Below are 144179 nucleotides of genomic sequence, written 5' to 3' on the forward strand. Positions count from 1 at the left end.
GAGTGTACTGGAGACAGCAGGCCAGGGGTCTTTTTTCCTGTGTCTCATGAGGGACTTAAGGCATAGTTCCACATCACAAAAGAAGTAAGCTGGCTGGAAGCGTCTAAACCTGGAAGCATATTATGAAATTTTGCCAGAGACCACACTTCCATCAGCTCTGAACTACTGACGTTAGCTGAACTACTCACGTTTTATTTCCTGGGATCATTTCAGTCACAGTGGACAAGTCAATGTCCAGTTACTCAAACTAATCCAGCTTAATTTGAGGACTGCTCAGGACTTCAGTACCTGAGCCTAACAGATTGCAAGCCTGAGAAGGGCCTTGGGTAGGGCCCTTGCCAGCTCCTTCAAGAAATACTACAATTTCTTTTCCTCCTTTAGAATTTCCAAGAAATCCTTCAGTACTATGGAGCAAATAATGTTGCTGCTTTAGATAGTTTGGGTTGCTATTCTGGATAATATTCTAATCACCAGTGCCACAGGTATTTTTGTTATAATGTTAATAATGAGTTTGAAACATGAAATGGGTAACTGGGCCATTCTTTATTTATATACATACAGTACACTCACAAATACGTGCACATTTTTACCTATCCAGAAGTAATTTAAAGATTAATGCTAAATGTAAATGACCGTATTTTTTGGTATAATCCTTAAAAAATTAGACCTCTTTTCTGTTCCTCAGTGTTTTGGAAGAACGATTGCCTAAAAGACATTTGTGGAAAAGGCATTATTGCTCTTGAAAAACAGGGTTTTTTAATCCCTTTTGTGAATGCAGTTTCACATGACTCAATCAGTTGAAGAATATTTTATACTAAATAGCATAGCCTTGTCTCCCATGGTCCTGACTTAGAGCACCTAGAATTGACTCTCCCTTCCCTGATTTTATTGATAAAACAGAAATAGCGAGCTTAGTGACCTGAATTAGATTTCTGAAGGGCAGCCACAGAGCTGGTATGAGGGAGAGGGCAGGGCTGTGTACCTGGGTATCAGGGAGGAGGCTGGAAGGGATGACATCACCTCTTTCACTGTCAGTAAGTTGCTGGACGGCCTTAATTTTTATCATACCTTCTTGAAGACTATGCTGCACTCAATACAGTGAGTGAGTTAGTCCCAATTTCAGTAATTCCATCAACACTATGGTTGAACTAACAATAGTAAAAATAGGCCCCACTTGGCTTTCTTCTGACTAATTGTAAGTCCATGATAGAGCAGGAATTGAACAATCCTCCAAAGCTGGTGCCCAAATGAGTCACTCTTAAATTATACACTGTTTTTTCAGGGTATACTAAGGTACACTCGATCCTAAATAGTTCCTGGAAAAATATGTTTGTTCTTGCTTTGTCGTTGTGTTTATCTAAAATAAAAATATTGTATAACAACTTAATGTCAATAAAAACACTGACTCAGGGCTATACACCCAAAGTACATAGTTTGCTTTTCAGTGGCAAAAGGTTATGACATTTAATTTCTAGCCAACTTTTCCCATATCTCTATTTACTCTTCACATGCATACAGTCAGATCAAATACTGCCATGGGTAAAAACATACTGCCATGGATAAAAACACACTGCCATGAGTAAAATGCATTGTACAATAACATGTAGTTTCTACACAATGCAAATTTTATCTGCATACACATGTATGTGTATGTATGTGCACAAGTACATATTCACACAGTAATGGAAACAGTGATCTAGAAGGAAATAAGTCACTGAGAGAAATCCCATTCTGTTGTAGGAAAACACATTATGTTCCTTCAAAGTTCTCTATTTGAAGGCTTTTACTTCTACTGATTCCATTAGAAGTGTATTCCAAATACTGAAAGCTCTACAGGTTAGGACTCATTCTTCTGTAAGAAGAAAGTTTAAAATACTAATGACCTGTTTTTTTCCCACTGACATCCTTTCTTATCTTAAAAGAGTTCTTTTATTTTTGTTCGTGGTGTTTATCTCTCATCAGAATTGCAAGGATATGTTCACTTTCTGCAAATCAGTCATATCTGTTTGCTGTTTGTATTACTAGATTAAGAAAATTAAGCTTATGTGAAAGACAAATTTCATATTTTTTGTAATCTAAATAGTCCTCTTCTGGATCTGCCTTAGCTGTTAGAACATAATCGTTCAGAACAGTTCCAGGATTGTTGAAAGGGATATTTTTGTAACAAAAGTGTATTTGATTATGATTCCTATGATTCCTTTTGCCTTTTTCTCTCCTGCAATGCATGACAGTTTAGTGCTATTCTGTAGTCATCTCTAAAACCCTTTTTCTTGTTTATTGAATAATTTAAAGACTTTCTCTTTTATACTATTGAATGGAAGTTGTCTCCTCCTTTCTTCTCTAGCATACAAGGTCATCGAGTAGTTTATGGAAACTGTTTTGCACATTTCCAAACAGCTGTGTTTGGAAGTGGTGAAACTGAATTTCAAGTCACACGTTGTTGGAGAGCTACAGAAGTTGCTGTGATGGATCACATGCGCTGCTCATGTTGATCTGGCATTGTACCATGTGCTTCTAAATAGTCACAGGATTGACTGAGCTGCAGCTATTAAATGTAACTTAATCTATTGCATCTAGTTCTTGGAAGGAGTTTTTGTGACCAGGAAAAATATATGCCTATGACTTCATAATGGCCCTAGTGTGGCAGGAGTGCAGAACCACCCAGAGAATTTCCATGTTCAGTGCAATGTGTTTTATTGAAGCTTCATACTTACATGGAAACTTTATCCAGTTATCCCTTTTTCTCTTTTCATCATATCCTTTCATTTATGGCTAAAAAAAAAAAAAAAAAAAAAAAATGAAGGGAGTCACTGTAAAGTTACAATTAGTTTTCAGATAGCTATTTTGTTTCCTTAACTGTGGTCAAAATCAGCCCTTCTTCTCTATCAGCCTGTATTTTTTGTAGAAATTTGCCCCATTGCAAGCATGGAAAAGAGCAAAGTCAAGGTGTCAAGGTGAAAGAACCTCTTGGATGAGCTGTAAGTAAAAACAACAATGCCAGGATCCTAGGGAAAACAAGCAAACTAATAAACAAATCAAGCAGAAAAAAGGGGTGGGAATTCTTCCTTCCATGCTACATAATGAATTCTGACTTCATTCCTGTTTCAATAGAACCCATTTCTCTGCATCACAGATATAGCATCACTGAAATAGCATTCTGTCACTTATTTGAATATATTTAGCAAACCATGACAGCCATTAAGTATGAACAAGAAGATAAGAACCTTATTAGAAAAATAAATTAGGGTGAAGAAAAAAAAAAGACTCTTTTTGAAATATTGAAATTCTCAGTGTCATATTACACCTTGCTACTTACTCTGTTTCCCAGGGAGCACATAACCTCATGTTCCCTTTCTCACAAAGAAATCAGAGATGCGACTGATATGGAAGAGGGAAGCAAAAGGACAGTTCACCATCCCCAATTCATGGTTATTGTCTTTTCTTTAGAATGTCCTTAAGAGGGCAAATATTCCACAGTGGATCTGAGACACCTGATATAAAATCACTTCACAGTTTACATCAAAAAGCTTACTTTGATAGAGGAAATCTTCCCTCTCAATTTTAAAATTAGTGTCTTCTTCTGTACATGTTTTGCACAGATAATAACTATATGGGACAAAATGTACTAAGAATTAGGTCTCTTTTCTTATTTCTTTAATAACTCAGGACAAATCCTTAGCATTGGGTTACTAATGTTTTTTCAGATGTTTGAAATTACATCAAGGGAAGCATTTGGACTTGCTGACATTTCTGGATTTTGGAAGGGTATCTAGGTCTTTTTTCCCCCATGTTCTCTCTGAAATAACTGGCAGTCCCATTTCATAATTCTTGACATGCAGAACAGTTTGGCAGGTTCAGAGAAAAATTAAAAATAAGTATTGATTCTGAACACATTGCCCTTAGCAACGGGAAGGAGGGAATATAGGTGTGGGTGTATTCTTGGAAATATTGGAAACCCAAACGTAAGAATATTAAATTGTTTTGCTGCATTTTATTGCACTTTAGATCATTACAATTATATAAAACCTCAAAATATTGAATTACATACCCTCTAGGTGGGAAAGACAACTTCAAAAACAGTTTTCCATGGAGGTACTACAGATTTCTGAATTCACCTTCTTCAAAGGCTTTTCTTCTCACTACATCCAGATGTCTTTCTGTAAATGACACTGTGACGACCCAAATGTGTCAGTGCTTTAATCAGCAACCTCAGATTTTTCTTTTCTCTCTCTAAAAAAGTATTATCATGCAGTCAACACACTTTGAGGAATTACACCTAAGATGTTGTTCTAACATTTATCACAAAAATTTTCCATTCAATAACAGAAACTCCCCCTCTTTAGGTGCCAGCTGTAAGCTGAGAACATTCTAATAGCTCTCTAACACTGACAGAATCCTCCATAAAAAATTGGTTTGTGCCTGTGAGCATATATGTATGAAAAGGGAAGGATGGAAAATCTGGTTTTTATTTTCTGAAAGCAAGAAATGGCATGAGATGAATATTTGTTCAAAATTTCATGCTTTCTTCCTTAAAAACTCTTATTACAGCATGTGAATAATATGTATCTTGGCTATGATAGGGAAACTTTGTTATAGTTGAGTGGTGAGGACAGCTCTACCAACAAAGTCTTAAAACTTTTGAAGAGTTTTGAAGCTGGGGAAGGAATTTTAAAAGGAAGGTTCACAAGAAGTGAGAAAAATATTTTGCTTAAATAAGTGATGAAGGAGGCTTACTAGTATTTCTGGACAAAAGAAAATCTATGGATTAGTATGGCTCAGCATGAATTAGCAGAGGCATGCAGCTATGAAAAGGAAAACATATAAACAGAACTGTATAACTAAAACATGCAAAGTAATCCCTCTCCCTGCACCTCACTAGCAAAGATTTCATTAGAATAATTTGTTCTGTTCTTTTTTTCCTCTCCAAAACACACTGAGGGTTGGCTGAAATGCACGTAGAAGAGAGAAGCAACAATGATTTCAACTCTGGAAACCATGATCTACGAGGAAAGAATAAGTGATTTTGATTTATTTTTTTTCTTCAGGAGCAAAAGAGAAAAAGAAAGGAGTGTGGTGTGGAGAAGGAACGTAATAAATAAGCCATTAGCAAAGAGGAAGGGAGTAATGCTTTCCCTGTTTGTCGTAGATAAAATGGGAAATAATAACCTAAGTTGCAAAAGAAGGAGTTATATAAGATATTTAGAAAAAAACTTCTAAGAGTAAGAATAATCAGCTGCTGAGAAGCTGGGAAGTTCTTTTAAAACAGGTTTAACAAGTGTCTGTCCACACATACATATCTGATTCTACGCTAACTCAGAAATCTCTTTTCCTTCCATGATTTTATGTTCACTTATAATGCACATTTTAAGTACACCAATTATATAAACTTGCATCACATAATTGGTACTAGACCTTTTTCCTTAACCAAAACATGTTGTTATGGAATATTTCAAGTGCATCCCTCAGCCTGGGGGATGGATTCATGTTGGAGAAGTTGACGGAGAACTGTCTCCCATGGGAGGGACCCCACACGGGAGAAGATGAAGAGTTTGAGGAATCTTCCTCCTGAGGAGGAAGGAGTGGCAGAAACAATGTGAGATGAGCTGATTGCAACCCCCCATTCCCCTCTTGTTTCACTGAGAGGGAGGAGGCAGAGAAAATCAGAGTGAAGTTGAGCTAGGGAAGAAGGGAGAAGTACTGGGGAGATGTTTTCAAGATCTGGGTTTGTTTCTCACTATCCTACTTTGGTTTCACTATCCTACTTTAGTTTGATTGGTAATAAGTTCAGTTTATTTCTCCAAGTTAACTCTGAGATTTGCCTGTTATGGTAACAGTTGGGTGATCTCTCTGTCCTTATACTGAACCATGAACCTTTCCTTATATTTTCTCTCCCCAGTCCAGCTGAGGAAAAGAGTGCCAGAGTGGCATTGGCGGGTATCTGACATTCACAATGGGTCATCCCACTACAAAATATCTCAAAATAATAATGTTATAATTTTGAATTTTATTCAATGTATTTTATTTATCACCTAGTTATGTTTCCAATAAAATTGTTGATTTCACATAGAAATAAATTTTACTTTGATTAAAAACAAACAAACATTGGGCTGATTTTTTTTTTCAAATTTTTATTTGTGCATTTATAGGAAAATTAATTATTTAGACAGATCTATTTCATAAGTAATTTTTACTCTCCACAATATCCAGGGATGATTCCTCTGCAGGTAAAATAATAGTAAAATCTGTTTCATTGCCTGTGCATCACCCTGTTTCTGATGACCAAAGGGAAGTTCTTATCAGCACAGAAACTCCAAGGAGGCAGCTTATATGTTGGGACTTCAAGCAGTGTCAGAAATATCTCTGTTCAATGGTATCTCTGTTTGGGGGGTACATGCAGAGTCTGAAGTCCACTTCCTCCCACTAAGGATTTGCTCTGTTTTAATAAGATTACTGTCTGGGGAAAGACAAGAGTTGTTATAGTTTAATGGATTTAAAATGTTGATATAGAAAATTTCATTTTGGGTTTTCAAGTGGGAAAGGAACAAAAGCATGACCCATTTGGGATAGCTATGAATATTCTCTAAAATTTAAAATAAAAAGAATAAAGCAATCTTTTTCTAAATCTGAAGTCAAATATGTTGTTTAGAGATAGGTGATTTAAGTGTTTCTTTCCTTGTTCTGACCTCTGCTGACTATTTACTGTCTAGACATAAACAGCACAAACAAAAATATTTACTTTGTTTCCATAGGTTTTTATTCCTAGAATTAAAAAAAATAAGCAACAAATGAAACAAACAACAACCAAAAAAATAGATTGGTGGATAAAAGAAGTGTCAAAAAGTGCTATGATGAAAATAATTTTTTTTGGTAGTGTTTCTGGATGTTGCATGATTATTATGTTACCATCTCTGACAATATTTTCCATGTTTATTTTACTAGTTAAAATATTATAGCATAATTGAAACCAGCTACACTTGAGGTCTGTAGAAATATTTTCGCTTAAGGCAGAGCTAGATTTGATGGCAGTAGAATTAAGAGAGGTATGATGGCAAGCATATTTTACAGATGTTCAAGTTTGGTTCAGGTGCTCGAGTTTCTATTTAGATTCTGTGGCACTTTATTTTTATGGAGAGAATAAATAGCTCATTAACTTGCAGCACACAACGATTAAGCTCTGGAAAGGACTCACAGTTTGCCTAACTCCCTGAGTTCAGAACATCTGTTAGGGTCAGAAGCAAGCTGAGGTTTTCTTAAAACTCTTTTTTTTAAACTCTTTTTTCAGAAAGAGTATGTCAAGGATGGTGATTCAATTTCCTTTGAAAAAAACAATTATTAAAATTCCATCTACAATGAGATATATAACCACTGCCTTTTGTAAGCAGGTAGACAATCCTGATCCAATTTCTCAGACATTTTTTCATTTACTTCAGACCCACTAAACAGAGCTATTGGTAACTTCCCAAACAGCCTTGACAACAAATTCTAGTTCAAAATAGATTCACAGAAATTCCAGCCACTAAAATTCTGTCAAGGATATTAAGCTCAGAAAATTGCAACCACAGAATTAACTGACTCACCCGCTGATTTAAAGTATTAACTATGCAATTTGAATTACCTTTTCAATGGAGATTTGTATCTGGCAATATGGATGAGCATGCATAATTTGTAACATTGCCATGTGGTATTGTTTCTTCCCAGGTAGCTCAGAGGGGTCTGGTAGCCTGGTTAGTTACTATGTAAAAAATTTGTTTTGGGTGGTTTTGCACATGCCCCAAGAGGCATGCAGGTTATGTCGCTTTGGTGGTTACAAGTAAAATATTATGCTTTAATTTAAAAAAGGTTAAGTAACCTTACAAAAGTCACAGATCAGCTAATGCTGGCTGTACCCTGAAATGACCCTGTAGATATCTCCTAAGTATTAGAGAGTGGGATATGGTTGGATGAGAGCTAGTACAGCCTCAGGAGAGATTATGAGGGTAGACAGGAAAAGACAGTGTATAGGATTTTCTGTGTATTTACAGTAATTATCCTGCAGCCCCTTTGGGCCTCCCAAAAGATTTGTAAAGATTTGTGCCCCGGAGGTGAAAACAGGGAAGGAAAAAAAAATATAAGTTAAGACACGATTTAGACCTAGGTTTGATACTTTGAAAATGAGTAGTGAAAAAGATACTTATAGAAGACTTAAGACAACTTGGACTTGCTAATACTGAAAAACTTTTCCTGGATTAGGTAGTAAATGAAGAAAAGAGGTGAGGAAGGGATCTAAGTACCTAAATTTTCTAGTAACACTTATGCCAAGAGAATGCTTGGGGTTTTCATGTTAATCTGAGTCCATACTTTCCCTTGCAGGGGGTGCCAGAGTAGGAACATAAGTGTGAGTACTGCCAAGTAAGAATACAGTATTGGCGGTTTAATAATCTGAAAGACAATGTAACTGTTCTACAAGTGGAGTAGCTGTGAGCAGTGTTGGTGCCAGTCACAGGGCAGAAGGAATTAGAAGGTGAGCAGGGATAACAAACTAGTTTAATACACTTGCCCTGTGTCACAGGGTGGTGTTGGAATGTACTGCCTTTTAAATGACAGCAGCATTCTGGAGGTGTCATTAAGAAATGAAGGAATTAACTCAGGGGTGAAATCAGAATGTAAGAACCTCTCAGAAAGGGGCCTTCATATATCAAGACTTTGCCTGAACACAGAATTGTTGCCACAACCTCCCTGTTGCACCTCCTCCCTGTTCCCTCATCTAGCAGCTGCTTGATACTGCTTCAGAACTCTTCAGAAATTTACTTGGTCTCATATATTTGCAATAACAAAATACAAGGGTTTTTTTGTACTTATAAGCCTTAATTAAACCTGAGGCTATTGGAACGGGGACAGATTATTTTTGAAAGTGCTTTTACATTTATTTTCTCAAAACAGTGTGTAGTATAAAATTGTTTCTGTATTATGTCTGACCACAGTCATATACAATTCAAAAGTTTCCTACTGAGGTGTGATTCCCTTCTTGACTTATTTTTACTGACCTTCTTTTATTATCAATGAAGTCAAATACAAAGTGTAAAGTATTTCATTGAATGATCATTGGGAAGAGCCTGCAAAGCCTATGGGGAAAAGAAACAACTTCAATACTCATTGATTTTAAGTAATAAATCTTAAACACACAATTCACCAATTATTGAGTAGTACTAAATTAAAAATTAGTAATCTTCATAATGGTCCTATTTAATTAACATCTAAATAATGAAAGAAACTGTATGTTGTACTCCCTTGAGAAGGAAAAACAACAAAAATATGTTAGTGGTAAAATGTAGTATCTATTCTAGTCTGCAACTATTCTGTAGTATCTATCTATAAGAACATTCTCAGTATCATTTCAGATCAAAGTTCAGGGTTCTTACTGCTGTTTCCATATTTGTTCAGTGAATGTGTGAAGGGGTGAAGTCTGCTAGGAAAGCAAGAGTGTGGTGATACAACAAGCTATTACAAGACAAACTGAGTTACAGATTTGCATCATTAATGTTGCTGAAGTGTATGGGCTCACCTCATCTTAGTTATGAGATAATATGAAATTATCTATTCCTCAATGAAACATGTATGTCATATAATCATAGAATAGCTTAGATTGGAAGGGACTTTAATGATCATCTTGTTCCAACCCCTCTGCCATGGGCAGGGACAATTTCCAGTAGGCCAGATTGCCCAGAGCTCCATCCAACTGCTCTTGGACACTTCCATGGGTGGGGCATCCACAGCTTCTTTGTGAAACCTGTTCCAGTGCCTCATCACCCTCACAGGGAAGAATTTCTTCCTAATATCTCCTCTAGACCTAATGCCTTTTAGTTTCTAGTTTCTATCCACTTCCCCTTGACCTATGTAAAAAGTTTTCACGCCCTCGCAAAAAGTCTCTATCTTTCTGGAATGTTCCCTCCAGCTACTGGAAAGCCTCAATTAAGTCACCCTGAAACTTTCTTGTACTTCCTTCTTTGTGTTATGATAGTGTGACAACACATGTGTTGGAATAAGTGGAGTGGCTGTTTTGCATATCTAATAAGTGATGCATTTGTACTTGTAGCTGCACCTGTACTCTGAAGGCATCCTTACCAAGAGGAATCTACTCCAAAGACCTTCAACGTTTAATTTTGTTTCTGAGACATCATCACCCCAAAATGTTTCCATCACTTTCAAAGTGAATTATGATTTGTAGCATGAATAGCAATTATATTTTATAAATTTCTTTCTTAATAATGACTGTCAGTGGGTGAAATATCTTCAGGAAGAATGCATTTTGCTAAGTATTTTCCCTTGAAAACGTGTGTTCTCAAAACGTGCCGCAATCCGTATGAGGGGGCGCCATCTTGTGGTGTTATCTATACTGTCCTGAGAAACCACGGTGCCTTTGCCACAGTAAAACAAGAAATGGATGGGGAGGGACACCTGGCTCGTGTACAACTAATGAAGTGTTTTTGAGCTTGGTAAAAATGTCCAGTAACCTCCTTTTTTAAATATGTTAAACCTAGCTCGAGAAACTTATGGACTTATTCTGATCCCTACATGAGGTTTACTCCTCATACAGAATCACAGAATGGGTCAGGTTGGAAGGGACTACAGTGGCTCATCTGGTCTAATCCCTCTGTTCAAACAGGGCCATTCTAAAGCAAATAGCACAGGATTGTGTCCAGACAGCTCTTGAATATCTCTGGGAGGGAGATTCCATAATCTCTCTGGAAAATCTGTTACCCTGCACACTCACCCACACAGTAAAGTTCTTCCTCATATTCAGGTGGAAAATCAGCTCTATCATGCACTTTTAAAAACAACTGTTTAATGTCTTCTGAACCTGCCTAATGAGAATAACCAAATACATCTAAAGTAACACTGAGAAATTTTCAAGGCAGGTCAGTGTGTTATTTGGCTTGTTTCAAGAGGAAATAAAACATAAGTGGGTTTGAGGCTGAACTCAATACCTCAGTGGAGATTTTAAATGCAGATTACTTAAATGGAAACTAATACAACAAGTATTTTCAGCCTTGTGAGGGAAAGTGCAAAGCCCTGCCCCAGGACAGTGCCAACCCCCAGGCCCCAGTGTATGCTGAGGGATGAGCAGCTGGACAGGGTGTGCTCAGAGCAGGACCATGAGCCAGAAACGTGCCCTTGTGACAAGGACCCCTAATGCCAGCCTTGGATGCCCTAACAGTGCTGCCAGCAGCTTGAGGAAGGTGATTGCTCCCTTCTGCTCAGCACTGGTAGAGGCACACCTGCACTACAGTGTCCAGTCTTGGGGGATTTCATCAACTCATGTAAAAATTTGTGTGCAGTATGGAAAGATGATGGAGTCAGGCTCTTTTAAACAGTGCTCGGTGGCAAGATTGGAGGCAATGAGCACAAACCAAAACACAGCATGCTCCCTTTGAATATCAGGAAACTTTTTACTCTGAGGGGGACTGAGCACTGGCACAGGCTGCCTGCAGAGGCTGTGGAGTCCTCATTGTTGGAGATATTCGAAAGCTCTCCAAACACGGCCCTGGGCAGCTGGCTGTAAGTGGCCCTTCTTGAGCAGGGGTTTGTGCAAGAGGACTTCCAGAGGCCCCTCACAACCTCAGCCAGTCTGTGACTTTGTAATTCTGTGAAATAAATGTTTAAATATTTCATTTTTGGAAATATTAATAAATTTTTGAGAAGGTGTGATTCATTTCCAAAAGGAAAATCGCTCTGTACTTCTACGTCTGTGACTTTTGAGGATTGTTGTCCTGGGTTTTAAATTCACGAGCTTGTGTCTTATTCAGAAAAAAAAAAAAAAGTATGTTCTCAGATCTGATCATGTATAGAAAATACAGAATAAAATCCACTGTATGGATCATGTGAAATTGAATATTTTAAAAATATTTTAAAATATCTAGGTATTTCTAAAATTAATAGGTCACTATATATGCAATAGTAAAAAGAGGATATTTGATATGTTTTTCCACATCATTGTCTTGAAAGGGCCATATAGTTTATGCCATAAATCACATATTGATCTCTTTAAGATCTGTTACTTCTTTTTCCTATGATTCTCAGGTCACATTGCCTGGCTGTTACTTTCCTTTTTAATTGCTTGTTGCACACCTGGTATGGTACATTTGCAGTTTTCATGCTCTGGGAACTGCATACCTCATCATGGAAACATTTGCTACTGCAGTAGTTTCATGACATTGTTGCTTGTGAATATATCTGAACAAGGGCAGAGGTACCAGCTGTGCTTTGCTTTAGGGAAGACAAGAGGGTACAGATCTGCTGGAGCAACAGCTGTCACAAATAGCAAAGATCTGAGAGTTCTGCAGGTTCTGTGAAGGCTCACTCAAGATTTCTGTGAAGGCTCACTCAAGATTTCTGCTAAGGCTTCTCTGGTGCTCTTGTTTCATTTGACTGTTCCTTTGAGTAATTTCCATTCTACAAAGCTCCAAGCTACAGGCTTGCTGTACTGAATTACTTGCAACTGATAATGGAAACACTTCATTTGTGAGTATGTCAAAGTTGTTGTTTGGCTTCCCGTGTACACGATAAGCAAATTGAGAGGCGTGAACTGACATCGCCTTTTGTGGGCAGGGAGTGACAAACAACAAACATCTGAGTCGTCTCCTAAAGACAGGGCTGTTACTGACTGTGCTCTTTATAAGAGCATTAACACTGCTGTAATCAGATTAGAAGAACTCAGAGTGTTCTCAAATGACTTCTTATCTGCTAACTTCAAGTTTTCTATCAAGGAGTACATAGGAGCTGCTCAGAGACCTATAAAATTTTCATGAGGCTATTTTGCAGCAAGTGAAACTCTTTGCCTTTTTGATAATAAGTTCAGCAGAACTATTTTGGAGTGGTTGTACTTATTTCAATAGGCATTTATCAAGATAACATTCCCCAAGTTTCAGAACAAGGGGTTTTTTTCAGAGCTAGAGCCCATATAACAATCAAAGGCACTCTACTCAAAGGCACTCTACTCCTTTTCTCTCTTGCTTTCACTCCTGAAATACTTAATGGTAGTGCATGGTAACTACTGCTTCGGGTTTAATCCTTTTTTCCAGTGGTGTTGTCTGTTCCTCTTTTGACTTTAAATAACTTAAATTCAAAAATATAATAAAAATTACTTCACAGTTTCTGAAAAAAGATAAGTTTATTTTCTTTTTTGAACAAAATATCTACAATGACATGGGTGACACCATAAATTTCACATTTTAAACACTTCTGACTGCAGAGAATGTCAGTTTAAGTGCAATATGATACTGTAATACAATAAAAAGGAATCTAATAAAATCCATGCACAACACATTTATAGATTTTTACAAAAAAGGAAGTACTTTGAGATGAAATTGCTGTCAGAGAGAACTCACAGGAGAATATTTTGAAAACTCACAGACAAGTTATTAATACACTATCATATAAATTTTTATTTTTTTCTTGCTGTAGCCTTTAAAAAGCCAGGATCACTAACACACAAAATACCATATATTATGTTAAACCTTTATGTCAAAAGCTTATGGCACAATTTCTTTTTATACAGCTCACAATTCCACATTCATGGAACATCAGTAGCTACTTGAGTCCATTTCATCTGTTAATATCACTCTGATGTACATTAAAATACAAACATAAGAAATGTTTCTTGCATATTTCACAAAGATGAAAGTGAAGAAGTGCAGTAATATTCAAGAATGTAAAGAAGACAGGATGAGCCAACTCTTTTTCTGGCATTAATCTACTGCTTCTAGCCATCTAACCTGCTTCCACAAGCCTTCCAAACTGATAGTACTTCAGTAATTACTGTAGATTATTGTTGCCTGAAGACACCTTTTCTGTAACCACTCCAAAACAGAACACCCATTTTATTACTAACAAGTAGTCTGGTTTGAGACTTATATTTTTCTTCTTAGTTGTTTCAAAAGGAAAAAAGCTGTGAAATCTGATATTGTACTCATCTAAATAACCACATGATTGTGCAGTAAGATGTGGATAAATTTATTTTACTACCTCACAGGGGTACTGTATGTATTACTAGCTCATTCAGCAGTTTCACATTTTAAGGCCAAATTCTATTCTGTTGGATTAGATTAATTTCTATGATAGTTCAAATGAGAGTAGAAGCTGGACGAAAAGTGTATCTTTTGCAACCAATCATGTCAGCTTGGGCTGGGAATGGTATAAATAAATTCATTTCCTTCTACTATAAAATTATTGCTGAAAATAATACTTTTTCTAAGGTCTTAACCTTAGACTTTTTATCTTTCCCTACTGTTAAAAAATATAAGGTTTTGTACAGTTTATTATATTCTCTCTTTATCTACATGATCAGTCTACAGTTCTGTAAGGGGTTATACACAAAGTGGAAGCAATATCTCACTCCTTAAATATAAAGTGCACATTAAATCACCTAAATATTTCTGTCTAGTGAGTAAACATAATCATCTCTCACGCATCACAAATGATTCTTTACAAAGCAGATTTTGGAATGAACGATAAGAAAAGGAATCCAAAGAAACCTAATGTATGAAAAATAATTAAATCTTAAGTAAATGCTCTATTCCTCCTGAATTGCACTAACCTGTTTAAACAATACTGCTTGCTGTCAAAAGTCCTTGAAAGTAAAATGTACTTTATTTTGGTGTTAAAATAGCTGAGTTCTAAGTAGTACAATATTAGTATTCCTAATTCCCTTACATCTTCACATAGTTTATCAGCATTATAGAGAAAAAAACATCCCTCTAACCATGCAAGCCTACTGTGTTGATATTTGAATCTAGTTTTAAAAATAAAATGCATTTTGCTGTTTGCAATTTAAGTAGGAGTTTGGCACAGTGATAGTGGAATATTTCTACTGCACCTCTAAGGGGCTTTTCTTCTCCTCTCTCAAGGTGCTGAAGTTCTTTGCCTTCTGAGGGGTGACACGGATTGGGCACATCTCTCTTTAGTGCAGAATGAAAAGACAGTCATGTGAGAGATTCCAGGCTCTGCTTTGGGCTTTCTCACTCCCTGTGGCTCCTGTTCTGCTATGCACAGCCCAGACTTTTCATCCTGTACCTTCCTGTTTTGCTTCTCTTTCTATCAAGAAAGAGGATGGTGTGGAAGTCAATCTGCGCAAGGAGAAATCACTGTCACAAAACAACATAAACTTTGCAGCAGATGAAATAAATTGTTTCCCCCTGCAGTTACTGCTTCTACCTGAGCAAATGTTCCTATGGAGACATGGCAGGTCTGGGAAAAATACTAAGGGTGCTTGACCCCTTTTTTCCCCTCATGGTAACTGTGTCAGCTCCTCAGTAGCTCTGTAACTGGGCTATTCCTCCAGATCCTACAGTGTCTCTGCTCTCATTGTCTTACAATGTCCTTCTAGTGCCAGTATTTAATTTTCAAAGCATAGGGCTGGTCCACAAAAACATGACCTGAGAAGTACAGGGTCTGCACCTATGTTGAATGATGACTTGGGACGAAGCTGCATTATCCTGTCACACAGGGATTGTGCTTATGAGAAGCTGTCTGTGGCTTGCCAAGGACTTGTTCTCAGCAGAGCCCAGGTCCAGTGATAGTTAAGTGTGGTAGCTATCACTTCTGCCTAATGAATGGGGTGTTTTTTATATGTAGGAGGAAGACTGCTAAGTGCCATTTACCTCAAGCATTATCTCTGTGATGAGTGTTTTTCTGCATTTCCCATCTCTTTGATGGGAGGGCAACAAAAATGCTGCAGTCTGGTAAGTACTGCAGAGTACCTTTCAATTCTTGCACCTTAACATCATTTCCTGATGCTTCACGATACAGTTGCAAAAATGTCATCTCACAGTAATCTTAGCTGATGTCAGTAGCTGTTGATTCCAGCTTTGCACAGAGGGCTGGCATGCCTGCTGGCAGTTTTGGACTATTCCTGTAGTAAGTGGTGAATAGCAGGCATTTGTGCCTTGAAGTTTCTTATCATCTCAGATGACATTTCTCTCTTTCTCTACCACGTGACTTTATACTAAGTAATTTAGGAATAATCTAAATGAAGCTTAAATTTAAAGTTATTATTTCTTTTGAAAAACACATTAGTGGACTACAGAGGCTTATGTTACCTTGGTAAATGTTATGATTCCATTAAAAAAGTCTACAAAACCATCAGCTCTAGAGAGAACAGATTTTGGTTCCATTATATTAAAATAGAATCACATGCCAAATATTATGTGCATTTGAAAACAGCCCTTAAACAAAATACAGTTGATTTTGCTGATAGCAGAAACATGTTAACAACCCTTTCCATAAAATATAACTAACCCTAACTTTGAGAGAGGTGAATATCAATCATAAATTTGTGATACCCCCTCACACCTTCATAAACGAATGAGATTTTTGGAACATGCACATAAAGAAACCAATAAAAAAACAGACACAGTATCAGAAAAAAAGAAAGCAAAAAGTGAATTGAAATAATTTTAGATTATTAAATGAAGCAAAATATAAAACCATAATAGTTTTAAAATAAAGGTGGAGTATATATATATATATATATATATATATATATATATGTATATGTTCTTTCTGACACAATTTAACAAAATATGAGAGCTACTATTATAGAATCTCTCTAAGTAATCCTGGGAGAAAAACAATAACAAACCAAACCAAACCCAAGGTTGCTATGTTACAAGCCCCAGAACAGAGTTACATTGCTTCTGTTACTTCATACGCACCATGCCTTTGGCAGTGCACCAGATGTTCGCCTCCAGCCCATTCTGCTTTTGTATACACATTCTGATCATCAAAGAAGCACAAATTTTAAACATGCCCAAAATAAAAATATTTTGCAATGAGAAGCAGCCTCACTGACTGGACTTAGAGTATCTAATAACTAAATGTTATATTTTCACATCATAGCATGGTTTTGTTTTGCCAATAGATTGACAAAAGTAAATACTCTTGCCTGGACACTATGCCATAAATGTGTTCTATGGTGTTACAATTCAAAGAAGCAACTAACATGGCTTATTTAAACCCAAACAGGGAAGATCTAAGAGTTTTAATAGTTGTTCTCCTATTTCTTAATGTGAAATCCAGTAAAGTAAAAGACCATCCAGGTCTTCTTCTTTTTTGTTTTAGAAGAGCTGTGTGTTTTTCCAAAGCTGTGAAGTGCTTCTTAACCAGTATCTAAGTCACATTAGCAAGCTTCAAGGAATGAGTCAGAAAATTTGACACATTCATAAATTAAACTCCCTGGAATTATGTAATATATAGGAGATGAATGTGCATAAACATAACTGTATTCATCCTCCAAATGCTTCAGTGAAATGGTTGACTCTTTGCTTTCAGTTTTGGTCCAAGATCTCTTTGCATTGAATCAAAATGAAGCACTGCAAAATTTTGATGTAATTTGTCTATTTCACAAGCTGTATCAGTTTTATGAATTGAGGAAAAAAACTCCTTAAAATATAAAAAAAAGATTAAAGAATATGCTTCAATTATCAAAGAATAGGAAATTAAAATAAAAAACATCCTTTGCAGGAATCAATACTTTAGAAATTTTAGTATATTTCTCATATGAAATGTAGACTGTTAGGCTGTATACCTTGAGCTGAGATTATTTCAAGGTACACCTTCCAGGGGAACAGTAATATGAAGTACATTGAATAAATTAAATGACTTAAAACGGTTAAATATGTTCACTGTAAAACCACCAGTACTGTCCTTAAGACTACGTCAAGTCCTTTAAGCTGTTTTCTCCAATCCGTAATTTGTCATAATATTGTAAAATTAAAAGAAAACTTACAAACAAACACTAGTCTATTCTGTAATACTGTGGGATTTACCTAGGGTATTCTGGAAACATTTTTAAAATTAAAAATACACCAGAATTTAAAAAATTTAAGGACCATCAAAGAGTACTGTACAATTATACCACTATGTAACAATATGTATAAATACTTGGCAGTAAAGCTTCAGTAGAGAGTGATTTTCAATGAAAAAGTTGTTAATATTTAGTTTGACAAGGAAAGTTTGCAATAGCAGATGTGTCTTCTCTGGGTTTCCTTCTTCCATCCCACTCTAGCTGGTCATTGCAGGCCATGCAGGATCCTTTTTCTTCCCCTCCTTGTTTTTAACTCTTCCAATCACTCATCTGATGTGCATATCTAACAAAAAGCCTCCTGCTGAGTGTGACAGCCAGATCTTTATGTACTGCAAGCCTCAATCTTGTTACTGGTGGATGTCCTCATGCCTGATGATTTTGTAGATTACCCAATAAAAAATGTTGAAAATCAGAAAGGCTAATGGGAAACAAGCTCTGGATATTGTGTCTATCTTCTTGGCCCGGTCAATGAATACCTTTCTCATCTCATCAGGGCTTTTTGGTACAGGTTGAACAGGATTATTTGGCCCCTTTTGTGTTATTCCGTCTTTTGCTGGCACACACGGGCCCACTCCGTATGCTGTAATGCTAAACTGACTGTCACGTGTATCATCATCCTGTTGGAAAAAAGAAGAAGAGAAGAGAGAAAAAGAGCAAGAAGTGGTTTTTTTTTTTTAATTATTGTTTACAGAAATCTCACCTGCTGCTAAATACCAGTTGCACCATTACCTCATTGACTTCTTGAATCCACACCTTATCTTAACTTGTTGAAATTTCATCCCTATCAGTCTGCCAAAAATATTGCTGGATTGTTAACAAGCACAGAATTTTTCTGTTTGTTTAGATTCTGTAATCTATTTAGAGAAATGAGAAAGCCTAGTAAACTAGTGGCAATTGGGCACACAACTTCTGATTTGGTTTAAGTTTCCCCATTTACAGTAACTATGTCCAGTCTTCAAAAGGACAAATTTCACATTGCTGTTTTAGAAAACATCTATTAAGTCTGTACATTGCCTCACGACCCAGGATCCTGGCCTCTAGGGATGCTCATCATAAAATCACTAATGATATGCACATTCATTATATTAGTGAGAATTCTGCCTATTTGGCCACTGTATATTTAATTAATCTTATCTGTATGCCTAATTTCTGCTGTTCCCTGTGAATGCATCAAATAAAAAGAATAGTAGGCAAAGTGTCTTAATTTAAAATAAAGGAAATGGAAGCTGAAGGCCAGATTTTTCTTCTGACTCATTCTTTTGTCAATTGAGGGGAAAACTGGCAAAGACATTCAGGATTAGGGAACTGTAAAAGAAAGCGATTCTTAATCACATGGCACAGAAATGAAAGATGTTTTGAAGATACACATATTTTCATAGCATACAATTTAAAAATGTATCTTGTGCCTGGAGACATCTTTTTTACTTCTCTTTACCTAGGTGTCCTCGAGTAATAAAAAAGGCACATATGCAGACAAATAAATGATACATAATCTGTGAAGTCAGGGCTGGATTTGGTTCTGAAATATATTCCAGTGTACTCCTTCTTTATGTAAACTATTCAAGAATAATTATGTGATTTTGATGGCATTCACCATTTTTCAATAGTAATTTTAAATTCAAGAATCTCTATTTTTCATGTCTAATTTTAGCCTCTTTGCTTTAGGATTTTACACTTTTATGAAATATAGAAATTATTACACTAATTCTTAAATAAGTATTTTGAAAAATGGTTTTTATAACTATTATAAAAACAGTTGAGCAGCTATCAATTTTTCTTTTGTAGGAGAATTTTTGTTTTTTTAAAACTTTTCCTAGCTGAAATTAAAATAAGTCCAAAAAATATTTACTTACCCAAGCAAGTCAAATAATTACTATCTCAATTCAATAGTTAGAAGCATTTTTTTGTTTTTCTTTAATCTCTTACTTTATAAAAATGCAATTTCTCAATGAGCACAAATTAAATCCAAAATTGCAAATTTTTCATTTTGAAAATGTCTGACATTTTGAAAATCTGAAAAAACTTTTTAATGAAGAGTTAATTTTAAAAATTTAAGTTTCATGAAATAATTGCTAATTGCTTTGTTTAAAAAAATCAGACTTTTATTATCAATATTAATTGAATATGTTAGCTACAAAAGAATGCAGATAAATTACCACATTTGAAGTGAACTACTTCGCCATCAGCATGACCATCCAGAAGAACTGTAGATATCAGCCTACTGAAATACTTCATATATGTAAATTGAATAAATATTGAGAGTGATAAAGTTCACTGAAACTGCTATTTCTAAAATCTATATTAGAATTTGCCTTAAAAAAAAAAAAAAAGAAAAATTAACATGAAAGAAAAGGAGGAGGAAAAATCACTGACTGACTTTACTATGAAAATGAAAAACAGAAACACAAAATGATAGGATCATTATTTGATGACGTGATAAACCGAGATTTAATTACGGTAATAGTGTTCCTCTCCTGGCAGCTAAGAATGGAAAATAACATCTTTAATATAGTTGTATTCTATAATAGTTGTAGTCTTGTGTTGCAGTTAAGAGAAATATTAAGTTAGAAATGCATGTACTGTGAGAATTTACTATAAACTTGCCATTTAAATACCTTCATGTGTACTGCGCAGGCTGAGTAAGATAATATAATGATGCTTTTGACTACCAGATTTCAGCTGTGCATGTTTTCATGGCACATATATTAAGACTTTATTGTCTTTGTTTCAGGTTTACCTGAATGGGATGATCCCCTAGAATGTTTTAAAGGCCAGGTGTCTCCTTACTTTTGTGCTTGCAGACCTCCTGTAATTCATCTGCAAGCAGTCTGGCTGGAAATGCTCTTTGTAGTTGAACTGATGTGAAGCTCCTTGTAGGAGTCCAGCATTTCTGCCCAGTGTCTGTTGGATGGTGTCTCCACGAAGACAGGCAGGATGGCTGGAGCCATCCAAATCATGCCCAAGTGCTAGGGCTGGTGGATATGCAGGAAAGGACATTCTGGAGCATACCAAGAGCCACCAGAATTCCTTTGAGGGGCAGCTGCTTGAATATTCAAAATGGGGTTCTGCAAGTTTTTGAGCAGATCCATAATGCAGAAAGATCACTAGGTTAGCTTCAGATTCATATCAGAGGGTGCTTGTGCACAGGAGGAAAGATGCAGTTGCTGTTGTTATCAATACTAACTTTGAGTGCCTTTTTAAAGGCATTTATGTCCATGACACCCCTTTTCTTTTTTTTACTATTGATTGACTTGGCTAAAATCCCTCTTTTTGACTAGAAATATGTCTCAGAATGCATGTGTCTGAGTCTACAGATGTAGAAATATTCTGAAGGGCAATACTCTTTATGACCCAATTGAGAGCCTTTACAGTGAATCTTCCTGAAAAAGTCCTGCATATTGGCTGAATGAATAGAATTATTTTTTTAAGTAATAAGGAAGCTTTTGTTTCTTTTGCAACTTTTTAGTGCATTATCACTACAGAAAGCTATATATTATAGATTTTTGAAAGAACTTAAAAAACCTTATTATGAATGAACTTTGATTTGAATACATTTTTCACCAGTTCAGCTACAGAATTAACAACTTGAAAGTTGTTCTGCATGCAGTTACATTTAAATGTTTTATAATTTCTATTAAATTAATGTAATTAAGGAATGGAAAAAATTTAGATAAGTTTTATTTGGAAAGTTGGAATTCTTTGGTGGTCTGACAAAAATAATTTCGATCCATTTACTTCTGTATCAGTGTTGTTGTACAAAATACTTAGCTATAAATTAAAAGAAAACTGTGAGTCTTGTGGTCTTTTGACTGTGGTGTTTTCAGTTAGTGTGCTTAGTAATACATTTATCTTGAGAAATAACATGTATATAAGGGCTGAAAATAACTCCATCGCTGTTTGATTGGAAAGTGTCGTAACAACTCAAAAACTTGACTTGAAGCCTTGACTTTGGTAATTTGAGCACTCTCTTTTTTATTGCTCAGTTTTGAGAAGACAAGTGGTATTAAGTTGTTTTGCACTACAAACAGTGCAGAATTTTAGCCCTATGTTTTGATCCAGATTTAAACAGATCAAAATGCATTATAAAATTAACAAGACAGTACCTTTACTAACATTTCACGTCATCACATACAGGTAGCAATGAAGGTATATGAAGTTCACATGGGAAGATGTTATTGAAGACAAAAGGACAGGGCCTCTGTTAATGGTTGGATAGCACATTATGACAAATGGGACATCTTCTCAATGGTTTACCCTTAAATTTGTACTGTAGATTTGAGGCAAAGTCCCGTCTATACGTCCTGCACTTCTCAAGCCATTGCTATGCTGTAATGATTCACTGATTTCATTTCCATCAAGAACTCCCTCAAAATACTTTCATCAAAATGGATGGTTGACCAAAAAGAAAACAAAAGAAAAAAGGTGTGATTACCATTAAAGACAATCTAGTTTGCATGTCTATTTTCCTCTCTAAAGATATGGTGATCTTTAGATTTTGAAAATAGAACTAATAGACTGAATATTCCCAAAACCTAAATAAATTAACAGCTAATCTAAAATCAAATTATTCAGTATATGTACACAGGTAATATTTTGCCCATACAATGTAAATGCAACTAAGAAAAAACAATGATCATAGGTGTGTTTCAGTATCCCGGTATGACTTCTTTTTCTGCCTTTTTTTTCTTTTGTCTTTTAGGAAGGAAATGAATATTTAACATTCATTCTGAAGGAGTGGTAACATAATATTTCTGAATAGTTCTTTTCACTGGCCAGGTTTTTTTTGTCAAAGAACTGTGTCTCATATACTAAGAGTCAGATGAAGTCTCAAACTGGGAACCAAAAGTCCCTTGTTCTCAGGATTTGTTACGCCATTTGTGTAATCATAAAGACATTATAGCCTTTAAAAAAAATCTCCTATACCTACTGTGATGCTTGTTGGAAAAAAGCATTGAGTAGGTTGCACATTATGTTGCAACAACAGTTTTAATTTGTAAATGAATTTATAACAGAACCCCAGACACCTCAAAATTTTTGCTAGTTCTGTGCAAACTGGGTTGGGCCTCTGAAAAGAAATTGAAAAGAATTTTGTCTTCAAATAATTTGGAATCACTGAATGAAGTCCATACTTACAAGCATAAAAACAGGGGCCAGAGGGTGCAGTGGTACCTAAGAATTGCCTTTGATGATGCTGCTATTGTTGTCTGGGAAGGGAGGCCCAAATGAACCAGATGGTGTGTAAAAAAGGCAGTGACTATAAGTGGAAAAAGCATAAGGAAAATGGGAAAGATAGATGAATTCTAGATGCCAAAATGTCTTATTGCAGTTCTGTACAGAACTGCAATTTTCATAGTAATAGAATTTACTGCAGGGGTCTTATCCGAATTCAAGCATATGCTTCTTAAAAGAGAGATTCCAGCTCTCCTGTGTTTTCAGAAGGACATAACCCATAGTTTAAATTAATTTTAAAAATATTCCAAACTGTGAAAACATGAAAATTTGTTTGAATGTATGTTTAGAAATAAAATTGAATTCAATGAGTCGAACAAAGCATTTGAAAAATACAGGAGAATCAGTAAGTATGACATTTAGCCAGAGAGAACCAGCTTTGTATTAGTTGGAAAGCCAATGTCCCTGCAGGGTGTTTCTCTGGAAAAAGACCCAGAAGATATAGAAGATCAAAATCATGATATGGGTCAATAACATGATGTTGTTTAAAAGGCAAATTGTAAACCAGATTGGGTAAAAAACTGTATAACTTGATCACTTGATCCTTTGGCTGCTTTCAACTGTTACACAATAGGTTTCATGTTGATCATGTTGCAAACATAGTTTTGAGGAATTATATGGACTAATTAGGAGAATTTCCAGGGAGGGTGAATGAGAAAAAAACAAAACAAAACAAAACCCCCAAAACCAATGCAAACCAAAACCAAAAATTTTGTTCACTGGGAATATTTATAGAAAAGACTGAATGGAAATGTGCAAATGGTGACATGAAGGAATGAAGCAATCTGGTTTCTGTGTCTTTTCTGGACAAGCTATGACAGGCCAAAAAAACACATTAGGAAAAAAATATTTTTAAACAATTGGAATAGATTTCAAGGGACCTTGTGGAATTTTTTTTTGGCTAGGATGAATTAGGTATGAATGATCTTTACTTAAGTCAGCAAAATGGATCCACTTACCTCCCAAAGACACTGAAATTCAATCATAGAGCTTTTACCTTTTTTACTTGGTAAAAATATTTCTTGCAACAAGCATATCTTACTAATTACAAAGAAAATAGACTTTGGAAATTCTTCAGCTGCCCTACACATACCTGAAATGAAACATTTTTTTGCACTTTTGCAACATGTCAAATCACTAGAAGTTTTGCTGTACCCTTGTAGATAAAATGCCAGTGGCAAAAAAAATAAAATCTGTATTCAACACTTAGACTTCACCTGGTAAAAAAAACTGATCTTAGGAAAATGTTCCAAGATGGTAAGCATACAGAATGAAAAAGTCTAATAAGTTATCCTATCTGCTTTATTTCTCTAAAAGTTTTGGACATAAATACTGAATACAATATTGTTTTTCTCTTTGCCAAGGAAGAAGATGTAATGTTCAAGGAAGCCACTGAAGTTTACATGCAGCCTTTTTACATAAACTCTTTTCACCTCTTGACTTTATGGTCAAATGAACATTTCTTAATACATGGCAGTTTTCAAAGTCAATAAAATCTAATCCCTGAGAGCCAGTGGCTGTTTGACCTAGTCCAAAGGAATAACAAACATACAAAACTTTGTAAGTTTGAGCTCTAGTAACTGACTTTAAAAAAGACAAAAGAAGGAAAACCAAGTTACTTTGAGTTATGATCCTAGGGCCTGCATTTTATGTTATAAATTGTGGTGAATAAATAATAGCATTTGTGGTAAGGAAGGCAAGCTTTTAACTACAGTTTTCAATCTGTAAGACTCATGTATAATTTGTATAACAGAGGGTTTAGGATGTGATCCAAATTTCTTTTTAAGAGATAAAATCTCCATGCTGTAATGTTTCAAGTCCTGTATACGTATTGTGCAAGGAAAGGTTTCATAAAACATTGAGAAAGAGAGAAACAATTAGCTGAGCTGTCTCTAGAGTTTGAGAAGCTGTGTTCTCAATGGTTAACTCTGTCCAGGAGCTCTAACTCTACATGGAATTAGAGTGAGTCAAAAACCATTTAGTTAAATTAATATTTTCTGAAAAATTACTATTTTCCTAAAATCATAACCTTGTACAAGAACAAAGAATATTGAAGTAAATTTAGACTGAGAAGCTTGTCTCATGATGAAACATATAGGTACAGGGAGAAGGGAAATCCCTATACCCCCAAATATATTTAAGACCCTCACCTGAAGTACATTGTGGAGAAAAACATTGAAATTAACATCTCCATCCTTCAGAATCAAAGCAAAGTACTTGATACTTTATTGTGCACTCCAAAGTCTCTAATTCTAACTCTGCAATTTTATGAGAATTTAGCAGGCAATCTACCGGAAGCTAAAGACTGTCTAGCAAAGTGTAAAATTAGAATAAGGATTTTTAAGTGTGAATTCAAGAATACCATGATCCAGAAAAACACTTAAGCCAATATGGTTATTCATGCACAAACCTATTTTCTTTAAAAGTCCTTTTACTCTTAGAAGTCCTTTTTATATTTTGGTTCCTCTTTCACATACCTCTAGGCTGAAATTTAATTGACTGTGATTGCTGAACGAGTGTCTTTGGTGAATTTGGAGTCTTGCTAAGAAGGTGCTGAAAAGAAATTTGGTTTGATTCTGAGGAAGGAAGATACTTCCTGCCAGTTCCTAATCCTGTGGTCATAATAATTGACCTGCATTTAAGAGAGATATCACTGAAGTTGAAACTGGTAAATTTGCTTGAGATCCAGAAGAAACAATAATACATGGTGAGAAAGATGAATGGACTAAAAGTATAGTGACATAATATATCACTTACCACAGCTGTTTGATACATAATTCACTTGTGATTTACCTACCCCCATCCAGTAATTCCTGTCTGCCCCACCCCATTCTTCCCATTCCAAACGTTAGGACAGCTTTCAGAGAGCTGCCATATTCCAAGAAAAAACTCCTTGTAACAAAAGTGCTGTTTGTTCTGCTACTGTCAGCAGGAAGAAAGAAGCACATTTTTCACGGGATCAAACGCTGAACACAGGCACTTGCGGTCTGAATCATCCTCTAGTCTACAGTACATGAGTTTCTCTGTGCAGCTGAAAAAGTCTGGGACTCACCACACAGGGACAGGCAAATGTATGAAAATGTCATTTTCACCTGACTGTCTGGCCTGCCTTTTATCACTGAGTCTTACTAACAGAGACTGCTTAGGTAGGCTTTACAGCAGTGCAGAATTTCTAAGCAAGAGGGAAACTTGTAACATATCTTCTCCTGCTGATGTAAGCAGTAGACTAAGCCTTCAGCAATGAAAAATGGTTGAACTGAATCATTTAGCTATGGTCAGACTTTCATCCACTAGTAATATTCTAGATAGTGACTGATAGTGACAGGCATTACATTGGTGGTGGAGGGGGGTACTCATTTAATAAGTAGACTGGAAAACTACTTACAATTTGTAAAATCTGAAGTAGGAGTTACACATTGTAAGAAATGTTCCTTATTGCTTAACTACAGATTTCAGAATTCAAACTTGTAACCTCAGCTGTTTGGCTTTCCATGCTGGTAGTGAGTTATTTTACTGGTAGTCTGTTTATCTCCAGCTCTAATATAAATATTAATAACTATTACTATAATTAAGTTTCTTACCAATAATATGAACAACTAAAACAAAATGACTGGACAGGAGAAAAAAACCCCAAACTTACCAGCATTTTAAAGTAAAATGTTTGTTCTTCTACCAATGATGTTATTTGAATTAGTACTTTGTGTATTAAAAAATATTTGCATGGAACACGGCTGGTAAGGCTTTGAATTGAGTATTAGAATGAAATGGGGAAACAACATTTGTTGAATCTCACAGTAATAAAAACTGCCTCAAATACCAGTAACATTCATTCACGGGGGTATAATCTAACTCTTCCAACAGAGTGAAATTCATGCTTGTGCAGATGGCTCCCACATGGCCCGTGCCTCATTTAAATCCCTCTTAATCCCTCTTCCGAGAATTCAAGTTGGATTTATGCAATTCATAGTCCTTGTAGTGACCTTCTGCCTAAAGTGAATTTTATGCTGTGCTGCCATTTTATTTCTATTGCCACTTCAAGCTGCAGTGTGTTGACCAAATTAACTCTGTATCCTGGCACAACTCAGTCAGACCCTTAAAAAGCTGAGAACACTGCTACTTTTACCTTGCTCTTCTTCCTCTTGCGTCGGAAGCGCAGGAGTTCTTTATGCTGCCTCGACACAAAGTTTACAGCTGCATACTCCAGAAGGGCAGAAAACACAAAGAGCAGACACACCGCCATCCAGATGTCAATGGCTTTGACGTATGACACCTATGAGAGGAGACAGGGGAAGCCTGAGCATGGTAAAATGTTCCACAGATGTAAAGTTTAGTACTTCATATGTCAGGAGGAAGTGCATTAATATCTCCATATCCCAGCAATATTTCTATTGAAAAAAACTTTTCATGAAAGTTAGACAGTAATAAGAAAAACAATTCAATCTATAAATATAGAGTTTTTGTTTAAAAAATGTATTCTTTTACAAAATGTGTTTAAATCATTAACAGATCCTTATAGTGTATTACATCATGAATGAAATAATCCTCAAACACATGCTCTTCCTTCATTCGTCCCACTAAGATCTGTGAATGACACTAAGGAAGTGAAAAATAGCTTGTAGTGGGACCAGCTGGAATTCCTGTATTAAAATGGATGTGGCTGAAAGCTCCTGGAATAAAAATTAGGTAGAAGAAAGGAGATAGGTAAAGGAGATGGGTCTGATGAGTTCAATCTTTGCTAATATAGGCACAGGAAACCAAATGTATAGTTTCAAATTAGTCCTGTAGTTTTGTCACAGTGAAAGTACTAAAAATCAGATACAGGCCAGAGCTCATTGCAATTCCGTATTGCCAAGACCAGATGCAGGACATGATCTGAACCTACTCCGTCTTTGCAGAGTTACAAGAGCTTTTTTTATATAAGCAAACAACTAACTTCAGGCCTCAAAATATGAAAAAATAATCTACAGCTCTCTGTTAGCCTCTTACATTGCTGTTTTTTTGTTTTTAGAGCATTCTGTTTTATCTGTTGATGCTAACTTCAGATACATCTAGCTTCACATATTTGGCTCACAAAGCATGCTCAAATCTGTTAGGGGTATCCGTTTTACTTAAAAAAAAGTTAATTTGACAAAAACATCATGTTAAAACTAATACAGAATTGAAATTTGTTTATTTTTATCGTACAAATTTTATTTCTATTAGCTGCAATGGCACATGAAGATGGTCAAGGAGTAAGCCTTAAAATGAAATTGAAAATATATAAAGCAATTACAACTAAGAAAACAGAAAAAAATAATCATAGAAATAAACTTTAAGTGGTTTTCATTGTGTTGAGAATAACTTTGCGCAATTGTTTGGAGCTGTTAAGGTTCACATTTTTCTACATCTTAATGTAAATGTGTTTGTAACTAGTGAGCTAATTCATAATTTAGGAGGTTTTGAGAGAGGAATACAATTGAGAATCTATGGTGAGAGAATCTGTGGTAAGAATCTATGGCCTTTAGAATTTCAATCATATCTTCTAGCATGTCACCAGATACTGGGATGTGAAAAAGTATCAGCCTGTCAATTGTTAAGCAGGGCTTATATAAAACTGAGTAATGTTTTCATTACTTGTTAAGGTTTATGGAATTAACTAGATACGTGGCTGGCTGTATAGTAGAGACAGGGGAGAAATAGGATAAATTTGACTGGAGAATCAAAACACCCTTACGCATTTCAAAATTATTTATCTGGTTTGGGAAATTATTGGATGTTAAAATTAAAACACATAAGGTTTAATGAAAGTGTTTGCCAAATAACATTATGATTAATATAATACAAACAAAGGAAATTTAGCTTACCTTTGGAAGAGATGCTCGTGAACCTGAGCTTTGTGTTGTCATGGTCAGTACAGTAGTTATGCCTAAAGCCACTCTGGCTGGAGCTGCATCCATATTGATCCAAAATGACACCCAGGAGAGAATCACGATCAAGAGGCTGGGTATGTACATCTGGATGAGATAGTAACCCATCTGCCTCTCCAGGTGGAACCGGACTTCAATACATGTGAACTTCCCTTTTTACAACAAAGAGGAAATATTCAAGAGAAATATAATGCTTTTACAGTCAACTTCTAGTGCACACTCTTAAAGAATTTATGTTATGTCAAATATATTTGTTCACTAGAAAAAGATTTATGTTTTCAATTACCCACAGTGACTTGTAATAAAGAAAGTCCCCAATATAACAGGAGTACACATTGGAAAGAAAAGGGGCAAAATATCTGAAAAATTAAGACTTTGATAAGGTCTGAAATTTTTATTTTCTTATAGAAACCCCCATTATTCATTTTAACAATAGGAAATTTCCTCTGTGAGATCACACTTTTTTTGTGACTTATGATTTGGAAACATTTCTGTGGGCAAGGAAAATGCTTGCTTCTCCATTGTATAATATCTCTTTTATGCTTGGTTCAATTTTAAACTTAATTTTATTTTTATTAAAAATTGAAAAAATATAGTGATATCAGCATGGGCATTAGGTTATCAATAGGAGGATCTGCTAAATCTCTCCCTGTGTCCCCATTCAAACGGTTTCAGCTCATAAGAGAAATTATCAAGATTCAAACACTGACTGAAGACTAGAAAGGCAGAGATTAGGAAGCTTTAGGAAGGAGATTAAATGACCTAGTTTCATCTAGGTACTAAACATTAGCAACTTCTACTGACTTATTCAAACCAGAAAAAAAAATCTATTGGTAGCTCATAAAAATTTCATAAATCCATATTTTTAGATTAGCCAGATTGTTGTGGGGTTCAGTTTTTTTTTCCACCCTGCAAGCTGTAGATTATTTCACAGATCTTGATCCAGCCTCATTAGATTTTTTAATTCTGCCCAATGGCCATATCAGTCACATAAGGATGGTGCTGAAGGCAATGCTGTTACGGCAAGTGGTGGATACATAAAACAGTTTCTCACAGCAACAAATACCCATAACTCAAATTTCTTCCTTGAGTGAAAACTTTTCCTAATTCTAAATTTAATAAGAAAGGCTATATTGTTATATATTTCTTAAGTGTTATGAAGCTCTTTGGTTATGTTTTCCACTCATTTTTGATAGATATTCTCCTAATCAATTTCTAGTTGTCAAAATGCCATTTTATACCATTTTTTTCCATATTAATAGAGATTTGATATTTATCAGATTAAAAAAAATTATGTCATGGATTTATAAGCTTATACTATACTAATATATTATGTTTTTTGCTGTGACAATAGTGTTAGGCATACAGAAATGAACTTCAGATAAAGTCAAACAAATATTCTTTATTCTAAGGATATTAAATGCTTCTAAACTTCATTATTTTCATAACAGTTCTTTTAACAGGACACTAATTTTTCTATGATGCCACAATTTTATTCTTCTGAGGCACTAAAAAAGTTAGAAAGACATTAGTTATGATGTTTAATTTCAAGGTTACATTCTGTATCTCAAGAGTTTTATATCTGCAAGCTCAATTGTTAGTTCCATTCCTAATTGCCAGCATTTTCTGAATCCTATCTACACTCCCAAAATCTGTGTCCCAGATCCTGGCTCAACCATCTGCTACGACAGCTTCATGACTGATTTCTGCCCCAGTCATGGGATGAAATCCTGGCTTAAAAAAGTGAATGGGATTTTGGTGTTTGGTTGAGGAAAGGCCAAGATATTCCCCTACGTTTCTCTTCCATGGTCTTCAAAAGGACACCAGTGCAATCTAGTGTTTCACTCACTAGCAGTTCAGTACACCCCACATAACCAGAAGTTCTGCACTGACTGGCTTTGTTGGAATCATATTCTTCAAACTGGTTCTTACCCTGAGGATTTCTTTTTTTGTGTCATTCATTCTGTTAATTCAGCAGCCTTGGACAGCAGCAGTCTCTGTCTCATACATCACAGAAAGGTGAGGAGGGACAGAAATGAATCATTTCAATTATCTAGGTCTAAGCAAAGCCATTTTATTTGGCATCATATCAGTAAGAATTGTTCAGCATGCAATATTTTCTTCTTATAGGGTCCTATAATCTCCTTTCAAAACAAACTAGGAAGGAAAACTAAGGAGCACCAGACTGCATAATATATGCATATGCATATATGAAGTGTCAATAAACAATAGCTATTGCTTGTATGCTGTTTTTTTCCCATCCACAGAAATGTGGGATGAGAGATCTGAGTTTCTTTCCTGAGGACTCCAGTTGATTTGAACTACTACAGACCACTCAGCACAAAAATTCTGTGGTCCTAAACAGTGAACAGTAAATAATATAGTAGTTCTAATATGGATTATTTTCTGTGATTGCAAATTTGACAGATCCAATTGAACTTAGGAAGAAGAGAAGAATAATTGTAAGCAACATACTCCTAAGGAAAATAAAGAGATTTGTAATGAAAGAAGTGCAAATGGAATATATTGTACCACAGGGAAGGAGAGAAAAAGTAGAGTTAATGAAGACGCCAGAACTAGAACTGAATGATGTGTCAGAGGAATTATACAAAAGCATTTTTTGCTTGGTTTAGTATTTTTGTAAATATACTGGCCAAGGAAAAAAGCCCTCAAAATCTGTAACACCAAGACCAAACAAAAAATTGAAAAAAGAAAAAAAAGAAAGTGAAATCTGTCTCAAAGTAGAAAAATACAATTGTTTAGCTCCACAACATGTGTGATCTAGAGTCCTGCCTTTGTCTTAGACCCAGAGAGTTGATGGGCTTGCCAGGCATACTTCCAGTGTTTCCTAGTCAAGCCTACTGTGCTCCTCTCTTCCAGTACAGCACTGAAAAATTAATATATAGCATCTCCTCAGGAAGACTGGTGGCTACCCAGCTACCCTTCTCTGCTCCACCACCGAGTGTTGGAGGAAGGCTGCACATGGCAGTCTCAGCACTTCACTTGCAGCAGTTGCTGGTCTAAGTGTGAAAGAGTTGATGTTAGCTTTTGCCCTTCCTGACTGAAATCAGAACCACCTGCATAAACCTGGCTAATGAAGCTGAGTGAAAAAAGGAAACACTTGCACTAGCAGATGTGCGCTCCAGCCAGCAGAAGCTGTGCTGTTTTTTCCCACCTGAGGCAGCATCCAGCTGTGGGCCTCCTTTCTCTTCCTGTATTCCATTTCAAACTCAAAGCAGGTTATCTGTGGTTTGATCTATTTGACTGGATGCTTGAATGGATCAGAAGAGAGATATCCATAAACTCATCTCAGCTGGAGAATGAGATAGACAAGCAACTAAGAGCATTGGTCTAGAAATTCATTTGCAGTACATGAAAGGTAAGATCCAGTTTATTTTGATATGCACTGTGAATGTCCCAGAGAGTGCCTAGCAGGAGAACAGGAATCCCTTCTGGTATTGTGGCTTTGCTGAGGCTGAGCAACAAATTAAAACGTGATGGTAGATTCAGATTAAAGCTAATTATAAGTGCACACAATCCATAAAAGGGATTTTTGTAAAGTAAAGGAAAGAAAAACTATGCAGGGCTTCCCAAAATAAATATTTTTTCTTTAATTGAGGTTACATTGTTTGTAAGTCTAGCCTAACCAGGGATTTAAGTGCATGAAAGGCCCCAAAAGTGCTGACTTGAAGAGCATTGCACCTATGCATGTGAAGGGAATACAGTGGAGTACATGCATGTGATGGTGCATTTTTATATTTTACCCATATTCTTTGGTAACAACGTTAGAGCTGCTGAACTGGCAAGAATTCCATGCAATGTCCATGCTGAAACCATTAGTGTAGTGGAAAAATAAAATTGTAGTCAGTCTATATGATTTTTCTTTTCCCCAGAAAGCGTAAATTGCTTTTCTTTGGAGTCAGTATCTAGATCACACACTATTTTTGTTGTTTCTTCCATGGCCAACCCAAGAAGAGCATTTTTTTACTGCAGGTCATCTTCACACTACATAGCCTCCTCTGATTGTGGTATGTGCTGTTTAAAAAATGGGCTATGCAGGCAGCAGTATGCTTGTGTCATTAAAAGGTACTGTCAGTAGTGGGGGATGTGCAAGAAAAATCAAACATAAGTTGTAAATTCAAGCCATAAAGAGTCCTCTTTTATTGTTTCATCTGTCACAAACTGTCCCAGAGGTAAAAGTTGGTAGGAGTTAAAAGTATTTGTTTCCTTTTAGCAGCCCTTAAGGTGTCTTTGGGGAAAGATTTTCTTTCTGTACCCCTACAATGTCATAAACATGTTATGATTCCCACCAAGGCTGAGTCGCTGTTTCTGAAGCTATACAGAAAGTTTTAATAAGGGAGAGCTACTTCAGAATTCTGAGTCAAGGAAACAGTGTGCCTGAGAAATAATTAAGAAAGGAGTAACAATTATTAAATTACTATAAAATTAAAAATTAATTGTATAATAATATATGAAATGAATAAGTATAAACGAATGAGAAAATAACTAAGCATGTGGAATTCAACTGTTAATCCATGCAGAAGGAAGAGTTATCTGCTGAAGATCCTTGATACTACTTTACATAGTAGTAAATGGTAGTCTGACTTTGTAAGTCATTGATAATGCTAATAAATTATTTCCTGTGGACTGTCTTATGGATATAGAGAGGACTGTGGCTGAAAGACTATACAGCTTAATGAAATTACATGAATCTATTTACTTAAAATAAGAAACTTATGTTTGGTGAATACAGATGTTTTAAAGCTAAGCAAAATTGAACAGAGTTAAGCAAATCTGAATAAATCTTTATTCTGCAGAATATGTGTCTTGGATCTGGGAAGTAAATTTTTCATATTCTGATTCCAACACATCTGTCAGTATGGATGTAGACTATACAATTCTGATTTTACCAGTGACTGATAGCCAACAAGCAGCCAGTCTAGCAATCAAAATATTGCCAGCTATGGAGATTTGCTAACAGAATCCTGGAGCAATTGAACTATGATGATGTTCTGTCCTGGTTCTGTTCCTTTGCAACAACACTTCATTTTTCCTCTTGAAAAAACAGCTAGAGACAAGGCTTAGCATGAAATTAGAGAAAAAACTGAGAGACAGCAGGCAAGGAGAAGGGGAGAGTAAGACTACTTCAGTGGCTAAGATATGCTCAACCTAAATGGCTAACTTAGATTTACATCTCTTAATACAATAGAGAGCTTATCTCACTTGTCTGTCTTCTGAAGAGCTATTTCTTAAGCACCTCAATTCCTCTATTCCCTATATCCTGACAGAGATCCTAAATTCAAAATGAGTTTGAAAATTGCGTTAGACAGAGGATTTCCTTCTTGGTGTTATTCTAAACCTCTACTGTGTTTAACATTTTTAGACATGTAAAAACCAGATTTTGTCATCTTATGTGGAAAAAATAACATATTGTAAAAGCCAGCTGACAGTCTTTTCTCTATAGAGATAAAAGTAATGATAGTTCTTTCTTCTCAAGACAAAAGTTAAGACTCTTCCTCCAAAATGAAACAATAGGTGGACTCAAGAAATTGATTTTGTATAGATTGATGCAACATGGCTACTGTATCTTACGCCTGTGACTGCTTTCTAAAGTTTAATATCTTGGATTCACAGATTCTTGCTAAATGGTTGTCACTGCCATGCTTTGAGTATTCCTGTCTACTCTCTGTACAAGGACAAATATTTACTCAAAACAAATAACTGTTGCAGGACAACACACACTGAGGATAGCTCATGACATAGAATATATATTGCAAATATGATCTTACTGCAGGCCATCACAGACCTTCCCTTTGCTGAATTTTTTCAGCCCTTCCTTAATACTGATTCTGGCTTTTGTCTCCTCCTGAGCTGGGGAGCTTCAGTGTGCTAGGTAGTGGAAAGCCAGTCCTTTAAAGACCTCTGTGTTAAAGGCCCAGACAGATAAAGCTTGATCAGTATTGTCCTGGGACAAAATCATTCATCATGTAATTAATCAACACTTTTATTAAAGGCCCTGCATATATAAACTCTAATGTTTTATCTAGTACACAGGATGGAATCACCCTGGCAAAGGTCACTGCCTTTAGTGAGAGTGTGGCTATTGGCTCCAGATGTATTCAGACAAAATGGATTGGTGAAGAAAAAGATTTGTTTGAAGTTGTTAGTGTTGAAATTCTGAGGACAATTTTATCTTCTAACTGAAAAAACCTCTTAGTTGAAAATAGACAGTCTTGAGAGAAAATAAACTGTATTGCCATAAGAGGGACCACATAGACCACCACCACTTTCCTTTTGCCTTTTGTTGAGTGTTTTCTTTTTTCTCTGCATCTGCTAAAATTAAGATTGCAATTAACATCTCTTGGCAACAGCATGTTATGTTGCCAAGACTGCAGTCAGAATAGCAGATGATTTTCATAGAGAAGATAAAGGAGAATGATATATATAAACTGACTTTTCCGTGAGGCAATACTGTCCCCTTTACTTTCTCTCCTGTTTGAGTCATTATCAGGATCACCACAAGAAAAGCAGTCCACTTGATTTGACCTTTTTCAGTAAAGACATTTCCTTTTTTATTCTTCCAAGAATGTGACACTTTTGTTTGAGACCAACTCTACTTTACTTATTATGAAATACAGCTAAATGCTTTCTGTTCCTCTGACTTCATTTGATGAAATTTTTTAAACAAAAAATAAAATTCATAAATTATGTGTATGCAAAGCTCATTTTTTCAAAAGATTTTTACCTATAAAACTGATCGCATATAAGTAAACTTAGCTGAAATAATTTTCATACATTTCTAAGAAGAAGTCAGGATAATAAAAAAACACTTGGTAAGTGTAGTCTCTAGAAACTTTCCAATTTGCTCTTTAATATAAATTGCAATTTGAGTATATTTTGTTGATAAAAGCTGCTTATAAAAGTACTCATGTTTTCATCATCAGAAAATAGATAAAACACCATATCTATCTTCTTACAGCCTGAAAAGAAATTATGATTTTCCAGTGTCTAACACATAGAACTAGACAAATTTTCATTTACATGGCACTTGTCTATGTATCTAAAGCCAAGATTCACTAAATGACTCTAGAAATGTACCACCATTCAGTCTTTGTTTCAAGTCCCAGTCTGTGGATATCAGCAGTATATTGGGGGAAATCAGTACTGAGGCTGTCACCTGTCTTTGACTACATAGATTCCTGGACAGGAGGGAAGTATCTTTACATAGCTTTTTTTGGAAAAAAATACTGAAGCAGGTGGTAAACTTGACATTGGTGTAAGGCTGATAATGACTGCAGTAAAAGACAGTTGAAAATAAATATGGAAAAGAAAAACTATTTCTTTTTCATCTTGATAAATTTGCATTTGTGGTTCTCGTGTCCCTCAGAAAGGAGAACCGAGCTGCATTGAGCAGGACCTTCACAGGCTGGAGAAGCCAGCAGACAAACACACAGATGGGTGATGAGGATAGAGTAAACCCCTGCCCTGATGCAAGCTGGGGGTGGACTGGCAGCAGGTCTCCCAGGCTTGGGAGCCTGAGAGATATCAAGTTGAACAGAAGTCTCGTGATGTGAAAGACTTGTCATGTGCTGCACTGTGTTAGCTGGGGCAAAGAGGGGAGAAGTATAAACTAAAGAGACATCTAGATGTAATGTTTCCACTTCAGGACAGATGATGAATTTTTATTCAATGAATCTTTCAAGTAGAATGCTCAAATTTTGAGCAGTGCAGGGTTGACAATTGTGGCCTCTTTGCCCTTGAGAAAAATGCCTTGTTGGAGTCAGACAGTGCCATTTTGTGTGCCTAGGGATGGTCAAATCCTCAGCCTGCCATAGGCTCTGTTTTACAAAGTGTTTGTAATTTCTGCTTTTTCAGTGAAGGAATGAGCAGCTTCAGAGATTTCACACCCATAGACTATCTCCTGGGTAAAAAGTACAAACCTCCTTTTTGGAGAAATGCTCTAGGAAAAAAAAAAACCTGAGGGAGTTAAAAAGTCATGTCTTAAAAAGCACTCCTATAGTCTCAGAAAGAGTGGTTTAGGTGTTTGTCAACACAAGCAAGGTTTTAAGTTGTTCTCAGAGTAAGATATTGAAGTTATGTCTTTAATCACTGTCATCCAGCTGGCAGCAAGATGGTTGAATATAAGGCACTAGGTTGGTTGAAGGTGAGACTTAGAAGGGTCACAATCTACAGGTGTTAAGCACCTTTTTTGATGATGGGGGAACAAATGGGATCATGAGAAAGAATTGTGTTTGGGATGTGCATATTAGGAAGTCAGATGGGAAGCATGGAGCTAAGGAAACATGCTGCTCATCAAGATTGCAATTATCAGAAATGGTTATACACAGAATCTATCAGATCTGGTGGTGAGTGCAGCTATCATAGCTCTGCTGTTTCCAGGACCACTACACCCATTCTTTGATGCAAAAGGCATTATTAGACCTATGCCAGTTCTGAGCAGCATCACTCAAGTGTGGGTGTAAAGCATTATCCATGATGCAGGAGTAAAGCCAAGACTCATTTATGCCTGTTAGCCAATGCCAGTATGTATCTATTCATGCTAATGTATATTGGGCTTTCTGCAGCTGTGTTTGAAATAACATTTAGGTGTTGCATAACAGCCCAGGGAAGAAATTAATGTCACATAGGAATGTGGCAAAGCAAGACTATCCTTGTAATGTAAATGGTTCATGTGTGAGTGTGATTTTTCTGGTTGTTATGATTCTACTTCACTTTCCAAATTGGTCACTACGGATATGCCTGTGGATGCAAAACATGAAAGTTATCAGAAATATTGCTGTGTCACTTCAGAACACAAGATTTGATGAACCATTTTGCTGTACTGTTGCTGAAACTGGTATGTCTCTATATTTAGACATATATTTAGTTTATTTTTTGAACTCTGGTTACAGTGAACCATTTTCAATTGAGCATGAAACACTGATGAGACATACACTGATGAATTTTCCACATACTGTCCTGAAGCTTCATGCTAATTTGCTTCACAGGGAGAATTTTGGGATTTTTTTCAATTTTAAAGGATGTCTCAGAAGAGCTTTCCATTCTGTGTTGTTACTAAATTTAATTTGAAAACTCTTCTTTGGTCACTTACTGCATACCAGCTGCAGTTGCTTAGCTTTATTTTAAGAATTCATTTTATCTAATCTGTCATAGGCCAGAGAAACAGACTTCACATCATGTTTTAAAAATTGCTTTTTGTAAATTTTGGTTCTTGTGGAGTACCCTAAGGTCATATCTGCCTGCAGTATCTCATTGCAAAAGCCTTAAGAAAGCACAGTATGGGTCATGTATCCAAGTAACATAGTGAAAATAGTTGTTGTATTTTAATATAATGTTTATGGAGTTTTAGCCTACAAATGTTAATAATAATGGTTTTAATATAGAAATGAAAGGAATTCTTATTCTCCTAGAAACCAAACTTCGCTAATCTGATTAAATTTGCTTCATACTGAAGATTTGAATAAAAAAATCATACTTTGGACAAAATACTGTAATCTCAAAGAGGAGACTCTCACAATAAATGTAGTCCTTTTTGGGTAAAACCACCTTTTCTTTCTGATTTGCCCTGACAAAGTTCTGTACCTGTAATTTTGGTGCTGTAACTCAGAGCAGGCCACTCAGCTGCTTCCTCTGGTGAGGACATACCTTTCCACCTGCTGCTCAGCATCAGCATCATATTTTTTCCCCCTGCCCATCACAGGCAGATCCCACAGCTGTTCAATTGCTTTATCTTTTGCTGATGTCTTTTAACATTCTCATCCTCTAACTGCATCCAGACTTCCAAGGTTTCTGTGTTATCAAATGCCTTGATTTTTTTGTGGACAAGTTAAATGTTCAAATTACTTTCTCAGTACAGGCATGATCTTCATCTTTCCAGGCCTGTGGGTTGCACTCACATCTTAGAACTTTTTTGGCTACAGAAATGCAGTTTGGCTAAAGCAATACAGAATACAACAGGCTGCTGATTGGCCACACTGTCCTCTGGACTTATTGCAGTAAACCCCTCCTCTCACCTAAATGTGACAGAATTGCAGACACAAGCACACTTGTAGCTACATCTTCAGAACCATGAGGCCTCATATGCAGTTAATAACATCTGTTGCTCCTGCTCCTCCACTCAGCTTAGGGCCACAGTGGAAAAACAGTACATATAAGTTGAACCCATATAACCTAACATAAAGTACCTAGGCATAGCATATTTTCCTATTTTTCCTTAGATAAAAATTGATACCAAGTTAAATAGGCTTGAAAGAGAGGTTGTGAAGAAAAACATAGTGCCTTCAAAATATTGAAAAAATGAAATGTTAGTCAAAATCACAAGGTTTAAACTCAGATGATTATAATGTAAGTTCTCAGACAAATGAGTAAGAGTACAACTCAGCTTTGGATGGAGAGTTTGGAAATCACTAGAAATTCTGAGATTTGAAACCAGGTTCCCATTCAGTGTGGGGTTAAGTATCACAGTAATGTCTTAATTTCTCAGAGATTTTTGATGCAGCATGTTATACAAAAGAACTTGAGAAAAAAGAGAAGAATACTGCATACCATGATTTCTCATTAGTTAATACCATATACAGGGTATAGAATGCAATTACAGACACTCATTAAAATGGCACAAAAGCAGGAGAATCCTAAAGAGAAAGGCTAAGTTGCTTGTATATCTCAAAGGAGACTAGGAATCATGAAAATGAAACCTTCTTATTTGTCATAAGGATTATGGAAGAAAGGAAAAAAGGAATTTCTATCTTATCATTAACAAAGAAATGTCTGGGTGAAAAAATTACTCTGCTATAGGATATGTATCACAAATTTTAGAAGGTTTTCAAGGATCATCCAGATATTAGTATTTGTATAAAAAAAGTGCATATTAAGTATTTCCAATTTATTCTAGAGAACACTTCAAAATATCTCTATCAGTATCTTCCTCCTCTAAATGGAAATTGAGAGAACCTTTCTTTCTCTTAGGGCAGCACTGCAGTTGTGATAAAACTCAGTACTGGAAAGTACTCCTCCTTTATTTTAATCATAGCAGGACATTCCTTATAGACACCACTTATTCAATTTTTCTCTCCCTGACATTTCAGCAGAATCCATATGAATCATTCTAATCTTAAATTTTAAGACATGTTTAATCATACTGGGGAGTAAAAATTAAAAGATATATGGATTAGAATGGAAGAGTTTTAGCTTCTTTTTTTTTTTAGAGAATATACCAACTGTGCATTCTTAGGCTTTGCTCTTCAGGATTATTGTGCTTGTGATTGTGCAGTAATTAAAATAGTTTTTCACAATTAAAACTAAAACCATAATAACTGTACTATTTATGTTAATCCCCTCCTTTTCTCAAATAATCCCAGAGATGAGCTAAATATCTCAGTTCAACAAAGGCCTCAATTCAGTTTTATAGAATGGCTTGAGTTGATAGACCCTAAAGATCACCTAGCTCCAACTCCCCTGCCATGGGCAGGGACACCTTTCACTAGATCAGGTTGCTCAGAGCCCCATCCAACCTGGCCTTGAACACTTTCAGGGATGGGGCAGCCACAATTTCGCTGGGCACCCTGTGCCAGTGCCTCACCACCCCCATAATAAATAATTTCTTCCTGATATCAACACCTACTCTCTTTCAGTTTGAATCCATTCACCCTTGTCCTGTCACTGCATGCTCATGAATAGTTTGTACATCTGGCCATTGCACACCAAGAATCCTTTCAGCTCATTCCCTTGCTGTATGAACTAGGGCAGGGATAACATGGCTTGGCAGCCCTGTGTCCCTTTTTCCTGACTGAGCCAGGCTATGATTACTGCACTGCATGTGGACCTCTAGATTTCAGTAGTTCTTCAGATCCCACATTGTAAATATGGTCACGGCACCTACTGAAAAAGTAAAGCCCCTGACTAAACAGTTTCTGAATTATTTCAACTCTGTATTTTCTTAAGGTACCTAAAATTAAAGTTTGTTCAGTCTTCAGTCTTCTTTTAGTTTGTTTGCCAGTTATTAAAGCTGCATTACCTTGCACAAAGCACCTGTATATTTTAACCCTCTTCTGAATTCTGTGAGGACATTTAAAATCTACCCCAACTGTGACATTTATTATAACAAAAATGTTAAATATCTTTTCAGTTGTAATCACTTTATTACCTGTGTTGTAATGCTTGGTGCAGTAACATAAATCCTTTTCTTCTTTCAGCAGAAACTGTGGCAGAGTGAGACCTTCTGCTACTTGAACCGCTCCCTTTTCTTGCCACTCAAAAATGAGATCATTCATTGTGTATCCAACTAAAACAAAGAAAAAACCCAAATTAAGTCTGCTGCAAGCTTTGAAAAGCAGTAACATATCAAATTAAAATATTTTAATAAATGTTATAGAAAGGAAGTAATACAGAGGGTCTGCTTGTACCTGTTGATCACAAATTTTTATCTGCCATTTTATACCACATTGAATTGGAAGAGACAAAACAGATGTCTTATAAAACTCTTTTAAATCCTTATAATTATATGGTCTATTAATGGATTCAACAAAAGCATTTAAATTCGCTAAACATCCAAATATCTTTGGTGCTTGGGAACATCTTTTTCTCCTCAACCCATGAAGGATAAAATAGACACTCAGATCTCTTCCTCCTTGAGGTGAAATGTGGATTGTCAAAGTTATGCTTATGGATTTATGTCAATTTGAATGGTTAAGTGCAAATTGTTCAAAGACAATGATGAATTCAAAATTCTGCAGTAGTATTAGTTGAATTGAAAAACTGCTGTTCTCCCAAACTGGAACAAGGCATGGAAAAGCAATTGATTATAATCTCATATTAACTGACTGTGACATATAATGATTTAAGCACTCAGCTGTAATATTCAGACTCCTGCACTTATCCATGCCTCATGCATGTGTATAAGATTAGCTATAACATCAAAAGACTAATACTAATCAAGGCCCAGACTTTGCAACAGACCAGTACTTTTTCTTTCTATTTCCCTCTCTCATATAAATGTTTGCATAGGATATCATTGGGGAAAATATTCCTATTTCTTCTGAATATGTGATCTGTTACCTTTCCCAGGCATTTAATTCTAATTTTCTTTCTAAATAAATTTTATCTGGTTATTACAACTGGAAAAAAAAAAAAAAAGCTTCATATTTTCATTCAAGTTTAAGCCACATATATTAGAAGGAACCAGAAGGTAAAAGGAGAATTTTTTCCTCAGATTTATATAGCTTTCAGCTTCATTGCAATATTTCCTTTATGCTTTAATCCAATACTAATAAGCTGTTGAGAACCAGAAATTATTTTAACCTTTCAGTAACAAATTATTGTTTAAAGTATATTGTTCAGAACCTTCTCAGAGTAACTGTCTGGACAAAATTACTGACATTTTGAGTTTCAGCAAAAAATGAACCTTTTTACTGTGTGGGCACAAATCTTACTCGATTATATTCAATGACTTGTTACTCTTTTAATACACCTATAAATGGCATTCAGTGACCTGATCTGCTGACCTGAAAACTGAGATAATTTCATCTTTTCTGATCTATGTTGAATGAAACTAGGAGCTAAGAATTAGTGTTTATAAATGAAAAAAATATTTTCAACACTTCTTCCTTCTAAGTTCTTGATGTTTCTTTTGGGGAGAACCTTTATACAATGTATTCACAGGAACTCAGGCTGACTGTTGATTTACTTGGCACTTTTTTTGAGGCTGGATAAATATGATAAAAATGAGACCACCATATCTTTTTAAACAAGTAATTAAGATCAGACATTGCTCAAGCCACTACAAGCATATATCAATAAAATACTTCCTTTTTTTTATCAATTGCATAATATTCCATAAACACAGTTAAAATTCACTATTAAATGCCATAAACTGTGAAAAATCAGAAGTATATATCTTATCAAACTTTTCATGAATTCAGACAAAAAGCAGTTGTGTGTAAAGCAGATTACCACTTGAAGCACGTAGATTATGGCCAGAAGTGATATTCCCTGAGTAAAACTCATTGAACTGGCAAGAAACAACTGCAGTGTCAAAATTTGTTTCTCTAAATCAGGTTCATTCATCTCTAATGCATGCTTTTAATTTTGATTTTCTACTCTGCCCACTAATTCTTCTATAATGCAATATAGTACAAATAATAACAGCATATTCAAAATGCTGCTGTAGTAATTAGTTTTTGTCATGTTTACATTTTAAATGCCCAAATATAGTGTTGGCATTCAGAACTGTAACTTCAGTTTTGTAACTCAAGGTCATAGGCATAAATTAAAAGTATCTTAAAATATAGAGAACTTAATGGAGATGTGCATTTCTGTTATACCAATTAAATTTAAAATGGTATAATGTTTCCACTAGTATGTTAAATTAAATCAGCTTGAATGAAATCAAAAGAAGATGTATTTTTTCAATTAATTTTATGAAGAGGACCTGCTACATAGTACGCTGCTTAACACTCAGAATGCTCATGGTACTGTGTGCATTGTGCATAAGGGGAAAAAGACATTTTTATAGAAATCACTCCTTAAAACAACCAGTGGTTACCACAGTGTAGTATTTATACTGTTAGAGTTTAGGTATGTGGTGCTATGTATGCAATGAGCCTAAAATACAGTCCCCTGGGAAACTAATTTTGGGACCTCTGCTGATTAATTGTAATAACTGTCCCTGTCCTGTTCTAGAAATACTAAACCTGAAGTCCACCTGAGCTTTTGATTCTTGCCTACTTGCTACCTGATTAACAAATGTGCATTATCTTTAAAACAATTTTTAAAAAAGTCATTCAGTAACATAAATTTAACTAAAAGTCTAAATTCCTGTTGCTGATACTGGTCTGCTTTTGAAGATTAGAAATACACTGTTTGTATTTTCCAAATGGTCTATGAGATAAAAAATATGAGAAGTTGATAACCATTTCATGATTATCACTGTGCAAATGGAGCAGTAAAGTGTGTCTTGAAATATGAAGGCTTTATTCTTAATGGATGTGTGGCTACCTGTACAAACTTGTGCTATATGTGTCATTTATATTGTTAGACATATTATGCGTCTTGTAGGAACTGCACTGAAATATGTGGCAGTCATAAAGAGCAAGAGATTTCTCTTTAGGGCCTATAAGGGATTAACTGCAACCCAGCATGATATTTAGCCTCTCATTAAACCAGAAGCTTTTTTTTTTGACTATGAGGTTGTATTGGTGACTTCTATGAATTGCTACCAGATATTTTTATTACCAGTGGCTGGGAAGTACAGTGTTACGTAGGGAATTCTGAGTGGATAAATTTTATTGTTGAGAAAAGGACAGTCAGTCACTAGCCTAGGTAGGATATGAGGGTGCAGCTCACTAGTGCAAAAAGTGAAATTGTTATTCTACATGAAGTGCTGAAAACAATGGAGGCTATAATCTAGCATGGTCTTCAGGACCAGCCCAACCTAAACTAAATCAAGTGGACTAATAAAGGTTTCTGTCACTGAAACACAGTGCACTAGGGTGTGGGTTTGCAGGGCATGAAAGAATGAAGGCTGGGAAGGGAAGAAAAGTTGTTAAATCGTGTTTTAAAGGACAAACACCAGCTTTTGTGGCTGAAGAGGAGAACAGTTAGCAATGTATTTCATTTTGTCTGGCTACTGTGCAGTACTCACTCTTACTTGATTCTATAAAGGCATTACTAATTATACAAAATCTAAATGTCTAAATGTAGTTCCTCATGGAACTACAAAGAAAGGATAGAAAAAACAACCTTGTTATGTTTGAACAGCAGTGCTAGGAGTTATAGGCCTGGTTAGGTTACATTAATACTCTATTAACCCAAAGTCTGAGGTCTTGCACATTTAAAATGCAAAAGCAGGCAGTAAATTGTTGGTAATTATTTGAAAAAGACATCAACCCAGGAGGAGAACGTTTCCAGGGGGAGTGTTTCTCAGGAAAACTCAAGAACTGTATGAATGCCTGGCACTGTAGCCTTTGTGCACAGTTCTCTTAAAGAGACAAGTAATTTTCTGGAGCCTGAAGTCATTCCAGGTAATTAGCTAATGAAGCATATAATAGCAGACTAAGAGCTCTGCCTGAGAAGAATATGACAAACTAGGGAACATTTATAATTTACTCGAAGGGAAGAAGGCCTGAAACAATTGGGAAACTTGGATTTGGTCTGCAGAAATATTATTTTAGAAAATGATGTTTTCTGAAACTGAGCTGGTGATAAGTGTGACAAAATGCAAGTAAAATTCTGTCGCACTAACAGAGGGAGAAGGTGGAAGAGACAGGGCATTGATGAAAATTAGTTCTCAGGACTTGTGTCTGGAACAGTTGTTGAAAGATTTTGAATAACTGGACATCAAATAAAATTGAATTTAAGTGGTATTTTATTTAGTTGATGTAATCTATAAAAAAACTGGCAGATGGTTGACAAGACAGACATAGTAACTTTAGGCTTTAGACAGCACAGAAAATTGTTTAGCTGGAGTGAAAATTTTCAGCATTTTAAATTACAGGTTCCAGAAAAATTTCAGGAAAAAATGATGTGATGCTACTGAAATGTTTCTAAGTATCAAGGGCAACTACAGTGTCTTGAAAGAAAACCCAAAATTTCTCTTGGTCTGACTCATCTTTCCCAGAAAAAATTATCTTTTCAGAAACAGTGTTGACAAGTTGTTTTCAACACTCGTATGAGATTCCTGAAAGAAAGAATTAGACTGTATCTTTGTATTTTTTTGCACTACCATTAATAACAAATATCAACTTTTCATTCATTCAGTTTTGAAAGTATAGGAATAAAGCCTGCCTTAAATACATAGAGTCCCATTTAACCCACATCAGTCCACATTACTCTATAGAATTTATTGGAACCAAGATGTTTATATCAGTTGCATGCTAAAAGTTGGAAGATTTTATTTTAGCTAATTCAGTATCAGTGGTAGGCATTAAAAGCCCATTATCTCATAGACAAAAGAGTGAACAACCAACAAGTTTGTTTTGAAGAATTGTTGAAGTGTTAAATTGTTAAATCTCTTCTCCTGCTTCCAAGGACTCCAAGGACTACACCATTACAGAAACCTGTTATTCAAGGCAAGCAGCTCCCCTGTACCTTTAGAGACTCTTCACCTTTGAACTGTCATTGTCATGGCAATTCCAACATAATTCCTTTATCATATCTGCTGACACAGTTTTATTTGCTTTGTCTGTGCTCCTTTAGCACACCTTTCCAAGCCATGAGCTAACTTCTGATCCACCTGAATATTAATATATCCAGTAAATTTTTCTACTCATTCTTTTTCATTACAGGAAGGCTGTGCTTCCCTTGTGTCATTTTTAAATACCTACAGGTGTATTAAAACCCAGCTCTTTTCCTCATGTTCAATAAACAGACACATGTTCAGCATGTGAAAGAACTGAGCAGAGTATCTGGTTTTTTTGCAAAATAGTTTAGTTCAACTACATTTTTTTTTAAATCCCAGTGATTTATCTAAATTCCATTCTCATTTCTTTAATTTTTAGTAAGGTACAGGTCCAAACCCATCAGTTCTTTAGGTCTCCAATTGAAGCAAGAACTACAGTCATGTTGACTGGGGTTATTCCACTACTCTTCTGTTGGGCATCCCATCAGTTTGCCTCCAGGACAGGCTGCCTGCACATTACTGCTCTTAAGACCATGACAGGCATTTGAATTGTGTCCTAAATTCCCAGTAACATAGCAGGGGGAAGATATGACAGAGCTAGGGAATCTGCCTTTGGCTTGAGGTTAGAACAAATTCTTCTACATTATGCACTAAATATATTAGCTTCAGAAATGAGCTGTGATTCATTTCAAGGCTAAATTTTTGTTGGAGCTCCAAGAAGGCAGGATTTTATTCAATGTACTTCTGAGCTGCTTTGAAAAGTGTCTGCCCCTTGCACTGCCCTCTAAGTTATTCTGAAGGAATCTCTCCCTGGGAAGTTATAGGGTTATTCTTCATAGCCTGAATTTTGGAAAAAAATAACATTTCAGCTCAGCACTCTAGCACATCTCTCAAACCTACTCTTCTTGCTGAAGCCTATAGGTGTTCAGCTATCACTTTTATTCTAGTTTCTGTATGTCAGCAGCAGTTGTGCAGTTCCTACTGCCCTTTTATCCTGCATTGGTCAGGAGCTGATGACTACAAGTATGCTGATCTTTGTAGCTGTGTGTCATGTCTCTCTTCAGATAGACACAATAGTTTGAGTCACCCATCTGCAGAATAAAAACCACAGCCTCAGCAGCTGATAATTTTTGTGCTGCTGGAATGGAAAGGAGAGAAGCAGTATGATTCTACACCTTCTGGCACAGACAGGCATTGGCCTAGGGTGTCCATAATTTCTGTCGTTCAGGTAGAGACCTGAGAATTCCCTGGAAGATGAGAAATATGCTCCAGTTATTTTATCTTTCCTATGTTGTCTTTGTGCTGTTGTGGGAAAAGGAAAAATGTGCACACTGCACTTTTCTGTAATGCATTAACTTATACTGCTGCAGCCTGCATACCCATCTTTCCACTTGTACAATCTCCAAATTAGATACTGGGGGGAAAGAAATTGTGCAAATAATCAGGTAGTACAGAGGGAATTTTCTTTAACAATCCAGAAGACAGGAGCATGATTGCATAGAAAGACTAAAAAGCCTCCATAAATCAGAAGGGGGAAAAAAAGGGCCACTGTTTAATTTAAAAATCAACATCAAATTAAAATTATGAGGTAAGAAACTGTTTTATACCTTACCTATGCTGCTTTTCATAGTATTTTTTCTTTGTAACTTAGTCTTTTCAATATTCTTTGAAAATTCAGGGATATTAAATGTCACATAAAGTTGTAATTTTAATTTATGAGTAAAGGAATGCTGTGAGGTAAAAGAGAGACTTAAAAAAGAAAGACAACAAGCTCTTGATATGAAAGAAAAACATTTCTTTGTGGAGAGACAGGCCACAGAAATAAGTACATATCTGGTTGACATTTCTTTGTATCTTATTCAAGCAGAATAAAACTAAAATTATCCCACATGCCTATAGGCTGCCCTGGTGTAAGGCATAGAATTGTAGAAGGGATTATTTCATATGTGCATTTTCATTTGTTCCCTTTCTAAGATAAAAAAGCAGCTATTCTAGCTGCTGAGAAATCATTTGGTAAAATAAATCCTTTAAAAACAGAAGACATTTCTACTGAAATATTTTTCAGACACTTCATGATCTAATGAAGTACTTTTACCAGGGGCAAATCCAGCTGCTCAGACTGACCTTGGAGAAAACGTTACATGAGCCAGATAAAAATAAAGATATCATTTGGGAATAAAAGCTATACAGGATTTTTTCTCTCAGACTTTTCTATGATGGAGAAACAGTATCAATACTGAAGGAAAGTATCTAGTACTAAAAGAAATTACTACTTAAAGGAGAAACAAAACCCATAATCTGTCTGTTATAATTGTCAGTCTTTGCAACCCAGTGGTAACCTCAGTAAAAAAAGATGAGTGATTGATTCCAATTTTCTTAGTGACACATTCTGAAGCAAGTCTTGCAAGATCAGACACAGTTTACAGAAACTGTGAGACAAATGGGCCTTGTAAATTCATAACGTACAATGTCCTACACAACTTGGAAAAAAACAGCAGTGATCAGCACTTCAAAAAGAAACATCTGGAAGCACAGCTACTGCTGCTTTGCTCCTGCAAACACTTTGGTTTCTTATAACATAGCCTGGTGGTCAGATCATTCACTCAGGACATGAGAGGACTGTGTTTTCTGTTTTGAACCCAAATGTCTTCCACTTCCCCAGACAAGGCATTAACCACTAGGGTTACTGCTTTTATCCCCCTGTTTACATTGTCTCACTGTGCACAAAAAAATGCAAGGCAGACAGCCAGAGCAGAGTATGACACTGTGGCCTAGAAATTAGAGATGCTTGGATGGAATCAGGCTCTCAGGGTTATGTCACTTCTTACCTCGGGAGATTTGATGTGAAGCCTGGGAAAATGCCAAATGCACCATCCTCCTTTTTCCTTCTATAATTTTAAATAGAACTAGATGTCTTTTCTTAGCCAGAGAGTCTGGAATTTGAGTGTTTCTGCTCATCCTTTCCTAAGTTTTGGAAATTGATCAGAGTTCACTCTCATAGAAACTACTTTTTTTTTTTTTTTTTTTTTAACCTGGTTACTCTTCTTCCTGGAATGTAGATATTTTTTGTAACACTTCTAAGTTGTTTATTTCCTTTCCTGTCCTTCCTGTACTGAGAAACTGGCTATGGACAGGTGAATTCCTGCTCTCAAAGGTCTAGGATCTTGGAACTTAGGTCACTGTACATAATTGTTTTGAATCTGTCCCGAAATAATCTCAGGGAACTGCAGCCTTGGTCTTGCAAACCTAACTGGTTATTCTGCTATCAGACATGTAAGCATATCCAGAGCTCCCACACGCTGCAAAATTTTCTGCCTCAGGCCATCATTTTTTCCCATAGTCTGTTTTTTGATGTCTGAAGTTACAGGTAAAATAGAATTAGACAAGGCAATATGGGAAAAGCTTTATTACTTGCAACTTCCTTATGAAATCAAATTTGATCTTTCTTTGTGAATAAAGAATTTGAAGCACTCATCTGTATTTTCTTCAGCTCTTCTTTTGTGAGAACCTCTCTTTACCATATGAATGTGCAGCTGGGAATTTACTCCCACTGAACTCAATGATTAAAAACAAGTCTTCAGTGAAAAATGTTCTGCTGGAAAATACAGTAGAACATCCACAGCTCCATTCAACTAACAAATGCTGGTTCCCTGTGGTGTAGTTTGTGGGAACTGTGGGCTCCTGCAAGGTTTCTCTAAAGCAAACCAGATGCCTGCTTGTTCAAGAATGCTCAGTTGTTGTGTGACCTGTCCTCACAATAGCTGAGAGGAAAAATGCAGCTGAGTTTATGAAGCTGTTAAAGCAAAAGCTTCAAAACTTTTCAAAGCATTTTTAATGATACATTTTGCTTGCTCAGTCAAACACTATGATACTTCCTCTTTGAAGCATAATCGTATTTAGTGGGTATACCTGCCATCTGCATGTACTCTGATGCAACTGCCTTCTGTTAACCTTTTGTTTAGTCACATTAATTATACAGGTTATCAGTAGGATTGTCTGCTCAGGTTGGCTGTGGAGTTTTGCTCAAATCCTGGATATATAATATTGTCCTAAATTCCTTGACATTTGCAGCAAATAATCATCTCTCCATTTTAGTCAAGAAAATTTCTGCTGTCAGATTCAGCTGTTGCCCTCATATTGAAAGGCTGCTTCATAATGTTACCATCTGTCCATTGTAGTAAACGATAGACCTGGCTTTTGTACTCACCCTGCAATAGTCTATAAATAGCACACCATACAACAAACAGTTCTGACATACTGACTGATAGATAATTACCTCCCCTTTCCCTAGGTGCTGCTTTGTTCCAGTAAAAGAAAAAAACTTCAAAAAATGTTAATAAAATTATGTTTGTTGTGTTTCTGATCTATGATATATTTAAAATAATCCACTATGTTCATTCTATAAGCATAATTCTTTTATTTTTGAAATATTTTACTTATTGGCCCTAAAACTGTAAATCTAGATATTTTAGATGAATACTTCTTAATTTTTCTTACTCCTGTCATTTATTTTCACTAACTTCAGATTGCTGGAAGCTTTCAAAGAATGCTTTACTTTATTTTGTTTTGTTCTTTGCATCGTTAGGAAGGTTTTTCTGCTACAGCTCTCTTTCAAAGTCTTCTCAATTTAAGGGAAACAGCAATTCCCAAATACTTCATATCACAAGAAAAATGAGAATATAATGCATCAGACAGAATAGTTGATTTCTCCTTTTGTGAGTGTGTTTGTGCCTTGAAATGGCATAGCTGCTTTACACTTTTCATCCTCTTTTAAGTAACAAGATATCAAGGTAGACGATAAGTAAAATATATGTTAGAATATAATAATTTAATTTCACATAAAGCCCCATCCATCACTTCTTTAAGTTATTCTTATGTTTCCTTTATGCTCTCCTTAATATTTACCTCCTGCATGTGTGAACACAGAAAGACTTAGGGTGAAACCCTATGTGCAGAAATTTTTGCATAAACTGTCACTGAGTTTAATGGTAACTTCAGATTTACACAAAACTCTCTATTTTTAGTTCAAATAGGTATGACAGAACCTCTTCCTCAAAGTCATGTGTACTTCACATATTCTATTGATAAAATAGAAGATTCATTTTGAAAATTTGTTCTTGTACCACTACAAGGGGTTTTCCTACCTCCTGTATAGCTGTTGTAATCTCTGCAAAAGTATGTATAGGATAATACATTACGCAAACTTACAGCTTTCCAGCTGCATTATACATGTTTGCACATCCATTGGAAAATTTTTGAGATCCATCGGACAGGAAAGTATTAAAGTCAATCTGAAAGGACACAAAAAAACCATTAAAAATATACCCCCCAAAAAAGCCATAGAACTGTGCGGGAAGAGTGCATGAATACAATGGAAGAAATTAGAAATAGAATACATGTTTCAGTACAAAGCTCTCAAAAAAGGTCTCTATTAGCTGAATCCATCTAACTCAGCCTAGTATGACAGCATGGAAAATAAATTTGCAGACTTCCAGAAAACTAAATTTTTCAGTAGGGTTGCCTAACTTAATGAGAAGTCTAAAGGAATGCAGCAGCAGTGTGCCTTTTTGTGCTACAGCAGAATTATTGCACAGTTCCAGTATTTCAAACCCTTGGCATAAAACTTACCCAAATTTGCAAGAATTTCATAACATATGCCAGCAGTCATGGTGGAAAAGTAGTTTTATGTGTTGCTGTCCTAAAATAAAGTGCTTAAAATGTCAACACAAAGGCTTAAAGAAACATTTGATGATATTGATGGTGAACAAAAATATGGCTGCAATTTTGAACTGTAGCTGTGCATCAATGTTAGTCCTAATACTTCCTGTGAAATTCTTTGCATATTATAGGCAAAGAGGTATTTTTAAATTTTAGGTTAAAAATTTGTTTTATTATTTATTATAATATTTATAATAAATTTATAAATTTATTTAGGTTAAATATTTTTATTATTTATTGTAATAATTTATAAATTTTTTACAATAATTTATCTTTCGAGTAAAAGTTCTCTGAGGAATCAGAAAGAAGAATTTATAAGAGATAAAGGCACATTCCCTCTCTGGCTATGCCTATGTATCCATTGATGTTTTTGGCACTGGGGCTAAAGGGAAGTGGGCAGTAGCTGGCAAGTATGGCTGTATATTTCTTTTACCTAATTTTTTGTTGGTGACCAAACCTTCTTGATTCATTGTTGCTATAATTTCTGTTTAGCCAAACAGTGATTGAGCTGCATGGGGAGAGTCTGAAGAGGGAAGTCAGACCCATCCCCTATTCCCATGCTGTTAAAAATAGTTCCAAAGGCAAATTCTGGCTAGTAGGTAACACGGCAAGTCATTTCAGAGGCACCTGGACTTTAATTTGTGCTTCAGTAAATATTTTAGCATTTTATATTAAGTATTCATTGAGCTGGGAACTGTTACCTTCCATTATTTTTTGTCTGTATCGTCCCAATGCAATTAGAGATGAGGAGAAATTAGGGAATGAAAGAAAGAAGCAAATTTAGAAACTTCTTTTTTTTTTTTTCCTTTTAATATCAGCACAATAGAGATTAGCATATCTCCCCTTATCAGAAGGTTAACTCACTCAAATGCACATAACTAAACTAGATGTCAAGGATATGATTTTAAATGTTTTAGAAACTGTAATAGGTCTTAATTAAATCAAGGCAACATGAAATTTCTGGCTTCATAAGAAACAGAGGAACTATCTGGTGTCTGCTTTCAGCACAGTTGATGTTTTCCTTTATAATTCAATATGATACTATTCCCACATTCCCAAAAATGGTTTTCCACCCCATTTCATGTGGCCATGAAGTTGCTCTGAATTGTATTGAAGTTGCAATCCAAACTTGTTTCAGCTGAGTGGCGGCGTTTATACTGTGTGCTGTGTGTATTCGGAAAGAACAGGGCAAGATAGGGAGTTATTTGATTAGAGTGGAGCAACAGCCAGTGCCTCTTGGGGTGACTCAGACAGTCTGCAGATAATTGATTTAGATCTATTTCTGCTTGAATCCAGTGAAGGAATCCTTTCAATCTACTTTGAATCTGTTTCTAGTGACAGAATACACATTGTGACACTGAGGATTGATTATGTTCCCAGAATGGCAGACCAACCTGTTGGATATGAAATCCTCATAAGAATTTTAACCCAACCTTTTCTCCTTGTGTAAGCTTTCCGAAGTGCTGCCTAATGGCACTGGAAGGAGGGAAGGAGGAAGGAGATCCCTGCCATTGACACAATTCATGCAATTCATAAAGTTTTCTTTTTCTCCAGAATACAAAGTGTTTACAGATTCCCGATGTCTCTTCAAAGAGTCTAATTACACATTAATTCAGTGTCATAAAAGCATGCAAAGCAAAACACTGAGTGAACAATAGTATATTTATTTTGAAAAGAGTAACATTTTGCACAAGTGAGTCACTGCTTCAATACCAAATCTAGTGGGGCATTAGCATACTTACATCTAATGTGTTTCTCATTAGATTGGGATTTTGATGACAACGGTAAAATGCCTACTGATGTCTGTATTAAAATGAAAGTGGAGGGAATAGAAGTGGGATAATTAGATTTTGTCAATACTTATGATTAGTGCTTTCAGCTTCTTAAAACCTTTTCAAAAAATTACTTTCCAGCTTTCTCTCCGTCTTCAGAGATGAGTAAATGACTGTTCTTTAAATGTCGTACTTCCTCAAACAGGCCATGTATTTCACGTTGAAGGGCAAATACAATATCCAGAAGGGGGGAAAAGAAGTAAAATTGGATTGTCATTGGAGGCCACAGACTGTGAAACTCATACATAGGCCAACTCAGATTATAATACTACAGGATTGTTTGTTCTGTGCAGTGTCCTAGTTCCTCTAGGCTCAGTACCTGTACTTTAAAATGGGAAAGAAATTTTTCTTGTTACTTTTGCTATGTGCATGAGTGATAATTTTCTATTTTAATATAAACAGTGAATGCTGACAAAATTCTGCATTCAAAACTCACTAATAATAGTTCTGCATGACTAGCAACTGAATATATGTTTTAGAAAATCCTAATTATACTTTTGAGCTTCTATCTGAAAAAAAAACCCATTAAATGAGAGACTCACCTGATGGAATAAAGTACATTTCCATTCTTGAAAATCCGTAACAACTTATTATCTGTTGTAACTTCATGAAAGTTGGCACCTTTTTCATTAGCAAAGAACAAATCAGGTTTCCAAATGGAATCCAGCATGGATGGATCTAAATCTAAAGAGTCATCTGGATATTCACTGTATGCGAGGCGTGGATCATTCCAATTCTGACGGAGAAAGATGTTCACTCGGTAATCCTGAAAAAAGAGAAATCAAGCAAAGCTTTAACAAGCATAGGGATTTAGCTTTTATTTCATTTCTTAGCCATGTAATCCCCTGTCCATCTGTGGATGACAAAAGAATTACTTAGCTGAATGCCAGAATGATACCTATTTATGTTAGTGGGGACACAATGGATAAGAATAAAGATGCATTTCAGGGCAATCGAAAAAAATCCTAAGATAAGGAAATCCAACCTCCATGTACAGTTCATATAATTCCATATAACTCTACCTTATCTATCTACCTACTCTATCACAAATTTGTCTTGAATTTGAAATAAGAAGCATAAAAAGAGTTTTATGGTGTTACCTTTTTCTGCTCAAAACCTGGCAGGAGTATTCACAACTCCCTCTCTCTCTGTCAGTGAGAATCTGCCCCCCTGTAAAGGAAGTTAAACTATTTTTTTTTCCTCTCTCTCTAATCCTTGTTTTAGACCCATCACATAGGCTTTCTGTGCCTCAGTTCCCTATGGAACATTGTGTGAGCAGTAGCTTGCCAGCTCACACAGCAGTCTGAGGAGGGCACATGTTCCTCCTCTCTTCAAATAGAGTAGAGACCTTATAAATCTTTATAATAAATTAGATTAGCTGCTGGTGTAGTCACCTGAATTTCTTCAGAAAGTCCTGTCTTAATCAAGAGGACTTCTATAGAAAAGATGAGTGAGTGCTTCAAACTTCTGGAAGTCATTTTGCGCACACATTCTGTCAGAAATATATTTATGGCTCTACTTTCTTACAACTTTACCACTCTGAAAATACTTGGTTTTAAATAAAGGTGAAGAAGAGCTTCTCATTACATTTCATTTAGAACTGAGACTGAACATAAGGGCATAGGAACTATACTTTTATTGGTCATAATAAGATTTTCCTCATTATTTGAACTGCATTAATGAAAAAGATCAAAATAAAATAGAGAAAAAGATAGGTTAGCTGCAGGGAGAAAATGGCAACTGGATGGCAGCCCTTACATGACAATTCTAAATATAACAGAAGTAAAAATAAATCACTTTTTTATGGTTAAAAAAGATTATAAAAATTAATTTTAACAAGAAAGCTTTTTTAGACAGAATGGGAAATAAAGTGTACAGGATTGAGGAATAAAATTTAGCCAAAAACTATGGATACTAGTTTTTATAGGTTAGACTAACTAGTTAAAACCCTGTTGGTGTAGAAATTGTTGGTTAAAAATGCAGCATTTTATTGATATTTCTCTTAGGAAACCTGGACCATGCAGCCATGTAGTGGGAAGAATCATGCCAACAGACATAATAAAGCACAACAGGAACCTCAATATGCAACATTTATTCATGAGAAACTGTTTTTCATATCTTCAGTATCCTGCTGTTCTGGTCAATTTAATTACTCAGCTTGACTGAGTAAGTAAGGGTAGCCAAATATGCTAAAAACGTGCTTACCAAGTATTGCCAATACTTGCCAATATTTGGAAATCATATAGAGAAAGCCCCAGTAAAGAATTTTATGTTAACATAACTTTAACAATTTTTAGCACAAAGAAGGTAAGTAGAAAACTACACCTGCAAAATGAAATTAATTCAGATTACTCTTTCCAGCAGAGGAAAAAGGCTGACCAAATGGAAGCATGCAACATTAAATGCATTGGAATTGTTAATCAACTGCTTTATTTAAAGAAATAAACTGTTAATTAATTTGTTAAAAACACACACACAAACACACCCCAACCCCTTTCAGGAAAGGACTGAAAGACATTTTCATCATGGGTAGGGACAGCCTCAAAAGTCATAAAAAGTTCTTATGAGAACCTGTTGGTATTTTTTATAATTAGTACCATGATGTGGTAAAACCAGAGCCAGGGATTTGTACTTTACAGATGTACAGATGTATTTTCTGTGTGTTTCCAAAGTAAGACAAAATTCTTAGAGAAGCTTGTGCCTCAGTGCTCACAGAACTATATTTTTGGTGTCTTCTAACAAGAGGGAATAAACCCCCTGAAATATCCTTATTTCTTTGCATGACAACCCAAATATCATGTAGTAACAGAGTCCATTCCAGATTGCTGTATAAAATCAAAAGGACAGGAGGAAGAAGGACGTGGGAGCAATGAGGGCTCCACTGCCTTTCCCAGCACTTTCCAATCCTTGCACTGAAGGAAACAGCTCTAAACCTGGGGCACTGGGGTGGGAATGCTGCAGCTCTCAGGACTTTGTATTTCTGCCCAACCCAAGCTTTATATTTTAAATTATATAACGTGATGCATGTCAATTACTTTACTTTTCTTAGCAGAATATCAAGACTTTATGGACAGGATCATTTTTAGAGTAAAGGTCTTCTCACTGACAGAACATGTGAAAAAAGCATAGCATGAAGGCCAAATGAAAAAGGATAATGGAGAATGACAAATGATGTAATCCTTTCAAAATTATGTCAAGTTATTCTGTATGTCAGTATGAGTAAAGTTTATTGGTTTAAATTGTTTCCAGCTTTTAAGATGAAAAAAGTCCTGGTTAAACTTCTCACTGAAGCAATTGGAGATATTTTTCATTGTTATCTCCCTTAAAAACACTGCCATTGGCACTCATGTTTCACTTAAAAAACATATCCTAATCTATCAAAGGAAAGAGGCTGCTATTTGACTGCTATTTTATGAAGGACAAGTATTCATCATCTCAGTTGATAATTACACATTATGAGCACAAGGCCTAACTACTTTAAACAAGTAGGGTTGTTTGATGCAAACACGGACACCCGAATCAAACTGCCTGAATTGATTTGTTATCCTACAAGAGGCTCAGTGTTCTCATGTGGTATTTGCCTGACTCCTAATTCAAATAACTGTGACAGAACAGTCCCTTGAGGGGAGGGAGAAATCATTATTTCAGTTGTGGTGACTTCCACAGCCTCATCTGTAACCTCAAGGCTGCCATTGTCTGAACAGCTGCTGTACCCTGGTTCTACAGAACGAGAGTGAGATGTGGGTCTGTACTTGTTTCACCATGCTTCAAAACCTTAGCACAAGGTGAACCTTCTTAGAGGGTCAGCATACTGTTCACCTGCTTCATAAGGCTCAATAAAATAAAAATTGGAGATCAAGTAATTGCTCTTTGCTGTCCATGCCAAGGCTCAGGCCACTATGGACCTTGGTATTAACATTTTGATTAGTAATTTCCAGCACACAGTAAAATCTGAAACACTTACAGGATATTTTGATTTCTACCATTATACTTGTACAGATAGAGCTGTATCACCACAACATACAGACTGTAGCTTTTTTGAGATTTTTCCACAAATCTTCAAGATACTAATTTCTTAATTCTCACTATTTCTTTAAAGCATTTTTCATATGCACTTCATGTGAAATCCTTCTAGATCTGAGAGATTCCAAAATATGCCCCTCATTTGAACATTGAATATCACCTGTTCTCATAAGTTTTGTATGCTGTTATTTGAACCAAGTCCTCAGAATTTCATGCATAAATTACAGAACTCTCTCTGTTGCTATTCCAAATATAATAATTTTGCCTAATATATACTGCTAAGTGAAATCTAGACTTGTCTTTTGTATGACGTAGTCAAGGGATTCTTCTTTCACTTGTTATAACTCACTGTAAAATTTTAATATGAGAAAGTTCTTACAGATTTTTGGGAGAACACTGTTAAGAGTAAACATAAGACACTGTAACAAATATTGTTCTTGTAGAAAATTTTTTCTTCATGAGTTAACTATGACACTTGTAATGAAAGCTCATTTTCACTGCTGTAGAAGAAAACATTGATAATTTTAATTTTTACTTCTGAGATTTTCCATAATAACTGTCTTAGTGTCTGAAAAACATGCAATTTGACATGCTTTTTATTGCTGCCTTGATTGGTATAATTAGACAGGATGGCCTTATTTGTGGTAATAACATCTTTCCATTTTAAATTTATTCACTGTTTTTAAGTACTGTGGCCGCATATTAGGTAATCAATTACTTTGTCCAAATAGATGGAATTTTCTTGTTTTCCTTTACATAGCTGAAAATTTCAGACTGGACCAAACATTTTTCAGCTAACAATTTCAATATGCCTTTGACAAAACATTTCTAGTACAGAAACTCAAATATGTTAAATTGAAGTTAACCACTCAAATTGTCGTTATTTTCCATGCAGGTTACCAATGCCATTGCAAAATCAAAGTAGGAGAAGAACTGTGAAATTCACACATGTTTGAGAAATGCAAATATAGTTTTTGTATTCTGAAGGATTGCCTTGTATTTCCTCATGCCTAATTGTTGGAGTTCCATCATTACTGGGATTACTTATGGTGCAGCCTTATCTGTTCAAAAGGATATGTAAAAGAAAGTGCAGGGAAGGTTGATACAGGACTGGACAGGGCAGTCAGTTCTATGAGAGTAGACATGAAAAGTTGGCTTTCTTTAAACTGATAATGCAAAGGACTTGTGTTATGACTTTATTTACTACTTGGTTGCTTTCTGTTACTATATCAAAGGAGAGGGAGAAAACATTTTAAATCTAAAGACAAGAATATCCTTCCTTAACTTTCAATAAATTTAGACTGAACCGAAGTGGTTCATCTATTTTCTTATGCTAACAAACACTGGTAATATTTTCATTGATCTTATTTATTATAGTAAATAAGGGGATTATTTATTTTTATTACATCTTTGCGCTATTACTGGAGTACTATTTAAAGTTCCCATGTTCCCAGCATAAGAAGGGAACTGCTTGAGCAAGTCCAGAGGAGAGCCACAAAGTTGGTAAGAGGACAGGAAAACTTCTGCTACAAAGACATGGTAAGAAAGTTGGAGCTGTTCAGCCTGCAGAATAACACCGGAACAGGGAGGTTCTGGATGCTGCAATCCTGGCAGCAATCAAGGGCAGGCTGGAAAAGGCTTTCAGCAGCCTGGTCTAGTGGGGGGTGTCCCTTCCCATGGTCTTTAAGGTCCATTCCAATCCCTTAACATTCTATGATTCCAGGGCTGAACTGCAGTAAGGATAGTGCATATATCTAAGCTGTTTGGCATTTCAATTAATGAGTGAAAACCAATTGCAACAATCTTCAAGCTCCACCATTAACTGTAACTCATTAATCTGTCAAAGATTTACCATAGCAGCTAAAGAGAAATTAAATGTGATTTAAATCAATTGCTTAGTACGTAGCTTTAATTGACACATTAAATCTGTGTCCGAGTACCAATATTTGACTCTTGCCAAACATCCCTGAGAACATGCTTTTCTGTACTGAAGAGCTGTAGGACATTCATTACAAGAAGCAATGCAGATACACCGTTAATTATGATGAAGTGTTTGTCTATAGCAAAGAGAATTTTTCTTGGTGATCTGCTGGATGTTTCCATAGGTGGGATCTCTCTTTCCAAAACTGATTTTTGCAGTGGGTAAAACTAAGGATGTCCTTCTTGTTCAGATTCTGGAATTAAAGAACCCATAGAGAGGCTGAGAGCAACTGCAGTACTGTACAACTTCTTTAGTACAAAGTAACTGAATTTTCTAGAACCACATGATTCCTCCCTCGGACAGCAATGTCTTCATGGATGTGCCTTAGGAAAATTACTTCTTCTTGCAATTTTTGTTTCTAATCTTCCTGTGATTCTTCTGTATAAGGAAGAAGATTCAGTTCCACATGCAAACAGATGGAAAATTTTCCTGTCTGGTCCTGCCAGACAGGAGTTAGTTGAAGGAAGTTAGTTGGCTAAACACACTGTGGGTGATTAGGATGTCTAGATTTCAGCCCTTGAAGGCAGAGGATGAGCAATAAGGTCTGCTCAGTTCCAGGAAAAAGCTCTAATCCTAGTCTATATTGCAAATTGTGGGTGCTCCTGCTCCCTCCATTAAGTAGGATGGCTCAGATGGATGGGAGGTTTAGGTGACAACTAACTTGCCTCTGATCTCAGGAAGATTTAAAAATTATTTGAGCTATTCAGAAAAGACTGTTGATGGACTTAAATGAACAGCTGCTCTGAGCAGTAGATTTTAAGGTGTGTATTAATGTCTTTAATATTTCTAGGGTTTTGGGTTCTTTTTGGTAAATTAATTTTTGGGGTTTTAGTTTGGTTTTATTTGTTTCTTATACATTTAAGAGCTAGTAGACATCCTAATGGGTGTCCTGTGAATGGTTTGGTTAAAACCTTATTTCAATTTTACCTAATTCCTTTCAGAGTTTGACTCCAATAGCTATCAACGTTCATATTGAAGTGAATAGAACTAGAAGTCACTTGGCAAAGAGCTGGCTAAAACTAATACTTCAACATTGCTACCTGCAATATCAGACCTCTCAGACTTCCTTATAAACTTAAAATTTAGAGTTCAGCAAATACACTTACACACAACTTCTGCACCTAGTGCTTTCCCTAGGTGTGCCACCTGCTTTCATACCATTGGATTCTGAAGTGATATGGCTTCTGTTAGCATTCTGGCTGGCACAGATGAACACTCTGCTTTATTTTCTTCTGGAGTAAGTTATACCTCATTTGCCACCACTACAAATGTGGAGGATGAGAACCTACTGCAACTACTACAGTTCTGTCTTTGCCTTAGATAAAGTATTGGGTCATTTACAGGATGCTTGTTAGCACAGAGCTATCAGACTTTATCATTCAATCCACAGCTTAACAAAGAATATAGCCAACAGTTTCTGAGAGAGCTCCTTGATTTTTGCCTTACTTACTCCCTTGTCTTTTTCACAAGACATTCAAAAATCAGTTTAATTCAACAGTGTGTTACAATACCTACTCACTTTCCATACTTTTTAAGGATAAAACATTGCAAATGGATGGGTTTGGTTTATTTTAGCAATGAATTACTTGGTTGAGTTTATTATCAGTAGCAATACTGGATTTCAGTTTCTATGCTCACATATAATCATCAGAAGTCAAAGGTAGTTAATATCTAGGATGTATATTCTTAAAAAGATTAATTATAGTACTGACATATTTTATAATAATGTTTGTCATAGCTCCTACTGCATGTTCTAGAATATTTATAAATTAAAGATTCAATATACTGCTCCCATATTTAATGGAAGCTGTGTGTTCCCAAGTCCTAATGCATTACACTAAAATCACATTTCGAAACTTGTTCAGTGTAATTGCTTTTTTAAGCTTTAGCTCAGGGGCTTTTAAAATGTTTGCACTTTCAAGCAGTAGGATAAGTGATTAGATGGTAAAGGACATGACAATTACATGAACAAACAACGTACACTAAGCCTCTGTCTTCATTTGGTCCTTGCCATGTTCTCAGTTGAAAAAAGATTCTGTTTTTTTCTGCAAGCAAATGATGTGTCCCTGAAGAAGTTTTTGCTCTACAGCAGAAAGTACTTGCTAAGTTAAAAGTAAAGTTTTTCTAAGATTTTTCATGTATTCAAATGAATTTTTGGTGCTATATATTCCATTCTGTTATTAATGAATTTTATGTTAGCCTTTTGAATATGACTGGTTTAAATGAGTGACTGAATGGGCTAATTTTATAATTCTTTACTGAAAACATGCATTTGAAATCACCCTCTGTTTCATCTCCTCAGAGAAATATAACCAAATTAGATCAAATACAATTTTGGGAATTCCATATTAAATTTCTCTGATGCCTTCCTTGTGTTGGTAGACAAGTATGACATTGTCTAGAATAGGGGAAATAAGGTAAAATAAAAGGTAAAGCTAAACTAGGTCAAGCCCAGAAGCAGGGCCTGCTAACTCCTGTAGTCTAAACACCTGCTCAAGTGGGCTATGAGAAGGAATATATTTCTAACTTAAACAAACTTGATCAGATATGAGTTGACCTTAAATTCATTGATATGCATGAAATGCACCAAGAGGTCTGGCAACACATAAAATTTTATGTGTATTTGTACTGTACCAGTACCGAGGAGAAAGGGAACAATTTATTTGTCTACCCAAAGACATTATCTCGTGGCGTTTGAAAAGCCCTAAGATGTTTTGCCTTTTGGCTGCTGGTTAAAAAAGATGCATGTATTTTTCAATCCTGTGATATGTCTACCTTCCCAGATAACTCAGGGATTCTTAGGGATTATTAAGGCCACACTAAATACACTTGGGCAACTAAATAAAACTTCAACAGACAAAAGCTCCATTCACTATGGATTTACTAACCTGTTCCTTTCATGAAGAAATTAACTTTGTGAATGAGTCTAGATGAGTAGAAAGGGAGAAAGAAGAAATATACATTTTACGGCCTTCCACTAGGTCCATGATGAGCTTCTACCGAGGGGTAGAAGTAAAGGTAACTTATTGAAAAGTGAATCTTTATTTTAAAAGATCTCAGAGACTGTAATTTGTAATACCACAGTGATACCAGAACAGTAGTCACAGACAAAAATCTAAAATATTTTCCCTACATTTTGCTAAGCTGGGAAATTAATTAACCAGTGTAAAATATCAATATATGCAATGAAAACGGTTGTTATATTTGTATTTAGTATATATTTTATATGCATATATGATAGACATTAACAAGACATGCAAATTATGTATTTAATATAGTCAGTTTTCTGAAACTGTAGAGCAGCCACATTCACAAAAAAAAGGAAAAATATATTGCAAACAAGGGACCTAATAATGGCTGACTAGAAACATCAAATTTTCAGTATTCTATCCCTTCAATCCTACCAGGAGTTAAGTAGCTAAACCCTCTCTCAATTTAAATCTTCTAAAAGAAGATAGAGGAACTAAAAAGAAGATTGTGAGAGATCTGGCATATTGTAGCTTACAGTGTTTGTAGATGGAAATCATACCAGAAATCTTCTTTAACTAATCCTGTTATGCCAATAAATTAGCTTGCGTATGTTCCTATACATTTACGTTTTGAAATCCATTAACTGAAAAAGAAATTTAGTGACTGAAAGATCAAGCACTGTAAAGACTGGTTATTTTTTAAAGCAAGGGAATAAATTCAGATTCTCCAAGAGTGCTTTCAAAGATTATTGTTTTATCATCAAAAACAGGTAAACAATAAATAATGAATACCTACTTTTTTCAGTTATGTGTGTCCAACATGTTTATCATTCACCTTCAATATCTTAATGGTTGTAATAAAGTTTTAGGTTAGTATTTATTCACACTGCCTCGGTTTCCAATGAGAAATGCCTTGAGGAGGCGGCTGCCTGTTTCTTTTTATTTATGGGAAAGAATGATATAGGACTAAATTTGCTCCTAGGCAAAATTAAATTTTAGGCCTAGAGGCTTGCAAGTTGGGATCTTTCTGAACTCTGGAGAAGTCTGCAGCTTGTTTGAGCTGAGGTAAAGTTAATTTACTTCACAGTGGCTGTTACCGCACTATGTTTTGATATGCGCTGAGCGCAAGGTTGATAATATAGAGGTCTTCTGTTATTGCTGAGAAATGCTTTAACAGAACCAAAGCTTTTTTTGTTTGTTTGTTTTTCCAACTGCTGTGCTGGTGAAGAGACTGGGAATGTGTGGGAAATAGGGAAGAGACAGAGCTGGCATGGCTAACACCCACTGACCAAGGCACTATACCCAACAGGACCATATGGCATTGTGCTCAGTATATATCAGGGGTGAGAAATGGGTAGAGGGGCAAGAAGGAGGAGGGGCATATTTGGAGTGATTGTGTTTGTCTTGCCAAGTAACTGTTATGTGTGATGGAGCCCTGCTTTCCTGGGAATGGCTGAACACCTGCTTGCCCATGGGAAGCAGTAAATTCATTCCTTGTTTTGCTTTGCTTGTGTGTGCAGCTTTTGCTTTCCCTATTAAACTGTCTTTATCTCAGCCCACGATTCCTCTGACTTTTACCCTCGCAATTAATTCTCTCCCTGATCCCACTGGTGGAGGAATAAGAGAGAGGCTGTGTGGTTCTTGTTTGCTGGCTGGGGTTAAATCATGACAAGGGATTTTTGTTGGCTTTGCAGTGCTTTTCAGCCCTGGAAGAAATTGTTGAGAATTTCAAAGCCTCAGCAAGCTGGAGCATTAGAGGCATAGGAGCAGAGAAGCCTGTGAGTTGGGATTACCTGCAATTTGGAGAGAGGGAGGAAAGAGTCCATCTGTAGATCTCTGTCTAGAGACACCTCACTGATGAATCTAAACAGCAGAGTAGCACTTCCTGGGTAAGATGGTTAATTAGATAAAGGGTCAAATTGGAGTGATTAGGAGTGAGAGAAGACAGAACCCAATTTCTGTGCTGAAGGAGATGGCTGCTGCTGCTGAGACCCACATAGTATGTCTGAGATTCTGAAGTCATAAGGGTTACTTTGTGCAAAAAGAAATCAAACTACTTGAGAGATTATGAGGTTTTTTTATTTTTTAGATTGGTATTAGGCTCTAAAAGGATTTGGAGGGGGGAGGAAGAGGTCTAACACTACTGATGTAATGCAGTAATGACATAGGGAGTGGCATGTCAGTAGACAATGCATATAATGCCAGCCTTGCTGTGATCATATTGACTTTTAAAGAAAATTAAAGTCTGATTCAGAGACTCATAATACTTCTTGTTCTGCTAGCTTTTAACAGCCATAATTGATAGCATGCTGTGTATTGTCTATGGAAAAAAAAAGAATCTGGTACGTCAATACAGATTCTTACAAGCACTTTTGATGAATTGGACAATTTTACTGTTTAATTTTAAAGTATTATAAAATGGTTTTAACTTTTTTTTTAAATACACGGTTTACAATATGTCTTTGCAGTATTGGTATGATGCATAGGAGTCTGAGCATACAGATCTTTTATGTTGAGTGATTACTTTGGCTGCTGTAATTAAAAAATCACACCCAACATATGCACACCCAGAGTGCAGGAAGTACCAAGTGTTCAGAATAGAATAAAAACATGGTGGGAGAATGGAGTTTTTAACTGATGCTAAAATGATGCTTTGAAATTTATTCAAATCAAGAATTTCAAGGTCATGTAGAATGTTAGTACTAAGAACTTTTCCAGGGCATATTTATTAGGCTCAAGAACAGAAATTAGGAACAAAGGTGACAATCTGAAAATCCTTTATTTTCTTAATTCAGGTTTATTCAACAAATATTCTAAAGTCCACTGCAGCTCTTGTTACTGTAAGCAGAGCTAGTAAATTGCAAGTTCATGCAAAACTGAGGGAGACAGGCTACAGTCATACAGTGATGGATGGGGATTTATGGACTTAACTCCTATTAGCATTAATGGGAGTTAAGGAGAAAATCCACATATATCATGATGAGTTTAATTTCCATTGCTTAAATACATATAATGAAGCAGCTACACTAAAGATATTTTAAAACTATCACTTTTCAACTATTCCTTTGATTTAACTATTTTTAATAATGTTTGTACACTGATATCTGTGTTCTGATTTTAGAAATCATCATGAATGTTACATTATCATAAGCCCAAGGGAGTTAATCTTTCACAATTATAACAAAATAAGAAACTTCATTAACAGCATACCTCATATGATGTGAACAGAGCTATGTAGTGATGCCACAATCTTATTTTCACAGATACTAAGATTTCCTACAATAGTGACTGAGTAGAACTCAGCTTGCAAATTAGATATTTTCACACCTTTTTCTGGATAATGCTGCAATTGCTATATCAGGATGTAGATTTTTAGGAACGGCCTATCTGATTACTGCCTTCAAACAGATTGAAAAGACTAATATATTAATGTGGAAGACTAATATAATAATGTGGAAGTAAGTAAGAAGATACTGGGAGGGAAGGGAGTAATGCCGCATGATTTCATAGTGCAGTGCTGTACAAGTAATGGTTTTCCCTTTAAGTGAAAAAGAGCAGTCAGAGGAAGAGGAATCAGTGCAAACAAACATAGATAAGGGGAAATAAGAGGTGTGAACTGTTTCCCAGCTTTGCTAGAAGATTAAATTACTTTAGGTAAAAAAGGATATAAAAATTAACTAAAGGCTGTCTCCCTTGGAATGAGAAGATAACGATTCTGGAAGAACCTTTGATAAGTTTGTAAAGAAACCATTTTGGTTTTAGGAAGCATTAGAACAGGTGATGAGTAGTATTTAAAGCAGCACTGTATGCAGTAGCAAGGGCTTGAGCTGATGATGTAGGAGGTCACTTCAGGTCTTCTGTAGCTAATGATTGCAGTAAGTGCTATGGGGAAGTGGAAAGCTTTGTGCCTATAAACTGAGCTGTTCAGCTTTCTCTATTATACAGTGTTTTGCAAATTCTTTAAGAATGCTTATTAAAATGCACCAGAAAGAAGGATACATTTGTATGTCTGGATGAGCTGATTATAACACCTGTGCTGGTAAATATTTACCTATTTTAGATAAACCAGAACAATTACTTCTAGCTTACATTAGTAAGTCAACTGTAGGTCTGGATTCAGTTTTTTCTTCAAATGAGGTAAAAAATATTTGGTTTCCATTAATGTAAACAAGAATTAAAAAACATGTGATCCAATGCACAAGCAGCAAGGCTACTACTGCTACCATTTCCCTTGATCTAAGAAACAATCTGACTAATGGGTTTTGTTTTCAGAACTTGTTTATACCTGAAGTTGGTATAGATAATTGTATACCTGATTTGACATTTTTTCCAGGACCAGGAAGTCAAAGCACGAGATACTGTATGCATTTGTTAGTAGTCTAGAGAGATTTTCTGGATATATCAGCAAATCAGATCCTTGACTCTCATGTTTCTATGCATAGCTTCAAATGGAACTCATTCTTAACCAGCATCTCTGAAAACAAGTCCTCAACACCTGTTAGTGATGCGCAATACAGCACATCAACCTTGATCCACTGTTGCAATGCAATGCCATGTCACACCTTGCAACTTGGTGAGACATTTGGAACATGGCTCTGATACCTTTGCCTCATATTTTCTTGTCCCTCTTCACTTTGGTATGCTGTTGAAAGCCAGCCAGTGTTTTACATGATATCTTCCACCACAATTTCTAGGTAATTCAAAAATTCCCATCTAAAAAGTTATCCTAAACTAAAAGTTCCAGAGCAGAAGTGTACATAAAAATGCTTTCAATTTCTGCTTGGAAAATCAATGGGTATAGGAATTACTTTTTAAATTTGAAAAAAAAAAATGCCATTTGTTTGCTAATTTTTATCTTGCATATGTACTAATGTGTTTTTCCAAGCAAACTTTGGCTGCATCCTATAGAGTTTCCTTATAATATGGAATAGATGCTGTATCTCAGAAGGGTGATATGATCTCTCTGCTTAGAATGCAGGTTCAGCAACAGGATTTTCCTGGATTACTCTGGACATGTAACAAACTGGATAGCTGTAGACCCACTAGAATTTGTAAAATCTCTGTCTACTTGTGACTCTGTAACCCAGGATCATGGTGGCAGTGGCCAGTGTATGAAAAAACTAAAGGATGTTATATAATCTGATGCCCAAACTTGCACAAGAACAATCCATTTTTCTGTGCCATGATAGAAGGGAGTTGATTGTCAAACAGGGACCTTTTTTTTTTTTTTTTAAATTCTGAAACTGTAAAGTGGCCATTATTGAGAGGCCTTGCTTTCACTCATCTGAGGGACAAAGCATAGGTGTTTCTTCCTCACCCTTCAGTATTAACACATTGCTATATACACTGGACAGATTTTTCAGTGTGTTTTCAGTAAAGAATGGCATCTATTTCTTTGTATTTGAGATATCAGCCTAAATGATTCATTTGAGGAAAAATGCTTGATGAAGCTCTTTAGCATTGAGGTTTGTAAGGTGTACAAGAGAACACTTCTTCCAAGCAATCTACTGAAAGACAACCTAGAATAGGTATGATAGAACCAAATCAGGAATGCTTATTGAAGAAAGATGAAGCTAAAGAAATTAAAGAGCTGTGAGTCAGTAAAGGACAGTAATTATGTTGGCTTAAAAATGTGTTGGTGTGGTTTAAAAGCATATTTTATTTGCAAATGCAAGATGATCTCATTAGTGGGGGGAGTACAGAAAGATCTATAACGTGCTTCCTATCAATGTTAAATTCTTTTCAGACTGAATCAAAAAATACCCCTGAGCAAAAACATGGTAAGGACAAATAAGAAACATGACTTTCAATTGTTAATTGAGATTAATTAAGAGTGTTAGACTATAATTAAATTAATTAATTCAGCGTTTATTGTCTGCACTGTTGTTATTTGCCATCACATCTCTCTGTGAGCATCCCCTTCAATGCATTTTGAGCACATGCATTATGCTAAGCATATTAACACACCCTGAGTCAAAATTGCTGTAAATCTGCATTAAGGTCAGTTTTGTACCTGACCTTTAAAACTCAGAAAACCTTGAGCAAGTTTATCAGTCACATTTCCTAGAATAAAACCAGATATTTTGGTACAGCCTACTACTTACCCAATAGACTAATTGTTTTGTGTATTCAGTGTTCTGACTCTGAACATTTGCAGCTGAAAATGTTGGCACTGATATTATTTTGACCTTGTGTGACTGAATAATCTCTCCTCTTATTTTTGGGCAATTACCAACAATATACATGCCACTGCTCTTAATGATCACAAAATCTTTTAGCTTTAGGAGATACAGTGTGAAAGCAAGCTGAGTGCAGCTTGAGCTACAAAAACTCTCTAAGGAATTTTTCAGGGTATTGTGATAAAAGCTGAAATTTAAGTTCCACTGCACCAGTAAAAAAAGTATTTGCTTTCCTGTAGGATATAGTTCCTATACCACCAATATACATTTAATTTATGTGATCAAGCAATCCAACAAATTCGTCAGATTTTTAATGTTATATGTGCTTCGGTGTTACTATTTATCTCAAATTAAAAACTTTACATGTTAATTTGTATTAAATATGTTATATTAATTTCATTATAATGAAATAGTAATTTTATTCTGGGCTTTTGCAATTTTTTAATCTTTTATTCTTCCAGATTTCTAAATTCTTATGTGTAAAAGCCCAGAATAACAGCAAAATGTAAAATATGAAACACTGGTCCTAGGTTTTCCTTTATATGTGTGAAGCAATAAGAGTTTTTCTTGTCTAGAGGATGAGTGTGAAATTCTTACTTTGTGCATATCATGCACAGATCTAGTGCTACCATTCAGCTTGATGATACAGAAAAACTGGTGAGGCTAGAACCTAAGTGGTGCCAGTGCTAAAAGTTTGTTTAAGGGCACTTTCAATTATGTAGTTTACTTTTTTGCCTGCCTCCTCAGAGGATACATGACATAAAGTGCTTATATGATCACTTAAAATCACCTAGGTCCAACTCAGCTTCCTAGAAAGAGGTGGCATTCTTTTCCCTGCTGTGAACCATCTGATTTGTACTTTGAGAAAAAGAAATGGAATATTAAATAACTAGAACCCATGGAAGGAAGGAAGGAAGGAAGGAAGGAAGGAAGGAAGGAAGGAAGGAAGGAAGGAAGGAAGGAAGGAAGGAAGGAAGGAAGGAAGGAAGGAAGGAAGGAAGGAAGGAAGGAAGGAAGGAAGGAAGGAAGGAAGGAAGGAAGGAAGAAAAAAAAAGAAAGGAGAACCAGTTTACAGAGTTGACAATCTGTAAGCCAAATGATGCTACTTTTTTGGTTCGTCTGCCTCTCCTGAGCTGTTGGAGCAGGTGTAGGTGAGTTAAAGAGAATGTGCTTGCCCGAGAGCCGCACACTGCCCTTCCCATTGCCCACTGCCACACTCCTCGCCGTTACTGAGAGCTATTCGGCCCAGCAGTGTCAAATTGGCACCGGGCTGCTTTGCAGGCGACGCGGGCTTTTTTAACCCCTTGCTTCTCTGCCTGTTTCCTCTGTTATGCACAGCCGAGGCAGCAGAGGGAGCTCAAAGATTTTGGACATCAGCAAGAGACCCTAGGAGGCCCGGACAGAGAAGGACACTTCCAGGGGCAACTGCAGCGACAGGAAAGGACAGGGCTGGATGTGTTTGGACTCCTTTAAAGCTGGTATACAGCTATATGTACCCCATTATCAGATGGTAGTTTTAAATACAAGGTATCAGTGGCCAGTTTTTATTTTGCACTTGTTGCTTACTTAACTAGTTCTGTTTACAGTTTGGAAAAAGAGGTATTTATCAAGAATTTAAAGTCTTTTTGAGTCTAAGAATTTGTTCTAATGAGTTAAGACACAGGTACCTGAATTTTAAAGGATACAATACATTCAATTGATAAAATAGTGAAAATTGAAGACATACTGAACTGCAGTGAATTAACTATAGTTAAAATTTCAGTTTGTGAAATGCAAGATTGTTTTCATTGTCATTTAAAGGTAGAAAGATTTTAATGTTTTTCAGAAGCTCACCATCAGTATTAGGGAGAAGAAAAGCTAATAAACCACACAATTGAAAGTCATATCTAGACAAAAGCATTTGTTCTGCAAAGAAATGTTTGAGTCTCTGAGAGGTCATCAGCTGCTGACAATAAGTAGAAGTCTGTTTTGAGCTATGTCAGTGAATACATTTTCAGCAGAACACAAGCATCATGAAGGTCAAGGTTGTACTTAAATGTCCAGTTTCTGAATTCATGAAAATCAGAGAATGAAAAAACTTGTGGTTCTGACCAGGTTTGGTATTTTCTGTAACATATTACATTACCTGTAACTGTTTGTTACAGACCAGGTCATTGTCTACCGTGACTGTTTCAATTTGCTTTGGAGGTAACACAGATCAGAATGTAGGTTGATTATAAAATAGAAATATTGTACTAACTTTACTAAGTTGCACTGAAAGGAAATGTTTAAAATTCTCTGGTTTTGGAGAGAAAATCCAAATGAGATGTGAACTTGGTCATCTTCTTCCCAAACTCAGGACAATTTTTGTGTGTTAACAACTCCAGCTTTGTATATATCCTTTATATAGCAATTGAGTGGCTAGGTCTTTGAACTTTACTGACCTTGTGGTCTGTCTCCTCTTTTGGACCAGATCCACTTGTCCAGACATTAGGAAGTAGCTGTGGAACGCTATTCTAATCATGTGGGTACTGCTTAATCCTCTGATTGAACCTGAATAAATCTCTCTAGATGCCCTGTCAATCTGTTTGGGATTTGCAATCTGGAAAGGCCCCCAGATACAAATTAAAGTAATTTTCTATCTGAAAACAAAATCATCTACCTCTCTCAATAACATCTACTACTACATTCCAAGGTAGGTAAAGAACAAGCAGTTGTTAATACCACTTGAAGATAGGGGGTATAAATATTTGACTATATGAATTTTTCTTTTTGTTTTCCTGACTGCAGGCCCTTGGTTCTTGGTTACACTAGGGTTTGGTAGGTTTTTGTTTGTTTGGGTTGGATTTCTTTTTTTTTTCTTTTCTTGCTATAACAATTCAGTTCTGTCATTCCAAATACATATCCTGACTCCTGAAATTGTTGGGATTTCAGAGTATTTTATATATTTGGATCTTACAAACTCCCACAGTTGTTCTGTCGTCTCTCTGTATTTTAACCTGCTCTGCCCCAAAATTACTATGTAACTGTTTTCAAAAGGTGTTTTTAACTTTCTTCAAACAAATGTGAAACGCTTGGGGAGAGAAGGAATGTCAATATCTCCCCACAGTGAATTTTAGTGATTATATACTCCAAGTTACTAGCATATGTCTCACCTTTTAGTGTGATTATCCTGAGTGTTCTCATCAATTCACAATTCAATATCTAGTTTTGCTACCTTTACACTCTGACCTCTTCTCCTCATTTTGTTAAAATCTCATCTTTTTGTACTCTATCATCTTTCTTTAGTAGACAAATTTTAAGTGTATGTACAAAAGTATGCAACCATCTTCTTTTTATTCCAAATTTTATATACCAGTTCAAAGTTTTAGTAATTTCTATAATTTCACTGCAATAACCCTATGGAAGAAGGATTTTAAAAATAAAGTATTCATCTCAGTATACACTGTACATGCTGAAATTAAAAAAAATATTATTAACAAAGTTGCTTAATGAATTAGACCTTTTGAGGTTAGGAAAGTGGAACATTATTGAAATTAATATCTATCTAATAATTATTTCATTGAAACTGTCCAATAAAACTTAGGTTGAAATAATTAAAAAAAGCCTTCTAGCCTTGGCTTTACTTTTACTTGTGTGTGGTGGTATAATGATTAAATTTTTGTTAGGAAAAAAAAATCAATTGCCAAATTAGGAATTCTCACTTTCCATTCTCAGAAGTGGATTTCCTTCTTCACTGAGTTCCAGCTGAAGAGAAGCCCTAGCTAGCTTTAGAGCTCATGGAACATATTTCACTTGAACTTCAAACATTGACTTAGTTAAAATATCTTACCATGGTTGTCTCTGCAATGGATCCAAAGCTGTTTATAAATATGTTGCATGTGACATTAACTGGAGGACCTGCAAAAGAGAAAAAAAAAACCCCACCAGTCCCTGTTCCAGAATTATTGCTTATTGATTGATTGTTCAATATAAACCACTGTAAACAATATTTACTGACTTTGGAAGAAATAATGCTACATTCATAACTAATTTAACACACATTAAATTTAATGTTTTCTTATAATTTTCTTTGATTTTTGTCACAGGTACGCTACCTATCTGACCACATTTAGCAATTTTAAAAAAACCCACAGAAACAAAGTTCAGTATAAATCTGCACACATGCTTCTATACAAAAAATGAAAAAAAACCCCAACATCCCATTTGAAATATATAGTAAAAATATTTTATGTGTATTTCAGTGAGAATGCATGTCACTTCTCACAACAATTAGAGGGGAAAGTGACTTTCTTCACTCAAGGCAGCTTCTACCTTCAATGTTATCTGTCATCACTGGGAAAATAAATGCATTATTGCTGCTCTTATCTCTACTGCTTACAGGAAAGTAATTTAGATTCTATTCCCATTTCTCTTAAATTCACAAAATGTTTGAGTCCATTTATAACTGAATTCTTTGTTACCATGGGCCCTCAGTCAACTGTTGTTTTGTCTTATCTTGCATTTTGAAGAATCAATAGTGGCAGAGCAGTCATTATGATAACTGAGCAAGGAATTGCCTCTTCATGGAAAAGGGTTTAAATTATTTTCCAGAAGTCACTTTAAAAATGACATTGTGGAAAAACATGCTAATTTTTCCATTATTCCTTATCAATTTCAGTCTGTGTCCAAACCAAGCAAGGTTTTTCCATCTCCAGTTTTTGGGTTTTTTTTGTTACCTTCCTAAAATTCAGTATTCTTATATCAATAAACCACTTCAGCATTGGAGAATGTGGATTCTTTTTGTAGTTGTAAGCAGTCTAACAATGAGAGATCTGTATCTGGAATATGAAGACTGGTCTTATAAACCTTTATGCAATATCTCTTTTTTAGTGTCACTGAAGAAAAAAAATTCCTCTGCCACTACTGGTGGATTACTACTAGCAAAATCTAACATGACCAATAAATTTCACATTAAATACTTGAAGAATCAGAATGTCCATTAAAAATTCTCCCAATAGGAGAGAACTTGGAATATCCAGCTTTCTTTTCTGAGAGCAGAAATTGTTTTGAAGTCCTGTACAACAATTCTAACAAAACACTTAAACACATACTTGAGTCTTTGCAATACACAAGACTACACCTATGGAGCAGAATTCTCAGGTAAGGAGGTAGCACTTGCAGTCACTTTGATACACAGTTAATTCTTTAGAGTTGTGGAGCATATCCAGTACTTCTGAGAATTCAGTAAAAGCTTTACATGCTCGACTCCTGAAAAGGATCAAGGGGGAAGGGAAAAGTAGGGTCTATGAATGAAGGCAGTCACTAAAAACTGTCAGGGAAAAAATTGTATTTCTTGCCCATATTAGTAATTTGTTTGCAAGGCAGGTTTCTTTCAAACACTTCCATGTTGTAGTACCTGCCATCCTTTCAAATTTGATGTGATGCTATCTTGTTTAAAATGGCACTATACTTTAAAATATGTTTGCTTTATCAACATAGTTGCTTTTATTAAGAATAAGCTCTAAATCACTACAGTGCTGATGCCTACTTTCAAATTACAATAAAACAGTTAATAGCTAGTTAAAAGGGACACAAAAGTAGAAGCTAAAAGTAGCCTCCAAATGCTTTAGAGCTAACTCAAAGACACTGTGCTGAGAGTAAAAATGAACTTCCCAGAATATGGTCACAAAGAATCACGAATGAGAAGCTGTAAAAGCTGGAAGTCATGTTCCAACACAGGAATTCAGGCAAGTTGAACATAGATTAAAGAGAGGCAGAAAAGAAATAGAGCTAAAACTCACTAGAGACAGAAAAGCTAACAATGATCGCTATCTACAAGGCATTAAAAATAGAATCCTGCCAAGATCTGAAAGCTGAAAGAAAATGATTAAGGTACAAAAGTATCCACGGAAGTGAAGAAGGTCAGAGCAGAAAAGCCAAATGAAGTCTTTGTAGCAGCATTTGTCTCCAATTGCTGGCTGTGTCAAATACTAGAGCCATTCTGCTGGAATTTTGTATGAAGACTGTAGAAGACATTTCACACCAAGTGAACAGGAACAAACTGACCAGCTGAGGTGATATAAATCCAGACATTATAAAAATCTTTGCAGAACTGTGGAAATACAATTCACTGTGAGTCAGCTGTCACCTGTGTCAATTTTGTAATCAGTGGAAATGTCTACCTTGTTCTGCAAGTATAACTTGAAACAAAAAAAAACCCCCAGATTTCAGGTATGATGGAGGGGGACGTGAACATGAACTTTATTCCTGCAAATCTTACCTCTCTACCAGCCAAACTGGTAGAAATAATAAGAAGTTTTATAAATAAGAGATACAGATTAATATTATATATAAATACATTACATGAATTAATATATATATATATTCGGGAGAAAGATGTCAAAAAGAATCAAAAATTCTATGAAAAGCTGCCACACAAAACCAGCTTAAGTAGAAAACACTGGAAAAGGTATACAGTGGGCAGTAATTACAAATACACAACTTTGCAAAGATCAAAAGGAGGTAATACTTCTCTATCTATGTCTTAGTATGTCACATGGCAATAAAACCAGTAAATTAATAAGCAAATTTAAAGCAAACAAAAAATTCTTTTTAATATTCCAAAAAACAAAGGTTTTATTGCCAGAAAATAATGAAAAGGCCAAAAATAGAAATAGTTTCCAGAAGGGATCAGGAGAGCATATGTAACTAAATTAAAATTGTTTTTAATTAGGTCCTGGTTTTCAAAGCTTCTAAACTAATGATTGCTGAAAAATTCTTGCCAATATCAGGGCAAGTAATATTTTGCATTTTCCTATATAAATGCCCAAATTTTTACTTTAATATTTAAATTTTTTACATCTAGATTACATAATTGTGCTCAAATTTAAAAGGCAATGAAGTATTTTCCATACTTGCAGGAATGGATATCATCTGCAATGGGACACTGAGTAAGAGAAGCACTTTACTATAGGTTTAATGTAACATTTAAAAAAAAATTGCAACTGGAACAAAGCTTTTACAATGATTCTCAATTTTCTGGTGTATTCCACAGCTGAATAAACACCATGTCTTCTCGATTATATTTTTTGAACAAGAACTCATATGCAATATTCCATATCCAAAAGCAGACCACAAAGACAAAATATATAATTTTGTCTCCTTGACCAAGATTAATTATGAATAAAATCGGTAATTAAAAATCTTGTCTGCATAAGAATTTTACTGGAAAATGATTTAAAATTAATGTCTGAGTTATCTTTTTAGTACTTACCCTCTTTCTTTTAAGCTGTCACCAATTTAAAACCTTTAAAAAGGCATTAAGCCCCAGCACTTGTTGCAGGAGTAATAAAACTAACCAAAAAGTGGGAAAGTCACTTAAGGAGATACTTATTCTTAGTGGTAGGTCTGAATCATTCTGAGCAGATCTGTTAAAACTGCATAGCTGTCCAGAAGATTTAGAATGTGTGCTTTTTGAAAAGGAACAACGTCAAATTAGGTTTTGTCTCTTTAAGTCTCAATAGTTACAAAACAAAGCTCTAAATCCTTTGAATTATACTTTCAAGAAGTACTGCATTTAATTTCATAATCTCTAAACCATCTGCCTATTCTTCCCTGTTGCCCCGTCAGAAGATTGTGATTGGATGCCATCCATGACAAACTATAAAATTCAATCCCCAAATCATGTAGAGATGTGTTTAAAATTCCAGTGCACGTTTATAATTTCCTGAGAAATATCAGCACCATTAACGTAAAAAAGAGCAAAGCATCTCCAGCTGCAGTAAATCCTGGGTAACAAGTTTACATACACACAAGCAACTGTTTATGGTTTGCTGATGAGGAAGTAATCTGACAAATCTCTTACATGGTCCTTATGAATCAGACTGAGCAAATTCTGGTAAAACCAGCACATGTCAGTGGCTTTAGAGTCAAAACCACTTAAGTTTCTGGAACTTGGAGATGTCAAAAAATTATAACATTTCTTGCTGAATAACAATTAAGATGGAAAGGCAGTGACAGATGACTTAGAGGAGAAAGCACTGCTTGAAGCTTGAAGGAAAATTTTTGTAGTAAACATGGAGTAAAGCCTTATATGGGGCTTACGTGAAATGCTAGAGCTAAGAGAATCTCTTGGACTCAAGAAGATAGGTATAGAACAAAGCAACTAAGGCAAAGTAAGAATAATATAATTTTTAATCACAATAGGTTTGTTCTTTCAAAACTTTATTTATATTCTGGATAATTTAAAGACTGATACCTTGTTTAAAAATTCAGTAATATAGTTAAATATGGTTCCACTACAACACTGGATCTCCTTTTTTTTCAGAAAGAACACTAGTCAAATTTACCCAGACTTCCCAAACTAGAATGGATGGCCTTTGTATGTATGATACTTTCCACATTCATATAAAAATATAGTTTGTGTAATCCTTCATTAAATGCTCTAATGTGCCTGAATCTAGATAATATGCTAAGACCCTCAGGAGAGTGCAGTCATTCCATTTGCAAACTGTTACAGCCTTTGAAACTGCTTTGTTTTAATTGAATCTCCTTTGTGATAAGCGCATAAAAGGCACGTGCCAAGACAAAATTCCATGTATTGAGAACTTAAAATTTCAGTGGAGAACTGAGAACAGGGAAAAGAACAAGAGGAAAGATGGTCCTTTTGTCATTTCAAGGCACAAATGGTGCCCAAGAAAGAGGAATATAATTTTGTGGTAGAATTGATAACTAAGATAAGCTGTCTGAGTTTGATGGTCAATGTCATTAACACACTCTTGAGAATCAGACAGATATGAAGATTTGTCCAATCTTTCATAGAGCTTGCTTTCTGTAGTATTTCATGCTATGGCAATCCAAGCTGGGAATCTGAATCCATCAGTAAGCATTTCAGGAAATGCAAGAAACTAACAAATCATATCAGATAACTCAAATCTAAGGATAAGGTATATTTACTGAAGGCCTGCAATTGGGCAGATGTGAAAGTGGCAGGTGTAGAGCGTATTGCTACTGAAATGAACTACCACACATATAAAAGAAATGCAAAAGAAGGCACTTTTTTTTTTTGAGTGAATGGACCTCCTAGTTTTCATATTTGTTTAAGAAATTGCATTTTTGTGTGCAGTAATACTGACATACTGAAAACCTGAAAGTTTAGTTGTGAAATTACCTTTGAAATTTGGTCTGATCCTCGCATCATAGCCTGACATCCTTCCCATTAGCTTATCCAGGAAATCAGATGGTGACATTGGCATGCTACGAGATCTTGCACTGTCTGTTTCCTTTGTGGCTACCAAGCTAGCAGCAAGGAAAAACAAACAAACAAACAAACAAAAATTTGTTAGAAGTTTTGTTAGCAAAACTTTGATTTTATTTAGTCAATCATAGTTCATTTTTGTAGGAATGGGAAAACAGGAAAGCCAAGACACTCTTTCAAGCTAGATAATACTTCAAAAACAGTAGTAGTAAAGAAAGTAAAATAGTAAGTTCTTTCTATATCTGTCATTTCATACATGCATTTTATTCTGCTATGCTGCACAGTTATAGGTTACTTCTTCCTCAGAACTTCTGAAGATTAATAACATTTTCAGTCAGCAATAATCAATATCATTATCACAGACTTAAATAATGTCATCTTCATATGTGGAATGTCCTATTGTGGAGTTTATTCTGAGACTGATCTATTTTAACTGTGTGTGCTGTGAGAGAAGCCTGGATCAGAAGAAAAAAGAAGTACTGATGAGTTTATTAAAATAGTACTACTATCACCAATTTTTGTTTTATGTTGATAGGTAACTAATAAAACAGATCAGTCTCTTGGCAGGTGGTATTTAACATTGTCTTTGAGTGGGTAAAAAAAAAAAACAACCAAAAAACCCACCAAACAAACAAACAAACAAACAAACCAAAAAAAAAAAAACAAACCAAAAACAAAACCCAAAAAAACGAAGCAAAACCCTAACAACTTACTGAAGAAACTGTTTTAGGGCAAACTTTTCTTCAGGGCCACATGTCAAATGTCATCTCCTATAGCTCCCTCTTCATATGCATGCACAACTCCCACTGACATTCTAAAGTGTGTTCTGCACATGTTAAGAGAGCGCTGTGATCTGCCATGGGACCCAAAGGAAAGATTTTTGTTTTGTGGAACAACTCTTGAGTGCTGTCCAACACACTGGAAAAATAACAGTCAGAAAATACATAAATTTTGAGTAATACTGTGATACACGGTGCAATTGAAACTATTTGTGGCTTTTGGAGTCTCAAAAAAGATCAAGAGCTTTGCATGTTTGTGCTGAATTCAAGTCAAAAATCCATTACAGAAGGACTTAAACCTCTTTTACTTACCCAATTCATTGTCTCCATATCAAGTCACTCTTTTAGAACCACATAAATATGTTTTTGTTTAGATGTAAACACAGGGAATAATGTAAAGACTTAAGGAATTTTTTGACTCATAAAAAAACCATGCTAAATTTTGCTTCTAAACAATGGATGGAATATCAAAATGGAAAAATTTCATACAAGTATGTGTGCATGCATAGGCCATGTGGAGCACAGACTGAGAACGTAATTTCTTTCTTTCCACGACTCTTTTATCCAGGATGTTAAAAGTTACAGTTTTATAGAAACTTCCATTTAGAAGGTCTGCTAAAATTTTTGTCTTCAAGTTTGAAATTTGGATTTATTATCTTAAATAAAAAAGGATTTCATATTAGTCCTTGAGAGTTACAAACTTGGGCACGTATAGAATATGAACACAGAAACCTCTAGAATGCTAGTTTGCTCATATTTTAATTAAAAATGGAAATTAGGTCTTTTAGTTGTAATATAAAAGCAAAAGGTTTAAATTTTATCCTTGAGTTAATTGCTTAGCAAGTGTTTATTCTATTCTATATGTAAGTTGATTAGTATATTCTTAAATTGTTCATAAATTGTTAAGCTGTTGGATATTTCTAAATGGTTATCAATATTTTGGTATCTCTTTCAGTAAGAAATGTTTCTTTACTCTCTTTCAATAGCTAACTTCGTTTTTTATTTCTTCCCATAGCTGCAGAATGTATTTCCATTTCTGAGAAAGTAAGTATTCAAAATATTCTTTTTGTAGTTCAGTTTGAAATTATCCTATTGCCACAATAGGATAATTCATTATCAATCATTCTGAACGGATCTTATTCCTCACATTATTACAACTTGTAGTGATTACTATTTCTGTAAGACATCACTAATACAGCAAATAGGATACAAGAGTCAGATTACCTTTGTTGGGTATTATCTACTTGGAAGGTAGGAGAAGCGAGTTACTGCGTGCACACACTTAGTATATACACTTAAACACTTAGATTTCTTTCTGGTAGTCTTCTGTAAGGAATTTATATTTCTATTCCTTGGGTATATGAAATTTCTATACTATGGGATATGCAATCCTATATTTTTATTCTTAATATATATAAATTATCCAGAACTCGAATATAGAAAAGTCCATTGTTTGCTTGAATATCATTTGCTGGAAAGGAAGAATTTGTTTCTTTGCTCTATTTTTACTTCACTGGAATTTTTGTAAATCTTTCTTTGTTGTACTTGTAGCTCTTGCTTTGTCATGGAATAAAGTAATTTGAAATTAGGGTAACTAATGCTAACTGGGAAAAATAGAAATTGCTGTGACTATGGATTTTCTCAAAGTGACATTTACCTTTTCGTATGATGGAATCATTAGTATTTGCTTTCATTAGTAAGTTTTAAGTCTCAGAGCATCTTGAATAATTCAATGCCTGCTTATGAAAAGAATACACTCAGCATAATTAATACCTTTTATATAAAGAAGCTTTATCTCAAAAGTCATTTGTAATTTGTAGCTAAATATTTCTTCAAGGAATATTTTCCCTTTTACTAAGCTTGGGGTGTAATGAGAAAAAGCTGTTTGAGTTCTGCAGAATTCTGCCCTTTTGATTTAACTTTTATTGAAAATATGTATTTCAAGAATACTGTTCGACAAATAAAACTTTCATCAGTCAAAGCTGGCATGTGGAATACTCATCTAGTTAAAAAGGAGCTAGACTTGATAATGTAGTAAAAGCAAGTAAAGCACTGCATTTTGGGAAGGGATTTTCTGTGTCTAGATTAATATAAAAATTTACTCTGCATGGTAAGGGCTCTTCAGTTTTATTGCACAGTGCCTCTGAAAGCTAGGCCTCTGGCTAAGGGGTTAGAGGAGGGTATACTCCTTTCATGAACCAAGAATTGAGCTCCTTTTAGTGTTAATAATGCACATAACTTTGTCCTCAATACACAACTATTGCATAAGTCCAGGAATGGCTTTGCGTGCCTCCAGAGGGAATTCATTCTGACCTGTCACAGTACTTTAAAGAATTTGTACATGCATTTTCTAACAGAAAGAATTATAGGAATTTAATATCAGCAAGATTTTTAATATCAGCAAGGTATAATGGACTTGTGTTTAACATAAAGTCATAATGTGACTTTAAATTACTGAAAAAGAAAGCTGTACACTTTTTTGGAGGTAGAAGCTTCCCATTGCTGAAGTCTTTTATTGGAGAGAGATTATAACCTGACAGTCTTCTGGTCTGTTCATATTTTATGAGGAAAAGTTCCCAACAAGAATGCTCTCCCTGGGAGTGATTCTGAGCTGTTCCTGTGAGCTATTTGCAAATATTACTATCGGTTATAAGGATTTATGCTATTTTCCAGTTTCAGACTTAGAACAGTACTTGACTTCAATTTCCTGGATGTCTCCTGAAAATCTTTAAAATGTAAATTAAGCCTTCAAAAACAATTGAAAAGAAATTTGATAGCTGAAATTGTGGAAAAGAATCAAGAAAAAAATTGAAAATGTCAAAAGATATATTAAAAAATTATTTCTGACCAGACAAATTCACACCATTAAAATTTACAGTTTTTGTTTCAAATAAGCTGTCACACAACACCAGACAAGATCAGAAAATGAGAATCACAAGGACTATAATTACTCCTGTCTCTGGTCTATTCTGTCCATTAACCTTTTTTTTTGCTGAAAATCTGAGAACAGATGAGCTTTGCATCAATGCCTTGAAGCCTGTCAAGTTGGAATTTCAATCACGGACATAGAAAACTCTCCTAAATCACAGGTGCTTTACCTACAAAGAGTCATATTTAAATCAGAAACTGTTAGGTCAAGCTGAAGATATTTCAAGTGGGATATAAATGTTAGAGAGAAGAAGCAGCCTGACACAGACTAGATGCAGCTTCTCTAGATCAGCTACTACATCCTAAATTTGAGAAAGCAAGCTACTTTTAAGAATGGTGTTCAGCAATCCCATCTACAATCTGGAAAGAAAATGCAAAGCAATTGATGGTTTGAAACTAAGAAATGCAAAAAGAATTGACAGACACATAAATTCTGATGATGTGAAGAAAACAACCTCTTTCCTGAAGTCAGCCCATTTAAGTAGGAGAGTTTAAAACAATTAGAGTGAGTATATTAAGAGATGTATGAACTGTGAACATGAGAAAGCAGTGAAGGATTCAGAATTCCTGAAACAACTCAGCACTGTTGTGGTGAAGTTCTCACTGTGCTGTGTTATCCAGTGGTGTGGAAAGATTGGAAGAGTGAGTAGAAGCATGAAGGTCACTTATTATTTTATATGATATTAATGAGACCAGTTCTGGGATGTTGCATCAAATTCCACATCCGAGTTTTAAAAGGACATTAAAGCATTTGGAGAGGTACTGAACAAAGCCACTAAACCATGACCTGAGAGTTAGGGAAATTTGCTTCAAGTAAGAGACTTTAGAAGCTTAATCTTCTTAGTTTATCAAAAAAGAAGACTGAAAAAAAATAGTTTGATTGAAGTGTATAAATATCTCAAGACAGCAGAAAATGCTGGACATTTATCTAAAGAATAAAAGCAGAAGAAAAACCAATGAGAGTTGGACAAATTCAAATGGGAATTTGGACACATAATTTAATAACAGAAGATCAGATTGTACCAACTAAGACAATACAGCTTTCTGGATGAAACAATTTAATAAAATATGAGGTATTGTTCTTCATATATGGCTAGCTTGGTGAAAAGGAATGATATATAGAAAAGCAGGCTAAATTCAAATTAAACATTGCAAATATGATGCAGAAATCTTCAGACTGTCAAAAGGCACTTGATTGATTTGATTGAAGGAAGGGAAGCAATGGGCATAGTTCCAAGTGTGAAATGATGTCTTCTCAGGGTCCTTCTACACAGGGGTTGGGTCGCAGGCTTGCAGTTGCTGTAATGAGGTTTGAAAGTTACAGCTGTAATGTTGGCTCATCTTGCTCAATTCCTTTCACAGCTGGGTATTTGACTTACTAAGCAGTTGTATGAGCATCAGCTCCTTGCACAGTGGGAACTTGAGCTCTGGAATGGAAAGTGCACTTGAGCTGCCCAGAAACAAGAAGCAGTTTAAAGAATCAGAGGTTGACCACAACTAGGAAAAAGAGAGGCAACTATTCTGTCTATGACATGCACCTGCAAGGAATAAAGAATTGTAAGCTAAATGATAATGTTGTCATGAAAGCGAACGGATGTGAAGTTGCCAGGAATAAATTTAGATCAAAATTAAAAGACTTTCAATCACTGAAACACTTTATTTATGGAATAGTATAACACTTTGAGCAGAGATAGATAGCCCTGTGTGTTTCAAGATGGAGCTAGGCCTTAGGATAGTGTGATATGTATGACTGTGATTGCAGGTGATGGGATTCAGCTATTTTTTAATCCTCTCCTGAGAATATGTTTACATTATTATTGATTCTTTTATGTTTTTAAAATATTTGCTGCTACAGAAGTCTGAAAAAAGTATAGTTAACACAGCTATACAGCCAGAGCACCAAAATCTACAGAATTTAAATGGGAGGTCTCATCTATCAGCTGGCAATTTAGGTACCAAGATAAAGCACGGGTCATGAATAAGATAAAGCATGGGTCATGAATCTGTTCTCCTGAAATATCTATTTAAAGTAGGAATGTTTGTAAGAGAACATCTTTCTCTTCTCTTCCTCCAAAAGAAAACTATTGGAAAAAACTCTTCAAAGGGCATGTACAATTACCACAAATGTTTCCTTCTCTAAAACATTTAAGGCTGAAAAAAAATCAGATAATCAGATTGTTTTCCCATGTCTTTTTGTTTTTTTTCCCTGAAGAACTACTGTGTTCTACCTTTAAGTTGTGTCTATCTATCCTAACCTTCTGCACATTTTTAGGAAAGCACAAACAAGGGAAAGAAACTTTACATATGAAAGTGTTTTATACAATCTTTATTCTAAAAGGAATATTTTCAAATGTAATTTCAGGCCTCCTACCTTTGAGACTTATCATTCTTGTACTGCAGAAAGTGCTGTTTTTTTACTGATTTCCCTCATTTAAACATTCATCTTCAAGGTAGGATATTAAAAATTGTTTTCAGTGTGTGGTTTCAGCCTTAAAAATACATATATTTGTTTGAAAATATTGAAGAAAAATGGTGATGGAGTACTATCAGCATTTCTATAAAAAAGATTGTGTCACTCCAGAGGGGCTTAATAAGAACAGTATAGACAAAAGGGAAGGAAGAAATTACATCTTTCACCATTTGCTGAGTCTTCTCATTTTGCTGCTGCTACAGGGAGGTGACAGGCAGAGAAAGAATACGGCATGCTGTAATTATACCTTCCTGGAAACTTCCTAGAGAGATGTTTCAAAGTCCAGTTTAGGACAATCTGCTAATTTATCCAAATTAGCTCTGAGTAGTCTCCAGAGTCTCACAGACTTACTTTTGAACTCAACTGATACAAATTATCTTTGAATTATATGGTAAGTTCATTTTCTCCCTTCCATAGGTAAACTACCAACGCATTTTTTCTTGAAAAAATGTTTTCTCACCTTAACACTGAGTTACTGTCACATTTGTCCTGGGGATTCATTTCATCTGATCAAAAATTACTAATTTTGTCTTGAAAACAATCCATTTTAGTAATTCAGAGAGGTTGAAGTTTTGCATTTCATTTTACAATGCATACTACAGTGCCACTACATGCATTGTGATGGTCCAGTAGGTCTTTCATTTCATTATTTAACTTATTCTCTCAGACAGCAAGTGTGGCCAAACCCCTGGAGCAACTGGATGTTGTGTTAGTGGTCCATTCTCTCCAGCTGATGTTTGAATGTTTTAATGCACTTCATGTGAAAATACTTCCCGGAGAATTTCAAAGAAATTAATTACACCCTTAGAAGGAAAGCAAAAACTGCAGCCAATATGCATTTAATTGCATCTCACATACATTGCTACACAATAGCATTTCAGTAAATTATTTGAGAGGTACTTACTCACTGATTCACCAGCAATGGCTAGGAGAATTAACCTCATGACTAGTGTCCTTGATTCTATAGCTGTAAGCAATGGTGATAGACTTCATCAGCTTTTAAAACAAAAAATATTCAGTGTAACCATGTAATTTAAGAGGTCTGCTAGGAAGGAAATGATCCTCTAACTGGAGGTGTTGGATCATCTGATGGTGTCTTGCTTTTTGAAAACTTTAGCAGTAAGATTTTGTGATATGAAGAAAGCATTCAAAGCCTCTTGTGAATGATACAGAACTTCATCAAATACATTTGGTAGAATTAATGGGGAAAGCAAGCTTTTAATTTGATGAGGTCAGAAACATTTTTGTAATGGTACAAAAATATGGCTTTTTTTGTAATGGTAATGTCTCTAACTATCTGATCTACTAATTAAGTAGGTGAAGGACTAACAAGATCAGAGTTTATAGTAAGCATAATTTGCACACATTAGTCAAGAGGTGCATAAACCTGAACAAAAATACCTTTTTGAGAGTAGAATGTTTCAGCATGTGATATCTTAGAATAAAAAAATAAAATATAACAGGAATGATTTCTGAAGGCCTCAAGCCGATCCAAATTAGTGTTTTCCTTGTTTTTACAAAAATAAACCCTGCTCTTTTTAGAATGACAAAAACTGCTTTCCATTTTACACCAAAAAATGTAATCCATTACCGTAAAGCATAAACAATACTAATTTTTTTGATTTTTTAGGATAAGGCTAAGGTTTTTCCAAATTTTTTCATCATTTATCATTGAAATGCATTTGTTCAGTTAAGTGGCATGACACAGATATTCTTTTGAGGTGTAATGTGTTTAAACTGACTGAGGTAGATGTGTCAGGAGAGAAGTACAAGTCTCGGTGGTTTACTGCAATAAAGAATTTTAAATTTGGAAACTTTAAAGATTAGCAAATATTGTGGAGGGAGTTCAGAAGACAGGATAAAAATTTTTTAAGCAATTATTTTTTAAATTTCAATAAAATTTAAACCCAACCTCTTTACTGAAAATTGAAATGCTTCATAGAAAATAAAAGACAAACAGACTTTTCTGATTGGAGGCCATTCATCAGTAATATTTATTTATGAAAATCCAGGGCCATTCTGGAAAGCCAGGAGCTATGTCAGGCGGTCACAGCTGCATGGACCCAGTACTGAAAGTGACATAATAAATAATCTGTCACTGCTGCTCCATTCTAGCTCAAACAGAGATACTTTCTTCTGAGAAACAAAGCAATACAAAATTCATCTCCTTTTCTGAATTATCCTTGGAAGACAAGCTCTTTACATTATCTGTATTGTGAACTCAGGGAAACTGAACTCTTAGTTTAGATGCCTGAATTAGACAATGTTACCATCTACCATTCAAGGAGATAATTTTCTTCCAACTCTTTTGTATTCCATTATGAAAATAACTCTATTTGAATAATGATTTATTGGTGAATAAATTAATTTAATTCTGGGGGACAAAAAAAAAGTTTCCTATGGTGAAAGAATAGTGGAAGAGGGTGGCATATAATAAAGCCAACGATAGTAAATGACAGAGAAAGAATTAAATTTGCAATGTGTTAACAAAGACTGAGATTGCAAGTGCATTTCATTGTACTTCTGCTAAAACTGACAATAATGTGTTTCTTGCTAATTAAAGATGCAATCTCTTTTACTTGTTGTAGGTCATAAAATTGACAGTTCCTTGTGCAAAGAAAATGCAGATTTTCATATCCTGCAATGTTTTAGATAATGATAATTTTATCAGAACAAACACAGAATTCTTAACTCATGTTTGCCAGAGTATCATATCAACTAAGAGGAGCAGAAGCACTGTATCACCAAGACTTTAAAAAGGTATTTTCTAAGAAAAACCCTCAATAAAATTTGAAATATTTTGTGTAAAATTTAGATTTTCTACTGATTTTTCACAGCTGTGGAGATAACTAGAGTTGCATCACGACACATTTTCAGTAACAATACTTACATGCAACCAAAAAACCCTTTCTATTTTAAGTTTACTAAATATTTATTCTTTATTATTTTAGTGGCTATAAATGAAAGCTACATTAAATAAATAGGGGATTGCATTTCAATGCAACTATTAGAAAAGTATTTTTCTTTTAGATTTGAGGTTTTTTTTCTGTTTCAGCTACAGAATTAACATTAAATTTTAGTGCTCCTGTAGCTTAGGCAATAGTTACATGCATTTTTTCATGTTCCTGATACCTTTAAGGTGCCATATTTTTTTTGCATTTATTAATACAGTTGAGAATTCTTCCAGTTCTACAATCTTCCTCTAGTCATGTTTGTCATGGAAGTAAAATAGCTTGTTAAAGTAAACTCATGATTAACACATGTTAACATAAAGTACATAAATGATGGGCTACAGTTTCAAAAAACTTTAGATTGATGTGGAATGTTTCAGCTCATCTTAACAGAGAGAAAAGAAAGAGAATAATGTGATTTAAAGTCTTCTGAATGAGTTGCTCTGTCATGATCATCATTCTAGTATATTATAGTCTAGATAATGTTAGATTTACATAATTTTTTTTTGTTTGTGACTTATTTCATATATATAAGCACAATGCTTTACACTTTCCTTAGGGAAAAAAATCTCAGGGTAAAAGAAGAAAACTAATTTATCAGCATTATTCATAATCCTACGGGCAAGGCTTTCTATCTTCATTAAAATATGAATTAAACAAACTACAGGTTGTCTCTGTAATTTTGCCTTGTTGTATAAGACAAGTTTATTGTTGTCAGTTTCAGCAATGCAACATATGAATTAATATATTTTATAAATTAGGACTCTGTTCTGAATATTTTTTCATTGTTTTCCCAGAAGAACCTACTTACTATTCTTTTAGCCTGTTGTATAGACTATTTTTATAAATGATCTACACTCAGGTCTTAGTTTCTTGCCATTTTTTAATTTATTCAGCCTACTTTTGGGGGAGGAAAAAGCTAACTCAAAGAGGAGCAGAGAATATTTCAAATATTCAAATTCTGACAAATCTCTCACTTTTCCAAGGACCTAATGAATGGGTTTAGGTTTTGACAACTTTATTTGTTGATTAAAAATTCTTCAAATTCAATTAACTTTGTTTTGTTTTGGTTTGGGGTTTTTTGATCGATTGTACTTAGCTAAAAGGAATGGAATATTTTTAAAAATATTACAGAATCTGTAAACCACTTATTTCTAGAAGTCTGAACTTGCATTATTATCTCACTATAAAGAGTAATTTGTGTATTCACTAAATAGTGCAGAAAATTTATAGGCATAATGGATAGATTGCAAAATGACCAAGTAAAATAATTTCTTGAATATTTTGTTATTACATCAGATATTCTTCTATAAAAGCTGTCAGAGTTTAATAATTACATTTATTGTCATGATTAATGCATGATTCCCCTAACCAAGTGACCTTGCACAGGACCTGACTGGTGTCTTTCACCACCATAATGGATGGTAATGCAGCTGCTGACAGTGAGGCAACACAAGGCTGAAAGGCAAATTAATGCAAGTGAGACTTTTGACTGTAAACTGCTGTTTCTCAAGGCAATTCTTCCTAGATCTAGGAAGAACCTGTGAATTCTGCAAACAAAATTCTACAGAGTATAGCTGCTTTGTTGATTCTGTATTTAGAATACATTTCAAAATTTCCTTTAAATTGTAGAGATGCTTATCACTGAGTTTCTTAGTTCTAATGGATTTTTTAACTATTATGGGAGTGCCCCATCAGCTTTGCTTTTATTAGGTTGCTATACTCTTAACAGTATAACCAGAACAGTGTTCACTAAAGTGTACATCTGCAAAAGAGACATCTTTCTTGTAATCATAATTAATGGCCAATTAGAATGTCATACGTATTCTGATCCTTTTTTATATTTTGTTTTAAAAATTGACTTTTATGGGTAGTAAACCGTAAACAAAACTGAAAATGGGTTCTTTGTTGTTCTTCTTCTTAATTTTTAGTATGCATGAAAATTTTCTCAGAAAATCTTACATTAGAATAAAACAATTGAGGTTTATCAAAACTAGATAAAAAATTTGATTTTGAATTAAAACTCCAGATTTGTAAAGACTGAACCACAATTCAATGACACAATATTCTATTTGCCTTAGGGAAGCTCTGGTTATATCAGTCCTGTATCTTGAGTGAACATGTGAGATGGCTGTTTAGAAGATTTGACTTTTTCTCTAAAATAAGTTTGATAAAAGTTCTGTTAGAGAAGAGCTCAATATAGCCTGAAAAGTCACTATATAAAGTATTTTTTTCCCCAAATACTTCTCATGAAATTGTTTATTCTGACTAGTCAGCTAATTATAGTGTAGATCTGTGTTCTTACTAATAATTTAGAGTTTTCAAATGAGACATAATATTTCTAGTTGAAAAAATACTGTTTTCATGAAATGGAATTTTAAGAAAACATATATGTTTCAATGTAGCTTTATGAAATGTTGACAGCCTTGGGTGGACTATTGTTCAGTGTCCTTTCTATTTTGTCAGTAACAATCAGTTTTCCAATGTCAATGGAAACTGAAGTTGGAGTATCAGGTTCTAATTTTCAAAGACTCTGAACATCTTCCTCAAAGAATGAGGAGATTTTTTCTTGCTTTCTTAAACTTAAACTTATTTTAATGCATTAAAAAGTGAGAAAATATTTTCAGAGCTTTAGAATTTTTTGTGAGACAGGAATGGTGATGTTTAACCAACCGTGCTAATTTACATGAGATATGTGGATTAAGTAACTTTTTCCTTTCTATTAATTCTATCCAGGATCAACACTGTAATAAATCAGTATAAGACTTTCTTTAACAAGAACAGAGTTGAGCTTCAGGGTGATGATGAGAGTGACAGAATTCATGCCACATAATGACAGAACCCAGTATTCCTAATGCATGCACTGAAGCATATTCCTTACGGAATAAGTCAGAGAAAATAATGTGAAGGTTAAAAAAAAAGTGCTGCTAGCCTTTCGTGCTTCCTCCAAAATTATCCTGGTCCACTACACTCATTCTCTTTCACACACAGAAAGTGGCGTTTAAACTTCCCCTCAGATACATATTTAGTCTTTGCTTTTCTAGTCTTCATTATGGCAGCACTTAAATTATCATCCCAGTATTAGGAACTTTGTGTAAAAACTTCCAAATAAGCTGAGGGAAAGAAGGGTCATGACCTGAGCTGATCCTGCACTGCCCTCACAAAGGGGTCCACACAGAGCACCCTCTCCCCTTCCCTGGATCATCATGAAAGCATTGAGGACACTGCCTCCTTCCCAAACAGTGTTAAAGGCTTTATTATGTGCAAGATCCATTTTCTCCCGAAGGAGTCATCCCTGTTGAAAAGGAGGAAAAAGAGCATTCTGTTAACCATTATTTAGGGAATCTGAACGAGTGCCTTTGTGCTCACATTTTGATCACAGATGCAAATTTGAGCACTTTTGGATCCAAAGATATGTATAGAGAAACAACAGAAAGAGGTAAAGAGAGAGGGATATTCTGAGAGCTCATTTGCAGAGTATTAGAATTTGGGTTTAAGTTTTGAAGAGAAAAGGTAAAATTTTAACACACATATGGAGAAACTTCCAAATAGTATTTTTGATTCCAGTTCCCCGCTATATTGTACTTTTTGTAATCACATATTACTGTCTCAAGTGGGGACATTTCATATTCATTTTGTGTGGTAAAAACTTGCAATACTACGTTCAAAATATTTGACTATCAATTTTAGTGTGCAAGAACTGAGGGAAATGACAAGATATTTTATTCTACTTTAAGTCTTGCAAATTAAGAGTTTAAGCAAACTCTGATAAATCTTCTTCTTGAAAAAAATAAAAAAGGAAAGAAAAGAAACAATCCACAAAGAATTCTTCTAGCGGAATAAAGCACTGTGGAATAAATCCACTATGGATTTCAAAAAAAAGTCTTTTGGGGGATGTATAGCAGATATGATGTTGAAATCTGGCCACTTTGAATTTAGTTCTAATACTGCTGAGTCAGAGGTAATGGATCTGACTCAACAGCATCAGGGAAAACATCCCACAGATGCACATCCCTTCCCAAAAGTTCTATGTATGTGCTTAGGCACAGAATGGACATTTACCCTCAAACACAGGAGTTAGGCACAACTTCGCTGTGTGAAGTCAGTGCTTTAGTCATGATTGATTTCAAGGTATTTATTCTATTTTTGCCAGCAATTTACCACTTTGTGACATTTATTTTATCTAGTAGGGCATTCTCAGTCAGCACATATATTACCCACAAACCTGCAAGTTCACTTGGTCCCTGAAGATGTCTTAGCCTACCTAGCCCAGAAGATGGACCCTCCTGTGCATTACTGAATCCCATAAAGGACAGTGGAGTTTTGAACCCTTCATGAAACTACAAGACTTAGCAGAAAAACTCAAGATCCTTTTAGAAATTGAATCCCACTCTATGCCAGAACATTATAAACCAACTTTTCACAAAATAGTCGCTAAGCTCAGTCCTGAAATAGTCCCTAAGTGCAGTCTCCCACTAAGATGTAACATCATAACAGTTTCAAAGAGAAACAAAGGAAAAGAAAAGAAACCTATGAGAACCATGCTAGTATAATTGTATTAGCAAGGTATTTCTGCTGAGTGGTGAAATTAATTTACCTGCTTGTGAAATTAAAATTAATTAAAGTCAAGTGTTGGTAAAAATCATACAAAATTGTTAACAGCCAATTTTGTAGAAAATCATCTGTAAAATTGCGTGTTCTGGTACTTGTGGATCTTCAGAGATACTAGGATTACATTAGGTTCACATTTTACCTTTCAAAATTCAGAAAAGGAGAAGGTGTTTGGAATGTTTTTTATAAGGAACTCGAACTCTAGACATAGTGGAGTCTTAATGTAAACTGTACATAGTATATGAAGCCTTGAGCAATGCTGTGATGGGCAGCACAAGCTAATACCTTTTTTAGATTAAACGTGTTTATATATCTATCTTATATCAAAGAGAGAATGCAAAAAAGAGAAAAAATATTAAGACAGTAGGTGATGTAGTTATAACTACAGCTTGAATTTTATTAGAGGAAAGGAATAATTTTGTTTTTTTAAATTTTATAGCTGTTTTGATTTTGCTTATGATGCTTTTCCTAAATTAGTTTTAACTGTAAGAATCCCATGCAGGTGAATAGCAATTAACTCAGCCTAAGGAACTGTTTGAGAAAATTTAGTACTCCTGTGTTCTACTCTATTGTTTCACCAGAAGAGCCTCAGGATAACCTGCTGCCTTGCTTTTTCCTCTAACCATTGATTTGTATTAGTCAGTAGCCCCACTACTTGTGCAGCTCCACTATTTCCATGCCCCATCAGTGACCATGATCATGTCAGACCAGAGCATTCTTGAAATTTTCTACCTTTTCTGTGGTCTTGAAAACTGTGAAAACTGCATTTTGCTAATATTTTGCGTCACCAGAAAGAAACTTCGGTAATAATGATATTGAAGAGGACTGATCTTCCTTAGGGAAGTTCCTACCTAGAAATAGCCTTGACTCTCCCAGCTGTCCCCACTCATTTTGTACATCAGAGGTAAGCTCAGAGAAGTAACAGGGTGGTCTTTGGTGTGGAAAAATTGCATAAAAATTTGGAGTGTGGAGTCACTGTCCCTGCAGATGTTTAATGAAAGACTGGATGTGGAACTTAATGCCATGGTCTAGTTGATATGGGGATGTTCATTCAAAGGATGTGATGATCTTAGAGGTCTTTTCCAACTGAATTTTGTGATTCTGTGATTCTGTTCATTATGTGAAAAGTCCAGTTAAGTGTAGATTGGGTGTTGTTACGCTGTTTGCTATAATGGGTTGTCAATAATGTGTTGAAACAATTCATTAGATATCTGACTGGAAATGTAATAATGAAATGCATTCTTTTATATAAATATATACCATCTATGTTTTTTTCTCATTCTTTCTTTTTATTGTCACTTCTTACACTTCTATTGCCATACCATCTAAAGGCAGAAAGGACAGCCAGAAAGGATAATATTGCCTCAAAAGCCATAAAAAATAACAGATTATGCTAGGAAAAAAGTACAGTCTTTAAGATTCTCACCCTTTTTTCTTGACTTTACAGTGCAAACAATTCTGCTTTCTGATGCTCTTCTCGTTCTTCTGTTTTGGTCCTGCATCCTTGTTAAACATAGTTTTTTACAGTGTATTTTCCTGCTCTCTGAGATGTTCCCTTTTTTCTGGTAGTTGATATCCTCAAAAAGGTGCCTTTTACGTGACCTATTCATGATGCCTATTTATCAGTGAAAGTGATATCTTCTATTTCCTATCTTCTTTCACTGATTCTTTCACTAAACATCATGAACTTTAGTAGGAAAAGCAGTAAAGAGAACAAGAAGCAACACCACAGAAAAGAGCTCTTCATCATTCATTACTTGAGAAAAGCTGATTTGCAGGAATAATTCCCTATAGGTATTATTACATAATACTCAGTAAGGTCATTTGAAGCCTGTATTCTGAATCTGTTAAAATAAGAAGCTCTAATCTTGTAAAAACTTTTATTTTCCCTGATTGTCATGATTTCTAGGATGCCTGGACAAAAATAATATTATAGAGGAGCTACTACATTTATCATCATACAGAAGCACAGCACTTATCTCACAATATTACTTGCTTTCAGTTGTTGTTACCATCAGTTGGCTAGAAATTAATTAAAAGAAGTTGAAAAGTAAGAAAATGTCACTAGCACTGTAAGAATTGAAAGATTCATGGTTTTAATTGAAATTTCTGTGTTATTTAATTTTCTTAAAGATTATAGTACTGTAAACACAAAAATATATACATAATATACAAATATATAATCCTTTCCTGAAATTATAAAGATGATAATCTCTTAGAAAAATCATCACATTTTTATAGATATAAAGAGTGGATAGCTAAAGCACTAATCAAATTTTTACTCATGAAAAGTAAAAATTGCACATATTTGGTACAAAAGGATTTTACTGTCTTCAGTGGTATAGTTGAAATACAAGAGAGATTGGTAGAGCTGAAATACAAGAGCATTTGAATTACATATTCAAATAAGGGGTCACAAAACCCCTTTTTGTCACTTTTGTCTGAGTTTAGAAAAATGCAATGCTTCCCTAATGGTACTGATGCTCTCCTCCTAAACTTGTGGAAGGATCTTTCATTACAGGAAATTTGACTGGGCTCAGTGTGAGCTCTGGTAACTCAGCTTTGAAACAGAGATGTTTGTTTTGTAGGACCCTCAGCAGGGGTTCACCTCTCTTCTCTGAGGACTTGTGTTTGTTTTTCCTTTTTTTTTTTCACCCTCAGAAGTGCTAGGGGGATTCTCATGGTCTCTGCACGAGCTAGTATGCAAGCATGCTTTCACCCAGTCTTGTACCTTCATCATTTCCATCGTGAGCCTGACCTGCTGACCTGACCCTTTGGCTTTGACCTTGGGCATACCTCTTCATTACCACCTTTGCCCATCCATTTGAACTTTTGAACTGTTCTCCTGCACAAGTGCTGTGGGACTGCAAACTTACATGGCAGAATCCTGTTCCTTCCTGCGTTGCTGTAAGTCTGAGCTCCCAGCTCGCCTACCCTTCCTTTGCTACTCCCTGAGATGTGCTAAGTGCTTTTCATGGGACCCGCAGTCTGTCACCTGATTTATTCCACAGAAACTAACTTTCATATTAAGTCTGGACTGCCAAGAGAAGGCATTGTGCCTCAGTGCTGTCATCTTGCTTTAGTAGGTTTTCTTTTACAAACTTATTCACATCTTGATTTGGATGCTTTTATTTCTTGAGTAGCATTGTAGGTCTAATTATTAACATATTAATAAGCTAGGAAAGCTTCATTACAGCACCTGAAAATCTTTATTTTCAAAGATATTTGTGATGCTATGTCAGAATTAATAGTTTTTAGCTGCTGTATTTTTTTCTCTTTCATTATTTGAAGGAACTAATACTGGCCTAAAGGATAATGACTTCTGCCTCTTATAGCTATTCACCTGAAATCAATTTGCAATGAAATGCAGGAACAATTTCAAAATCAGTTAACCTTAAACTCAGATATGCCCCAAAGTTAGGTTGCATGGAGGTTTTTCCCACAAAAATCTGGTTTTTAAGAGCAATTATCTATGTCTGTGATACTGTTTTCTTAAATGTAAGTTCAATGGAGTAGTGAAAAGAACAAGGAAAGAGGCAAGAGTCTAATTATAGCATGATTCTTAGTCTATGCTAATATAGATAAATAAAGAAATACCACATAGGAAGAATCTATTTTGCATTTCCCCAGTGCAATCTACCTTTTCATCCTGTTCTTTCCTCATACACAGGTCTACATATAAAATAGATACATTACATCCTCCAAGGAAAAAGCAAATACCTTCAAGTCCCTGACAGCGTAGCTCTAACAGATCAGTGCTGGTGTCTGTGAAAGTTCCTGAGCTGTTATGAAGCTGTTTTCGACTCACAAATCTGATCTTTGCATTTACTCTACAAATATGATCTTCTTTCATCATGACCTTTTGGAATTCAGGCAAATCCAGAGGATTTCTCATTAACACTATTACTTTATTGAAAACTCAGGAGAATACTCAGTCTTAGACATTATTATAACTTCAAACTATATCTCAGGATTTTTTTCTTTCTTTGGTAGTAAATTACAGTTATTTTAAGGCTACATTACATTATTTTTCCTAGATTTTGCCTCTTTTTTGCACCTGGACCCTCTTAGTATCACACTCAGGCTCAGACTGGCAGTAATATTAATAAGTAATAGTTTTTTTTATTTTGGGTCTGATAATAAATTTTCTCTCTATCCTCAAATATATTGCATAAACCAAAGTGTTATGTGCTTTAACCATTGTTTTTCAGGTTTAAAATCTATTAATACATTATCAATATGCGTGTTAATCTATGACATAACAGTACAAACATGCACAATATTGAAAGACAATAGTGAAAGACTATGGATAATCATGAAATCATTAAGGTTGGAAAAGACCTCAAGATCACGAAGTAGAACCTTTGACTGAACACCACCTTCTCAACTTAACCCCAGCCCCAAGTGCCACGTCCAGTCATTTCCTGAACATCTCCAGGGATGGTGACTCCACCACCCCTCTGGGCAGCCCATTCCAATCCTTGACCACCCTTTCCATGAACAAATTATTCCTGATATCCAATGTGAATCTTCCCTGGCACAGCTTGAGGCCATTTTCCCTTGTCCTGTCACTTGTTGCCTGGGAGAACAGGCTGATCCCCACCTGGCTACACCCTTCTTTCTGGGAGTTGTGGAGAGCAGTAAAGTCTCCCCGAGTCTCTTTTTCTCCAGATTAAACAACCCCACTCTCTTAGCCACTTCTCACAAGACCTGGTCTCTAGACCCTTTCCCAGCTTCATTGCTCTTCTAATTTTTTTTCCCCTACCTCTTTCAGAAACCAAATAATTAGACCCTATAATGACCAATATACATCTTGTTTCAGTCATTGCAATTTGAAGGATCTTTTGATGTGGAATGAAGAATGAGTTATTTTAAAAAAAAGTAAATCAGGTGAAGTTTCTTCTTGTTAAGCATGCATTTCGAGATTTTGCTCATTAAAATAGCCAGTCCAAATTTACACTGAAAACCATCTTTTTTTCCTATCTTCACAGGCATGTAATTTAAACATTAATTTTAAATAGCCTCAGGGCTCTTGGACAAGTAATGAAGGCTTTTCTTGTTAGTTTCATTCAATTTTCTCACACAGCCTTTAGTTTCCTAATGAAGAGCAGAAAAGTTTCAAAGTTTCACAACGTAAAAGAAGATAACATCATTTCTTCCAAAGTGTGTGAGTAAGTAAACCACTTTGACTGCTCCTAGAAATCCATAGCACACCCACCTTCCCATCAAGTGTTATACAGGTTCTGAGGCTGGAGTCTGTGTCTAACAGAGAATAGGAGCAGCATTCTATTATTCCCTGCTCCCTTTGCTCCAATGGGAATCATTTCACAAGGCTTAAGTTGGAAAAGAAATAGAATTAATGGCTCTAGAAAAGTTGAGAATTTTACAGATTTTCGTATTTTACATTTTTTTTCACTTTTTTCCATTTTCAAAGTGTGGAGAAGACTCCTATGTGTTTTGAACTGGCTCAGGTTTCTCATGTATTATTTCTAGACTTAAAGTCATCAGCAGTCTCTATCTTGAGATTGATATGGAAGATAAACATGGACTTTGAGCAGCTTTCTGAACTCTTTCTCCAACTATATAGTCCTTGTGCACAGTAACCATGTTAATTATCATAAAGTGACTATTTATAAGCAAAATGTTATTACAATACCACAGTTATCTGGATGTTGAAGAGAATAGTTTGAATTTATGCTACATAAGATATCTGCATATGTTTGGAAACAATTCAGTATTGGTACAGATTTATGTGATAAAAAATACCTCTATGACTTTCATAACTGACTTTATAGCTTTTTTCCCCTTTGGAATAAATGTTTTTACGTCGTTAAAATAAAGGATGAACAATTCAACAGTAGGATGGCATTTGCATGGAATAATATGCAGAGGAGAAATAAGTTCCATAAGTACATTGAAATAGAATAAAAATAGCATAGTACTGCTTTTATTGCTTACACTACACAAGTGTTTGGTCACCTACACTGAACATTAAATACTCACTGCAAAATTTAAAGTGTAATATACATGCATTGACTCTTTCCTGACAGTGTTAATCTCATATCATGTGACCAAGTTTCTTAAAATCTCTTTCTTTTGGCACAATTACAATAAAATTGCATTATAAAATATTTATGTTACATATGTTGACATCATTAAATTAACTTCAAAATGGAAAGATTTGCTATAAAACTGTGAGCACTTGTGAAGTGTGCCATCATTGTGGGGAATACATGCTGCTGGCTTAACTTCATGGTTATAAATCCCTTACATGTATAATCCCCAAACTCTCTTTTCAAATTTAAGTTTCAATTTTTGTCTGTTAAATAACAATGTGATTCTTAAAATAGTCTGGCACTGTCATGTTATATGCCATAGTTTGTTTCTTGTGATACAGGGCTAGAATGTTTGTTGATAACAAGCATGGCTAACTGCATCAGCAGTGAATATAAGACATTGAAATCTCTTTCTCTGGAAGTGTGGTGATACCGGTTCTAAAATGAACTTTCTAAGTTCATTTTAGCCTGGTATCACCACACTTCCAGAGCTATGTGTTAAAAGAGTGCTTACATTGATATAGTAACATCACTTTACCTAAAAAGAGTGTGCTGGGCTGAGAAAGTCGTACGAACCTCAGTCTTCTTCTACTCAGGTCATAATTTATGGATATGTTGCCATCTTTCATAATACAAATCGTAGACTGTCAGTAGCACAGCAAATGCTTTCCCTCTTAAGGGAACTTCTTTAGACCATATCCTCTCGGAAACACTCAGCTAGTGTTTCTCTGTTTCTGCACAAGACTTCTGACCTAAGGCAACCCGTGATTTTCATTTTGCTGAAAAGAACTGATAGTAATAAAGTCTTTATATTCCCAACTCAGATCATCTTTTGTAACTTTTACATATAGACACTTTGCACCTTAAGAATTTTCAATATCGTTGATGTTATAATTCCTGCTAAAAACAATGATAAAATTCACAGATCTTACAAGGAAACTATCTGCGAGCAAGTGAAGGAAGTACACAACCTCCTGCTTGTAAAATTCAAAATGGGATTCGGGACAGTGCAATGTTATGAAGCCGTTCAGGAAGCGTGAAGCTCACGCATTTAGTTTCTGTGCCCACAGCCTGGCCGCCGAAGGTAGCCGGGCGTTCGTGGTGAGGAAAGGCGGTGACCGCGGCGGCTCTCCGCACCCGTCCCAGGCACTTCAGCTGCCCGACACCCGGGAGGGGGGACACCTCTAGTTCCCAAAAGAAAGCAACTCACCTGAGCAGGACCGCGGCTTCCCACAGATAAAACCCCGAGACAGCGGCGCGGAGGTACCTAATCCGGGCCATGCTGCTCGGAGGGGCGGCGGAGCCCGGGAGCGGCGGTGTCGGAGGCATCGGAGGGGCTCCGCGGGCGGGCAGCAGCCCAGCACCCTGGAGAGCTCCGGCGGCTCCTCGCCCGCCGGCCGCCTCAGCGCCTGGGCGCCCTCCCGCTGGGCCCCGCCGCGCCCGCCCCGCCGCTCCGCATCGCAGCCCAGCGGGAGCTAATCCCAGCCGCGGCGGCGGCGCCGAGCCGCGGCGGCGGCGGGAGCCCCCCTGCCCGCCCGGCTGCCCCCGGCTCCTGGCAGCAGCCGGCTCTCGGCCGCCGGACGCATCCCGGGCACGGGGCGCGGCGCGGCCGGCGGCGGGGCGGGCGGGAGGCCGGGCCGGGGCCGGCTGAGGCCGCCCCCCGAGAGCGCGGCCGGCGCGGGGGCGCGGGGCGGGACCGGGCGCGGGGGACGCTGTGCTGGGGCTGGCGGGGCTCAGAACCGCTCCGGCCCGAGCGCCGTCCCTGCCGCGGGAACAGCGGCCACCGAGCCGATGCCTACACGGGTCAGAGAGACCGGGTGAACTCACTGAACCTCGGGTCTCGGAAAAGACTGGGCAAAGAGGGGCGCTTCTGCTTTGCTGTAGGTCTGGGGGTAGGATTTTTCTTAGGAAATGGGTGAGGAGGTGTGAGAAACCCATCTCTTTATTTCACTCTCTTTGAAAATACGGTTCTGATTAACACAGAAAAAGCATTATATTTTGTTCTATTTGACTTTTTCAGTAAAGAAAGATGATCTAGAGCCATAGGGTGGGCTAATAGAGAAACCCAAATAGTCTGAAAGTTTGACTGGGAAGGAGAGCGGAAGGGATTATGGGAAGGAACATCTTAAGAGGGAAACCAGAAAGTTATTAATGAGAACACGGGGGACAGAGAACAATGTTACAAGTACAGGTGGCAGTAGGAAAGTGACATGATTACATTTATTGTCAAAGAAACCAAACATGTCAGGCAAACCAGGTGTTGCTTTCCTTAGCAAGGGTAAGGCTTTATGAGTTGATGTTGAGAAATATTGTTTGAGAAATTCTTGTGGGAATCTGTATGGTTTGTGCACCAAGTAAAATGAAGGATTTGTCAGGAAGGGCTACACCTGGAGAAGAGCAGAAGGGGAAAATATCTATGGGATTGTAGAGTAGGGCTGCTCTGTGAACCTAAAAGACAATGGCCTTTGAACAGCCATATTATGCCAGGGAGAGCCAGTGGAAAGAGAAATCTGGGAGAACCATTCAGGACACAGCTCTGCATTTGTGAACAGCATCTGACTGGGCCTATCTCCCTCTCCTTGACTGCCTCCTCAGTATGATCTGCCTGCTATTTTTCCCTGTAGCCACTCAACAGGAAACACTAACAGTCAGATGGCAGCCCCAACACTTGGGCATCTCCAATAACTGCACAGCCCACAGGATTATCTCATGCCAGACTCTTATTAAAACTATTAAAAAACCATAGAAAACTTGAATGTCAAAGACAGAAGCAGATGTGGAAAAAGGCAAAGGTTCAGAGAGATAAGGCACATGAAGCAAACAAAAAGAAACTGAAATTTGAGGGAAGTATAATACATTCATTACAGAAAAAGGAAGATTGAAAGAGAGAGAGTGAAATAGAGAAAAACTTTTAACACTGAAAAAAACCCAATTATAAGGTCATCAAGTAGAGGAGATGCAGGAAAGAAATAAGAAACAGGGATTTTATGCATTCCTTATATCCAAAGATAGGTGTGAGTTAGAAAGAAGGCATTTCATTAGAAACCTTGAAAGTTCCACCTGCAGGTATATTTTCTTTTCTTTTTTTTTTTTTCAAAAAATACCCCACATGTGACTTTCACCACTGTTCTTAATTTACATTGTCCATTTTTACAATATTGCTATTCTTTTTTTTAGCTCTTCTTCAAGGTTGTTCCAAGCAGGCATCACTAAATATTAATGCCTACCACACATTTTAGAGCCAATTGGGATTTCGTTGTTGATACCTATCAAGACTATGGCAAAGAATGCACCAGAACATCACTAACAAATTTTCCTCCATTCCCTGAACTTTTTTAATTAGTATGGGTTACATAAACGAAGGGATACTGTAGGTTTCTAGGTCCACTTTGCAAAAAGTTGATCCTTTTGGGTTTTTTTCTCTCTGTAGCCCTAAATGTCAACAATGATAATGAAAGAAACTTGTTTACACCTTCAACTGAAAACACAATAGCAAACAAACTAACAAATCCCTCTATTTGCTCAGGGACAGTCTGTCAATGCAGGTGCTCTGCAGAATCAGTGGATTACTTTCTTTCTGTATTTAGAAGAGTTGATTCCTCTCTCTCTTTTCTCTTAAAATGAGTATGCAGTGAGGCTGCTTCTCCAGGAGCTATTTATCTTTGTGCATTATGTACTTCAAGAGTGAATTGTTCTAATTTAATTTATTTGCACTGAGGCATATGCATTTTTTTAAGGTGCTACTAGTTGAAACTGCTATCACGAACTCTCCATGTCTCCAATAGGAACAGTTCTATTAATTATAAATGCAGGCTATACTTTAGATATGCAGAGCTCAAGCTTCTCAAAATCCTTGTGGGAAATATATATGCTTGCTTGTGCTTTAGGTAGCCAGTTTACCATTGCAATATTTTATTCTGCTAAATGAGACTGTTTTCAAGCTTTTCTGCTGGAAGTGTTGAATATTAAAATATTTTCTTCTGAGTGAATTAAAACAATGCACCTTGGTATATAAAAGGTTCCAATTCAACAAAACACTACTGTAGACTTCAAACTTTGATAAAATATTTCCTATTGTTTTAATTTTACTATATTGTTTTAATTACCGCCTTTTTAGTCATTCCATATCATTACTGGTAAGATGTCCCATCTTTAGAAGATCTTTATGGTATCTTTTGATACTTCAGGCAGTTACAGTAGATTGAAAAATTAGATTTGTTTGAACATCTATTTTAAAATCAGAATCCAGAAATCAGAGCTTCTGTCCCAAGTATTAATGTTGGTTATTTATATTTAAAAATTTAAGTAATATTTCTCATAATTCAAAACATGGTAGCTGGTGTGTGTCACATGCATACAAAACTCAGCATATTTACTGAAAATGATTGAGCTGCTTCATTTATTTTCAGTAGTACTAGAAGTGAATTGAAGTACATTCGTTACACATGGAAAACATCAGTATGTTGAAAAAAAGTTTTCACCAAAATATTTTAAAGTCAATCTCTAATTCTCCTTATAACCAGCAGGGTGGATAGCTACTATATCCCTGGTTCAACCATGTTTTAGTTGATTTAGGTATATATGAAAGTAAATCACTTTGAGAAGTGTTCACCAGGAGTGAACTTCAAGTGTTCACAGTAGCCTGTGAGGCAAAAGTAGTTTAAGGCTACTGGAAGAAGATGCTCCCAATGAGAATCAGAACAATATTTTTTGTTGTTGTTATTCCAAAAATGGGGATACTTGAAAAACTTTGTATTAGGACAACAAGAAATAGGATGGGTCAATATTATAGTATACCTCAGTTTATTAACGCACAATTTATACAACTGAATGGAAGATAATGTAGCTACTTCAAGTTATTCACACAGAGGAACTGAAGTGCATATATGGGTAGAAGGATTAATTAATGTGCTTTTTGGTGTGATAGCATTATTCTGGAATATTAAGACAAACTAATCATAGTTGTAGTCATGAGAAGTTATTATTATCATTTTATTATGCCCAATCATAAACACATTATGGTTCAGTATGTTTAATCATCCTGTAAAAAGGCTGCCAACAAATTTCAAAGGTTTATGGAAAGAACTACAAGAATGTTACAGCTTGGAATACTTTTTTAAATATAAGATTAAATTTCATCTTGTAAAAAACTGAAAGGTCTTTAGACATCTGCATGAAGCAAAAGAAATTGTGAAGTCAAGGTAAAAATTTTAAAATCTGAAATAATTAGAGGTAGTAAATTGGCAAGACTGGAACCTGATAAAAGATGAATACAGAATAGAAGAATAATAATCTTACTTTGAAGCAATTAAATGATTGAAATACCTAAAAAGGGAGCAAAACTGATCACCTTTCTTTAATGGTGATGAAGTCTTTAGAACTTGGTCAGTTGTATATTCTGGATTTGGTCCAGAAGCCACTGGGTAAAGTCTGATGCCCCTTGAGATTCAGTTCAAGTCAGCCATGGCTCCAATACTAAAACATGTGAACCTATAAACCCCGAATGCTTTATAATGATATATTCAGCTACAGAGTTAGAGTTAATTACTTTCTTATAAGATTGGCTTCCAAACTGACAGCTGAAAACCCCACATATCATAATGGTAAGGAGTAAAGACCTCAAGTATGCATTCCTTACCGCACTTGCATTGCCAGTTTGTACATTCTAGCATTTAAAGAGGGTGTTGTGATGGGATATGACATCACTGTAGTTTTAGATACTGGTTTCACTGAGACATGTTTTATTATGTTAATTAGTCTGGCTTTCTCAGTACACAGGATTCCCCAGGATGTAATCCATTCAAGTGTGAAACCCCAGAGGCTTTGACCTATTACTAAACACAAAACTACAAATAGAATATATATGTTTTTCAATGAACGCAGTCCTAAAATAGAAGGGCCATTTTTAAAATAAGAGAGTAACTTCACTAAGAAGAAAAATGTAGTTGTTCAATGTAGCTCAACAAGCAAGAAAAGGCTTAGAAATGTATTTCAGTCTCTAAAAACAAAGTGGAGTCTGTATGAAATAATTTACCAGACAGTTTTCTCTAAAAAATTAAATGTGTGTGTGTTCACCACAAGGCTGAAACATAGCATTCTGAAAATGTATTGCCTCAAAAGCAAGAACTTGGGATAACTAAAATAAATAGGCTTTTTGGCCATTGCATTTAATTTTGGGGTGCATACAAATAAATTGTTTCTAATTCATGGTTGAATAAACTTTCAGTCTTTTATCAAACTGTGAAACACCAGATTGCACATATTTTTCTTCAGATACTTTTTCTTCTCAAACACATTCGACCTTTAACCTTAATTCTCATAAGTCAGATAGATTTTCTGACTTCCAGTGGCAGCAGTTTTATCCATCATGATCTTTAGATCTGTGCTAATCTATATGAGACACCGGTATCTGGAGAGGTGTGTTATGGTAGTAACAGAAATTAAAATGCAGATAAATGGTCTATATTTTACTCTTAGTGTAAGATCCCAATCAATGTTAAGAGTTATTTCAGAGTAATAATATGTCACATGAAAACACTCCCCAACCTGTAAATAACAGGTATGAACATAAAAATACCACCAAGTTGTCTGATATCAAAATATAAAATTATTGTTAAATATTAGTAATTTACAAAAAGTTACAAAAAGTGTCTGTATGTATTCACTTTATAGGAAGACAACTAAGAAAGGATATAAATGCAGTATAAGTTTGTACTCCAAAAGCAGTCATCACTGAAAAGAAGCTCTGAGGTGTAGCTGGTCTGTTGTCTGTGGCGTCTTGACTGCCTTGGAGCAAGATCTAATCTTCTCTTTATGTGCTTATAATTTCTCTTAGAAAATAAGAATCAATGGGAACTTAGTATTTTCTCTCAGATATCAGAACAGTCTATAAAGAGGGTAGAGATGCCTATGAACAATTGTGTTAGCAGTTCAATCAAAAGCAGAAAGATTTCCAAGTTAATTTCATACTTTGTATAAAATGCTCCATTAATTAATCAAGGGTTCAATCCGTTTAACTCTGCTTAGCTCAAAGCAAGTGAGCTGTTCTGCTGGAGTCAGCTGCACTGTGAGTGTTTTGCTGGCTCAAGCCCCAAGGGAGATCATTCCTGCTAGTAAGTGAGTGCTTCTTTTTTTTTAAATTTAATTACTCCATGTAATCATATTAGAACAATTCTTAAATATCCAGAGCCTGCCATTTTCCCAGTGTGAAACTTTCAGTTTCTTCTTTTTGTTTGAGTGGGGTTTTTTTTAATTCACCCATGGGATAATTTTGCATGCAAAAAAATAACAGAGAAGCATATTGTACCTGTGCAAATTAACTCCCATGGATTTTGAGGCTAGAAATATGATTGCTTGCATGTGTAAAACATATTAGGGGTTGAGACTATTTTTTAATATAGTTGAAAATCTGTGGGTCTTGTGGTGAGTAGACTTATAATAAGGATGTCTCAATGCTTTATATTTTATGTTGTGTTGATTTTTGTGCTTAAAGAAGGGGCTTAGATATTTTTGAAATCAGGTTGGGCTGGACTACCTTTTTTTCTATTGAAGTATTATAAATTAAAATGTAAAAAAAAACCCACAAAAACCCCAAACCAAACTGCTTTCTAAAAGCACTTCTGAGTGGCCATGGAGAGATGCAGCAAAGCCATAGTGACAGCAGGTGTATGTAAAAAGAGAGGAATGAAAGCTGAATACTCAGATTTTCTTATCCTGCCCTACTTTACAGCATTTTCCTTGTTCATCTTGAGAGTACACAGATTTTGCAGTATGTCCTGGGAGTAAGAAACACAAATATGAACTTAGGGAGAGAGTAAATACTAAAGACATAAAACAGTGGAAAATCTCCCAGTGATTGTTCTCTTCCTCTTGCTGTGGTTTGTGCTCAGCTCCTTTCTACTGACTGTACAAAATACATGCATGATAAGGTTAAAGAAAGGACACAAATCTAGTAAGGATATTATGAGCTGTGTAAACATTCAATAACCTTTGGATTCCTGTATGACATAAATAGGTTGCAGAAGATCCTTTTTTCTAGGAGATCTGGAAAGTGATTCCAAAATGTAAGACCTAGGCAAGTTTAGTTTGGTAGCTGGCTATTTCTTTATAAACATTGTTACTCGAAACTGATTCTCAGAGTTGTGAATGAAAACCAAACTATTTTTCCCCACTTTTTCCTCAGTAGCTTTTCTTAAACAATTTTTTACATCTATTGACTATTATTCTAGCTAATTAATTTACTGTAAAATGTATTATTTTTGTGATAATCAATTACATTACATTGGTTTTACATTCATTACTTTTTATATGGAATGAGTGCTTGATAACATATTTTGACTTGTTTTTAAGGGCTTGGATCACTGGATCTTTTGGATTGAGGTGTAATAATGCCTACTATTAGGGAAAAGTTTTATTGGACTTCTCATGTTGCTATTATTTTGATGTTTGTTTCATTTGCATTCTATTAATTCTCAAATCAATCTACCTCCTAACATACTGTCTTGTTCCTTATTTCATGTTTGCAGTATCTGCCATGCCTTTGAAAAGGATCATGTTTAATCATTTGAATTTTTTTCCCTGAAACAAACTGATAGTGTTTGGTTTTGCTCTTATCTAATGCTTCCTTCTTATACATCTATAGCTAGTGCTGTTCATCACTGAAATATAGACATGAGAGGAAGCCCATATGAGAAGGGCTTGTAACATGAGTATCAGTTGATGTTAGTATAGTATTTCCTAAGTCAGTATTGTATTTGTGACTATATTTTGGAATTATTTCTAGGAGCTGTTTGGCATTTTCTTTCTTTCTGATTTTTGCTCTAGATGAAAACTATTTTGATAACTCTAGTTCTAAGCCAAGTGCAAAAACTTTTCCATGAGCACTCATAATGTCCTTTAAAATTTGACTGTACAACTAAAGCTGTGGACTGTGTTGAGATGTGCTCTAATTTTTTGCCTAACAGTACCTTGACAGTGGGAGAAGATGGTTTCAATAATTGACTACTGGTTTTTTTTTTTTTAAGGTGTTCTACTCTCAACTCACTGTCCAGCTTTTATTTGTATGTGGCAAATTGCTTTACATGGGGAGGGCTCTAGAAAAGCTTTGAGAAACGTAATTCTAAACAGTTACTCCTGTTTTGTTGATTCACTTAATGCAACTATTTGGCCATCCTTTTAATGAGGTTTTTTTCTTAGCCTCATTCTTCTGGAAAGGAGGAAGGGGTGAGTTGCTCAGATATTCATAACTCAAAGGGATGTAGTTTGAAAATATGTAAGTCTTGAAAGCATAAACTTTCAGTAATGATAAAGCTGTGCCAGGCACTTTGCACCCAGAGAGTTCTTCAACATTAGAAAATGGGAATGAATGAAAGTAATTTAATTTTCAAGGTGCCCAGTTTAACTTACATTTTAGGACAAGTCTGTCTGCCTTTTGAGGTTCACTTCTGTAGAAATGGCATCTGCAGTTTGCAGGGGTGTTCTTCAGCATGTGTGCTTTAAAGAGAAATGCATATAGGACATAGTTTTGAGAATATTATACATTAGATTGCACTAGATAGTGCGGCCAGCAGGACCAGGCAGTGATTGTCCCCCTGCACATGGCACTGGTGAGGCCACAGCTCTAATCCTGTGCTCAGTTCTGGGCCACTCACTACTAGAAAGACTTGGAGGTACTGTCCACAAAAGGGCAGCAAAGCTGGTGGAGGTTGAGAGTACAGGTCTGATGAGGACCGGCTGAAAGAGATGGGGGTATTTAACCTGGGAAAAGGAGATCCAGGGGGACCTTCTCTCTCTAACTATCCCACCGGTGGCAAGGTGGAGGTCAGTCTCCTCACCCAAGTAACAAGTGATAGGAAAAGAGGAAATGGCTTCAAGTTGTGTCAGGGGAGTTTCAGCTTAGATATTGGGAAAAAATTAATCTCCTGAAGGGTTGTCAAGCATTGGAACAGGATGCTCAGGGAAGTGGGGGAGACACCATCCCTTCAGATATTTAAAAGTTGTGTAGATGTGAAGTTGTTCACTTGGGGATGTGGTTCACTGGTGTCAGTACTGGCTTGTGGTCAGATTCTTAAGGATGATGATGCTATTGCTCTAAATGAGGCTATGAAATACTTCGAGTTTCAACTTGGTTGAGCATGTATTTTATAATAACTCACAGAAAATGTGGAGTTTAATTTAAATTTGGTGTCCAAGTGATCATATACATGTACTTATTGAATTAAAAATCCTCTTATCTACTGAAAAAACTATATAGCTGGAGATGATTCAAAGTCAACAGCTGTCTTTGTAGAGCTATGAAGATGATTGTCCTGACCTGATCTGTAACTCCAATATTGGTGCCAATGTGTCTTCAAGTATCCATAACCCATAACTCATCTTTGATTTCATCAGATTTACTGTTCATTGTAATCCTTTAAGAGGAAGGTCAGAGGAAAGCTATTGTACTAGTGCATTTAGCACATTACTGTTGAGTCTTGCAGAGAACAGCTTGTGTGTTTCTGAATGTGGATTTTTTTTAAAGACAGAACATGTTAGTGTCATAGGGAAGAAGTTATTTCAGTAATAGCTCTCTATCAGATATTGACTGCAAAGTAACACTTATTAAATACATGTTGTTTCATCCCTTAAGATGTGGCTTCCTACATATTCTTTCTGATAGGTGTTCTAGCTGTTATAGGTTAGGCTGTTAACGAAAAACACTATTAAAGATACTTTTTTGCTTTCTATTTGTCTCAAAAGATCTCAGACTTAAATGTTAACTGCTGCTTCTGTAACTTGTATGTGCCAGAATATAAAGTGTTACAGAAACTTTTTCCTCTCCAAATGTGCTGTAATCAAAGAGTTTTGCCTCAAAGCTACTCATCGAGTTTCCAGTCTATTCTACATTTTTATGAAATAAATCTGAATCTATATCTAGTAAATTTTGTTTTGAAATCTCTGTTCAATGATCAGTATTTTCTAAATGTATGTGCTGATCACTCACATGATGCATCTCACCTTTAAATTATCTATAACAAACTGAATCTCATTGAACTGACTTGTAACATTTTTTAAATTAATAATAAAAGTCTGAAACAGCAAGCTTGTTCTTATTTCAGCTTATTTTTGCCAGCTTTCTGGTCCAGCATGGCAATTATTTTGTACATGGATGATCCAGTTACAGAAATTCCTAACTCTACACTCCTAGATGCTTCAACAGTGGGAGGTTAGAGTGATGGCCAGACACTTAAAGGAGGCTGGAGTGACTATCCTGCTCTGGTTATTGTCAAGTTGTAGGTAGGGGACAGATGTGACAGACAGCTTGTACTACTTAGCAGTAGATAGTGTTTTGTTTCTTTTCTGTCTTATTAACAATTACATGGCCTGAATCAGATGTGTATTTGTGACTTGTGTGCACATGCATAAATATAGTACAGCATATGCTTAAATATGACACAGCACTAGGTTTTGTCTTAAATATGGCTCAAAAGAAATATTGAAGCCTTATCTTGAATTAATGATTAGCAATGTTTATACCTTAATTTCAAATATTTATTTTTTATTATCTCTGTTATGTTATCATTGAGTGGAGATAATGTTAAAATTTTTAAGTGCCTTCTTTGACATAACTACAACATAACTACAAACTAACATAACCAAAAACTGAAAGACTCTTCAGAAGTATAAAGTGATAATGAATCATAAAACCAGTCTGTTCTAGTCATATATATGTTTCACATATTAAATGCAACATCCTTGGCTGCATTTTTAGTTCAATATAAGATGAATTTTATTTCAGGTGTAGCTATAAAGTTGATATGGAACTTATGGCTTTATTTTATTTATTAATAAAGAAAACATATGAACTAAGATAAAGAACTTCAGAAAAGAGCAGGCTCTGCATACAAAATTTCCAGAAGTGCATTTCTTTCCTCACTTGTAGTAAAGACATTAAGCAATATAAAATTGCAGAAGATTTGAGATTTTTATTTCAAGGCTTTACTTAAACAAATGTTTTCTTAATGTGAAGAAAGACACTGTCCTCATACAGGTTTTCCATTAGTAGATGCAGAAAACTATTTTGGGGACTTAATGTAAGCACTTGAAGAGGATAGCTGTTGGGAAATAGAAGAGGTACTCTACTCAGAGAGTCCCACTCACTTAGATCATGCATGTGTTGTGCACTCAGAAATTATCTGCTTTGCCCTTAAGTGGGTGCTTGCAAAGCACAGGCACATGAGGGACCCTGTAGTCCTGCCCCAAGGAGAAAAAAAAAGTGTCCTGCTCTGTAAGCAAACAGGTGTTTGTTCCTTCTGAGTCATATTTCAGAGGATGCTTTTACAAAGCACAGTTACAACAGTGGGATTCCACAGGCTATGTTTCACTGTAGCTCTAATGATTTAGCTAATGGATTGAAAGTGAGCAGTTTCTAAACATTTCTAATTTTGGTAAATTTCTGAATGACAATATCCTTGAGGATGCTTTGAGACACGAAGATAAGGGGATCAAAGGAAGTGGAAATCTGTAGCTTTCCATGCTCACGTTGCAGTATTTGTAGTGTCAAAAAGCCTAGTTTCTTCAGAGGAAAAACCTTTCTCCATCTGCAAAACAGTACCAGTGAAGGGGAGTTCTCTGTTTGTTGGCAGGATGGCAAGTTCCCATGCATTTCACAGCTTTGGCCTTATTGAAGCCTGGCAATCACAGAGTTGTAGAATATTCTGTGTTGGAAGGGACCCATCAGGATCATCGACTCCAACTCCTTGTCCTGCACAGGACAACTCCAGACTCACACCTTCCTAGCTACCAGGGCACTGCTGATTCATGTTCAACTTTCTGCCAACCCAGACTCCCATGTCCCTTTCCACGGCACTGCTTTCCAGCCTCTCATTCTCTGGTCTGTCTGTATATCCAGGGCTGCCCCAACCCAAGTGCACTTTCCCTTGTTAAACATATGATTGGTGATTGCTCAGCCCTCTGATTTGTTGAGGTCCATCTGCAGGGCCTTTCTGCCTTCAAGGGACTTGACAACTCCTCCCAGTATAGTATCATCATCAAACTTGCTTAGTGTTCCTTTGAGTCATTAATGAAGGAAAGTTTTTGCTGGATTAAGATTCTTTCATTGAAAAATATCTTGGTTCTGCTTATGTTATCTTGCAATCAAACTTGGAGTATCAAGTTTCTTCATTCTGAATGATGTTTCTTGTATATTTTTACAGTTTAGATTTTTCTTGAGGAGAGGCAGAACTTGAAGCAAGTCTATTTCAGTCACAGATGTAGACAAGAAAATTCAGATTTGACTAAAATCATAAAACTGTGGTGAATGTGCCATGTACTCTTAGTATGTATTTAATACTAAAGTTTCAGTTTGAACCCTGAACAACTCCAGAAATACTGGAAGAATAAACAAGGCAAATTTATCTTCGCTGTTTCAATTGTATATAAATTATGTTTTGCATTTTTAATTCTCAGTAAGGGTGCTTCTTGCTGGAATTGTTATCAAACTATGTTTTGGATTTTTTTAAAAGAAATGGTCCTGTATGTCAGCTAAGGAGATGAGACACAGAAGAAAAATATGCCAGTTATATTGAGTGTGAAATTTTTGAACAGATGAGGCCCTGGTGGATCAAATTTAAATTCATTCATATTTCCTGATAGAGAGCTGTGGTCTATATGCAGAAATGATGTAGAAGAGTGATTCATACTTTCAATCTGGAGACATAAATGTGCAAAACTCAAATAGTCTCTGGCTGATGAGTAATCCTATAGTGGATTTTTGTGACCTCTTCCTTGGAAGAAAGGAAGTTGGGTGAAAAACTGTAATGCAAATGTAAATAGCCTTGCATTACAAATGCAGTGTGTCAGTTCAGCAATTAGGGTATCTAACAATATGAGGCCTATTACCAAGGGAAGAGGAATGCAGTAATGGCAAAAAGCAAATTAAACTGCTGTGCATTTTCTGGGCCTCAGTAGGGTTAGGATGCAGTCTTCAGGGGTACAGAGAGGAACTGATGCTGTCAACAGTTCTGTTCTTCTCTCTGTGGCACTGCTTCATACCAGTTTTAAGAATACAGAACTGTGTTTTTAACTCTCTGACAAACTGAAGTGTCTCCAAATGCTTTGGAGATTGTAATGTTGTCTGACCTTGAAAATGTGCATAGTTATTATCAAAATCTGATCCATAGTATTCCTATTTTTCTGAATAGTTTGCTTTCCAAACTCTAAAATGGGAGTAAAAATTCTTTCTTATCTGCTTCTTGGCATAGCTGAATGTAGATGTGAGATCCATCCAGCTCATTGAGTACCACCCTGATGATGGAGGCAAAGAAGAAATCCAATGTCTGAGACGTTACTAATATACAGCATTTTCAAGCAGACCTGATCTGCTGGAAATATTATTAATTTTGTCATCAGTATCAAGATACTTCTGCCAGAGGAAAGTTCAAAATATTTTTGCTATATAAAAAAGTCTTCACAAAAATATCTCATTCATCAAAAGTTTTTAATAGAGGCGGAAGGGTTGAAGCTTTTATGACATCCTTGTCAGCAGATAAGGCAACAAATCAAAACACATTGAGGAAAAAGATGACTGCTACCTCCGTTTAGTTTGAATGGAATTCAGCAGCTATAGTAACAGACAAAATTTTGACATAGCTCAGCTCTGTTTGCACTAAAAAACCCAAGCTAGGTCCCACATTAATGAAAAAGTGGCAATACAAAATCTGTATGAAGAAAATCCAAGCAAATTCATAATGATTCTTGAAAGAATCTTAAATCTTTATTTGCTCAGGCAATTGTAATTGTTTACTTGTTTCACAATCTGTTTCAGTATTTCACAAAGATTAGCAGTAAATGGAGTGAACCCTGATGTCAGTAAAAAATAAGGTAGAACATTGCGTTTCAAATATCTGAGCAGTGTTTATCAAGAGTGCGGAATTCAACTATGGTGTTTATTTTTCTTTCAATATTAAAATGAGACAGACTATTTTTATTATAATGAGGTAGCCAATGCAGCATGAGGTGGAAGGGTTTAGAAAAGTATGTAGACTTATCTTGGCAGTTATGTTTTATAGTTATGCTTCATTTAAATGGTTGTATTTAAAACTGAGATTAAGGAGTATGCTTTGAAAAAAAACCAGTATAACCAGCATGACCCTTCTTTCACAGTGCTTTTTCTTAAAGGTAGTATATTATGGACTATTACCTCAGAAAAATGTTTTTTTATTATTATTATGAATGCCTGGATACCAGTGGGAACCACTCTGAATAAGTGACAGCCATTAGGTGAAACAAATGTAAAATGGAAAAACTGTTGAGTTGCCAGACCTAATAACAAAGCTATTTCATGCATATTGGCAGTAGTGAGACATAATTTCCTTTATCATAGGTTGCACATATAAATGAATTTCTGAAGTTAAATACAGTACAGGCATCTTGCAAAGCCAGTGGGCAGGAAACACCTGGGCAGCCATTAGACATTTGGAGCCTGGCATTACAGTGAACCAGAATTTCTTTCCAGCTACAAGAAAGGCAAAATTCAGTTCTTTAAAACATTTTCTCCAAAAACAAGATGTGTGCAAGGAGTTTATCTCAATAGACATTAGAATGCAGTAAGGAAGATGGCTTAGTGTACCCCACTTTTCCCCTTTCAGCATAGCATTCAGAAGTTTTAAGGCACAACTATTGTGTGTAAATGTGTTACAAAATGTGAATCTATTTTTAAATCTATTTTTTATTGAATGAAGGCAAATGGGAGGAGTTTCAGAATGCTACAAATGTCTCATAAAATGCTAGGGTACTGGGGGCAGCCTTATCAGGGATGTGATCATCATCTGTCCTCATAACTGAAGATTTTCAGGATGCAATTGGACATGACTAAATAATCTCATCTAGGCTTCCTTTCCCATGGCAGTTTGGACCAGATGATCTATCAAGGTCCCTTCCAACCTGGGCTGTTTTTATTCCTATGGAATAGACATCTTTTACAAGATTTGTGTGGGACTGGGTCTCCTCCTGACCATTTTCAGGTGCAGATGCTTGTCTGAGGCTTCTGAAGGGTTTGTATCTACTGCTAGGGGGAAGGAATTTTTCTTTGTCTTAAGATAATAATTTTGAAATATGACTTTTGCTTTTTTCACTGACAGCTTGTCAAAGTCAACAGTAATTTATGACCAGTAGTGATTGATATGCCTCATCTGAGATAATTTGCTTTCCAGATAGTGAAACAAACAACAAACTACCCATTGTGAGCTGGATCTATTTGTTTATGGGAAAGCTTGTACTATTACCCTCAACTGATTAGCTCCAAGACAGGGCTATTCTGCCAAGACAATGTTGTCTAGATCTTGCCAGGTCATCAAAATAACTGAGATTTTAACAAACTTTTTGTGATTTGAAGTGCCTACAGATAAAGCCTGAAAGTGGCATACAAAAACAGCCTGTGAAATTAAGAAAACACTTAAGCATGGACTCAGTTTAGCCCTCAGTACCAGATTTTATTTCCAGATATTTTTCCAGATATCTTTCACCAAACTCTGAAGGACACTAAATAGACACATAACAATTGCCACTGCATTTGCCAAGGTGAACTGACCAGGAAAATATCTGGCTTTTTCTGTAGTTTTTCCTTATCTAAGATGATTTTCTCCAGTAGAAACTAGAAGTTGAATATGTAATGACTTTTTTTCACCTTCCTGTTTTAAGGGGTGGGTATATATATATTTCTGTTAAACATGAAGATAGTACCACCTAGTCTGTTGAAGAAACATAACTATTTGTAAATGTTTCTAGTTAAATGTTCTGAAAGAAGAGATATGTCTGGGCTTTACATAAATGTAGGCTAGGTCCCTTCTTAGCTCTACCTAGCATCCAGTTAAACAATAGAAAAAAATCTAAGCTGAAAGAAAAGCTGAAGAGCAACTGAAAGCTGATGAATGGTTGTTATTTAATCTGGGAAAACTGCTTTTAATGGACTAAGTTCTTTTCTTTGTTGATACCCTCTCACTACTGGAATTTGTCAAAATAATAAAAAATCTACCAGATTCACACAATGGTCTTACCTGAAGAGGAAACAATGCTGCAATTTTTCATGGCTTATAAGATCTTATGAAGATAGTTCCCAGTTACATTGGGTTTTAGTGTAGGAATTGAGGGATGGAAATGCAAGCAACACTGAATGCCCTCACTTTTTTTTTCATTGATACTATAATTGAATTTTAATGCATTATTTCACCAAGGCCTTGCAGAGTCTTCTTCACAGCCTGTAAAAATTCATGTGTACTCACTACTTGTGTGCTCAGGAGAATGTACATGTTGGAGATTGTGTTTATCTGTTGTTATTGTTAATTCTAATAGATCTGACATATGGTGTTGCACTTGAGATTACTGACACTGTGTTGCCTAACTGCCAATTTCCAAGTAGTATGTAACAGGGAAAGCTGTTAATGTGCTGTGAATTTGTAAAATCCTTTTAAAAAGATAGGGTGTTAAGTGACTTCTCCGGTGTGTTTAACAGGATGCCTGGTCAAGGGTGTTGGTTGAGCAGCATCTAAGCTGTCTGAATAAAAACAGAAGCTTGGTAGCATTAATGTCTGGATGAAATCATAGCTTATGGATGAAATCATAGCTATCATAGCTTATCACTGACAGACAAATGGTGTCAGACTTAAAAAATCACCAAGAGTGGCAGGTCTTCACCTGCTGCAGGTGGTTCTGCTGTTCCCAGTCCTGAGACTGTAACGATCACAAAGCAAAATTTCATCTGGGTGGCTAAAATCTCTGCCTTCCTGCTTCCAGAATTGGAGCACTGCTCTGCAGCCTTAGCAAAACACAGCTAATTCCCTGGGCTGTGAAGCATATTGAAAATAAGTTAGTGGGATTCAGCATTATTTGATTTAATTGTAACAATAAACTGTACAGTAAAATATTGGTCTGATTTGTAGCAGTGTCCTCTGTTTTCCTGTGTTTATGCTTCCTATAAGAAGAAATTTCTTTTCACTTTTTTAATATAATACACAAAAGTAGGTTTCAATTTGGCTGGACAGGCCAGATAGAAATTGGCTGACCACTTTGAGAATGAATACCATCATTTTTGTGACACAGTTCAGGGAGTCACAGAATGGTTTGGGTTGAAAAAGACCCTAAAGATCATCTAGGTCCAGCTGACTTGCCCCTAGGCAGGAGCACTGCTACATGAGTAGAAACAAATGCCTTTAGGTACTCCTGGGCAGAACAGGTGCTGAAAGGCCACACAGCTCCACATAGAGATGACTTCTGTGGGTTGCATAGAAAAGCATTTTATTGAAGATTCTACTTGCCCAGTAACAACTTTGATTAGAACTGGGAGAAGTCGGGAGTTTTTGTTTCTCCAATGCTCTTTCCTTAACATGGGTCTACTTTACAGTGTATATTAGAAGAATTGCCTTTATAGCACATCTGAGCAATGAAACAAAAGAGGGAAAGCTGTGTCTCCAAAATGCAAACTGCCACAATTTACATTTCAATTAAAAAAAAAGGAGTTTGATGTACAATATACTATTTTAAAATTTGAAAAAAATTATTATCTGGTGTTTTCATGTACTGAATCTTAATGTAATCCATTTATACATGATGAGATGACTGCTGAAAATATCAGACTGCTTTTAAGCCCTATTTCTGCCCCCTCCTAAAGCAAATAAAAATATATGGTGAAAACAGATATATCAAAAAATAATAAAAAAATTAATATCAAACAATACTAAGGACTGAAATGTTTACTTAGAAGACTGTCCAAAGAGGAGAACTGTATCTAAGAGATAATTCAAATGTATTCTTTTTCCTGAAATTACCAAGAGAATGTTTTTTTTTTTAAATTCATGAATTTTTCTGTTGTAATGAGAGCAGATTTCCAAACAGGCATATTTAGCAAAAAGTTGCTTTCTAACCTTTAAACTCTATTCTATCCCCTCAAACTTTTTTTTTTTTTTTTAATTTCTTTTTTCTCTTAAATAATCCTTCCGGAAAACTGGGTTTATATATAGAATAACTAAGATATATATGCTGATATTTTCTTTGTATTTATATTTTTTTATATGCACTGCATATTCCATTATATTCATATTTTAAACTGTCTTGCACATTCAGTAAAGTGACATGAATCTTAAACATGTGATACTAAGATATTCTGTAATAATAACCTCTAATGTTGCTCTCTAAGCAACATTCTCTGCCTTCTTGCATTACCTTGTGTTTTAATAGAGTGAACAATACATGGTTTTTCCAGGTGTCATTTCAATGCCAATACAGTTTCCCCAATGCTTGACCAGATCTTTCAGATTTAAGCACAGTAACTTTAATTTCAGAGCAAGAGTATTGAGTTGATGACCATAGCTATGCATTAGAAAAGTGTGTGACTCTGGGGTATAAAAACCTCAGCTGTGAATGCTTGACATCCTGTGGAAGTGGACAGACTGTTGACTACTATGATTGTGCCTGATGACCTTAGAGATCTTTTCTAATCAAAAAATGCTAAGATTCTATATAGTGAGGTTTTTGGGGCAGATACATTTGTAGAATTTTCTTCTGACTCCCCATTCTGGTTGAAGTTAATTTGAGGTACAAATGTTGACATTTGTAACTTCATGGCTAGGAGAGTGCTGTTGGAGGCAAAGTTTAAATAAAAAATGAGGGATATATAGTGATTGCTTTCAGACACAGGAGGTCTGAAATACAGCCACAACCATTTTTGAGTTTACTCTGTAAGGATTATTATGTATCTCAACAACATTGCACTTTATACTGATCTGGGAACAATTCAGTTAGGAAAAGTGAATGCAAATTTTCTGTCTTAAAATGATTGCTTATATTCTATTAATAGTTTATTAATACCTAAATAGCACCAAATGTGAGGAGGAGGAGAGAGTTGATTGATGATGTTTATGGGTCCCTCCCAACTCAAGATATTCTATACATTTATGAAGAGAAGATGTAACTTCTGATCAGGCAATGAGAAGTCTCAAATTTGGAGATTTATAATTCTAGTCTTGTATGAAAAGCAAGAGAAAAATGAAAGTCTGTATTCCCAAATTTAGCAGAGTTCTGAGAGAAAGTCCCTCTGATGCAATAGATGTTTGGTTTTTAAATTTTATTTTTATTTATGCATAAATGGGATAGCTTCTTTAGTGTTTGTAATATCTTAAGAAAATATTAAATACTTAAATATTTCTATACTGCTTTGTTTTGTGCTTTGTTCTTGCCTATTTTTCTTTAGTCTCTTTAGTGTGCTGGCATTTTCCTTACAACCTTCTGTCTACCCTACAGCACTTCTAGCAGCAGATCTGTTTTCATAAATCACTTTGAGAGAAGCCAACACTCATAAAGAAAATATATGTTGATTTTTGCACAGTCCTGACATCTAACGGAAAGTTAAAATAAAGGCCACAATAAAATTCCACTGCAATTCATACCCTGCTTGGTTTGTGTTCCGTGGATATGCAGTTTTTCCTTTAAATTAGAATATCATTCTGATCTTAATGGGGTCTTTGTTTGTGAAATAAGATGGTAATGAAATGAAACACAACTAGGTTCCAGTTCTGAAATCCGTTCTTGCTTTTTCATAAAGGCAAAGCTTTTAGTGATGTCAATGACAGTTTTGCCTGAATCAGAATTGCAGGATTGGACTGATAATGTCTGACTTAATGAATTTCAAAGAGGAAATTTCATTCCATGACCAGACAGATCATTTTGGAGTGTCTTTCACAGCCAGTAAAAATGCATCTTGTGACTGTGTTTTTGTTTTCCCTTTGTTTTCATGCTTTAAGACTTTTTTTTTTTCCCCTGAGAGATGCTAGTCTAACAAGTAAGCAGAGTGTTTTACTTGCAAGGATAGTAATGAAATTAATGGAAGAGCATTTTAGAATTTTACTAAAGGAAGATGCATGGAATTTTTTTATTATTTTGATCTTTTTGGAAGTAGGACTGAAAAAGGTTTTGCTGCAACATTATTTTCTTTTTCTGTAGAAGTTTTCTTTGCTGCTTGGCAACTGCAAGGCTTATTTAATTAAAAAAGACAAACTCCCACACACATTTGAGTCATCTTAAGGTTGGTTAACAATCACAGATATTTAACAAGGAGTAGGCTCAGAAGGAAGTAGTCCATAGTAAACAAGGGAAGAAGTGTGTATGGAAGAGGCGGTTGGTGTTGAGTTTTTTCATTCCCATTTGCTTTGGTAACAGAACCTGCTACCTGTTCTGCCTAATATGCACTACCTTGCAACTGATGGCATTTTTGGAGTAATAAATGCAACCCAAAACAAGTTCTAACCCAAAACAAGGGCTGTGGGGATTGATAAAGGTAAATCACTTATTTTTAGTACATCTGCTTTGTAGAACTTATATACTATGTATGGTTTAGGGATTTGTTTGTTTGGGTTTTTTAAGCCACAGACAGTCTTTGTGTACAAAGCTCTCTACCAAGATTTGCAAGTGACCTTAAACAGAGGTTGGCTATTACTGAAAAGAGGTAACTCAGCCACAGGCAGGTTCATAGATGATCCTGCCTACTGCTATGCAATTTATTGCTGATTTTAGACTTGAACTGTAATGACCAAAACTCCCTCTTGGCCACACACAAATTATGTGAATAGCACAATATAAAACAGATTTTTAGTCTTTATTTGAACAGAGGTAAATACTAATTTTTTTTCTCCCTCTCACATACTTGCTTAACATGTGAATATTTTAAATAGTACTGGATCAGAACTATGGTGTCTTGCCTTTGTAAATATTTATGAGAAAACATGCATTAATAGTTATTTCTCAAAAGGATGTTGTGAGGTGTTTAAGTTTCTCTATTTAACAAACCACATAAAGGGAGAGGTTTATAACAGCAAACCTACTGAACTGAATTCTGTCTTGTGTCAGACTTCTTTTCTCACTTTTTCCCTCCTATTTGAAGCATATGACAAAAAGGCAGGGCACTAAGGAGCTGAAACTACATTTTCAAAAAGGTTGAGAAATAGGTGGTATAGGAGAAGTGGATCAGGATTGAGGAAAATATGCCTCAGGATGGTCTGGTCTGTATTAAGGAAAATAGCCTAAATATATGCAAGTTTTAACTATAGCATGGATCTTTTTTCCCCTATGGGAGTCAGTGCAGTAGTGTTGCTTCCTGTGCCTCTTTGATATCTTTGATATGCTGTCATAATTTTAGCAATGCTTTTCTATGTTGTAGCTGCAGTATAGGAAGAGGAACATGGGATGTCCTTCTCCTCAGCTAGAACTACTCTATGGCTAGGTGGTGGTGATATGTCCCTTTGGTCTGGAAAGGGGAGCAGGGACACAGTAGTACCTACACTACCTGCATTAGATCAAACTTTGGGAAGACTTGCTCTTCTTTATGAAGACACCTTTGTCTTTTAAAAACAAAAATATTTAAAACCAAAAATATTTAAAAACAAAAATAAAAATTAAAAAAATCCCAAAACCAAGGGGACGACAAATCTCAGGAAAGAAGAATAACAGCAACCCATAGAGCTAGATGAGCTGTCTCACCTCATGGCCTCCTTTTATCTTGTTTGATATTGTATCAAGGAGGTGATATCTAAAATATTTAGTCTGCTAAAATGCAGCAGACTGGAGCAATGGTAACACACTTTTCCTGCAGCAAGATAAGGGATGTAATCTGAACGCTAATATTGAGGATTATATGTAGTCAGGGACCATGGACTTCAGATAAGAGTAATCAAGTAGTAGGGCATACAATTGAAACCAATTCATTTCATGTTTTAGATGGCAGAACCAACAAGAGATGCCCAGAGCTTGTTGAGGTTGCACAGGTCATTAGGACCATACCAAGGAATTCTGGTCACTTCAGTCAGAAAACCAGCTTCACTGGTGTCCCAGCTTAAATGCCTCTGTGCTATCACATGCAGCATGGGGAATAAAGAGGAGAAATGAGATGTGCCTATGCCTGCAGGGATAAAACCTTACTGGCATCATTGAAACACTGTGGAATGGCTCCTATGACTGGAGTGCTGAAATGAAAGGATGCAGGATCTTTAGGAAGGACAGGCAAAGGCATGCCCAAAGGATCTGCGTGACACTTCAGGATTGTATCCTCCAGGCTCAATAAAAATGCAATCCCTACAAAGGGTAAATCAGTGAAGAACACCAGGATGCCTGGTGAACATGGATGAACAAGGAGATCCTGCACAAATTTAAACACAAACAGGTAGTTTAGAGTATGGAATCAATGAAAGGTAGCCTGGGAAGAATACAAAGAAATTGTCCAAACAGCCAGGGATCTTGTTAGCAAAGTAAAGGGCTGACAGAACTAAATCTGGCCAAGGACATCCAAAGTACAAAAAAGGAGCTTCTTTAGGTACACCAACAATAAGAGAAATACTAGGGAAAATAAAAATTCTCTCAGAAAGAACACAGAAGTCCTGGTCACCAGGATATAGAGGAGGCCAAGGAGGTGAATTAGCTTTTTGCTTTGGTCTCCACCAGCAAGTGTTCATGCCAAGCACCCAAGCTGCAGAAGGTGAAAGCAGGGATTGGGAGAATGAAGCACTGCTCACTGAGACCATCTAAGGAACTTGAAGGTGCATGTGTCCATGGGACCAGATGGAATACATAAGATCCAGGAAAATACAGGTCTCACCTCAGTGTTTGGCAAGAGCATGAGGTGGATCCTCCTGGAAAGTATGCTAGGGCATGGTCAGAAATAAGGAGGTGATTGGTGAGAGCCAACATGGTTCCTCTAAGGGCAAATCACTCCTGAAAAATTTGGTGGCCCTCTATAATGGAATTATAGCAGTCGTGGATAAGGGAAGGGCAACAGATGTCATCTATCTGAACTTGTGCAAAGCATTTGACACTGTCCCATATGCCATCCTTGTCTCTAGACTGAGGAGACATGGATTTGATGGACAGACCGCTCAGTGGATAAGGAATTGGCTGGAGGGTTGTACTCAGACTTGTGGTCAACAGCTCAATGTCCAAGTGAAAAGCAGTGACAAGTGGCGTTCCTCAGAGAGACTGTGTGAGGCGACACAGGCAGGCAGCCAGAACAACCCCTAAGCCACAGCCAAATTGCTGAGAGTAAATTTATTTCATTACCTCACTACCCAGAGGATCCCAGAGCAACACCCAGGCAGAGGCACACAAGCAGGAACAGAGACCCTGTCAGGCTCAGTTCACCCCAGAACACGGTGGGGCTGCTGTCTGCACCCATTTATCACGGGTCCACACACACCTGGTTTATCACCATGCTGTGATCTCCCTGTGCTTTTCATGAGCTCTGAGCTTTGGTCTCTCTCCCAAGACAGGGAGCTCAAGCACATCTGTGCGAGTGCCTCCAGGGCTCTGCAAGCACCTATGTTATCTTTAGACAGAGATTCCACTTCTCAAAATACAGAGGATAAACAACAGTAGGCATAATATATGGTTCATACATGAGTTTCCCACACATTCTCCAGGCCTCAACATTCCCAGCTTCGAGGTCATTTGAGTGAATCTATCATCCTCCTCTCCAGTCTTCCAGTTTTAACCCTTTCCTCACAGCAGATGGGTGCTGTTTAACATGGTGACAAGGACAGTGGGACTGAGTGCACCCTCAGCACATTTGCTGATGACACACAGCTCTGTGGTGCCATCAGCACGTTGGAAGAAAGGGATGGCACCCAGAGGGACCTACACAGACTTGGGAGGTAAGTCTGTGTGGACCTCTTGAAGTTCAACAAGACCAAGTGCAAGATCCTGCATCTGGGTCAGGGCAATCCCAAGCATAAGTGCAGGCTGGGCAGAGAATGGATCAAGACCAGCCCTGGGAAGAAAGACTTGGGGTGGGTGGTTTCTTCTTTTAAATGAAAAATTCAATATTACTAGGCAATGTGCACTCACAACCTAGAAGGCCAACCACATCCTGGATGTCACAACAGAGTGTCATGTTCAAGGAAGGTGATTATCCCCCTCTGTTCTTTTGGGCATCTGAATTTACTCATTTGTCATAAAATACAGTTGTTGTGACTATGGTTATCTGTGCACACAAAGAGAAATATGCAAAACCCACTTTTTTCTTGTAGGCACATTAAACATACAAGGCTGATATTAAGTGAACTAACATTCCAGGCTTCCAATGTCAGTGGAATTTATGTTGGCTTAGCTGGAGGAAATAGTCCAATAAACTCACTTTGTCAGGGACTATTAATATTTTCCTGGTTTAATTCAGGCACAAAGCTCTGACGTAGTATATTTGTACCAGCTACAAGATTATGGCTCAATTCCCCTTTGTAAAAGGAATGACTGGGGAGGAGGAGAGATAAGAGAGCTGGGAATGCACTTTAAGAAAAATTCAGAGTGATGGAAAATATACCTATAAAATGAATGTGATTCCAGAACACCCAGAGTTTTCAGAAATCCATGAGTTCAATACAGTCTGTGTTCAGTCTGGTGGAGCTTAAATATAATTCATGTTCTGCTCCTTGTTTGAAAACTGAACCCCTTCTGTGGTGGCAGCAGTGAAATATCTCATGTCATTAGTGGTTTTGCTTTGCAACACTTATTTCTAGGTAGCTGAAATAGTTTGTATTTCTACTGTTAAACTTTTGCAAGCTCTTGAGAATTGTTAAGTGCACAGTGACAAATAACTTACCAACTCATGTATGTTAAGAACTTACTGAGTTGTTTTTATGCAGCTGTTTGTATGAATTATGTTTTTATTTCTCTGTAAGTGGTCTCTGGGAAATCCTTTTATATTGAATTTGAGAAACATTAACATTCAGTTAATGTTTCTCAGCAAATATTCACCTTATTCTGAGTGTTTTATATTGGAATAGTTTTTTATTTGCATGTCAATTTGCACACACATAAATGGTCTTTGATAACTTTATTTGTCAATGTTTCTGGGCATTTCTATTGCTGGTAGGTATGAACATGTGGTTTTGGTAAGAAAGTTTACTAAATCCACAACAGGATAATGAAAAAAATATACCAGCTAAGGATTTTAATACCTAACTTTGCTACACAAAAATGTAGGTAGTGTTAATTTTTGAATCAAAACATAGTTTATATACTTTGGTAACAAGTCTAGACAGAGATAAGATTTAGATGATCCTACAAGCCTGTTACTGTTTTCAGATATTTATATGTTATGTTGGTATCCAACAGAGTTACAACAGCAAGTGGACGTACAAGGGACATGACATGGAACATTCTTGGACTTTATTTGAAACACTGATTTTTAGAATCTTTCAAACTTGTTTGATGTTTCTACAAATAAACATCCAGGCTGTTATAGGTGATACAAGTGTCTTTGGATTTATGAAGAGCTAAGTGGTTGTGTCATAGTGAATATGCTTCTACAGTTTGTTCCTATATTGATGACAATTCTTGCCTCGAACAAAAGTGCTAGAAATAATTTGGAGGAGTACAATAACAAGGGTAAAATCTTTCATTTCTTCTCCCTCTTTTGTGTTGCTAGAGGAAAGTCAACTTCATTTTCACTATCTTTTTATGGCCTTGAGTTGTCTTGCTAAAATATAAAAAAAATTTCTTTAGAGGAAGCTTTGAAATAGGAGACAGCTGCATGTACTGATTTCCTTAAACTGCTCCTCGTGGCAGCCTTCCACATAGATTCTATTCTATTTTATGTTTTTGTATAAATGTGAAGTTAGTATACTGAGTACTTCTCTGTTATCTTCTTTTCCCAAGATAATCCTAGTTAAATGTAGTTCTGCCAGAGAGTGATTTGCCAAGACAAATTTCCAAAAGTGAATCCAGACATTACGAAATAAATGTATCAGTATTGCTGAATGAAATATTTCCACTTTCAGAGTAACTGAAAACATGCTTTGGGAAACAGTGAATTTTTTGTCAATCAAAGGAGGATGGGTAATTGTGACCAAGTAATTTGGATACTGGTGGGATCGGTGCTTATGCACAAGGGAGCATGCATGTGTATTTGCAAACACACACTTTTTTTTTAGACAAAAATCCTCCACAACAACTGAATAGATGAGATCAATATCTTAGTGGAAATAAGGTGTTTGTTTATACCACTAACTTGATAGAGGATTCTGTCAGCTGTACAATGAAATGCTTGTTGCCAAGACACCAGTGATCAACTTCCACTTAGAATAAAATGCCTCTAACTAAAAAAAAACCAAAACAGATCATTTAAACACTTCTTGCTTTTTTGAATCATGTGAAATTTAAATAGAGGTCTTGCTTGTGACTTCATGGGTTTGTGAGGTGATAATGTGTGCTGTCCCCATGGGCTCAAGATCTAGACAAGGCTGGCATCACAGCTGAATTTTTGAGATATCTCAAAGAGAGCCAAAGCATAAGATATTGTGGACGTAGCCAAGAAGTGAATCATAAAATGAGCCTGCAGATAGAAAAGTTCATAAAACATTTAAACTTTCAGGGTGCTTTAACATTATGAATGGAACTAAGAAGAGCTGAAAAGAGAATAATATCTATTTTGTAACCTGGATATAAGATGCATTACTTTAAATAAAACAGAATATATTTCCAAACAAATTAATAAGGAAGTTAAGGGATATTTATTCCTGAAACCAAAGTTTACTCTTCCATGGACATGGACAGGCAACTTTATTCATGCTGAAAATCTTCAGGCTGCCATTGCCTGCAGCAGTGATCATGCAAGACTAACTCTTGTGGCTACCATATTCAATGTTAGTAAGGTTGAGAGAACTTCATCTTGCCAACTGCAATCTGACCTTTTGATGAGCACTTTTTAGTTTTGTTTGTTTGTCCTGGGTGTTTTGTTTGGGTTTCTTCTTCCAAGTAAATGGTATTTATTGCAATGCAATGTTTGGTCTTGAACTGTGTCAAGAAAGTAAAATACAAAAATACAATTAATCACATATTTTCTCCTATTAAATGTTAATAGAGTATTCAAAGTACTTATTATTAATTATTTATCTCAACAGAACCTTCAGGTGTACTATTTAAGAACTCTATAAAAACAGTTGGAAGATTTTTTTCCTCATTGTTACATGGTTTCAGGGTAACAGTTAACTCCTTGTGGGAACAAATATCTGCCTAGAAACCTCATCATGCATTGCCAATTGCTGGCCCTGAAACTATTCATAAAATAAGAAAGATATGCCTTACAGTAAAGGGGAGAACTATGACTTTATTTGTATTTAATTTTATCCATATTTGTCAAAATGGCCTAAAGTGGGTAACAGCAGCCCAATGAACTTCTGTAGTATGGATTATTAAGAGTGATAAGCACGCCAGTCTGACATTGTCATGTTCTGAGTTGTCTGTGACTTGATCTGTTACAAGGCTATTACAAATCTCTTGCTAAGAGATAAACTTCTACTAAATCATTTGTGTTTTCTACAAAAAGAAAATTCATTTTTTTCCCCTACTCTGTTATACTTCAGGAAACTACATGTGGCCTCTAAACTACACTTCCTGAAAAGGAATTCTCGAGCTTGATCTTGCTCCTGACAAAGTTTTAGTATGATTACATTTTAAGACTGATACATTGCACCAAGGTATTTCTGGGTTCAAGGCCTGAATATTAACATTATGTAGGCAGCTTGACAGCATTGTAAGACTCTGTGCTGAGCAGCAGTGTCCTGCAAATAATTAGGATTTTAAACTTCTGTTTCCAAAAGGCATTTTTGTGCAGAATTTTTGAAGTGTTTTGTATTCAAGGAAGAATTAAACATTCTGGCCAAATATTTGGCTTATATTTGCTTTTATTGAATTCCATGTATCATCTAATACTTTTTGGAATAAATGCTGGATTAAGTGAATTTTTATTTAGCCAGTTTTTGTCCTGTGTCCTGAATGTTGCAGTGCAGAAATATACTAGATGCTGAAAACAATTGATTGCTTTTCAGTTTTCTACTTTCAGTGGAGTCCACTAGTCTAAAACCTAGACTCAACAATAAATGTATGCATGGATCAGACAAGTTTATTGTTATAAGCAGTCATGGTTTACCCACATCTCAATGGCTGATGTTAAATTTGTTGACACTTAGTGCTCTCAAATTTCAAAACTTTATTATGAAAAATAATAAAAATTCTACAGTAAAATGAGATTTTAATGCACTTTTATGCTTGCACCATCAATCCTTGCTCAGTCTTCTCAATGTTCAGTGACTGGTGAAGCATTTGAGAAGCTATCAGTTGGAAGTGCGAGCCTATTAAAGCAGATGACTCATGAGTGGCTTAATAAGAGACAGGACAAACAATTTCTGTGTAAAGACTTCATCAACAGGGAGAAAATAGTCTCCAGGCTAATACTTCTACCAATTTTATTATCTAGGAATTATGGCTCATTAAAAATGGCTCAATTTAAGCCTTGAAACAAGGAAAACCACCTTTTCCCCAAGTAGTCAAATAAAAACTACCTACATTGTTACTTAATGCTGGGTATAATGGTAAGAATTTATGATAACATGGATAAATGAATATTTGGCTTTCTTTGGTGTTGAAGACTGGAATGTATATGAGAGCAATCAATCACATATTTTGACTTACATACCTGGTACAGAGATGTTCTCTCTCCCCTTCCTTAAGTGAGACTTCTTTCTTCCCACTGTAAGATTCTGACCCTAGACTTTAAGGAATTGATAAGAAAGGGAGAACACAGCATTTCTGGAAATATTTTTCCAGATTCTTTTCAGTATCCAGGTAACCTTTTATAAAAATTCATAGGTTCAGATGTATAGAGTTTCATAAATTTATTATACTCTGCCTTTTTTCTTAGTGCTAATAAAATCTTTCACTGTTTTCCAGTTAATTTCACCTAGCATTGTAAACACTGGTAAATCATTAGCCACTCTTTTTTGTTTACTAGAATTTAAAAACTGAAATTTACATTTGCAGATATATGCAAACTCTGTATATTTTCTATTGAGATATAAAAATCTTGAATTTATCTGTGCTTGAAAGATTTTAATGCAATCACTTCAGAGCTTTGACTTGCAGTGTTACATAAAATATAACAGCCTTTTACAATGCAGTTGCAGTATCTGTCATATTTTATTGCTACTTGTGCTACGATAATTCAGAATGATTTAGGTTTATTCACTGTTCTCCTGAGTGATATTAGATGCAATTGAAATTAATATGATACTCTGTATTGTTTGTGAATCCATCACTGTGTTTTTAAATGACAATGTTGAAACTCTTTATAAGCCTTTTGCTGTTTTTCGCCAAACACAATAATCTTAACTAGAGAGTTTAATAGTAAACACCAATACTCTGCTGGGGTTGTGGGAGGATGTCTACTTTCAGCTGGTTGGGAGTACAAGAGATGAGATCCAGAAATGTTTTAGGGTCTTAAGTTCCTCTTCAGGTCAAGTTTTGATTTGAAAAATTCCCCTGATGATGTTGGCATCTATCAATAAAACTATCCTATGATTTTCTAAAAATACCCAGAAACACTTCATTTCTGCTGAGATAAGCAGCATTCTGTGGGCTTTTTGGAATTTTTGTTTGTTATTTGAGGTTTCTTTGGTTTTTAGTGATAGGAGTTTCCTCCACCTAAGTCTTTGTCCAGTGATTACAAACAACAGGGGATATAGGGAATTTGCTTTAATCCTGCCTTATTCTATTTATTGTGTCAACATTTATTTGATATCAGTCAGTTAATTTAGAATGAGACAAGTGGAAGCAAGTATGACAGCAGTAAAGGAAACATTAGGTTTTCAGGTGCACATGAGGGAGCCAGGATTTCTAAATCATTTCTGCCTGTTGACATTCTGGTTGCAGACACAGGTGACAGCTGGAAACTGGAATATTACTACTGTGGGATGTGGAGGAATCTTCTGACACTTCTCTCCATCCCAACCTCCTGACTTACTACTTATTGCATGAAATAAAGTTACTCTGAAAATTATAGATGTTTTGGATGTTGGGTGATGAAAAAAGAATAAAAAGGAAATTTTGGATGAAATTGCATTGGCAAAAGAAAACAAAAAACAACAGAACACAAGAATTTGTGTATGACCTATATGGACGTGTTTCTAGGTCTTTTTAAAAAAATCTGTGTTACCTCTCAGGACAGAAAAATATTTTAGAATACAAAGCTACCAACACAGTCTTCTAAAAGTATATTTTTCAAAAGTAAGGATATAAATAATAAGTGAACTTCATATTTCTAGCATCAGTTTACCTAAAGCATTTGCATCTGGTAGAGATTTGCATTATGAGTGATTGTGTTAGTTGTAAGAGTCTTTCAAGGCAAAACTGAAATTTAACAATGTAATGTGTTATTTTTTATGGAATAATGCAGAAGTCTGACGTTGTGTGTCAAGAAAAGAATTCAAAACTGGTGTGTTTTCTGTTAAGTTAGTTAACTAACTAGGTATGTATTGAGTATTAGTGTTGAAATAGTGAAACCAGAAAGAAATATAAAGCTTACATACTGCCTGAGTTATATTCTGTTATTTTAGTAGTTAATAAGGGGGAAAAGAAGCAGATAAAAATTTGATTGAGTTTATGCTAGTTTTTTATGCTGAAAACGTAGTTATTTGGAAATTGTGTAGTCTAATATAGTAACTGAAGGGCTTAACATTTGTGTGAAGAATTAATACATCTTTTTTGTGCTATAAAGTCTGCTCTGATTTTTACATTCCTTTTTTTCAAGGCAGCTACAAATAGAAAACTCGATGGAATTTGGTTCTTAGTTAATGAAAACTACACTGCAACAAAAACAAAATGTATTGTTTGTTTTGGCTTGTGAAGTTATTTTCAGCATGAACGCTTTGAGATTTCAAAATAACTTCCTTTTAATCTTATTCTTGGGAGTGGTGTTAGAAAGAAATTGGGCCTAATTTCTTAGCATAAAATTAATAAAAAAGATGTCTTCAAGAAAAATCTTACAGTGCAGAAAAAATGTGTATTTAATATCTGATGAAAAGTATGCATGTGTGTATCATATCTAAAAATCAATATATATGAGAAACAGGAGAGGGAAAGGAATCTACATGGGTCAGGAGGAGGCATATTTTTGGTCTTGCCAATCCTGTTACCTGGCAAGAATTCCTTGTAAACTTTTCTGAAATTTCTTCTCACTGACAGTTTGGAACTTGCACCGCAGATGATGTGCATTGTCTCAGGTATAGGTTTATGGTGTTTCTTTTTGCCATGTCTTTTCTCAACCCACCTTTTCTGCTATGGAGTGTACCCTTTTGTGCTCATACACTGTGAGAGGGATTATTTTGGGATGAAATGACTACATGTGACAGCAATATGAGGAACCTGAAATAACACTTATGAGAGGTTCTGCATCCTGGCAGCTTGTGAAGGAAGATGCAATATAAATGGCTGGGTGCTCCAATGCCTGCAGACAGTGCTACAGAGTTAGAGCTTTGTACGTTTGCTCACAGGTAATACTAAATCCCAAAATTTGACTCTAGCTTAACTGAATTCCCTGGCTTTTTGTTGTTGCTGTTGTTATTTTCAAATATATGTGCACTTGGAAACTTGATCTGATTTCCAGTCACTTGAGCTCAGAATCTTTTGAACTGAGGGTGAGATCACAAGGTTAGTGTCAGTGTGCACTAGCTAAGATTCTTCTAGAAGGCTTTGAAAGATCTGACATCTTAAGATTAATGTCTCCACTCTCCTATTTCTGTGAAGATTTTTTTTTTTCTCCAGACCTTCTTGGATAAAGATCTTCAGGTCTATACGTTTGTAAATGGAAGAATGCCTTAAATATTTTTTTAACTGTCCATCTTTTACTTTACATGCCAGTGCTGAATGTGATAGCAGAACTGAAGAAATAACTGCATAGACCTCAGAAAGACATTATGAACTTTGCAACTATACATACGGTTTGACTGTTCAAGAAGAGAAAAGTTTGCTTCCTTCCCCATCTTGGGCTTTTATCTTGCTCACTCTGGGCCTTCAGTTGGCTCACTTCAGGTATGATATTCTCTGGATGATCACACTTGTCCTTTGTTTTTCCTTCCCACTGGTTTGAAGCTTCAGTTGGCATAGTCTCTCTCAGTAAAACATGAGACAAAATAGTCTGAAGTATAAGTATAGTATATAAGTATAGTATATAAGTAATAGCATGAAGTATAAGTATCCCAAAAGCAAAATAAAAGTTTAAAGACTTCAGTTATACATGTGATACAATGAAAATACATGGTCTGTATTAAAAATATATATGATCAGTATTCTTTGTCTTTTGGATGTTTTACTTCTAAACCAACCTTTTGTTTCATAAATCCTGTCTACACAAATCCTAAATGAAAATTAAAGAATCATTTAAAGGTAAATTATGCTCCCTTCCTAGTCTAATTTATTTTTGCTCTTTTGAAGGCAAAGGAGCTGTAGATTTTGTGCAAGCAACACTGCCTTGCCCTATCTGGAACATGCCTGGAGCAAAGATGGCCCAGCATTCCTTGCCTTGCTGTTAGCTAGTCTGGCTGTGAGTACATCTGTGTCTGGGTCCCACAGTGCAAAGCTAAAAGCAAAGTCCTTTTTTCCTTGTCTCTCTGAAATATTTGAGAACATAAATTCTGATAAATTTTGTTGACACAGATATTATTGACAGATCCTATTATACTACATTGTTTTTGTAACAGGTCCTTAAATCCTATAATGCACTTGTAAATAGGTTTTCTTCAATATACTTTCAGAAATTTTGAACATAAAATATGTATTCTAGAAAATAGACAAGCATTTTATCACATTATATTCTTTCCCCCAGAACTGTATCATATGAAGATCAAAATGATGACCAGGTTTTTTTTGTTAAACTCAGTTGAAGATATTATGTTTTCAGGATGCCTTCAAACACTTGACTCTTGGGTGTAAGTTTCAATGGCCTACAATTTTAAATCTTTGTATTGAATAAATCAACTTTGTCCAGTTTTATAAGGAATTGTCATAATTATCATGCTGTCAGGCCTTCCAGGTTTTGTTTATTTGTTTGTTTGTTTTGTCTGGGATTCTGCTCTACCTTTCAGTACACCATAGCCTTCCAGTAAATTCTTTAAAATTGGAAAACTGAAGAGAGAATGAAGTTCTAGGCTGTGACATTTTGAGCCACTTGTGGGAAAGAGTACCCCTAGGCTCTGGACCTTTTCTGTTTTGAATTGTGACCTTTACCCCTTGTTCAGTAGCTCACAAGACAGTCTTCCCCTCTTATATTTGTTCAAGAAAGGAAAAATAAATTTATAATTGTGTTCTCTTTCAAGAAAACTAAAGAACATTTAAAAAATATTTTTCCAGCTGTATTGAAAGTGTAGAGAAGAGTTCTTTCATCTATGATCCAAATGGGGTTTTCACTATCAAGGACGAGACAAATTGATATTTTATCCCTTAACATCACAGAAAGCTCTGAGAAAGAAATTAGTTGCTTTCATACAGGACAAAAATAAGGCAAATGTTGCTGGTCTGAATGATATGGGTAGCTTTAGAATCTGAAGGTAGCTCCAGAAGGACATTTGTGGGACAATTATTTAGGTCTGCATCTTGTCAGAACTGGAGCAAATGCAGAGCAGTGTGATCCTGACAAGTTGGTGGGGTAACATCTGGCAAAAAAGACAAAGACCTCTGGGATTTGCATGAGCACTCAGAGCCTCAGTGGGACAGTGAAAGGACTCCTGTTCTGCTGACCAGGAAAGTCATGAACATTGCAAAGGTTTGAGAGAGGAGCTTGGGCTCTCTGTTGTTTCAGAACTCAAGTAATTCACTATCCATGGTATTTTGCTGCACGCACAGGCCACGTTTTCATTCCTCCTGTCTTTATTGCATTCAGGGCTGATTACAAAATGTTACCTTTGTTTTTCCAGTACAAGTAGCTATGTCTTCCTAAAGTCAACACACCTGTGAGAAATGGAGAGGATCCTCTATATTTTGGCACCTGAGAAAAATATTCTCTGCTTATGCTCTTCCATTTGGTAGCAGTCTTACACAACAGATTTTCTATGAAGTTTTAATTCAGGAAGACTTTTGTTTTTACTCAGGATTTACTGAGCTTTACCCTCTCTAAAGAACTTACTATTTGTACACCTTTCTTCCCTCTGCCCTCCTGTCTCCTTCCACCTCAAACCCAATATTTTTAGCCCTTTACTTGGATTTCCCACACACTATTTCTCCTAGACTGCAGCAGCTCCTGGGCTTTTGAAAGAAATTAGCTCACAGCTCTTGTTCATATGATCTGGTTGCAAAGATGTATTGCTCTGAAGTGTCATACATTTATCTTCCTATTACTGGGAGATAATACATTTGTATCACCTTAGGCTAGTATAGTCTTTCTCAACAGCATTTCAAGTGGAAATAATGCCTTAAAATAGGTGGATGTGATAAAAAGAGCATTTTCTATCATATGACAGCAGCTATTAAAAGAACATGCTGTTACCTAACACATATGCCACTGAATCTTTTGATGAAATAGACCAGCCAAGCACCAACAAGATACTGCTCTGACAATCCCACAAAGACTTTGGTGAAGGTGACATGAGCGTGACATTAATGGTCCTAATTTGATGTCTGATAATGAGATCTCTCGCTTGTGTTCAGAAGAGGTCAGATTAAAAGCTCTGTCTCATCTAGGTTTCCCTTTACAAAGTAAGAACTGCTAATTTTTACTGCCCATTACAATGAAAAGTTTAAGATTTTAAGTGTTAGCAAAGGGAGCTCTATTACAGTATCAGTTAGAAGGAATTCAATTTGGTTTCTGGTTTAATACTCTGGAAGTGAAATTCAAAAGAAGAGTTTTTTTGCGCCATGGCTAGGACCACTGGCAAGGGGTTAAATGAAAAGGCTAATAATGGAATGTAGATACAAACAGAGCAATCACAGTCTAACAATTAGTCAAGGCAAGCTCTGGTGTGTTTTGAACAATGTGCTTGTAATTCCCAGTGTAGGGATGAATGATACCTTACAGGGACGAGAGTCCAATATATATTACAGTGTTTGAAGGAGAGAATCCCTTTTTATTCCCTGCTATTCCTGGTGCATAGGGTCCCAGTCTCTATATTTGGGCAAAGATTAAAATCATAGCTTTAGTCATACTGATGTCTAAAGTTGAAGACGTTTGTGGTAAAATGTTAAAATGTTTGTAATTTGTCACTAGCAGAGGAGAATAGCTTTGACAGATAAGAGCTGTGGCATCCAATTTGGTGGGAAGGAAGTTGTGTTTTGTTTTATTTTTTTAATTAAAATTTACCATCTGTAAACATGCTTACTATCATACTAAAAAGATTGATCCCCTAATCAAAATAGGTGTGTAGTGCACCGCACAATACTAATCAGTTTACCCTTTCTTAAAAACCTGCAAAAGAATGCTGTTAATGATTGGTGTTTTCACTGTTGTATCTCTCTTTTATGTAGCCCATAAATCCACAGTATTTATTTTTAAAGGGTTATTAGCAGAAGAGCTGGTATCATTAGAACGACTTTTTTTAACAAAAAAAAAGTGCTCAGCAATTCTGCAGAATCCAATTGCTGCTAGATTAAATGAAATCTAACATCATTTATTTTCCTTGGTAAGCATTGCTTTTCAATGTTGTCACAGGAACTTTGGTTTCCTTTCACATTTAGCTACTTTGTATTGTCTTACTGATAAAGCTTTATAAAAAATTCTTGAAACTAAGAAGATAAAAAGTCCAATTTATTGCTTCAATTGTTAATTTCACAGTTCAGTGATTATTCCAAAACATACACTGGTTGACTGAGCTACAGCTGTGGCCAAATATTGATTTTTTGGGGGAGGTTTTATTGGGTTTTTTCATGAAAAAATTACTTCACCAAATTCTCTATGATTTTTTCCTTTATAATTAATAAAGCAGTAAAATTTTCTCCTCTGTCAGAAAGATAACATGAAACTTTGAGTTAAAGTATTTTTAATGTTACTAAGGAGACAGTGGAAGCAATTTTCCTTTTATAAAATACCTACATTTAGTCCCTGATTGAAATAACTCCTTCCTGGAGCTAGGATATCAAAAATTCTTTCCATATTTCCATTTAACTAAATGGAGATATTCAGTTTAAAGATATTGTTGTTGTTTTTAGATACAACAGGTTGTTGCTGCTCTCTTGAGCCTCCATTTACTGCCTTGATTTAACAAAGCCTGTTGGCAGCTTCCTGTCTTTCAAACACAACACAGAATATTTCTGGCCTCAGCAGGAGTTATGTACAATGTGGACATTGTGCCTAATGGGTAGTGCTAGCATTCCAGCAGGTCAAGGGAGGTGATCCTGCCCTCCTCTCAGCTCTGATGAGGACATATCTGAAGTGCTGTGTCCTGTTCTGGGCTGCTCAGTACAGGAGAGACAAGGAAAACCTGGAGAGGGTCCAGTGGAGGGCAACAAAGATGATGAAGGAACAGAAGCATCTGTCTCACAAGGAAAGGCAGAGGGAGCTGGGCCTGTTCAGCCTTGACAAGAAACTGAAGGGGACCTCATCAATGTCTGTCAGTATCTGAAGGGAGGGTGTCAGAGGATGGAGCCAGGCTCTGCTCAGTGGTGCTGGGCAATAGGACAAGAGGCAATGGGCAGAAAATGATACACAGGAAGTTCCATCTGAACCCATGGAAGAAATATTTTACTGAAGATGATCGAGTGCATATGAAAAAATTGTCCAGAGAGATGGTGGAGTCTCCCCTAGTGGAGATATTCTAGAACATCTGGATGCAATCCTGTGCCATGTGCTCTAGAATGACCCAGCTTTTGAGCAGGGAAGTAGGATCAGATGACCCACTGTGGTCCCTTCCAACCTTATCCATTCTGTGATTTGGACCAAATTCTGTCAGAAGATAGGATAATATTTTGTTTTAACAGTTTATAAAATATAGCAATGCCATTTAGAATCTATTTTCATAAACATCAATGCTATTTTAAAAAGAAAAAATGAACCCCTCTCTGATGTCCAATCTCTGATCTTGCTTTTGGCAAAGTCAGGTTACTTCACCAAATAAGCCTCCCTCTATTTGACAAGTCAAGTCAACAATGACAACTGGACCCTATAGTTCAGTTTTAGACAAAGTGACTTGGGGGACTTTGCAGAATTTGACTTTGCCCCCCTGGTATCACAGAAGAGCACCAGTTGAGGAACTGCAAATGTGTGTATACAAAAGCACATCCTGGAAAGAAATTGGCTCTTCACTGCATTTGCCACACATTATGTGTAGGCTGTCTCTTAAGGAAAATTATTTTTACAGATCCAGGTTCAAAATAAATCATCTGTATTTCTTCACCTTGCTTGGAAAATGAAAGTTAATTTGTGCCATCTGCTCTCTATATTATTTCATTAAGATGACAAAACATTTTGAATTATGTTTTAAGTAGTTCTTTGAACTCATAAAAAAATGAAATCTTCAAAATAAATTATCAGATTTTAAGAAAAACAAGTACTTGTTTTCTATTACTTAAAAATATTTGTTATAAAAATTGGAAGATAAATTTTATTTTAAAAAGTAAAACTGATGTATAAAATTCTTATTATTTTTGTGAAGTCCAGTTTGGGGAGATATACAAATATTTATTCTCACTGCGTTTATACAATTTGAATTTTCCACTAGATCAGGAGGATATTTGTTAGAGGAATAACATTTTTCAGGTAAATTGTGTTGCCTTTGTTCCGTAACTGAGATGTCAAAACCTTCTAAAGAAATATGTTAATAGAATTTTAAGAGTATTGTTGTAAAAATCCAACTCCTCTTGAGAGTTGGAAAACAACATTTCAAATTCTCAAATGAAAAGAATATATTAATTAGATGAGAGTTGATAAATTTTTAAAATTATATAAAATATCAAATGTAAGTTACTAACACTCTCTATCATTCTAGGTTAGCTGCATCCTATAAACTTTTACAAAAACATATTCTGTTGATTTTAGGCTGTCTTATGTAAAGACAGAACTCCTGTTTTTACTAATACCAATGGTAAGAAATGGAAGATATTTTAAAACAATCTTAAGAAGGGTCAAGGTCCTCCTGAAAGGAGGTTGTAGTCAGGTGGGGGTCAGTCTCTTCTCCCAGGCAACCAGCGACAGGAAAAGAGGACAGATTCTTAAGCTGAGCTAGGGGAACTTCAGGCTGGACATTAAAAAAGAATTCTTCACAGAAAGAGTGATTGAACATTGGACTGGGCTGCCCAGGGAGGAGGTGGATTCAGCGACCCTGGAGGTACTTAAAAAAGACTGGATGTGGCACTCAGTGCCATGCTTTAGTTGGTAAGGGGGTATTAGGTCATAGTTTGGACTTGATGATCTCAGAGATCTTTTCCAATCTAGTTAATTCAGTGATTCTCTGTTTCTATGATATTCTTTGCAAAAATTTACTGCATTAATAAGCTGTCTTCATCCTTGTTCATTCTTAGGTATGATCAAAAAAATAATTGAGTATTAGGCCAGCTAAAAGACCATGAGAATCATAAGAAAGACCAAAGGATAAAAATCCCAACCCCCAATGTTGTCTAAATTAACACAAAACCAGTATCCAGAATATAAATTGTGCAATGAAGAACAGACTATATGAAATATTATAAGAATAATTTCTTGTAGTATCAGAGAGACTGCTCTTCTTGTTTTGGATTTTTCCTTCATTGTCTGAGATAACACAATTCTGTATTCAGAATAACTTTTTATAGGAAAAAATAATTTCCTTTCTAGTAACTCAATTTCCCTATGAGTTCTCAAGGCTTAAAAATATTCTATTGTTTACTTGGCAGTTTTTATCTTTTCCAATTTATTTTTTTACATGCTAATAGACTGCAAGTGGCTGAGATGATACAGAGGGGTTGATGAGCCTTCCTTTCTTAGGGAAGAAGATATTTATAGGAAAGATTTGTAATTAACTGATAGTAAATAAGGAACTGAACATGGGCTGCTCTTAACTACTGCTTTCTCTGAAGTTAACAAGTGAACATAATGTTCATTATTATTTCTGAGGACTTTAGTTCATTTCAGGTGATTTCAGTGGATATCAAGAAATGTATAAAGTAAAATTAATGCTGCTGGATTGTTTTTTGACATGAAGAAATTGATCTTCAGGAACAAAAAGTACTGAAGGTCACAAGTAGATTCAAGGTAGCAATATAAATAAAAATCTGTTAGCATTTATTTTCATTTCTTACCCCTTGGGAGAAGAAGCCTTCTGAGTGCAAAGATGCTGCTTTTTTTTTTAATGTATTAAAAAATTAGATGCTATATGTGCAGGGTCAGTCTGTGGCAGTGGAACAGCTCCTTTGCCTTTGCCAGCCAGCACCAGCACAGCAATGAAAACTCGTGTTTTAAAGGTTAGAGTTTCATAGAAATTCAGGTAGCAGATAAAACATTCAGGTTTTCTTTCCACAGATATTTTTCTCAAATGAGCTAATTCAGTAAAATAAATATTCCATTTCAAAAATGGAATTATTTAAGTAGCTAAAAGGGAACACTTATTTTGCTATTTAGAATTTTGCAACTGGGACTTGAACAAGGAATCTTCAGTCAAGTAGAAATGTAAAAACTGCTTTAGGCAAGTATGAAATTTCTATGATGTTATATATAAACTGTAAAATTTCTGTATCCCTCATGTTCAGATATATGGACTATAACTTTGGAGAAGCACAAATCTTGTACTAATGTTACTGACCAATGTGAGTAACAGAGTTGGTCCAGATTGAGTTGAGTAGGCTGTATAAATCCTAAAAGAGTTCCTTTGCAGTTACTGCAGCTAGTAATTATGTGAATATCACTGAATATGTTTATCAAATTTGCTCAATGCCAAAACCACAGCAGCTGCCAAACTCTAAAAGGGACTTTGTTGATGTGTAAAAATAAAAAGTCGTAAGTTGACTCTACACAGAAATTTCCTAAGTTCAAAAGTGTGTCAATATGTTGAAAATTAACAGTAGGATCTAAACCATTTTACTCTTCAAATTAACACTTTATTAAGTAATGAGGAGCCAAAATAGGGTCAAAAAACCATGCTGTAATGCTAATTTGTTATGTTCTTTTGTATTTATACTAATGTTCTATTTAGGGGAGAAAAACCAAAGAGGAATGCTGTATATGTAAATGGTAAGATTTAAATTTCCTTTTACTCTAAAGAGAGAAGAAAAAATAATTAGGGAGTGGAAATTTAAAATATCTTAAGACAACTAGATGCCTTTTGAAAATCTGTGTTTCTTTCAGAAACACAGATCTCTGAATCAAGGGAGCAAATTTATTTTTTGCCTGTAACCTCACATTTCCTCATTGTGGGTGTAGGTGATCCTTCTGTCTTTCAAGGTAACATGATTTGATTGTGCTATTTCTCCTCACTTTCTGGCCTATAAACAGGTCACTTGATTAGGTCTCATTTGGTGTGCCTTGGGTGGTTTTTGATCAAATTTTCTTATAGGGAGGAAACAAATAATAATGGTGCAATGCGTGTGAAGAGGTAAGTGAGAATGACCAAAGGAAAAAATAGCACTTTTGCTCCCTTGAGACTAAAAGGAGCTACATTTGGAGAAAAATATAAGAGAGGTTAAACACTGATGAGATAAGAGTTTAGTTCACGAGTTTTGAAGTTTGGCAGATGTCATTGGGCAATGCCAATACCAAGTAATTGCTTGCAATGTTATGGATCTGAAGGGGACCACAATTAGAATATTACTTAATTTTCATAAAGTTAGGACAATAATTTATTTTATAGTTTAAACCTTAGAGCTTTTTTTTTTTTTCTAGAAAAGTTTTTTTAGTACTCTAGAAATTATTTTCATCTGGCAAAGAATGTAAATGTGAATATCACTGATCTAGGTATGCCTGAAGCCATTTCCTAAAAAACAGGTGAGAAGTTGATTTATAAAAATGGACTAGATAACCATAGCAGGAGGAGACAGTAGCCTGAAAACCAGAGCACATTTGAGAGATGTGACAGTGCTCATAGAAGTTCCACGCTCCTTATGCCAAGCCAGAATCCTAAAACCAGTCTCCTTGTGCCAGGCTAGCACTGTAGCCACCAGTCCTGTGGCATTTTTGATGTAAGGATCATATAGAGTTGTTAAAAAAAAAAAAAAAAAGATGCCTAGTTGACTTTTTTTTTTTCCTCTTTTTGTGGGGGAGTGGGTCTTGAAAAAGACCCTTTTTACCAAAGACTCTGAAAAAGTCTCTTGAAAACTCTTAGATTTGATTTAGGAGCAATCATTTCAATATGTTTTAAGAAAATGTGCTATTTGAATTAATTTTATTTGAGAAAAAGAAGTCAGCCAAATATTAACAGCAGCAGGTGTTAACCCATGTTAAGATCTGATAATGAGAGATGTTTCCACCTGAATTAAAGTGCAAACGAGACTGCATGCCAAATTCAATAATGAGGATTTTATTAAACAATTAATTTGAAGTAGAGAGAGAGAAAGAAATAGAAAGGAGAGAGAAATCAAGTGCAAGATAGTTAACATCCATGGATCCTGTAGCATCCCTTTTGGTCCTCATTTACCCATGGCTTCTCAGTACTGGAGAAGTTGTTCAAAAATTTTCACTATTTATACATTTCAGCAAACACAGGAATTAATATTCATTGGCTGCACAGTTGTCTAATACTAATTAGTCTGCATGCTCTGTCTTTTTGAGTCAGTGGATTTATTGAGTTGGTGGGCTGTGAATTGGTGCCAGCGATCTCACCCTGCTGGAGTTATCTTTACTGTATATTTCTTTTGGGTTCCAGGCACATAGGACAAATGTTTTTCTCTTAATCTGCTATGGGAATCACTTGTTTGTCATCCATCTGTAATATGCTTTGGCAGTTAAAATGATTTGCTATTTATAAATACTAAATTGAAAGCAAACAAATTTATCTCACTCTTGCTTACGACTAATTTTTCACAATTAGTTATTGTGTTTCTTTACCATGCACACAAATGCTATTGTTTCAAAAACTCTGTTGGAAAATGCAATTATCATCTTGGGTACAGAAAAATGTTTACCCATTAATCTTGTTGCATTAGAATAAGTAAAGACCTATGTCTTTACTTGGTTTTTATGTTTTTTATTTTTGTCTTTGCTGTTGGTTTTTCTGAATAGGTTTGTTAGAATAGCCTTCCTCCCCTCCTCAAAAAACAGAGTTTAACCTATCCTGAATCTTCAGCTTTCCTCTTGGGCTCAAAATTGAGAAATATATAATTCATCATGCTAAATGTCCTTTCTGGTCTGGTATGAGTCATGAGGAATTCAACAGTTGTCTTTGCCCTGTTAGGGCACATGAGTAATCTGGCCAGGAATAGCACAGGACTGTGGACACAAAGACTGGATTGCTTCAGAGGCATGTGGGACTACATTTGGCAGGTGAAATAGGGGGAGCATCCTATGGGGAGCTGTGGATGGTTCATGATATAAAAAAGACTATTTTTACACATTCTGTGAGATAATTTTGGCCAGTTCAAGTTTTGCCTCTCAGTGGTTGATTTGGCCTTTTCCCTGTCATGTCATGAAAAATGCACCAACTTGCGAGCAGTACAGAATAGCCAGCAATTTTGCCTTTGAGGATAGGTATAATTGTGCACTTCAAGTAGGACCTAAAAACATCTAATGACCTGAGATAATGACAACTCTTAACAAAAATAAAAAATTACTCAGCGTATTCATTTTTTAAAAATCTAATTTATTTATGGTAGCTCCTCATACAGTGAGAACTGATTAATCTTATTGAAATGTTTTACATTAAAAGGAAAATAAAGAAAAGTGTGTGGGTCTGCATAGCCAATCAGTTGCTCCAATTACTTGGAAAACATGTTGTGATATTTGAAACAAGCCACAGGTAGTGGAGCTTCTGAGCTGTAAACCTTGTGAAGTGGGAGTTAATTGCAGGGTTTGGTCACATGGGCACATCCTGCTGTTGCTAGGTTATTGCAGCATGAGAATGGATGCTGTGTCTGCTGATTGCACCAGGGAACAAAATGTTTTCATGTCACATCAGATATGCTGAGACCGTGACCTCATCCAACAGAGTCTTATTAGCAGTGATGAGCATGATTTAGGTCTGTTCACCCAACAACTCCTCTGAAATTTTCTGTCGCTGCTTAGCATTGAAATGATGAGGCCAGTATTAGTGACAAAGCCTTATATATATCCTGTACAAAGGCAGGCTACATCTTTAAAAGGAAACAGAGCTGCACTGTAAACTTTAAATATTCTGCTAGGATTGTTTCCACTTTTCCAACAATTTTTTATGTGCCATGAGAGAAATTTACAATTTCCAGTCACAACGGCCATTACTTATTTCGAAATGTCTCTTCAGTTTTGGTCTAAGAAACAGGTGTAAGTGGAAAGGACAAATCAGTGTTAGAAGAGAAATAGAGAGGTATCTCTGAAACGAGTAAGTGTTGTCACCTGAACTGTAGTCACCACTGCAGTTCTACAGTTTTATGCTGTTACTTGTGTGGTGACACGTTGGTAATTCATCTCAAAACTATAGGGAAATATACTGCTCCAAGGCAGTGAGTTCAGTGGGACCTTGACAAGGAGCATAGACTGTCCATCAGTGCCTGTCTCAGGGCCAGTTTCCTATAAACACCTTTTAAAAAAGTACTCTAATTATTTGTGTCCTGTATTTCACACCAGAACTAAGTTCAGTAAGAAAGTTCTTAATAAGCCATCATGTGACAAACACCAAGCCTAAAGAGGTAAATTTGTTCATTTATTTATTTATTTATTTATTACTTAGCAGATTTATTTCTGCCAAACAAAAATCCTTATTTTGGGGGATTGGCTAGGAAAATTGAATTGCTATACTTAATTACACTTGTTTTCTTAGAATTCCTTCCACATATCTGTTATTGCTCCAAATGTCTATGTGATCTTGAAAATTTCCCTTCTTCACCCCGAAAAAATATAGATGTGAAGAATTTCTGTAAGTAGTAGGCATAAGAATTAATTTTCATTAACACTAACCATCAAAAAACTTTAAACATTTTATCAAAGCTTGCGTTTTAGCCAGTAATTGTGGAAAGGACAAGCACCTTCATAAGGCAAACTTCCCATAAGGAGCATTAGGCTGTGAAAAATTGAACTGAGGAATTTCAGTATTTTTCCACTATTTGCCTAACTTACACTAGGTGGTCCATTTATAAATAATTAAATTTGGATGAGATGGAGGCAGCACAAAAAGTTCAGTTACAGCAGACACTTAAGGGGATTTTCTGCTCAGTTAAGGGGATTCAAATGAACTAGGTGTCCTCCAGCACAGAAAATCATAGTTGAAAGCAGTTCATGAGTAGAGAAAGACTTACAGAGGTTCCTGGTCACAATATAAAAGCTTTGTTATACAATTATTTTACCATAAGATTGGAAGGCTGATGCTGAGTTTAGGACATAGAAAGCAGGTTGGGGTGACAAGATAGTTGTGTGTGCCTCGCAAAGCATGTATATTGACCAAGTTTTCATACACAACTACTTGAAAATCTTCTGAAATGTCCCCTATGAAGTACAATCAGACACAGGACCTTGCACTGGAGACACACTGTGACTTGATTTGATTTGACATTTTCTGAGTCTGGGCTATGATTTTGACACTATGACACAAATGTGTTTTTATTCAGTATGACCTTTCATGTTAGTTTTTTTTCTTTTTGGGCACCAACCTGTTTTTGGCTGCAAATATGTCCAAAGGGACCATATGGCCTCTGTACCATTCACTGTAATAAAAACTATGGCTATTCAGTCCAGGAGGTACCACCTGAAACATAACTAACATGAACTTTCTAAATTAGGAGACACAACAGGACATCTAAGTTCCAGGCCTACACATGTGAGGATAGAACCTACCTTGAGTCTTTTTTGGGGTATAACCCAGAACAGTACCAGCCAGCTTAAGTCTCCGACATCATTGCTGCTCTGTCTTCTTTTCCACACTTTGATTAATGCTTCCTGCTTCCCAAATTTATTGTAGATGGAGCTGTGTTGTTTTTGTCTTCTGTCCTTGCTAGAAGATTGTGAAGTAATGACTAAAATAAAATAAATTATGTGTACATCTTGAACCTGGTGAAAATATGCAAAATTGAGACCACAACTTGACCTCCTAATGGTCAGTGTCACAGAGAATTATTATGGGAACAAGTCTCCACCAGAGAGATACCCCCATATTTTTTTGCGATCTGCATTCCTTCTAGGTCTTAAATTATTGACATAATTACACAGAAATGAAACCATCTATAGTTCCATTGACTTAGTCATTAGATTATAATAGCAACATTCATTGAGATTATGCAGATTCAAATAATTCCTGTTCAACTCAGCTGCAAATGATCTGCATTTCTCTATTTAGAACATTTGCGTATACATATACTTGAGATACATCCATATCTTCAACATTATTGGAAAGAAAGCTGGAAAGGTTGCTTTTGTTAATATTTCACATCCTCAACTGATCACTAATTTTCAGACCAATGATGTTTTTGCAGAACACTTCTGCACTAAACTAATTTCCAATAATGT

The 144179-nt window shown here is 35.8% G+C and overlaps 1 protein-coding gene across 3 annotated transcripts; it reads right to left on the bottom strand.

Moving 5' to 3' along the window:
* Positions 1 to 13128: 13128 nt before the first annotated feature.
* On the bottom strand, positions 13129 to 99505 carry GLRA3 (glycine receptor alpha 3). 3 transcript variants are annotated; one of them, XM_071432103.1, is made up of 11 exons: positions 99033 to 99472; positions 78741 to 78945; positions 77941 to 78068; positions 72622 to 72689; positions 54201 to 54424; positions 51317 to 51399; positions 41138 to 41275; positions 28912 to 29126; positions 27192 to 27338; positions 22094 to 22213; positions 13129 to 18456 (listed from the first exon to the last, which is right to left on the bottom strand). In XM_071432103.1, the coding sequence occupies exons 3-11, from the start codon at positions 78023 to 78025 to the stop codon at positions 18187 to 18189; spliced, it is 1350 nt and encodes a 449-aa protein (XP_071288204.1). In that variant the 5' UTR covers positions 78026 to 78068; positions 78741 to 78945; positions 99033 to 99472; the 3' UTR covers positions 13129 to 18186. The 3 variants fall into 3 exon arrangements, with proteins under 3 accessions (XP_071288204.1, XP_071288202.1, XP_071288203.1); XM_071432101.1 differs by lacking the exon at positions 78741 to 78945; XM_071432102.1 differs by lacking the exons at positions 22094 to 22213; positions 78741 to 78945 and having other exon boundaries at positions 99033 to 99505.
* Between the last annotated feature and the right edge of the window lie 44674 nt (positions 99506 to 144179).

The sequence above is a fragment of the Agelaius tricolor genome, unplaced genomic scaffold (assembly GCF_023055355.1).
Source record: "Agelaius tricolor isolate 1412-34295 unplaced genomic scaffold, bAgeTri1.0.p SCAF_8, whole genome shotgun sequence".
In the NCBI taxonomy this organism is placed as follows: domain Eukaryota; kingdom Metazoa; phylum Chordata; class Aves; order Passeriformes; family Icteridae; genus Agelaius; species Agelaius tricolor.

Coding starts and splice junctions, on each gene's coding strand:
- GLRA3 (XM_071432101.1), bottom strand. CDS start 99,151: ATGCCTCCGACACCGCCGCTCCCGGGCTCCGCCGCCCCTCCGAGCAGC. Junction 78,069..99,032: donor GAAGCCGCGGTCCTGCTCAG/GTGAGTTGCTTT, acceptor CCTTGCTGCTAG/CTTGGTAGCCACAAAGGAAA. Junction 72,690..77,940: donor GATCAGACCAAATTTCAAAG/GTAATTTCACAA, acceptor TCTCTTTTGCAG/GTCCTCCAGTTAATGTCACA.